Raw genomic sequence first — 141,587 nt, 5'->3', positions numbered from 1 at the left:
ACGTGAATGAAGGTGTGAGCTGTCCGCGAAAAAATAGAAAACATAACAGAGAACATTAGTCGGCTCCCCTTTGATTTCAGCCTCTGATAGGAGGTTATCTGCAGGACCAAACAAACAAAAGGCCCTTCAGGCTGTTACACAACGGCAGCAGCAAGGGAATGACTGGTGGTGATCACACAGGAGTGGAAAACCCCTGATGAGAGGGCGTGTATCTGCTCTCTGAGAGTTTACAACTCATTTTCCCATGCAAATGAAACAAAAACTGTCTTGTATTTCAAAAGAGGTTTAATTATTTTATATTAACATTTTTTAGCCGTTTATTTTTTCGTAGCTTAACATTATAGAGCCCCAGGACACTTAACATGTTTTAATTTCCAATAGCAAAGCTAAAATATTTAGTAAATAAGTTAGTATTTAAAGCACCAATGCAAAGAAATCTCAAATGTGAGGATTGCTGCTTTTCTCAGTTTAAGTTTCCGGACTGTTGCTTCTTGGACTGTTGGTCAAACAAAACATTAGAAGACGTCACTATAGAATGAAAAACTTTTTTTCGACAAACCAATTAATCGAAACAAGTTTGCAAATACTTGTCAGAATGACAGCTGCGAATTGCAGTTCTATTTACGATCTCCCTCTCAAACTTTCTACATTAATATTAAAAAATGTTTTATTTGGTTAACAGGTTTTCTGCTTGTTTTTTTAGCTAAAACGTGAGAAAAGAAGAGATCCAAGTATCCTCCAAGGGTTGGAGGGCCTGGTCACTTTCCATGATGCGTCTGTATCGGGGAGGAAACAGAGCTCAGCCCTGTGTTAACCTATTATTAACATCCACAGAGAAGAGAGCTGTTCCCATAGCAAGGGTCTCTCTTTAGTCTGTGTCTTTGGGCTTGGGCGGTGTGTGTTTGGCACATGAGGAGATGAGAAACAGAGTGTTTTTATTAGGGAGGAGCCCTTTGTGTGTTTGTGTGGGGAGCAGAGCACATTTAGGGGTACTGCGCAGGCTCTCACAGGCACCCCCCCCCCCCTCTTCTTCTTCCACCAAACGCCCTACACTCCACACTCTAAGTACTACCAGCTGCAACACAGAGAGCAGGAAGAGAGAGGAGCCGACTGTGGGGGAAGAGGGTGAGGACGGCATGAGGGTAAAAGAGAAGAAGTGGAGGAGACAGGGAGGGAGCAGGGAAAGTGAGAGACAGGGATTTTGGTGAGTGTGAGCTCAGGAGGGGTCATCCTGGAAACAAATCAATGGCTGATACATTCTTGGGGACTAGTTAGACTGGAGTTCTTCCTCCTTGGTTGCCTATTGGCTGGGAGCTGCCCAGAGGAATGCACCGGACCCTGCCTATGGAAAGCAGAGGCAATGACCTCCAGCTCTCTCACTGCGGCACAAAGTGGCAATTGTTTTGGGTTTGAAGAAAAGGGGGATGGAGCAGGAATTCAGAAAGAAGCCCATAACTCTTTCTTTTCCTCCGTGCTCCCTTGTGCTTCTTTTTTGTCTGTCTCTCGTTATCTGTCTATCGGCCGCTTACCCACTCTCCCGATAGTCAGCTTTCCTCTTTCACTCCCTCTTCTTTGCTCCTCTCACTTTACTTTCATGAAACTTCTGTTTCCTTGTCTACTTCAAGCCTTTGATCAAGGCGAGGTATAGGCAGAGGCAGCGTTTCATGGCAGGATGATTTTCCAAAACCACACGTGTCTCAGCCTATGAGACTTAACAAGATGATAAATAAACAAAAACAAGCTTTGGCATGTCTCTCAAAGTTTGAGTGGTGTAATACAGTCCCAACAACCAATTAGTCATGCAGCCACAGATGAGTTTATTCAAAAACAGAGGGTTTAGATGTGACTTAGTGAAGCTCTAGTGGACTAACAAACATTTAGTGTTGTGTAGTCCGTCTGAGGTCCTTCAGCCACCACTTTGTTGAGTGTGAGCATGGGCACCATCCCATTCAAGGAGCATAAATACATCTATTTGTTTCATCCCAACGTTATTTGGGAAGAAGGATAACTCTCTTTCTGTAGCCAAAATTAAACTACACTCAGGAGAAAGTAAGTTTAGTTTATTGTAGGCTCAAAATAATCATTACCAACTTGTGAAGCTAATAAAATGTGCTCTTTTTACAATCTAGGATTTGTATGGATAAAACATGTTAATAATTAACTATGTGCTTAGTACTACATTTTTATTACCTTCTGATAGAGCAAGTCTAGCCATATCCCTGACATGTCCAGTATTCCGATTGAACCGTTGATTTATTCATTGGCTGTTTTAATCATTCAGCCACTACTCTAGCACACCGCAAACTGTTTTGTTTGTTTACTGTTAGCACATTTTCAACTGTTTATTAGTTATTTTTAGCTAATTGTTTCAATAATTAAGTTTCAAAATCTGTGCTTGCTTGCTGCAGTTACACTTTTTGCATCACGTGGTGTCCATGTGTTATGGCCGACTCAATATGTAGAGAGCTTTTTAATTAGTCTAATATACTACACCAATTTTCCACCAGCCCAGACAAAACTGCTCGACTGAAGTACCACCATTGGGAATCACTGTCCTGCACTTCAATAATGCAAGTCTGAATCTCTATCACAATACTCTCAATTACTCCGCTAATTCAACAACTATGTGTATGCATATGTCCTGTCATTTGTAGTAGTTTGTGTCTCTATGTGACCCACTGCTGTTCCCCTTTTGCCCTCGTGTACTGTAGTTTTGTTCATGCTGCACTAGCTGGCTTTTTGTAATGTAAAATCCTAACTCCAATCAGTGTAAATTGAATTATTCAGCTATTTGTTGTTATTCTGGCAGAGTTTACTAGTAATTTGTTTATCACGGAGAATGGTCTCCCAGCACTGCCCCCACAGAACTCTCCGGCCAAGAAGACTTCATCTTGGCAAAGCCTGGGAGTCGGCTGATAGTTTGCTTCATGGAGCTCCTCCTCTTACTCCCTTCTGCTGCTTCCAGGCAACCACAGAAACAAATGACATAAGATCTGTTTATCATTTCGCTAAGACTCTTCCGATATCTCCTCTTAGCTCCCACCCGGCTGCAAGGTCACATCAATTCAACCCTCAATACCTCTTTTTACTTTAATTGTCACCTCTGCATTCAATAACTCTTTTTAACGCATTTTATGTGTCAGACACAATCCCAACACATGGGATCAGTAGGTTTCAGTGTTTTTGCAATTAGCTTTACAGATGTCTCTTAAACCTGGGCGTACCAGATAAACAACAGTCTCTGTTCTCACTAAGTCACACTGTTGACTGTTAACTTAAGTTCCCAAGCTGTCTGCTCTGAGAGTGATCCTTCCTCAGCTGTAGGGACATCCTGGACAACAGATAGAGGGTCGGAGGGGAAGGAAGAGCTGCAGCAGTGGAACAGGATAGTCTGTTTGCGAGGGCACTCACCTTTCTCGTGACTGCTGGGTCTAGATAACTCCTCAGCTTTTGGAGGTACGTGTGAGGCGGGTTTTTTACTTGGAACCGCTCCTGTCAAAAAAAAAAAAGGTTAACAAAAAGAGTGAGATGAATAATTGAACAGTGTATGAATTTCTCTACAATATCAGGCAGTTCTGTAGATTAAGTTGACAATTTTTTGTTAATTCACCAGTCTGGACATGTTGCTGGTATACTGATCTCAAACCGTCAGATGGAAACTGAAAAGGCTTTGAGTAAACTACAGTAAACATTAGTCATCCTTCAATTGGTTGCAAACCCGGAATTATGTTCCGCTTCATGAGGATAATTCTGTTGCACTTTAACAACAGACCTTCTATGGAAATTTTTGCTGTACTGTAAAAGCACATGTATTGTTTCTTCAAAAAGGACAGGTCTGGCACATGACAATAGAAACTGTTATCAGATTTCCATTCTTTTATCAATAAAATATTCAAGCCTAACAGCGGTTTCTACATTAATTAGGTAGACAAGAGCAGGAATGCGATGAACTCTTCAGATATGACACTTCAGCCTGCAAGAGATTATAAAGGACCTTGCTGTTTATGATCATTATTGGTTTTAATTTGAAAGCATCAACTGCCTGGGGATTCTTCAGCGTCTGTGGCTGTGTGCGTAAATTCACAGCCAGGAACAGGTTTCAGGTCAAATCCCCTCACGATTGTGCTCTAAATATAAATACAGGAGATTAGTGCTGGATTTGGATCAGTGAGTGAGCGGGAAACAGTATTTGGATCAGGCTGAGCTCAACATCACAGCAGCATGCATGGTTCTGTTTAGTGATTTACCACACACTACAGTAAACTGCAACAGAGTGTGAGAATGGGGAGCAACCCGCTTGGGAATAACACTCTTAATATGAGACACTTAAAACATATTCTAAATTAAGCAATAAGTTACAACTATTGACAGTTCTTTAAGGAAATGTCTACCTTAAGACCTACTATCTGTTCCACATCATCCATCTTTGATTTTCAAGGCATACCAGAGTGTGACGCACATCTATAAAACATTTATTTACAGTAGGACGTCACACATTCATTAATCAGCTGAAGGAGAGCTGCATCACGTCATGACTCAATGCATATTTTACATACTCTCTTTTATTGATTAATGACTCCTAAGTTCCCAACAGTGTTTTATAGGAGAGGTGAGCCTGCTGACCTGAAACAAAGACCACTTCTTATTAAAAAAACCTCTGCACTACCATGGCATTTCGGATTTATTGTATTTTTTTTATGATTTGTTTTTTATCCTCTTCTAATCTGGGATGTCCCATTGCTGCTCTGGTTTCTAAGTCTTGTCATTTAAAGACAGTGGCCATGTTCTTGCTGAGAAGGGACAATTGCTGTTCTAGCTAAGACAACAAATGTAAAGGTGTTTCCTCTGTTATAAAGAATGGCCACTGTTGGAGCTATATTTTAGATTTATATTATAGTCAAACATTTATTTTTTGTAGTTTCCAGGATTTTATTTTGAAGGCACATTTGGGTACTGGGTGATTAGGGCACCTGGTGTAATTGTATATATTGGAGACAGGTGGTGGTGGGTATAGGGCACCAGTAGGCACATGTTTTTTTACCAGGGTTATTCGGACAAAAAAGGAGAAAGGGAATCAATAGGGAAGTGTGTTCATTGATCATGGAAATAAATGGACAAAATGGAGATTCTTGTCTGGACTTGCATCCTTCCTCTGCGTACAATTCTCTAACTGGTGCCTCAGCGGCCGCTTTACTTTTAGTTCATTAGCTGTTTATTTTTATATGATTTTAGCCGCTACAGCCACTAACACCACGAACTGTTGAGCTATGGCTACAAAATCAAATATCCTGACAGTCCAACTTCATAACATGTAGCATTAATATCCTAAAAGGCTAGTAAAGGGTTATATTTTATGAATGTGTCATTGTGCCACCTTTACAGATATAGATACTGAGGGATCAGATCGAATCTCTGGGCCACCAGTATTAACGGAGACATCACATCTATCACTGCCAGAGTGCGTCTGTTTCACAAAAACAGGAAAGACAACAGTGGCGTCAGGAAAGAGAGCTGGCAGACAGATGGTTCAACCCTATGTGAGCATTTCTTTGCTGTAGAATTATCTGCTGGTCTGCAAAATCAAACTACTGTACATATCTTGTTGCATGCCAAGAAATGTGAGGAATGTATGGCAGTAAATGCATGAAGCAAGAGATTTGGGAACATAGTCTGTTTTTTAGGAGCAGAAATATTACCAGGTTCTAACATGACATCGCTGTTTAATAGTTTTACTGGGAAAGCTGGTTTGGATTTAATTTGAAGGATTAATACATTACTAATACACCTCCCAACTGCACCTGAGCAGAGACTGAGGAAAGGGGAAATCACCTGGTTTGCCATTTTTCTTTGTAGACATGATGAGGGTGCTTTTAAGTTTAAAGATCTGTATGAACTTCTGTTTTGTTTGGAAAAAGCCACAGGAATACAGATATCTCAGGATTTTTATAACTTTTCTTTTGTAATCTGAATGCTTTAACCTTGTATTCACCTCAACAGCATCCTCCATATTTCATAAACATCCCGTAATTGCCTGAAAAATGTTTAATATTTCAACCACTGGCTGCGTTTGTGGGGCCGGTTTTTCAAAGAGGATGTACCTGTCATCTATGCTTCCCTGCCTTCCTCCTTCAGTGTTGCCATGGTTACATAAAGAGATTCACTGTAGCTATGACACAGAAAGTACTTTAGTCCCAGAGCGGCCTGTGCTGTCATGGGTATTTGTTTGTCAGGAAAACAACAGAGAAAAAGGAAGGACTAGTTAAGCATTTTTCTTGGATGTCTGACTGTGAAAACGATGGGAAAACTAAGAGCATAAACATCCACTTCCTGTCCCTTTATCGAGTAGTGAATGATTTAGAATTTCATGTAGTTAAGTTCAGTAAAACTGGTCACTTTTAAACACGGGTGACACTGATTCATGTGGACACACTTTGAGTATTGGCTTTTAGTGTTTCTTTCTGTAAGTGAAAGTAACCAGAAACCAAGCTGCTTGTCATCACCGGGCAGCGATTTTGGAAACAGCTTCACTGACAATAAAAGGGGAACCAAAATGTTTTATTTCAGGTCTAACAGGGGATGGCACTCCAAACTGAAAGAGGATCTCTGACTGCAGTCGACAGCCTGGTGGGCTTTCTTTGGTACTGTTCCCTTCAGGGTCAGTGGACATCAATACCCTTTGAGTGGGTGATGGTCTTGATCTCGTCTCAGTTGTTCTTCTGTGCTCAGAGAGGCAGAAAAACTCTCTGGCATGGAGGTTGCAGGGTGAGTGGAACACTCAGACTACAGCCCGCTGCACAATGCATGCTCTCTTATTTCCAACATGCGGCGCTGACGCCAAATACTGAGTTCTTTAACTTACTAACTGATGTCTGCGCCCTGCTGCGCCACTTAACCCACTTGACCAGGGAAGCCTGGGCAATGTGTAAAGGATAAAGGCAGGGCAATGGAGCATGTGTGCTGTGGTCACGGCACGCAGTGGGACAGACCTACAGGATTATATATTTAGTAGATGTTTGAATGGTCCCTTACGGGGTTTTTCCATGTGCATTTGCTGTCCTGGCTTGACTTGGTTTTTCTTGGAGTGTTGGTCGAAATAAAGCAGATATTACAAACAGTGGAACATGGGAGAAACCTAACCACAGGGATTCAGTTAGAAGCTACAAGAGTACCGTGCGCAAAACACGCACAGAGACTTTTAAAAACCCCTGTCTGTGTTTGCAACCCAGGCTCATTTGAGTGGGAAAAGAGAGTTTGGTCATAATTGGCCGAGCTCAAAAAAAGTTACTGTTGCTGAGGCAAGCTGGGTGCTCCTTGACCCGACTCCAGAGATGCACGACCATCTCGGTTGCTGCTTGGCAAAAATGATAATGGACACATAAAATAAGCATAGCACGGTTTACACTAGGCACGGCCAAAAGTGCTGGTAGATGAGTGAAATAACTCAAATGTATAAATAATAAGCAATAGCTATAACGCTGTGTACCTAAGCTTAATTCATTCCACTTTTATCCTGAGTTCAGTAATGATGCAGCCAAAAGCCCACCTGATCGCAGATAAGTTCCCACTTCTTCTCGTTGTCGTATTGCCGCAGCAGTCGCGCTTTGTCTGGAGGAAGATTCATCGAACTCTGTAAAAAAGAAAAAGGTCAGAGTTAATTGGATGTGGATAATGAAACGGCATCTTTCGCAGGAGTCTGGGAAAAACTGACATCCCAGATCAACTAAAAACAATTAAGCTCAGAGACAGGAAGAAAAGGAATACAGGATCATTATCTATCATTATTAGTGAGATGCATGTTTCTTCACACTTAGTCTTGGCCATTATATTCACACTCAAGTGGGGTGTGCGGGTGCTACTAGTGAAAAGTCACAAGATCTCTTTAATTAATAGGCTTCTTCCTCTCTGGAGGAAGAATATACGAAGCAAATCTCATGCCAAACTGTATGTTGAATTTAACGTTACAGTATGTCAATAACAAGGTTCTCATATATCTTTATCTCTTTTTATTCTACAGTGTTTATATCCTGACTGTTATTCAAACATACAACCACCCAACTCCTCTTGGTAATACATCTCATCCTAATAATTTGCATTTCCTACCACGCAGTTACTGACAGAAAAGCCCCTAATGAGACAATCCCAAAATATCTGCAGAGGAGTATTCCAACACAGATGGATAAAGAAGGTCTCTGTTTAATGAGAGTGAGGTTGCGACACTGAGGCAGAGAACAAGCCTCTAAGCTCTGTAGTCTGGACTTTAAATTTGACCCCAACATAGTGAAACTGCATCAAATGTATTTTGAAATCACTTAACAGACAGTAGATTGAGACTGAGAGAACGAAAAGGGAAATTGAAAAACAAGTGGTCTTAAATAGAAGGAGGAAGCTCTAAATGTCTGTGCTGTACTTTCAAACGTATCCTTTTATTTCTCATCCTCCTGACTGCATTACATACTAAACGCCTATTTCATGATGTTCAAGAGCGATTTCCTGAGAATTGATTGTTGTTGAGGACAAATCTAATCCAACCCATGTGTCTGAAAATAGGCCCAAATCTTCCAAAAAGGGTTACACAACACTTTCTTTATCCTGTTTCCTTCACCCTCCCACATGCAAATTAGATAAACCTTACCCAACTCTAAAATCGTACCACCTACAGCCTGTAGAGCACAGAAAACGCAGATTTGTTAGCAAAAAATATTTAAATAAAACTTGTTGCCCAGGAGATTTGTTAAAAGAGAACACTTCTTACAGAAACAAAACAGGACACAGAAAGAAATTTATAAAAAAGTAAAGAGAATTGTTTAGGTGTGGGCTCCTTTGAGTCAAGGCTGAAAACAGTTATAGGAACATCACGTGTTTTACTGAGATTCTTTCCACTGCCTGCTTGGGGTAAAATAGGAAAAACTGTGGCCATTGTGCACCACTCCGCTTGTGGTTTCTTTCCTCTGCTTATTCGATGGGATGGATCATCTATCAGTGCGTTTTCAGCCGTCAGCCCCCACTTTTTCCCCCACTGGATTTTCCTTGCAGGGGGGGCGAGAGGAAGATGAATGAGGAATATCCCGGGATCCAGACTATTTCCATGAGCGAGTAACACCGACGCAGAGCCTGAAATGAGTGGTCCAATTCACAACTTGCTTTGAAGTTTAAAAAGATTTTTCTAATACTGTGGATTATTTTATGGCTAGGCTATTTATCTACACAACTATCCTTTTAACTCTTAAAGAGAGTACTGAGTACTGTCCGCCCAGTAGGGGCAAGTAAGCAAAGTTTGTTATCAACGTCTTTAGTTGCATCGAAATCAATTTGAAGCACAACGGTTATGTTTCGTGGTACAGATTGCGTTGTCAGTCCAGTCTACCCTGAGAGCGGGCAGGAAGATATATTAGTATGCAGGAGATGCTGCCAGCCGGCTGATTGCTGCTGTGCTGACTGCAGGGAATTGGGAATCTGAGAGGCTCTATTGACTCAGTCTGGCTGCTAACCAGATGACAAAAGTTAGTACACATTAAAATAATATCAGACACCTGAGTAGACAGTCAGATTAAATGACAGAAAGCCACTAAGAGTCAACTTTTATTCCACTAAAAACAGAATGTTTTATTTTGTGGACGGTAAGTTCAAATTGAAGCTTTATTATTTCTAGACTTGTGTCTTGTTATGTCTGGATATTGGATCACTTTTGGCCTGGAGACAAACGGGTTTGTGGTAATAATGTTGGTGCTAGGTGCTGTGCTCCTGCAGACTGGATGAGTGGTTTGTTTGCTGAGTCGCTGTGGGTGCACTGAGCTGTGGGCTTCCTGCTTGGTGCGGCTCCAACTAAAGCAAAGAGCCAGTTCCACCAGCCTTCATTTCATCCCTTTGCTAATGAGCTGTGACAGGCACTCAGCTCTCTGAGGCTCAGGTTACCCTACGTCTGCAACCGCACCATTTCTGGCTGTGTTTGCGGCATTAATAGGGTTATGTTGAGGAGGGTGTGGCAGATTTTTTACCAACACCTAATACACATGCACCTTAATTTCACTCGTGAAGGACTTGACAAGTTTGACCGATTTGACAGGCACAAACAAATCCACAAATTATCAATGGGACGCTTTGATCTAGTTACTACACGTCAGCTGATACATTACACAACTTGAACAACTATCAAGCCAAAAAAGATAGGGAATGAAACATGGGTAACCAGGCAGCAACAAACATCGTCAGAAACAATGATAAAGCACAAGAAACTCAAAATGATCATGACAGCAGGGGAAAATCATGGAACTGAATCCTGGATGACCATCTCCTTTCTGTGTAATGTGAATCTGCTTCCAATACAACATTTCATCTCCAGAGCAGCTGTCCCACATCTGTACTGCTGGAGAGTGAACTCCTTTAGAAACATTTGGAAAAAGCTGAAGCTGTGACTTTTGGCTCAAACAGAATCCTATGTCAGACTCTAAGCCAATCTAGGCTACATCTGAGGCTCACACATGGGGCCTTCCCTGATGCAAACAAAGAAATCACTACAGTCCATGTCATCTTACAGCACACCCCAAAACTAATATTTATAATAGAAATACTAAGCAAAGTGCATATAAATGACTCACTCTATTAAAAAGTATAATTGAGACTAAGTATTTTCATCTAAATATTGGATTTTTGGCAAATAATGGCTAAGTACTGTATTAGAAATGAAAAAAGTATTGGTTTGAGTGTGCAAACGTGGTTCTTAGGTAAGAAGAGTAACACAAATTCCTTATAAAGAAAATGCTGTATATCTTAAGAAGGCATGGATAATAAACCCAACCCTTTTTACAGGCCATGTAAATTATTCCTGCAGGACGTACATGTCTACACGTATGTGCGCCAGTGTGCGTGCATAAGCCAGGGTTACATAATGCATTTATATCTCGGGGAAAATAATGCACTTTAAATAGACAAAACAAGAATACAGCATGTCATGCACTCTGCACACTGGCAGGTCAGTTACAACCAATTACCCACAAAGCACCACTATGTACAGTATACTGTGTCGGACACAACTAAAAGACAACCACACACAAAGGTTGAACAGCTGACACACATTGTTGTTGTTTTCTGGTTTGTGACCTTAACAACGATTCACTGCCACAGAACATGTGATTCTTGCGGTACTCCTTAAAATAATGTTTTATTGCATCTGGACAACAGGTTTTTCACAGTTGAGGTTTGACAGGCTGAACAGATCCTGGGTCAGAGAAGTCCTCCTCTGCTGTTAGGGGGCCTGGGATCCCCTCTCACCATGGTGATGCTAAAGTATGCCACAGTGGATCCACTCACAACTGTGCTACTATGACAATAAGTAGTTCAACTTTAACAGCTGCTACCGATATCAATGAATGCCAATGTTTATCCTCACATCAGGCTGATGGCTCAGAAATATGTGTACATGTATCCTCTCATTAAGCCGTTTGAGTCATAAAAAGAGTAAAAATAGGCAGCTGGCTGGAAGCCCACCAACCGACCAACCACTACTTTCCAGGAGGTCTGCGGAGGCACGGCCTTCACAGCACAGCTGGCTACAAAAGCAAACACACAGCCACATGAGGGCCTGCCTTAATTGCAACTGCTGTAAAAAGACGTACTATGCTAGAAAAACAAGAAGCTATACAGTTAAAAGTATGTTAGTCTAGAATAGTCTGAACATCTACACCTGCGGAGAAAATTAAGAGACCATTTCAGCATTATCATTTTCTCTTGCTTTATTATTCATAGGTCTGTCTTTGAGTGAAATGTTTTTTTTATTTATTATTATTATTATTATTATTATTGTATTCTATAAACTACTGACAGTTTTTCTCATTTTCACTGCAATGGCTGCCATACATGTAGAGATAAAGATTTAAGAAAAATTTGGAGTGGACTCTTCATTTTTTCCGGAGCTGTATAATCGGAAAAGTTAATACAGTCACACTTTGACAGTAATGTTCCTCCAGTCTGGTCTTTTGTTTATTGAGTACCCTGGACACCTTAATAATCAGCCCACAGGCTTTCAAAATGTAAAACAACTGTTACAAACTGCAAAGAGTTTACCTGGAGGGATTCAAGTCCTGACTCACACTAACGGATGTTCACTCTTACAGTCTGGTGTTGCAGATGTTTCATTTGCCTCTAATGCTGCCAGCATCCAAGGTCAAATGGGTTATCCCTTTCATCATCATCATCATCATCATCATCATCATCATCATCATCATCATCAGAAAACAATACTACAAGGTAGTTCAAAGTATTTTACCAGAATTAAAACTAAAGTACAATAAAGTGGACTAGTTAACTTCCACATGTTGGCTTTTGCATCAGCAGTGTGCACAAAAGAACTCAATACAACACACAAGGTTTCTGGTATGCTTTTTTTCAAGTTGGGGGGAGTAATGAGTTTTTAATGGGCAATTGGCCTCCGTTTCAAGCTCCATTAGAGTCTTCTTGTTCCAATACAGAATGTGAAAACCCATCTACCACAGCATGAAAACTGCTTTAAAGAAAGAGAGTGTCAGTAAAGTGTTGAAAACAAGCTTCCGAGTTAACTTCTACTAATGCACATATAATACACATTAACAAGATACTGAAAGAGACAGAAAGAGACTAAAGAGTGCGGTGCCTCTCAGCCACACTTCGTCCTCTCCCATATTTTTCTGAGCAGGGATTGATTTGTCCTTGGGGACTTGGGCTGCATTGAGTCTGAGACCCGCCCACGCTCCTCTTTCTGCCAGCTCTACCTTTTTTTCCCTGCTAATGCACCAACTCCAGAAACAACTTCAATCTTCAGGACTGAGCATGTAGATCTGGCATCTAAATCATCAAAACTCTTTTCTCCATGAATGTGAAACAACACAAAATCTAAATAATAACAGATCGCATCTTCTAATGGTGTAAACACCCAGTTTGCAACATCCAAAGCAATGTTCCAACCCCCACGTTATTACTGTTCTTTGAAACCTCTTGCTGTGTTTTTAATGAGCATTACAGACACAAGACTACAGGCCACAACAAGAAAAACTTCTGAGTGCATCAGTCATTTAGGATTAGTCATAACAAACATTTTCAAATTGCTCAATACCATGGAAATGGTACAGTTATCTCCCAATGCTCACTTTATCAATTCACAAAGTCCTAACAAAGTTAGCCCTTCGGGCTACTCTAAGTTGAAAAACACCCTCACAAAGTACATTCCAGTTATTTCTCTTCCCGTTAACCCTACACGGATGCAGAGGAGCACTGCAGAACAGACATGAGAATCCAAATCATTTTCCTGTTGGAAGTAGTGAAGGATATGTGCCTTCATAAGGGAGAAAGGAGTAGGAGGGCCCTGAGGCATGTACTATCCAGACCGAGCTGTCCGCCCCTCATTAGCGCAGCGTGGATCTGTAAGCCTTTGTGTTCTTTGAGGGCACAGGTGTCCCCTGTCTGTCCTCAGATTAGTTTTGTAATCCACAGGACCCCCTGCTCCAGCTCAGCAGCCCCCTTCATCTGGACGGTAGTGTTTATGTTTGTGAAGCTGTTCACTGGAATGTCTCTTATCCACTTGGTGAGTTCAAATGTTTGAGCCCGACTTAATACGTACTGCAGTTCTGCAAACCTCACCTCAGCGGGCTCTTATCACCAGCTACTCTCATTGATATAATATAACTCTCCACACCTTTTCTGAAACTGCATTTTGTGAGCCATACCACAGAAATGCAACACCACTGTGTATATGATTGATGACACAGTAAAATCAAGTTATACGCACAGAATACAGCAGCTGCAAGTGGGAGGAATCAAATGTAACTTCCTCTGTGCAAACATCTTAGAACTTGAGGGTAGAGCCAAGCCTTCTGATTCAGATTGTGTTCAATAAACCTTTGAGGTAAGACATTTGAACACTAGATTGGTATTGTTGTATGGAAACAAGCAGAATATTGCAAAAGGGCTGGTGTAATGTTTACATTGTGGGTAAATCCCTCTGGCTCGAAAGGGAATGGCTTTCATGCTGGATGTTATCCAAATACCGGAAACATTATGGAGATGAGTTGAAGCAGCAGGAAGTTGTCCAAACAAAACAAGTGATACATGAACACAGATGAGTTCTAGCCAGGCCAGATGTTTAGGGGTTGCAAAAGTGTCTGGACTGAGGTGGAGTCCATGTTTTTGTCCAAGCAAAAAAAGAATATGAATAAGGAAAGTTGTTTATCTGCAAGCTAAACACTTGCTCACAAGAGGGAGGTACAGTGGGTCATCGAATGAAATCATTGGTTTACTTGAATTTGTTGGGTCAGGTTTGAAGAAAACATCCTCTGATAAAGTTGGGTTGCTTTCAGTAGGTGGCAGCCGGATAAACAGGACATTTATGAGCTCACAAAAAGGAGGCTGACTAATTTAACGATGCTGCTAAGTATAATCCTTTAGAGCTTTTAATCTGTCTTGTATTAACTACAGTATCCCATGACAACCACACACACTCGTCTGTTGTGTTGTAGCACAGTATACCCCAATATTTTAACAAACTATTCACAACCTATTCTCTAATAGATCACCTTAAAGATATCTTATAAATGAATCATTTTGCACTAGTCACTACTGTAGCACACCATTACAAAACAAATGACGAATATTCTTGACTAATCGAACTACAATTCTAATCTGTGGTGAAATACAGTTCTGTTTTAAGGGCACAATTATTCATCTATGCCTTGATGCAACTTAAACCGCCTAAAGAATAGCATAATAAGAAAAGAAAAAATCCTGTTGTGGATTATTTTAGGACTAATATAGAAATATTATCTACAGAAATCCCATTGTAGTGGTTGCAGCACACCCCACCCTTCATTGATGATTGGTAGAATCAACACTGCCAGTAGCAAACACAGCAATATGCTTCTGTGTTATCCAGTAAAGAGATAACACAAATATATGGGAAACATTGAAAAAAATATAGATAGACATTGAAGCAAGCACAAGTCCTTAAGGCCAGGCAGAAGTATGCATAGTAGGATACTACAGAGTTGACAGCTTACCCACTGAGCATTATGGATTATGATCAACATAAATCCTATTGTGTATTTGCAGTCAGATGAGTCAAAGCTAAAACATCTAAACTTCACAGAACATACTCACTCACAAAAATCAGAAACTGAAGCCTCTACTCATTAGTCTACATTGGGACTTATCCTGAGGCAATAACAAGCTTTTCATTGGCTTAGAGGCTGTGATACAGTCGTAGCAACCTCTGTAATGCGTTTTTGGGAGAAATATTTAAAATGTGTTTTAACCAAATGCCAGTTAAATAACACACTGTTGGAAAAAAGTAATAAAGCCTACAAAAACAACAGTGTGCTATCAATCGTCAGACCCACTGAATGAATACTTTTGGTGTGGGGGGTCCAGGGTGAAAGACACATCATATGTCCAATAAAGCCTGAAACAACAGACTTTTGCATTGTCTGGAGCTGTGAAGGGGCCTATATCAAACTCTGGCAAGGTCCCGTTGCCTTTCAATGTACTTCAGTGATCCTACATTCAAATGCAACAGAACCTCCCATTCTGCTCTGCAGATGTTAATTCTGGCAAGTCGTTACCAGACAAAACCTGCCTTTTTGACTCTGGCAGCGGCAAAAGCAGCATATGTCCCAAGAAAGAACATTCAGGAAAAACAGAAACAAGGCGGTTTTAAAGTGAACTACCAAGCCAAACTAAGTACTACAAGTTAGGCCTGGGTTTCAGTCCATATCCAACTTCGGTCTGTACACTTTCCCATATATGGATGGAAGAACCCTGTGTCGTTATTGTACACGGTTGAAAAAAGTAATCGGTAAACAAAATGTTCCAACAACCCAAATGTCAATATCAATGTCACAAGATAATGCTGACCCTGAAGCCACAACACACCACTATTTGTCACAACGACACAGACATTTGAAGGCTTTCCTGGACAGGGTCTCAGATAAAAAGCTCTAAAGTTTTAACATTAACTCATTCTTAACAGTTCATAAACAAAACACCCACTTTTGTGAAGCACTTTGGCCGAGCAATCTTAGTTTATTAGCACAGCTGCCATCTTGGAGCATGGACAGATCCGGACCATAATGCACTTCTCTAAAGAGCAGAGACTCTCCTGCTCTTTTGTGTGGCCCTTGGATTGGTCCTGTTGGACAACACTGGAAACTGGCTGTGACCAACACAAAAGAGGACCAGGCTGGACTGTTCCAGGATGCGTCGTTGTACACCTGCTTCTTACGCAGGAAGGCCTACAGCAAAGATAATCACGGCCAAGTCCAAAACTAAAGCCTTACTCGGGAGTGACGTCAAAAAGCTCCTGGGGAAAGTTTCTGTTTCTTTTCAAACTGTTTGTATTGATAGCTGGCATTCAGTACCACATTTCAGCTGTGTGAAGAAAAAATCTCAATTGCTCTTGCTATTCTGTAGCTGAGACAGAACCAGGTTACTAACCCAGACTCAGCCCAGAGACTTTATACGAGTCCAGCACCAGAACAAGGACCGGGTGCTGTTCCTTGTTTAAAAAATGTTTTTAGGTCAATATCACCTTGGTCAGTACTCACTGCCACACAAGCTGCAGTGCAGAAAATGAAACTACCCCCAAATGTGTGAATGTCAAAACTGAACAGAGAACAACAATAGGGATTGAAGCCCCAGTGGTTTTATCTCAGCAGTGCAAGGCCAAGACAAACCTGTTCCCATATAATCAGCTGACCGTCTGCCAGCCAGGCAAGATGCCTTTCAGGCTTCGTGTCAGGGTTTTGTGCAGAACATTATCCCTCAACACTGCAGCAGCTCACATCCCTTCTGAGAGGCCGCAGAGGTCGGCCTACTGGATGCTGGATCTCATCGCTCCCCGAGCATTTCATGCTCAGCTCTGTTACGGCTAATTGGTGGGCATCATGGGGCTCCAACTAGCACAAACACACATGCTTATACACAAGCATGTACGCACGTACACACACATATGTGGGTATGTGCGGTGGCCTCTCGCAGCCTGCCGGGTCTGGGTCCAGTGCCAGGCTCCGTCTTGGGCCCTCCACAGAATAAAGAGCAGCTCTGTTCCCGGGTCTGCTGCACGGGATTCAGCCAGTGTTCACCCTCTGCTCCTCAGACAATACCCATTGTTCTGCTTTTTAATGAAGAAGAGTCGACATGGAAAAACTAGAAGGGTTAGCTTAGTCACTTCCTGGGTCCCATGTAATAGTGAAGGAGATGGATGGATCCCTGTGTTTGCACAAAGGTTATGGGAGAAACAAACAACATGCTCGAAGACAGCCGAGGCAATATTTGCAATATTTTCTGAACACCTGAAAATTAAAATTCCTGTATACTATAACTATAGCTCTGTCTCTGTATTTATGTTTAAATTGTAGATGTTTACCAGCTAGACGCCAACTTTGTCAGTGTGCCGTCCCGTGCTGAGCAGGCAGCAGACAGTGTCTCAGAACTGTTCTGCCTAATTTAAGCAATGATCATGAGAATTCAAACCAAAGCAGGAAATGTGTGTTGTTAATTTAAAATATCAATAGGACTTGAATTGACAGATCATTTTCTTTGGATTCATCAATAGATTTGTAAAAGACATTGATTATACTAGCCTTAAATACATCTTTCCAAACTTCAGTTTTTAGTTTGTTTAGGCTCAGTTTAAGGGTTTTTTCGTTGAGCTGTTGTGTGGGCAGGTAAAACACAGCTAGCTTGGATCTGTAAATGTGACAAATTACACTACAGTTAAACCGGACGGCCACTCTTGTGATTAAACTAAGGAGTACATTTCAGATGCAAGACAAATAACAGCAACCTATGGTGCTTCAGCAGCCTTTAAACAAAGAAGCTTAGATGTAATCTGGAGGGACTTTTAAGAAGAGCAGCTACAACAACAGCTAAGCCTATTTTCCCCATATGGCATTTAAACAAGTATTGTCTGTAAACGTCTCTGCCCCTCTGACAGCAGACATGATATTCAGCTGTGAGACTGGTGTGGATGTGGGTACAACTTTATTTGATGTGAGCTCTGTGGTTAGCTGAAGCAGAAGAGCAGACATGAGGCCTGAGTTAAATTCCTGCTACACAGAGTCATTTTCCTGTGGTTCAGCATGAAGCATATAGACCGGCTCCTTCTGTACAAATGACTCAGAGATCCACTGCTGTCATTTCATGCTTTCAGCCAGTGGGAAATTATAGACCAAGAGACACATTTGCCCCTTTCACGTGTTGCTTGTACCTTCTAATGGTGGGCTGAATGACAGCTTTGGATTGATTAAGTATAACATCTGGAGTAAATTGATCTACCAAGATGTTGACAATTTGATTCTCTGGGTTATGAGCGTTTTGCTGTGCAAAGTAAACATTTAAAGGGTTCTCCTCACACTAGCAGCTCATCATCATGTGGGACCCATCTTCTTGTAGACTTGTCTCAGCAACACCATGGCAACCACAAGAGAGGTGAAGACTTGCAAACGTGCTCGCTACGCAACTACAGAGCCATTTTTACTAGATGTCAAATGTGAAAAGCTAAGCCCTTTTAAACACTAAACAAGTTACATTTACAAGACACACAAAGCAAAGAGCCCACTTAAACACGTGTGTGTGTGATACATTCCAGCTTTTACTAACATGGAAATCTACCACCTTTGTTCTTTAAACAATGAATATTTGGGTTTACTCTACACCTCACTTCACGGCCATGGTCACATGTGACTTAGCCTTTCTTATCACAGCAGAGGCCTTGCATTACAATTAGCCAGAGTCTGTTTCCAACATCAGCTGTTGGCTCCAGGGATTCATTAGACGGAGTCTTCAATGGGAGCTTTTGATTTAATAGAAAATGCTCGCAGTAAACATTTTTTATGCAAAAAGTGGTACCATATCACACACATCTTACCCTAACCCTAACTTCTAGAAAGGATATTTTCTTGTTGGTAGCTGACAGTAAGCAGGATGTCTAAAAACACCACTAAGCATAGACTAAATGTGATCTAGTTTTTTATCAAACACATTGATGTTTACAATTCATTCGAAAAAAGCAGTTGACAAAACAATCTCCTCTCAAGGTCCACTTTCTCACTGGTTACTGGAGCTTTTGACTTTCAGTGGAAGCTGTTTTACATCTGAGAAGTTTCTGGAAATTACTTTTTTATATTGTAAAATACTTAATGGGATTGAATGGCTAGCTTAATTTGGAAACAGACAGCCTTTTTAACTCCATTTATTACCGTAAGCAAAGCATACACAAAATGAAATAGAGACAGGGTATCGCACATTGATCTTTTGGGGCATTTTTGGTGTCCTAAATGTGCCGGTGACACAAGGTTTAGTACTCAAAATTGTAATTAAATGTGTTGTCAGGTTATAAGCCTTATTATTTGCGCATGTGTTTTTGACAGGGCGACGGGCCATCGGGAAGTTTGGAGAAACTCCCAGGTGTCCTGAATATTGGTGGACTGTAAACATATTGGTTCAGAGGCTGGCAGTGGTTGGCTTTAAACTGAGCCAGTCTCCCAGCTAACCTTGGCCTGCCTAGCTAATCTTGTTTTGATTAAATGTAGAAGTGAAGTGCTTATCCAAACTCAGGAAGCAAGAGTCAACAAGACATCCTAAAGTCTCTTGAAGGGCTTTGGAATAATATATTTTATATATTACAAAAACTATATTGGCAATAAAATCACTGCCAACTAAAATGTCAGGCTTCTTCATCTCAAAGCTCCGGCCTGAATTTAATTCCCAGCAGATCCCTGCTGTAGCAATTATCCATATTCTCTGTGTGGTTATACACATATGTGGTGTGTTCAGATGGTGGAGGTCATGAGTCAATATTTCAAAGGAAGCTTTTCATATCACACAGCATGGACCCGAATTAAAATACTGTATGTCCTTGATGGAAATTCAAGGGTTTAGTTAGGCGAGTGCTTGAATGTACTGGAACACGGCACAAGACTTTAATCCAAAAGGCTCCCTACTGCTACTCAGGGCTTGCCTGTTGATCAAACACATTAGGAGTGGAAGGTAAACAGTCTGACTGCCATTCCCTCCTGCCTAGGTTGCGAATATAATAAGGGAATGAGGGATTTTCTTTGCAGTAATTCACAACTGAAAATGATGTGTTTTCTTTTTGTTGTTTTGAGATTTATAAAGAGGATGAAAGATAAACCATCAATGATTAGGTGAAAGGAATGATGGTCAGCAGCAAAGCACACTTAAATGTTGACTCATCAGCATGGGTTACCGCTGATATGTTAGGGAAGGCTACTGAGAGGGGTGACGAGGTATTATCCTTATCTGCTATTCAAACCAAAGTGAGGTCATCAGAGTCACACAGTGCCACTCACTGGAGCCATCAATGGAGCCCACAGCCATCAGGCACGGCTGAGACACATTAGGGTTTAAATGGTACTAAATAACTCTAAATGATGTGATTATAGCACTAAATTCTTCTAAAGCTGGAAGGCTTCCATCCCACCATGAGCTGAGGCATCATGCTGGCAGCAGGGGTGAGGAAGGGAGTGAGTGGGGGAGTTCCTGACATGCTGTGAGGATCTGCTTTTCTGACAACCAGCCCACAAAATCCTCGAGTTAGACAGGTGGATTTGTTTTCCTTCTTGAAGGCATAATAAGGATTAGTTATGTTACGTCAGTTATTCCTGACGTTCCGTTCCTGACGTTTAGAAACCCATATGTAAGAAGGGAAACCTCAATGCTCAGACATAAGTAAGCAAATTGAAAAGCAGACGTGAATAAGGAGAAGCTCCAAATCCCTCTGTTGTGTTATGTCAGACCTCACTGCCCTAAAGGCTTCTGCGCAAAATAGGATTCATCAGTGTCCGACCAGCAGCAATCACACCCCAACACTACACAGCAGCACACAATGATTTGACTTCCACCTAAACTTGATCCACTTTCTGTAATGGGCTTACAGGCTGAAAGGTCTGTGCAGAACAAGATCATTACATAACATGCTCAACATTAGCCATAGCAAAGCCCTGAACCAGAAAAAAAGCAGCAAAGAAAAGTTGAAAGCAAATAAAACATTTCAATCAAGCTTCTGTAAGAACCAGCTTTCTGAAGTCAAAATCCTTCCGCTGAGAAGCTAATGTTCATGAGAGCAGTGGGCCAGGCAACAATCACGTTTGACCCACATTTTACCAGCTCTCAAATTTCACCATCACTGCACTGTTCTTCTATTTTGGCCTTTATTCACTGGCTGGGGAGCTTTGTGGGGAAAAGTGTCTCCATCAGCAAAAACATATTTGATACCAACAACAATGGCCTCTATTATCATTTTGTAGTGAAAGTGATTATGGTTAATAATGATCTGGTGCTTCTTAAAACTAAATCTGCATTAGTCAGTCAATTAGTTTTAGTCAACAATCAGCACAGACACTTTTCTTTCTCCTCTAACTGACCTTAATGCATTTCAAAGTCTGGAGGATCTTTCAACAACACCAGGAATGTGCAGCATTCCCTCTCAGGTAACATAATTGTTGACAGGCGTTGGTTGACACTTTATGATGTGACAGATGTTTCAAAAGGAGCTGGCATGCTAGGGCACTTAGAGCTTCAGTAGTGAGCTAGCGTCTGGACTCATAAAGTTAGGGAATACTGCCATAAAAATAAATCTTTTAACTGCAGGTGTCTCGGGTGTAATTACAATTGGAAATGTACAGGAGCATTGGAATGGTTTTAGGCTGCTGAATAAGAAGGCTAATGTACAGTAAACATTTAATATGTTGTGTTTGAAGTCAAGGGAGCCCAAATGGTGTGTATTTCAGCATGGTGTAGGGAAAAGTTAAAAGCCTCAGAAACTTCTTGAGTTAAAAAAAAAGATAAAAGATACATTTGAGTGTCAATAAGTTCATTATCCTGCTATAAATCAACTTTGATAAGGGTTGAAAAGTCTTCAAAAAGTGTTACCTTACCCTCAAATCAGTATTCAAGCATTGCAACAGATGCAAATCTCTTGTACCTCTCACACAAGTTTCTTTTTTGTCGGAATACCCCTTGTCTCTGAACAACAAAGGACATGCGTGCTGGACAAACAGCACCCACCAACACACAGCTGTCCCGTCCCAGGAGAGCGAAGCATGGAGGGAACAAAGAGCAGACCAGATGAAAAAGATGTTTTGTCGCTTACCAAAACCGTTGCAAATCTTTCCTCCAGTTCACTGGGCTCGGGCATGGGTAGTTTCAGAGGCATGTTGTGTCCCCTGAAATCAGTGTGCTGGTCCATGCTCCCTGCGTTCCCCATGTTTGACCAACAACTAGCCTACAAGTTTTCACCCTCTTTCTTTCACTTGATAAAATCTCCGCACGGCGAAAAGAAAGAAAAAATATCCTCAGGTGCTTTGGTTTTGTCGACTTCGCAGACTCCTTAGAGGTTTAGATCCTGTTCTTCAACATAAAGCACACGTGAAGGAGGCAGCATAATGCAACGGGTCCGAGGAGCAGCGGCAGCGGCAGAGCCCCTGGTGAGGCATTTTCACGGCGGAATGAGGAGACCTGGAAACTTCCACACGGACCTTTCTTAGCTGTTATCCGTATCTTGCACAATTTCGGCTCCACTCCCAGCCGGTAGTAATGACGACAAGCATGATTCAAGCTTTTTTGCAATCCCCCCCGTCTCCCTGTCTGTTAGTAGTGAGTGGAGCTGCTTCGCTAATCCCTCCGCTGCTGACCAGCTAGTTAATGAGGAGGGGGCTCCACAAACACACACTCACTCACAGCACACACACCGCGGCTGCACACAGACTCATCCCTCCCTACAATGAGTCCTTTGAGGGGGCAAGCCTCCCACTTCTTCTCGGGGCGTAGTTCCCAAAGCCGTCGCTAAGGAGATGATATTTTTTGTGTTGCATTGTGGTACTTCGAGTCCATTGTGAGAGAACTTTGGTCCCCCCAGGATAGTTACAGGGGCTCTTTAGAGGGAATTCATTATTTACTCTTGATGTACTTTATGGGCTTTTAGTCAAGGTATTTTAAATCCTGTTTAAGGGTTACATTTGTTGCAGTTAAGAAAACAACAAGTAGCCCGAACTTACATCAACTTAATTTTAGTAGCTTGTGAAGTGGATACTCTAGCCCTATCCCTAGGGAATATATAACTTACTGGTTATTTTATTACTTTACATTTATTTACCCACTTATTTGTGATGTTCTATTACTACACAAATTCTTTATATCTTGCCTTATACACTGTAACTATTCTTAAACATTGTTTTTTGGGATCCTATGTGTTTTACTGGGGACCAGGGAAACCACATGTATTGCTCCATGTTTTGTACTAAACTGAACTTTATATAGACGGATGACAATAAATATACACTTATATCTTTTCCACAATAAACACTTTGACTTTGCCATGGCAGAACATTACAGATGTGACTCACAACATGAATGTAATGTCCCAGTAAGCTGTGGCATTCAGTTAATGTGCACATTATCAAGACCCTAGAACTAGCACACCTGATTGTAATGAAGCAATTATGATCATTATTGGTTACACATGTGTTCTGATGTGAATTCTCTGACAATTTATTTAGCATTATTTACAATCTATTTTCTAGATTTGTATTCTATAACTGGAGGTATTGAATCTTTGGTCCTTTTCACAAAACACAGTGACGTTTAAAAGTCTACTGTAAAAAAGTATATTAACTATACCATAAAACACCATTAGTCAAAGTTATCAAATTAATATTTATCAAGTGACTCTCTAGGACATCACTCATTTTCCTTGTCGATGTAAAAACTCTCAAATTATAGCATGACAACAATTTTATGATGACAAAACTGACTCCCTTTCACTCCCTTTAAGATCTCAACATGCGCTGGGATGAAATCTGATCTGCTGGCAGGGTGGGGACCACATTACGCACAAAAGGATGACATCAGCATATAGCGCTCTGAAGCCGATCCAGAGGTTCTCCAGATGCACAGTGGTTTTATTCAGGCTGCTGGACTGATTCAACGGGGGAGGGTGTCACATCTGAGCTTGCAGGCTGGACACATGGGGGATGCAAAACACGGTTGACTGACCTCATACAAGAATTACGTGTCCCAAGTTAAACTTGTTTGCTCAGACTCCTCCCCTTGTGTTGTATGATGTATGTGATGTTTCGACATGTGTATGCACTTACTGGGTTATATTTACTCAGAGGATGCTGCTCATTATGGTGTTCGTTCAAACTCAGCATGAAGGAAGAAGCTTAAAGATTAGAACTTATCCCAACAAATGTTTGGATGGGAAGAGTTTGTAAACCAACATCAAGCATTTTAGCTTTAATGAAAACAGATATCATACAATAATAAATGTTAGGTTCAATTGATTAAAACTTTCAACGATTTTTTTCCCATACATGATGTCATCTTAATGTGTAATGTTTATAAATGTGCTAGAATATTACATGGCATATTATAAGTTCTGATGTAGTTATGTGTTTCTTACACAGACGTTTGTGTAAGGTTTTCTTGTCAACACAATCTCATGTAATACACTTGTTTCTCATAATTCCAGTCTGTGTGAATGATGTGTGGTTAAAACACCAATTATCTTGTCACAATTATAACAAATAGACCTCACTGTTCACTGAGAGCAGTGCATGACTTAAGATAGACAATGAATGTGCTTTAAAACAACAATAATAGAGAGCGTCTCCTTATTAACTGCAGTGAAAAAACAATTGAGGGTATGTGCTGCCTTACAAGCCAGCTAACCACAGCTGATTGTGACTCACAGCAACAAAAACGTGTTATTCATTGACATTAAATCTGGCCTGTACAGTTAATATCTGTTTAAATGTATGAAGCATTTACAGACTCATGAGGTTTTTGAATGTATGGACTGAGGGGGCACCTTGCAGCTGCATTTCTAACACGTCTAGGGAAATATGAGACTCCAGATATATCCACAAGGAAATATAAAATGCAAGGAGATGCCAGAAATAAAGACAGCACAATCAGAGCTCTGTGTGAGGAGGCTCACAGGGAGTTCATTTGGCTGCTCAGTTGAGTTAACATCTGTGAAATTAAGTTCTCTTAAGAGAAGACTCATAGAGTTATGACCCTCAAAAGGCTGGAGTGGAGCAACAAATGCGTCTTTGTTTCTTAAATTAAGGTCTGGAGACTTTAGTGATGAAGTAGAGATGCAGATTTAGCAGAGGAAGTAGTGATCCTGTTATTCCTAAGAGCAACAATGCCCTCTAATGTATGTAGAGTGTATTGCATACTCTTGGTAAGACCGCAGTCTTAGAAACAAAACGTTTTCCAAGATAAACAAATCATATAATAATTGGCTTGCTGAAAGAAACTGTTCCAGACTATATCTGGTCTCAGTCAGCCCTTCAAGAGATTGATGTTTATTTACACCCAATATATGGACGCTTCAAAAGATTTGCCCTGCATTGCGTGGTGCAGTATAAATAAACTATTAATATTACAGCAGGTCCACGCAAACACATAATGCAAAAGACTGAGTATCAAACTATATTTATTGTATACAGTATAGGGAAAACAAACAATGTACAAATCAAAAGAAAGAGTGGGGGGGGGTAATATGTCAATGTCACCCTGCAAATCTAAGTGGGAATTTAAAAATCAAAAGTGGACATATTTCTACCAATACACGAGTCCAACCAACTAAGCAACTGTTCAGATAGATTTTTGAAAAACATATTGAAATTGGCAGTAAAGTATTGCCTGCATGAATATACATTAACTGAAATATATATCAGTAGATGAGACATGCAGTTTCTGGACTGACAAAGTTGAATTATTTTTATTTAAAAGTCCTGAATAGGTGATCGAAGAAAGAAATCAATGTACACATCGAAAGAACTGTTCTGTTGCTGTGTGACAACAAAGACCACTGTTAGAGAAAGTAATGCTTTACATGTACACAATTTATATATTAACCAAACCATTTGGTAAAAGAACAATATTCATTTAGCTTTTTGGTCCAGAAAGATTACTGTACTTTATTTACCATTGAGTTGAGTGTGACATTATTGAGGTAAACCATCCATATGGATCTGCAGTTGCATTTGTCTTGGGCATCGATACATCAAATAAAAAAAAGCGGCTAGTTCCTGTTTACACAGAATAACCACAAGCTCCAATCCAGCAGTTTCCCTCCACAGCAATCCTATCAAGTACATGAACTAAAAGACAGTTGAGGCCACCCTGAATTTAAATGCTCACAACAATCAGGAAAACAAAAAGAAGGGTTTTGGCTTGTATTTGAGCTTATGGTTTATAGACATGCGTGAGGTCATTTCAAAATCAAAAGTATGCAGTTGTTTTATTTCAACATTACTAGCCATATCTGATCTGAGCCTGCCCGGACAATTTCAAACCATCCATTAATGTGAATAAAACATGTTACAAATTACCCTGCATCTCAAAGATAGGATTTGGCCCCAAATGAAAAACCTTTTATATTGTGAACAGCCTGACCAAGCACAGTGAAAAAAAGAAAAAGAATACATCAGGAGGGGGGGGGGGAGAAATGGTGTGGATATTCTTTCCAGAGTCCAGGTCCAACTTAAGAAAAGACTCCCCCTGTCTGTTGTTGAAATACATCAATAGTGTCCTCATCCTCCATCTCCAGCTGTAAAAACAAAACATATATATTAGTCTACAGCAAAGGTTTAATATGTCTCCAAGTAGTAGAGCTTGGTATAAACCTCAATACTTTTTGGAAACAAAAGATCAGTGTCTGAAAAGAACATACATTTGTTTCAATGATCTTGTTGTATTAAGTGTTGTTTATTCCTGCTTCACTTACGGTCATTCCCGTTTCAAGTATATTAATGTTATTTTGGGGATGGCTTCTAGTTTTTAATATTTATCTTTTGTTAAATAAAACTGGATTTGTAAAGCAAGAGTTTATCCTAGCAGTAACGTTATTAACTTGTTTTTGAAACTCTTGTATCACACTGGCAACAGAGCTGATAAATATAAAATATTCAATCCTAAATGGAAGAGCGTCTTTGCATAGGCAGGGTTTAGCGTATATCTGTCATGATCAGTGGAAGGTGATACTCTCAAAAAAGGCTTTTGCTACTAGCTACATATTTTTTAACATTGGTTAAATAATTACAAGATACCATTTATTGTTTTTCAAATAGGACTGCCCAGCATATTGATTTACACTGAGATGTGTCGTAAAACTCTAATTTTCTATACTTATCCAGTGTTTTCCAATAATTCCCTACAGTCTAGGTGCCAGTTTCATAATCAAACGGATATATTTTTACATTTCTCAATGGGCGGTCCTGCATCTGACCAGGAGAATCAAGTTGATGTGTCAGAGGCAGCTGCTGGGTGTGTTGGTTTGGAAGGCCTAATGTAAGTGTAACACCCCAGCAGGGAGGGACGCTGCGCCAGACACGTCTGTAGTTTGCAGCACAACTGAATGATTAATCTTACTCATTAATCATGTCCATCTACAAGACCAGCTTTTACTAACCTGTGAGGGTGTGTCCGTTTCATTAATTGGCTGTCCATCAAACCTAAACCTTATCTGACGAATTGACAGTCCCTGTAAGACAAAACAAACAAATGGAATTTTAATGAAATATTGCACCCACCCGCTATAAACAAAATATAATCAACAGTTGGCTCATTCATTAAGTCCATTGTGTTGGTTATTAAGTCATGGTTCAATCCACCCGCAGGGATATACAGGTATACGTTTCAGCCTTTCAAAATAACTGTACCTGTCTGTCGCAGTATGCTTTCATTAGTTTGCTGAGAGGGGTATGCCTTTTGATTTTGAACTGTACAACGGACCCATCCTGACCAGCCACCTTGAGGTTTATGTGTTCATTCTCCGTCTTCACTCCCTCCTGCAACAACAACAACAAAAAAACACTCATTAGCAAAATACCTGAGATATTGGGACATTATCCAATATCCGGCAACCCCCATTAAACTCACATAATAACACGATGACGACATTAAAACCACCATGTGGGAATGCATTGAAGAGTTTGAAAATGTAATTCAGACCCAAATCATTCGGGAAGACAACAATGCTTAATCATTTCGTTTCCAACCTCTGCCGTTACTACCATTGAAGTGTTTGTGGTTACTACAAGCAGCCACCGACCGCCATCATTACACGTTAAACTGCCGGTGTACATTGTAGTTTGCTGTTGTAGATTCTACAGCTTGCTCATTTTAGCTGGGGTTAAAGTTTCAATTGAAAGAGCTTGGTCGTAGCGGCAAGCTTCATCATTTAAACTCAAACCCACACACTCACCTTCTGTTGGATCTCACGAATGTATTTATTTCAACAATAAGCAGTATTTATTCTGCATGATGTTGTTGTTTATATTATTCTATTTACATGTTTATAGACGTTTGCATTTACTTGGTCAGTTGCAACATTTACCTTAGTTTGGTATTTGACATGTTAATAGTTGTATTCTCCTGCATTACTTGCACACTGGTCTTGCAACATAGTATTGCACTATTTAGGTCTTCTCTGTAATATTTTATTTGCTGTATTACTTTGTGTCATATACAGTATGTTGCATTGTTGGAAGAGCCTTGGACTAAGGACTCATTGCGATAACTACACTGTAGGTATATGAAGTGTTGGAACCTTGAATCGTGATTCTTCATGTGGTTAGCATAGCAAGCTAATCATGTTCAAACTGGCGCTGAAAGCCACAATGGCGCAAAAGAAGAACACAAATCATTAATTTCACTTGCATTCTCCGGAGCCAGCGTTAACAAACCGACCTAATTTTAAGACTAAACAACTGAGACGCGTTAGCTAGCAATGGCGGATGTTAATACTGATGGGAGAGCGCAAACGGAGCGGTGTTCGCCAAAAGATCCGCTATTTGGTCAACCTTTGTTTTCACCGTCGACCCGCTCAAATGCGGAGTCTGTAGCCTGAAAGCAGCTAGCATTAGCTTAGCTGAATTAGCTAACGGTAACTTGCAACTGGCACCACAAGCAGCCAACAGCAAACATGAGCAAGACGTTCCTTCGAAGAAACAGAGAAATGTTACTGACCTTTGGTTGCTCTTCAGACATTGTGCTGTTTTAACGGATGTTTATTTTTAACGCAGAAGCAGTCTGTTAATTGCGGGCTATCAGCACCTCCGGCTCTTTCGTTTAGATCAGGTGCGCGCGCGTACTGATTTGAAATGTAATTCGACAAATAGAGGTCACATGTTCGACGTTCATTCGTGAGCGAGTATACGTGAGCGTGCAATCTAATATCCGCGTTCCCGCGAGATAGGGATAACAAAAGCGCCCTTCTGCATTTGACCAAAGATCCTAATAGTTAAAAAAAGAAATAAAATACCCTTTTTTTGCATTGGGATTCAGAAACCAAACACAAAAAACAAATATGAGCAAATTGTTCTCAGGAACTGCAACGTGCATGAAAAGAAAGAGAAAAACTTGCAGATTATTTGTATCCTTGCTGAAGTAAGAGGGTGAGATGAAAGCACGCAGATGAAATTACTTTCCACTGGGTTTAATAGTTCCATTCTTTGTCAGTACTGAACAGTTTCTTTTGAGCCCTAATGTTTCTGTAAAAGTGTTTGTGTAAGGTGTATCAGGGAAATTATGAAATGTTTAAATGATGGAAATTGAAAGTCACAAAAAAATGTATTTATTTTTTAAATTATCACAATTGGTTGAAAACAAATGCTGCACAATAATCAAATCACTCACATGTAGTTCAAGAAAACACATTTCTTTAGTCCATTAAGTCACATGTTATACCATTTTTTATAAAAATAAATGTTGTTCTTTCAGTACTGATCAGTAAAGTAGTGTGTATTATAACAATAGTATGAACATTAAATTGCTATTATTTATGAAGCACCACACTTGCTCTTGAGTTGTAAAAAAACTAATAATATGGCATTTTATGCATTATATGCAAAATAACACAGTGATGTTGTATAGCTTGTTGGACAATAGGTTTTGAACTGAACAGATGCTCATACAATCCTTATGAAAAAAAATAAGACATAAGAAATATTACCCTGGTATAACAGCAGAACACAATGTGCATAGAATATGAAATGTTAGGTGAAGGAAACGGTGAACACTTAGTCAAAATAATTTCAGGACATCTTGGTGACATTTTTTGACAAACACTGAAATGAAATCAGATCATCATAGTTTTGTGTATCTTAATGTTACTGGCATCAATAAGATCAACTTAAGGATTTATGTGGAGGAGTCATCGCTGAGATTCTTCTTAATGATCGTCCATACGGGCGTATGGGTTTTCCTTTGCAATACCTAAAAATAACAACAGAGAACAATTCATATAACTCATTTTATGGCTTCCAGCATAGCACTTTATTGTAAGTGTTTTGAAAGTTGGATGCAATTCAAATTTTGTAAAAGCAAACATATTTCTAAATGTCTTGTTCTCCCCAAAAATAATTTTAATTAAAATGCGGTAAATAAATGTACAGCGTTTATGCAGTATCATTTCTATCCAATAGATGGAGCTACTGAACTACATGTATTGGTTTTTTAAAAAACTTCTTTCTCCTGATTTGTGAGACTTTAATGTTTTCTTGTTTTATCGGCCCACATGTTTATATCTTTAGCTTATTTTGTCTATTTGATTGTATCCCATTATACATTAATTCTGCAACTATTTCATTATTGAGCATGTAAAGAAAGACATATTTTTTTTGATATTCAAAAAGTACATTTATTACCCACTCAAACAAGAAAATAGTCTCACCATATTTTTGCCTGATCTCGTCATGTCTCATCTGCATCTCTGTTGTCCTGTAGGGAAAGAAACAAAGACAAGTTGTTGGACAACAGAGAACAGTGGATGCCCTCACATCTAGACTGTTTGAATTCTCACTGAGGATCAAACAAAGTACTGCTGTAGAGCGCTTAAGTTTATACCAAAAACCCTATTTCACATTGTATACATCTGCCACTTAGAAAAATTATTATTTTCTTTAGATTTCCTAATTAATGTTTATTTATCAACATAATGTTGTGGACAGTCAACAAAATGTAGTGTAGGAGACTCACTGTTATGTTAGTTCTATTGTTATATTTATAATGACAGTACCAGCAATAAGGGCTTCTTTATCTTTTTTAAAATCCCCTCCTCATAGCCATTTACTTTGCTTTTTGACGGTTCTTTCTTGCACGGGTTTGTCGCTCCATCTTTGCGTCTTCTTTCTTGTTCCTACAATAAAAGAATATGTGATTATACATATATATATATGCATTGCGAAATAAATGACAATAGTGAGTCTGATGTGCTTCGCATTCAGCCTAATACAGCACATAATGCAGCATGCAACAGATAGTCTAATATTTCAAATGTATATCCGTCTCCTCATCATCCAAAAGCCATTATTAGATTACCAAGAGGCTAGACCACTTCTAAATAGAAAGATTAATGTTTTTTTCCCCAAAACTAAGCTGCAGCTACAAATTCTGGCAGACTTTTGGAGACGGCGGTATCAGCCTGGCCTCGCAGTAAAACAACCCATTGTGTTCCCCGTCCTCCTCCTGCCATGTTAAACCAGATTTCAGAGCCAGCACATCACATGACTTAATGCTTACCCAATTCTTTCACACTTGCAGCAGCAGAAGCAGCAAACCAGAATGCCGATAATGAAGACGCCTCCCACCACTGACATGGTGATGATCAAAATCTGGAAGTTTACTGTAAAGGCAGATACACAGTGACAAAGGAAGCACTGAATATGACTCAATGCATCATATTACACAATAGACATTACAGCTCAGTTTGGATAAAAGCAGTTGGGCTCTTAGTAGATCAGAACATTGAAGCCATTTAATAGTGGGTGTAGGTTCTTCTGTGGAGGATGAGCACTATAATCCTTCAATCTTTATTATCTAAAAGTACTAAACTAGTCGCATACATTTTATGACTAATAGAAAAAAAGATGTTATTTATCTGACATGTATATGTCATATACTACGTCTGTAATTATTTTCATTATTGATTATCTTGCTGATTATTATGTTTATTGATTGATGAATTGTATGACTTCTAAAAGGTCATAAAATATTCCTAAATGCTCATCACATATTTCTGAAGCATTAATTGAGGTCTTCAAATTGCCTGTTGACCATTGATTTTACTATCATGTAAAAAATAAAACAATGTTTGTAATTTCTATTTTGAAAAAGGACCCAAACAATAAATTGATATTGCGAATTTAAGGACATCGCCAAATCAGGTTGGAATTAATGGTGATTTGAGGCCTTGGGTTTACAGAGTCTTTTTTTACATTTAAATGTGAAATGTAAACGTAGGGAGTCTTACCCCAACACAACCCCCATCGTGCATCATTCAATGGACACACAGTGCTGGGGGGCAAGATGTTCCTCACTGGGTAGTCCAAGCATTGTTTGGTTGGTGTGCACCACAAACACTGTACAAAAACAGCAACAAACACTGTGCTTAGTATCATATTGTTGGTATTCATAGTATTACACCACTAACGACACTGAAGAAAGTTACTATCTGTGTTTGGCTGGAGTTTAACAGACTTACTGTTACATTCTCCAGACATTCTTTACAACTGGTGTTGGATCTCAAGGCACAAGGAACTGAAACAGAGACAGTTACAGATTGTTATGTTGTAAGTTATAGGGCTTATTGACCTTCCTTTTACGGTGTGAGTTCAAGCAGTTGAAGAAATGGCCTCAAGTAATGAAATACAATCTTAAAGATGTTAACATTTCTGGCCACGAGGACAAATCATCAACAGAGTTTACAGTGACACACATTCACAATAAGATATACTTAGTTAAAGTTTGTTTGGAAGGATCACAATGAATTAAGAGGATAATCTTTGCTCATAATCCATTTTTTTTGTTATCATGTGACCACCTCCTGACCTAACTGTTACTGTATTAACAAAGCACAACAGCTCAGTCTAAAATAAAACTAAATACACTTACTGGTGCCTGGAGAAGGAGTCGAAGTCTGCGCCTCCGTGGTTATAAAAACACCGTAGAAAATCAAGGCAAAAACAAAGGCTGATGCAGTGTGAACTCCCGACATTGTGAAGCGAGTGGGAGCTGCAGACTGCAAGGGACAACAGCAACACTAACCTCTCAGTCCGGAGGGTGGGCCAACTCTGACGTCATCAACGCCTGACGCTCGTCTCATGAAACAGCTGCAAACATCTTACCGTAAATAAATATCTTGCCTTGGTTTGAATTGTTTTTCTTTTTTAAAACTAGTGAACAGAAAATCAACTGCAATGTTTTTTTTTGTTTTCCTTGCGATTAACTTACTAAATTAACAAAATATGTTTAAGCGAGAGGGGCAAACCTCTGAGGAGAATTTTCAAAATAAAAGCCCTCGTCTGGTAAAACACACTTGATGATAGACCGAGACACGTTTTGAGATATCAACAAGAGGCCGTTGAGCTTTATAATAGATCATTACATTTATCCCTTGCATATTTATATTAATAATAATACTGCGACTACCACTACCACTATTGCTAATAATAATACTCTTGTAATTGATCACCAGGGGAACATTCACAGAGCTACATAGCAGCATTTGAAGTACAATATAATTATCCTCAAATTCAACAACTAAAACATTAGAGTTACTAACACCGTAAATGCATCAATAGCTATAAAAAAAACAAAAATACATTATTCTGAATTAGTTTTCATTTGAGTATAATAGAGTTCTTCACAGAGTGATTATCCAGTAAAGTCAATAAGATTATTGCTTATTTGCAGAAACCTGTGCTAAAGTTCTATGCTTCATTCAGGTCATATGGTTCAGACCGTCCCCTTGTCAAAGAGAGCAAAACAATTAAAGACTTGGCTGACTGAAACATTTAAATACAATCACATTCAAACACAAATGGAACCATTTCAGTTAATTTGACAACAAGACAATAACAAACAAAAAGCACTTTTTTTCAAATACAATAATTTATTAAAGCATCTTTAAATTCTGATATAAAACATTTTTCTGATTTTTCTTCTTCAAAACAATCAGAAATCGCAGAAAAACAGTCATCGTCAATGGCAAGATCAGTCTCTGGTGTGGCCGCCGGCAGCTGACCAGATCTCCTAAGTGAGTACGATTGGAGAACAACGGAAGACGGTAATGCATTGTGAGGTAAATACTAAGCTTGTAATGTTTGGATCATTCTCTTATCATGAACTATAATGTAAGTTGACTGGCATAGGCATTTCTTTGTGTTCATTTGCTTGGAATAGAGAAAATATCCTATAAGATTAACAGACGGAATTGAGCATGTTTGGTGTCTAGGGCAACACACACAGGTTTTCTTAAGTTGACAAAATATCAGAAACAGGGCACAAAATGAAGGAAATTAATAGTTATGACTAAATAGTTTGAATCTACATTTCTTCATCTCATAATGTACTAGGAAGACTGCCTCAATACATTTCCAGCATGCCAATAACCTTACTCCCAATCCATTGATACTTCCATAAATAAATACACCCACCCACACATGGCCTTTGACATCACTGAAAAAACACAGTTAAACAATAGTTAGACACAGACATACTCAACAAGCAATATCCTACTTGTTTCTAAAAACACATCCTGGAACATCAATTTCAGCAACTTACTCTAAAGTCAGCACACAATATACACAAAGTACTTTTTCTAGGAGAGAAGCGCAAAATAGTTTTACTTATTTTAGTTATTGTGTCCTATGACAAAATACTAGACTGCAGTGGTTATAGATATTGCATCTCCACTGATGCAGTGGTTCATGTAGAACTTCCTTCTTTTTTTGTATTTAATTAGGGATGTGCTTTTGTAGCACATGCAGCGGTGAAAGCCATAACTACAACTGACCAAGATATTCAACAAAATGTATATTCCATTCCTGAAACTCTGAAACTGCACTCAATCCTTCAGTCCAGAATAATAATGAAAACTTAAATAAGGCAAGGGAGATAATCTCCCAACAGTTATACACCACAATAACCTGAGGGACTCTCCATTTAGGAGAACATTCATTACAATTGGGCGCAAAATCTGAGAGGACAACAGTCAGTCTGCCACTGGGACACATTCTTTTATCTAGTCTGGATTTATGTTTAAAGAAAATGTACACGTTTGGAAATAAATAAGTCCTAATTAAGAAGTCGAATAAATATATGTTGGGAAACGTGAGACAAAGGATTAGGGTCTTTTGGATTTTTTTTCTTTTGAATCCATAAAAAGACACAACAAATACATTTCAAGAGGTGAGAAATGACCAGTGTAACGAATGAGAGGGAGTATCATGTTTGCAGACTGCATGATTGTGAGCAACACGAGACGACTGTAAAGCTTAAAATGGTGCTTAGCTTTAATGTTGCCACAAGCACAAGAGCCTTTTTTGAAACTTTGTGGAAATGAATCTCTGTGGATGGAGTTTTGCTGTGTTGCCACGTAGTCAGTCAAAACACAATATGAAAAAACAATCTCTATTGAGGGGATTTTTTCTCATGGTATCATCCCCCTCCTCTTCTCTCTACTTTATCTGAGTACAGTTTGAATCCTGTCAAGTCAATCACCTGATCCAGTTAGTTCCATAACTGGACACAGACTTCACGCTGCAGCGCTTCTTCACAATCATGTTTATGTAGGCTTTCATGATCTTTGTGATCTCTCCCACCTGTACAGACGAAAGACAAAATCGGAGAAAATAAGCAAAGTCTGAAATATTGTTCACTCAAACATACACAATCTATTATCTTTGGGAAATATGACGTACCTGTGGTGTTTCAAACAGCATTTCTCTCTCATCCACGGTGATTTTGTAGGTGCATGGCTGCGGAGCGCCAAAGAAAACAATGTGCTCATATGGGTAGTCTCGAGAGGCTTGGGCTCTCCTCTCTTGAAGACAGACACATTTTCAGCACTCACACTCAACCAGAGGTCATGAGGGAAGCCTCCTTCTTTGCACTAGAAAGACACACACATAGGGAGATATATACTTAAAACACTGTGTGCAGTGGGCTGATAAGTAATTAAACATTGATCTGATCTGCTGGATCAGTATCAAGGCCTGAATGCAATAATGTCCTGAACATTTAATAAATGTGCCCTTATCGTGATCCCAAAAGTGTTTTTATACCAAATAAAGGACTAGTTGGACTTATCTGTCTGTCTTGACTGATATATTTATGAATAATATATTACCTTTCAGATTGGGCGTTTTTTCCCAAAACTACTCTTGTAATAATTGATTTTATGTTCGGCTTTATGTTGAAGTGCAAATAACACTTTTCAGGCACAGTTGCATTTTTGGGTTATTTAAGGCCAAACCTGATCTTGTTTAACACATCTGGTATAAGTCAAAGTTGCGAAAACTTACCTCAACGTCAAACAGAGTGGATCCATATCCAGGCCACTCCTTGATGATGGTCATGTATTTGAGCATGGCCTGATGCTGGTCCAGACCGGTGAGGCGGGACCACTTCTCCACGATGCTCGCCCTGGTGGCAGACGTCTCCTCCTTTATCCACATCTCCAACATCTGCTCCTCCTCCATGCGCTGCTTCTTCATTGAGCCCGTCTTCAGCCCCCGTCGCAGGGTCCCATCCAGGAAGCTGGTCCTCCGACGCTCCAGAGTTTGGCCTGACCCTGAGGCTCCTCCCACCTTGGTGAACTGGACGATGCGGCTACGTAGGCGGCCCACAGGGTAGACATTATCCAGGTTCCAGGTGACCTTTGCTTTGTCTCCGAACAGAAACTGCAGGCGCAGAGCGGCCAGGTGCTGCAGGGTCTCCTCACGGGAGGGGAAGTGGCCGCGGGTTAAACTCTCGTGGGCCTGAAGAGAACAGCATCATCATTAGCACCAACTTGTGAATGAACATGACATAGGTGTATGAAGAAGATTAAAACACACCTGCTCAAACATAAAGGCAAACTCCACTCCCTCTTTAGGCATGCTCTCCACATCCAGGAAGCAATAAAGTTTGAAATAGAGTTTCCAATGGCCTTCATCCTCAGCTTCTTCACTGCCAGCCAGTCTGGTGGGAAATCCACAAACCAGCCATTTACACATCTACATTTGGCTTAGCTTAAGTATCCTATGTAACAGGGGCCTGATTTTGAATAATCATATCAAACATAATATGTAATAAAAAGTAACCAGCAATGTTAAATAGCCATTTTAAAATACCTTTCAAATTTGGCTAAAACATCAGCCACAAGTACTCGGCTTTCCACAGCTCTGTCTATAGTGTTGTTGTGTTCAAAGAGTGCAAACATGTTTCTGCTGTCCTCCATAGCCAGACCTCGGATCAGCTTCTCCACCACCTGGAAAAAGCAACACAAGATATCAATCATAATCCTTTATTTGCCTAAGTAAAGATCCTCCGCTAGCCATGCTTAAAAACAACATGTCTTTATCAGAGTTTGTGTAAGATAATCACAATGATATCTTCCAAAAGGATCATTTAAAATAACGTATGCAGCAATGACTAGAGCTCGATTACCTCTCCAGCAGTGGTGTGTGAGTTAATGGAGATCTTGCAGGAGCCTCCTCCATGGCAGTACACTGTGGTGGTCATTTCCTGTCTGGTAAGCAGTGCCATGATTTCCTCTTGAGAGGGAACAAACTCCCTGTTCTTGGTCTTCTTCAGAGACTCCCCAACAAAATGGGCGAACATTTCGATCTCTGTGTCGGGGAACAGCTCCTTAATCCTTTAAAAAACACAAAGACAGTGAAGTAGAGGTTTCAACCCTTTGTAATTTTGACTATAGGATTGTTATGAATCATGGCATAACCAGACACACACTGTACCTTTTGAGGTGAAACTTGAGGTAGCGAAGAATGCCTCGGCTGGGCAGGAAGGTGCAGCTCATACAGGTGAGGAGATGCCAGTGGGCGCGATTGGACAGGCTGTTTGGGTGCGGGACGTGATTGGTTTGTTTGATCAGCTGACAGTAAACCTCATCCCTTAAAGACCTCAAGTCTTGACAGGTCTGGAGGATTCCTTGGATGATTGGCACAGGGTCTGACACGGCCTCCATCTCTTGCAGTGAGTTGAAAATCTTGACCGCCTCATCCTGCAGGCTGGTATAACCCTTTTCCTTTTGCACTGGGAGAGATAGACAGACAGAGGATTTAAATTCAAGCAAGACCACTACAATTATTTTTGACAGATTTATTTAATCCACACATTTTAGTGTTTAAATGATATTAGATAACTTTCAAATATTATGGTAAATATTTGCTTGAAATGTTTATTTCAGTGCCTTCAAAAATTGATAAAGTTGCCAATGTGTAGGATGCTTTTGAACAGCATAAACAGATACAGTACATGCATCTATTAAGGTATGTGGCATTGCAACAACAATTCAAGATTAAAGTATTTGCCTGTGTATCGTCAAACAACGTAAATAGAGTATTTAATTCTGTCAGGATTAATAGAAGTCCTGAAAAGCTTGCTAACAGTTGCTTTTGAACTCACAGTGAATGCTGACATCTCCATAGGGCAGAGGTAAAAGAGGGGAGTGCAAAGGATGCTGGGTATATCGCAGGATGGGGTTCCTCCAGTATGTCTGCTCCACCGCCTCCACATTCAAACTGCTCTCCTGGAAAAACACAAAATGGGATCTTTAGTCCAGAAGTCATGAATTAACTTCACGACAAAGTAGAGCAATCTTAAATAGGCAGGCGTTAACCACTTAATCAACTTTAGGAAAAATAAGATAATAGAAATATCAGTGATGAGCATTGTTATAAAGTAAACTGTTATGTGACAGAAAAAGAAGTTAACATAAGTGTGTTGGAGCGGCCGAAGCCAAGAAAAATCAAGGCACACACTCAGTGAGTAGAAGTACCTCACTTTACTACAGTGTGTGTCCCTGCCAAAGGTTTGCATGACTGAAAAGAATTGGAGTTAAAATAATATCAATATGTTAAAGAGCATATAAAGCAGGATTACATTTTTGAAACTATTAATCATGGAGACACATTAATCTTGTTGTCAGACAATCAGTTATTAGCATGATATTAGTAACAGAGAGCAGCACACAGGATAATCCTTTAATACCTTGATGTCCCTGATGAGTTGCTGTGTTGGCGTTTCAATGGGAACTTTGCTGTCTATTGCTCCTTGTATGGCATTCGCCCACCGCATGGCTTCATTCAGCATTTTGGTGTAAAGTCGGTAAGAGTGTTTACGTCCATGAATTATTATATTCCAGTAACCTGTGTTAAGAAAACAAAGTCATGAGAACCTTAATTACTCTCTGGTAGATATGACATTATGCCCTACAACATGTTCGCATCTGAAAATGATCAGATACCTTTAGGAGACCAACGCTTAAACTCATAAGTATATTGCTGTCGCTAAAGATGACTGAATTGATTGACTATGAACTGACCGGTGTCCTTGAAGACTTTCTCGTCCGGCTGCACAACAGAGCAGAGACTGTTGAGCACCAGAGTTCCCAGTTTGGAGGCGCTGCGCTCTGACGACTTGTAATAGTCCAGAGAGGTTGTGGTGAGAACAAACCAGCGCTTCTTCAGCTTCAGAGAAGAGCTTTTCGCTCCTGACTTCATCTCTTTATGTAGCCAGCCTGAGGGAAGATAAACCTTGTTGTAAATCTTTTTTTAATGTAAACTTTAACTAATCCATAACATTTTGTTTTTTAAGTGCAGAACTTTATCAGCTAAACAGAAGCACCTACTGCCTGTGTACAAGAATCAACTCTCACATCGTGAAAATCCAGAGTGTGTCTCAACTGACTGACCTCTGACTAAGAACTCCTGTCCATCAACCCTGAGATCTCCCTTTGATTTCTGCAGCAGGCCAATCCAGTGGTGCATCTCCTCAGCGGTGTCTGTGTTGCAGTGGATCACCCGGTTAGCCGTGATAATCACAAACGAGTTTGGTCTGTAAAACAGAACACATGAACACACAAGTGTTGTTATTCCTATATATTATGTACATGCTGCAGTACCACTAAGACTGCAGTATGAATATATATTCTTTAGTTTTATCATCATTCTTTACCTGTCCGGGTTGTCTGATGCACAAACAGAATCAATCAAGCCCACATCTAGTGTGCCCTGGAGAGAAAAAAAGGGGGGGACATTTAAATGAGTTGTTGACAATCTGTAAAAACTGTTCTTTGTAGTTTCTACAACATGTCATGTCACAAAAGCAAATGTCTGACAAACTCTTCGTACAAACTGACCCCTTACTAGAGCAGTTAATAGGAAAGTAAATGGGGGGTTATAACAGTGTGTTAGTCATACTGTGCATATTTCTAATCATATTTCTATGTTATGTGGCTTTAATCTTTCTCTTTCCATTATTTGGTTTTCCTGTTACTGGTCATTTCATTTCTAAATCTGCAAATACTACTGCAATATTTTATTGCATACAAATGGACAATAATAAACCAGTATGTGTGTTTTGCTTCTTCAGTTTAAATAACCGTATGATCCAAATCTGGACCATCATACTTTAGCTGATTCAGTTACACGTCTCTTTATAAAGGCTGAAAACGTTTGACTTGAGGCTGGGGCCCAGGCAGGAGTGAGGTGAAGCAGGACTCACCACTGCATTCTTGGGGTTGGCTTGTTCATGGTGCATATCCAGGAGCTGCTCCGGGCTGGCGCTGTGGACCCGACTCAGCACATTGAACCAACCACTGGATTGGGTCAGAGGGAGTTCAGAAAGTAAAAGTCAGCAAACATATAATTGAAATTTACGTTGTGAACTTCCTCTGGCAACCACAAGGGGGAACTTTATCCCACACATAGGTTTAACAGAGAGATTATGACAAACAAAACCACCACATGCAAAACAGACACAGTGGGTACAGGATATCTTTAGAATTTATGGATATAACATACCTGGCATCTTCTGGAGACTCAGCATAGATGTGGTAGGTCCTCTCGTCAGTCACAATATTCAGTGCATTCTCCTTCACATGATTGTCCACGATATCCCTACAGAAACACCAAAACAAAAACGTATTGTTCTGTTTTCTTCAATACATATAATGAAATCCCCGAAATAAGTAAGAAAAGTTAAAAACCTAAAAGCACAGGGTCTTACTTGGCTGTTCGGATATCGATGGTTCCTTTCAGCTTCTCTTCGCTGTCGCTCTCAAAGTACATGAGCTTCGACTCCCGCAGAACAAACCAGCGCATCTTCCAGTTGCGGCGAGACAGGGTGGACATTCCTCCTCCTTTTTTGTAAAGCCAACCGGATTTGAGGGAGTCCTGCTTGGCCCGATACCACATGAAGGTCTCGTCCTTCAGGACACACCAGCGTCGACGCCAGGGGATCATCAGCCCACCTGAACGGGGAGAGGATGTTTATTTATTCATGTTTTATAGGAAATCTCAGTGTTATGGGAGCTGTTACACATAAAGCAGACAATACAAGTACTAAAACATAAAGACAGAGTTAAGCAGGAAACATTGAAAGCCGGTTAGCCAATTTTTTAATTGACAAAACAACCAGACATGCTGTGCTAAAATTATGTTTGTCTTATGGGTAGTGATTTGGAAAAGGTACTCACTCTTCATGTAGAGGTAGCCGTGGAAGTATGGAGGCCCACTGCCATTCAGCAAATTGACTCTCCCATTGGAAACCTCTTCATCTGTGTCCACATAGCCATCGTTTTCCTCATCGCTGTCAATAAACTGAAAGACAAAAAAGCAGCGTTTATGACAAGGGCTGTGTTTCAGTTATATACCTCCACAAACAATGTGTCCCACACTTGAGTATTAAAACCTGCACAATTTTCAAGAAAAAACAGGTTTTTATTTCAGAGTCTTCATTTTGCAATTTGGGTACTGAGGCCAGTGCCATAAATCTGTCTGATCTTGTTGTCAATCAAACCACTGCCATAAAACTTGCAAATACACACACACACACACACACACACACACACACACACACACACACACACACACACACACACACACACACACACACACACACACACACACACACACACACACACACACACACACACACACACACACACACACACACACACACACACACACACACACACACACACACACACACCTCTCCCTTCGACGTTATGCTGATCTGACAGTTTTATGTCTGCGCTCTCTGCTTGACTTGCAGAATCTGGGAATAGATTCACACGCTCATCAGCAGAGCCAAAACAAATAATTGCAACAGTGTTTCACTGTGATTCTAACATGAGCTGAGCCTTTTGATATGTTAAGGGAGGGTTTAGGCCTGCACACATGCACACTGAATGTTTGATATGCAGGGGTCAATGCATGGGGGGAACATTGTGCCCATTGGGAGTCTAGATGTGTGTATGTGATTAATGGCTTAAGTTAGATTTGGACTATAAAAAGTAATTCCCTGTGTTGGTTAATTTTTTAGGGCAAAATGTAATCAAAACAACTTCATTTTTAGTTCAACTGCAATTCCATTCACTTCTTTAGGTAAACAATGACACTCCAAATGATATTCCATCTGGATTACATCTTTATCATTTGACAGAAATGATTCTCAGCCTGTAATTCCTCACCGAGTCCGAGCTGCCTCTGAAGGAGTCCAGGCTGTTTTGGGTACAGGAGGATTTCCTCAAAACCTCCTCATCTGTTATATGGCCGTCATTGGTGCTAGCACCCGAGCTGCCATGAGCCTCCTCAAACTCTTCCTGGTCGTAGTCCGATTCTGTGTCTGGCAGGTTTTGCTGGGGGCGTTCCTCACTCGCAGGCTCAAAGTCGGAGCCCCTGCTGGCCCTCAGGCTCGACTGCCTTTCTCCATTAGTGACCACAGGAGGAGGAGGAGGCCTGGAGGTGCGGGAGTCGGATAGGGTGGGGGAATGACTCAGTCCGTTCGGGGAAAGAAGTTTTGCTGGTGTAGGAGAGGAGGCAGAGACGGGGCTGGCAACTGGTCCTTCTGCAAAGTCAGGCGGAGGAGGGGGAATACTTTGAAACACTTCCTTGTCTAGAGGAACCACAGCCGGAGGAGGAAAGTCGGGCAAAGGAACACACTCTTCTTCAGCGTGGAAACCCTCGTCTACCTCCTCCTCGGCTAGAGGTGCTGTGGAGTCAGTTGGGTCGTGGAGGTTCTCCTCACTTGAGAGGGATGGCTCCAAACCACCAAAGTCCAGGAGCTCCAGAAACTCAGTCGCCACACGGGAAGCTTCCTTCTCCAGTCTGTAGATCTCTGCGTCTCTAATCTGCCGTAGCTCCTCATGGGAGACGTCTCCGAGGAGGGACACGCCGTCTTCCTGTTGCTTCTGCAGACGCTCAATCTCCCTCTCCAGCCGCTGGATCTCCTCCATTTGACGGCTCTCCTCCTCAGAGGTGTTACTTTGGGACTGAGTCTGGGACAGCTCCTTATGTAGACAGGACAAGAAAGAGCAAGAGACCTAGAGAGTAAATAAAAATACTTTATGATACCACATTCACATCAAATTTTTTTCTGTTATTTGAATATCATTTAAAAAAGAATGAATTACCTTCTGACAGACCCCATTTACCAGTGACTTCCTGCAAATGCAATTCAAAACACTTAGTATGACAAATGTGCACATAAAGGACAAATCCAACTAATCTAATCTGAAATGTTGGCTCTTCAATGTGTGACAAAGAGGAAATTACTCTACCTTTTCTCATCTGCTTTAGCTAGCAATTTTTGCCCTTCCTCCTTTTCCTTCATTAGTCTCAGTTCCTCCTCCCTCCTCTTCATCTCCTCGTCAATCAGCCTTTGCCTCTCCTCCTCCTCCCTTTTCCACTTCTCCTCCTCCTCCTGTTGCCTCCTTTCCTCCATCCTCCTCCTCTCCTCTTCTACACGCCTTCTCTCCTCTTCCTCTTCTCTCCTCTTCCTCTCCTCCTCCTCTTCTCGTTTCTGTTTCTCCTCCATGAGCTGGCGATAGAGGGATCGGGCCCGCTGGCCTCTGTGATATTTCTGCAGGACGATGGTGGCGAAGCGCAGGCGCAGGAAGACGCGTCTCCAAAAGTGAGCGCGGTAGTTCTTCTGGATGGTGACGACGCTGGACTGCACCCTCTTATATTGTTTCCTAATGAGAAGATGAAACACACACCTTTTAATCAAGAATACACATATGTAATCAAATGTTGTGTGTGGTCACAAAATTATTCGGTGATTTCTTTACGATCCCTCTCTCCGTTTAAATATAAACACTGGTGAGAACGCCTGTTTACTGTGACCTATGCAATGTTTGGATCTGATGAGCTAGTGCTGTTCCATTGTGGCTGTGTGGGCAGCTGTGTTCAGACTAAGCCACATCACCCACACACTGCACATGCATTGCATACACACACACACATAAACAGCGTCCACACACGTGACTTGCAAAAAGGACCACACACAGTGCTCTGACTCTCTGACCCGCAGCCTGGCCTAGTAATCACTCCGTGGCCTGTGACTGGCCTCAGAACAGAGGTAATGTTACATGTAATAATACAAAGGCTTTACTTGTGTCTTCAGGGAACTTTCCTAGCCTCCGTCCCTAACATGAGCAGCTCTGAAGGGAAGAAAACTCACAACCTGAACACTGTCATCAGTCCTATTATAATCTCTCAACAGAGCTTTCCGAGTGACATGTTGTAGCTGCAGGTGGAGCACCGTTAGATTTCAACCCTGAGGGTGTCTGCATGCGCAGATTTTTAAAGCAGCACAGTGATGGATGTCGTCCTGTCTGACAGGCAGAGTGGAGAGGTGGAAAAGTTGCTGCTCAGGCTGAAACGCCTGAGATTTATTCAGTGAATAAAAGCAACATTGACTGTACTGCTGATTGTGAAGCGATACATAGAAACCTTGTTGAAGCTCACAGATAACTATGTTTATCCAAGGGTGGTCCCACTAAGCATTATGAACTCGACAATATTCAATCTTTCATGCTCTAGTAGCTGTTTTAAAGTTGTTCAAATCGTCGTATTCCTATCTAACTCAACAATAAGAAACAAGAGAAATACTATATATGTCATGAATCTATGTTGGTTGTGGCTGCAACTTAACATCATATTGAGATGTTCTAGTTTTCTTATCCATCCTTTTATACACATTTCTCCAACTGTGAAAAAACAACTCACTTTTTAAAATACTTTTTTGCCCCCCTTGTTGAGTGTCTCAGGACTTTTTCTTTTGTTCTTTGGCAATCAGACTTTGTTATTTCACATACTGGTCTATAAGACTTTCTGGAGTTCAAGAAATTTGTAGAGATTGTTCTCCAAAATTCTGCATAATATTCAGCAGAAACACTGGAAACTATAGCGAGTCAGCACGTATTATAAATAAATGTCCTTTCCTGTATACCTTAATTGCACTAAAGAATCTGTCAAGCTGTACTGATACTGTATATAAATCCACATAAAACACACGCACGCGCGCGCGCGCGCGCACACACACACACACACACACACACACACACACACACACACACACACACACACACACACACACACAAAGGGAAACATGTGTGCAAAGGCATGCACACACATAACCCCCATCCCCCTCCAAAAACCACACACACAGGCTGCACACCTCGATTACAAAACAAACACTGACAACTGCCACTGCCACTCAGGCCCTCACCCCTCCCTCACACTTCACCACTCACCTTGCCACATAGCTGAGGATGTGGGCGCGGATCACCATGCCAGCCCTGCGCCGCACCTCTTCCCTCTCCTTTTCCAGCCTTTGCTCCAGCGCCTCCTTCAAGAACACCTGCGGGACGAGCAGCGCCACGGCCGACAGGGAGTGACAGAGAGAGAGGTTGGGGAAGGGAAAGACACAGGATGGGTTAGTTCCTCTCCTTGGTAAGGCTGCAAAAGAGGGCCCAAAAGAGATGTGAAGGGCCCCTTGTTGTCTGTTGGCAGCACCCTGTGCCCACTGCAGAGGAGGCTGTGGTGCAGTTGAGGCTAGCAGGCTAGCTGCTCTCCCTGGCTGCAGAGCAGATCAGAGGGGGAGACTGGCACGGGACTGCAGTGTTGCTGCTAAAGCCGATGCTGCAGAGCCTCATTGTGTTCCATCCTGAGAATTTCCCTACTGCTGCTGCTCCTACTGCTGCCTTGGTAGCTCGACTGACGTGCACAGGCAGAAAGTCACAGTAAGGGAGGGGAGGGGAGAGGTAGGCAGAGGAGGGATGGAGGGATGAGGGGGAGGGATAGTGGCTTGTGTCCAGACAGAAAGCCACACCCCCCCGGCTCTTGTGAAGGAAGAGAAAGAGTTTAGTTTAACTCTTTCCTCTCTCCTGGAGACTTTTGAAAAAGTTGGCACAGTCTCTGAGGGATATTTGACAGTTTACAGCTCCTTTTAGACTTAAAAGCTAAGAAGGAATAAAAATAGAGCAGTAACATGACATTTTAAAACATAATCAGATTCTGTTCAACCATGAAAGCAGGCTGGGAAAACCAACCAATTTATATAATAATTCAATATCTGTCACTAGCCTGGAGGATGAACTGCTTCTATAAAGGGTGAGACCTTTCAGTTGGTGTGATTGCGCGCGTGTGTGTGCATGTGTGTGTGTGTGTGTGTGTGTGTGTGTGTGAGTGAGTGTGAGATTGTTTGTGTGTTGTCCCCAGATGTTCCACTAATCAAAGGACCCGCAGCTGCAGCCTTGCCTGCCACTGTAAAGTCTGAGAGAGGTGGAAGCTTCCTCTTCGTCCACATCCTTCCCTCGTCTGTAAAACAAATGTCTCGCATACACATACTCACACACACACCAGACACACATTTCATGCAACATCACCCCGGCCCCTAATTCTGGGCAACACACTTCCTCTGCACACAATCAGCATGTATATAATTACACACAGATTGTTTCTCCAAAGGAAATGTAGCCCCTTCTCTGTCTCCCAGACCCCTTTCCCACAACCCACACTACATTTCCCTCAGCCCAAAAATATGACGCTGCCATCAAAAACACAAGCATGTGGGCAGAATGACACAGACTCGGTCTTAGTCTTGTTCTCCTTGTAAAGTGGAGCAGTCATTAACAGAGGCAGTCTAAGGTCAAAGTGCTGACCCATGAAGTTTTACCCACAGAGGAAAAAAATGGTTCCTCTCTCTGAAGTCAGTAATACATGGTGACTGCAGAGATTTATACTGTGTGCATGTGTGAGAACTTTAATATAGATCGGCATGTGCACATTAGTGGTTATGCACCAGTTCTAAACTTAATAATAAACAACACATCAAACATTTTGGTCTCAACGTATATTCAGCGTGTGTTCAGTTGGCGCTATTCATAGTGTGCCACTCAGATGGTGTATTACAACTAAACTGTCCGACAAATTTGAAATGTCTCCACGATTAACGGCTGCAGAGAAACTACAGCTTAGAGCAGGAAGTAACAAATGTGGATTTAGCTGATTTTAAGAAATCCTATAAACCGTTTTATTTATACCCTTCGCATGCTGTGAAAAAATGTCCATCTTTGCCCAGTTCAAAAAGACGAAAGAGGTTTAACTGTCCTGATTACGCAGGTCATTAAAGGTTAATCATTCATCGGGAGAGAACAAGAAAACGCTTTGCTCTGGGATGTGGATTGTTTCAAATAAAGGGGCAGAAGAAAAAAATAAAAGATAAGCATCACAGAGAGCTTTGTTGAAACAGATGGAGATAGCGCTACGATAACTTTTAGAGATAAATAACCATCACCGCTCCAAGTCACTCGCAGGTCACAACTCAATGAGTGTCATGAAGCCAACTCTTTCTGCTGAAATAAGGCGGGCCTCAGGATTACTGTAAGTACCCGCGTTGGGTTACAGTTACAGTAACAGTTGTTGGTGTCAGGGGTTTTTACAGAGTGGCAGAGTAACTCTGTGGTTGCCAGCAAGAGAGCCGAGGATTGACCACAACCGGCCACAAAAATCTTTGGGACATGAGTCACATCTTGGGCTGTCCAAACTAAACTGTGGTCCCATTTGAAAATGACAGCAGCTTGACTTCTTGAGAAAAGAATATTCCCAGAAAACCCCGCATTTCAAAATATGTAATAGAGCAGGATTTTCTGCTTGATTGTCTGTATGCCATATATTTAAATCTAAGAAAGAAAAAGCTTTAAAACTTAATTTCTGAGAGGTTGAAACATGTTTTTAGAGGATTTTGATAACTGAATGGTGTACTGTATATTCTATCTGTGCGAGTGATTACATTACATGTCACATTTCACATGTTACATGTTGTGAGACCTCTATCCAAAGCGACTTACATACATACCATACTGTGAACAATCCCCACAGGAGCAATTTGGAAAGTGTCTTGCCCAGGGACACAACACCATGCTGACTGTAGTGGGAATCGAACCTACTCTCCCCTGTTCAGAAGATCAGCGCACTATCCCAATGCGCCACAGTCACAGCCTTTCAATTAATAATCCAACTATGGGGACAAATATCTGTTTACACTGTCGCATTATAGGGACCTGCCTCATAATTAGGAGACAGAATGGTGACCCACAAAGTAAATAAAAAAGTTTTGGATATGGTGAAAAGCTAGGTTGGTTCTGGGTTAGGAAAGTTATTACGGTAGTTTTGAGTTTGGTGTGTGTGTGTGTGTGTGTGTGTGTGTGTGTGTGTGTGTGTGTGTGTGTGTGTGTGTGCTTTACCTTTGTCTTCCCCAGTTGCCACGCTGCTTTGGCTTTGTCATAATGGGAGAGAAGCTCTGAGCAGCTCTGCTTCTCATCGTCTGAGGGGATTTTGTTCTTCGGAATCATCTTATACCTGTGGAAACCCACACACTTATACATATGTATAATACACATACATACATTCAGAGTAAGAAGAGCACAAGAAGGATACTGGGATTTTTTGCACTTATTTGACTTTGGTTTGTTATTTCAAGCCGTCCAACATAACTCTTATTAGGTGAGTATTTTTGATATTTTTCTGACCTGCTAAAGAAGTCCTTAAAAGTTCTCCGGACGGGGAATCCAGCCCTGCGGATCTTCACAGTTTCCAGCATCCCAGAATATCTCAGCTGGTTCAGGACCACATCAGGATCAAACCGGTTGGCCTTCTGTAGATGAAAAACAAGAAACAACATGAAAACTTCAAACCCTTAAATGCCTATTAATTCTTCTGAAATGATAGCAACATTAATAGTCTTTTGTTTACTAAGTTAAGCCTTTTTCAGCTTTTCTGTATTGAAGGTCTGCGTGCATACAGGACTGATTCAGCACAATTGATGTTTAGGTGATTATCTGTGAGTGGAAGATATGACACAGCTAAATACTCCAGGCAAATATAATCCTCCAGTGTTGAGCCCATACAGCTATTCAATCTTCTCACTGCTGAGTCACATTAAACTTGAACAAAAAATAAATTACAATGGAGAGTGCTATCATTTTACATTAACAATCAGGTTACTGCAGGGAAAACACATGCCACCAGAGAGAAACCTGAACAGTGTGGAGCATGGGCTTGCCCACTGCGTAGGCCTTTCTTTCTGGAATAATCTGCTGCATTGTTCACAACTCTGTGTTACTAATGATAAAGGATATAGGATGTCTGCCGCCCTACACCTCTATGCAGCCTGCCTGTTTGCTCGCAGTAACAGCACGAAGGCCATTGTCACCCAGAGGGCACACACACACGGAGGATAAGCCTCACACAGGACGACCGCATTCCCCAAATGTGTCAATCTAATTACAGGCTAATGCTCCTATGCATGGAAACAGACACACCGAGTTACAAAGGCATGCTTGCATGTGTTCATAATGAAACACACACACACACACACACACACACCACTCTGAGATCTGAACTCTGCTCTTTAGCAGAGGATTTAGGCAGCTGAAAGGGGTATGGCATGTTGACTTGTTTGAGGGAAAATAAGCTGACCCTTCCCACAGAAACATTTTTTTCCAAGTGGGCCGGGTGCATGTTAATCACACAAACACATTGTATGCATGTGAGAGTTTGCATGCACGCAATCCTGTCATTCTGAAGGATTAACGGAGGCACGGCTTGTTCCAGCTTGAGCGTCCGAGGCCAGGTGAGTGAATGCGAGTCAGTGAGAGCAGGGGATGAGTGAGAGAGGGTGACAGTTTCCATGCTAATAAGTAAGCAAGATGGTATGGAATGACGCACAGGGGGTTGGAGGTAAGGAGAGGACAATCCCTGCTGTGTGTAAATGAATACCGAACAAAAACATGAGATAATGCATCTGGATTACTGAGCACCCAATTCACTTTCATCAAAATACATAAAATAACAAATGCTAACGATCTAATATCAGGCAATCGGATAACAGTGCAGATTGCAAAAGGGTTTGCAGTTATGTGTTAGAGGGTAGAGGAGGGGTAGGGGCCTAGTTAATAAACGTCCCCCTGGCTGCACCACAGCCACAGCACTGTGGTCTTATCTTGGCATTCCTCTGATGCAGCCAGATCAGCAGAGCATCCGCCATGCTGCTGCAGCTGGAGTGGCCAGCAGTGAACTCTGACCTCTAGGCAAAGGGATAAAGTGGTAGGAATGTGCTGGTACACAGCCCTTTTATTTAAATGGGAATATTTGCAACAAGACAGGAGAGAATCTGCAGCCCAAAACTATTTCAGGAGTGAATCAATTATATGACTAACGATTAGCTCTGAGCGATGGGAGCTATAAATAGCACCAAGGAGGTTTCACTTTGCAGACGCTGACCTTGACAAAAACCTGGCAGGGTTTCTGGCTTTTTTTTTTTTGGTGCATTGAAATTTGCATGACCTACCTTGTCCATGTTTGGTTTGATGCAGCGTACAAAAAAGGGGTTGGAAGCACTAAGTGTGGCCATCAGGGAATGCAGAGAGTCCTGAAACACATCAACAACGGGAGGATTACAATCAAAACAGCAGAGATATGTCTGTTAAGTTATCCAAATGTATTCCTTAATGTATATCTATTTAAGCATGAGATTTTCTCTGTGGCAAATAATAAATAATACCAGTCAGGAATATTTCCAATCCAGACAAGCCTCACTTTTTCAGTCTTTATAAAGGGAGAATAAAAAAAAAACTCTGTAGCCCATATTTACTATAACACACACTTGCACCAACACACACTCCAAAGACCCTTGAACCCCTGTCAGCCTCGCTCTCCCCGCTGCCTCAGACAGTCTGTCTCCAGCGGGGCCCTGGCCTGGCAGAGCTGAGCTTGATTGGCCCCTGGTTGGCCCCTCTCTGCCCAGCCATCAACCATAATCCCCTGGCTTTAGAAACTGTAGGCCGGGGCAGCCTGCCAAATCCTCCCCTGCTCCTTCTCTCCACACTGCAGTTAGTACATGCTAAGATAAGCCCTCCGCTGTACCCCCCCACCTACTGCAACAACCACAAATTCATACATCCCATCAGCCATCATTCTCTGCAGACCAAACACACTGGCAGCTTGGTCCCCCCCCCTGTCTCTAAATGATTTCTATCCCTCTTTCTGTCTGTTCCCCCAATCGTTTGCTGGGAGTTAGATCATAGAAGCTTTGGCCTCACCCTGAACTGAGAGCTGACGGTGGGCTTGCGTCGGGCAGTGCCCATCTTCAGGGTCTCATCTCCATTTCTGCTGCCGACACGCTCAAAAAGGTCGTAGATGAAGTCAAGCCTGCAGACACATAATGCAGAACAGGTAACGTGATTGTAGAACCGTGCATTGAAGCTGAATTATACAGGTGTGTGATCAGGATGCAAGAGTGACCAGAGAGCAATATGCTCACCTGCTGTCTTTAAGAATAAACAAGATGTCATCTCTGAAGGTGTCTCTGTTCTTCTCCAGGATCCCACGCACATCATAAAGCACCTAAAACAGAGGACAGAACATAAAAAGGGAGTACTAGAACTGGCTACATCAAGATAAGATTTAAAAAAGCACCTTAAATCAGTGCAAGAAAAAGGGAAAAAACAAAGAAGCAAAGATCTATTTAAAATAATAAGTATAAGAAAATAGTTCCAACTAATATATAATGTTCCAAATACTGACCTATGTTTTGATGGATTTGTACTGCAGCAAAATAAGTGGCAGCGTTTTGCAAATTGCTCTCAGATGTGCAGGTGAGTCGTATTAAGTTGTGTGTTCGCTCATTGGAATTAAAAGAAATGCATGTTCATTTTTAAATACAAAAAAGGTGTAATCTTATCACGCACATATTTGTGTTTCTGTTCATGTGATGTTGTATTGTGAATATACTATAATCTAATGACAAACCCTGAACCCATCCCCAGGCCTTGAGGCTCATTGGGAGCCATGAGATCCAAACTTGACGACACATGTTTTTATAAATCACAGACACACTCATTACACTCCATTCCTCTTATATTGGAATAGACTCGTACAATAGGTGCTCTGTGTCTGTCAGTTTTGGGTTCAGCTAACTGGGATGGGCCCATGATACTACGGAGAAACAATAAAGTACACACAGCTTGAATGCAAAATCTTAAAGGTGCACCAATCATATAAAAACTGAATCTGCAACGCTGTATTCACAAAGTTCCGCCCTCAATACTTTTGTCTTTAAAACACATAAATGCTTATACTCAACCACTGGGTTTTCAAGGTGTGGTGAGGTATTTTTGTTGTTGCTGTTGCTAAAGATCTTGTCCGACAACCAAACTTAATTTAAAAACCGACTGCATTTCCGTGGCACCACATGGATAATCAAATCTAAGGGAGGATGAAGCTATTTCCCGCTGAGTTCACAGCACCGTTTCAGATAACAGAAGGAGCTTTTAGAAAGGCAACTAAAGTCCCTGCAGAGAGAGACAGAGAGAGAGAGAGAGAGAGGGGGGAAACAACTGGTCGGCTGGCCTTTTCTCTCATTACCACAGACATCCATGCCAGGCTTGTGACTGAGCTGCCACCCTAACACTGAGGAGACCTTGTCTGAGGCAGCCTTCATAAGGCCTTTCTTTATCAAGGCACATCTTTCTACTCCCCCCACTCCTGCCCTTTCCAATCTCTCTCTCTTCCCTGATCCCTTTGGCCGTTCACTACACGGCCGTCAGGAGTAATCCCTGCTCATCATGTAAGCAGAGGAATGTGAGGATGACGGAGAGGCAGTTTCTCCTGACTCAGAGAAACAGACAGTGTAGGAGGGGGAACATCAACATCCTGTAGCTGATTTTGGCAAAGACGATACTGCTGTGTGTGTGTGTGTGTGTGTGTGTGTGTGTGTGTGTGTGTGTGTGTGTGTGGTGTGTGTGTGTGTGTGTGTGTGTGTGTGTGTGTGTGTGTGTGTGTGTGTGTGTGTGTGTGTGTGTGGTTAATTACCTCTCCAGCGTAGTGCTTGATGCCAAACTGGTGGTCAGTCACTCTGGGTTTAACATAGTATGGGTTTGTCTGAGGGAAAGCACAAAAAGAGCACTGATTTAGAAATGCTGTTCAAGTGTATCTCATTAGTGATAATCAGTTTTACAATTAATTAGATTAAGCAGATATAGCCAGAGCTCCAAAGGAGAGTTGAGCCGCGGCTGAAAGGTCAGCAACACATTAAAGGACGCAACTGATTAATATTGTCATTATTCAATAACCTGTACGTTATTCTTGTTCCTATAATCTTATAATCTTAGTCTAGACAGCGAGTGAAAACGGTTAGGTTTTCAGAAACCCAGTACATGACTATATTTGTATGACGAAAACTCCCATAAGCAAAAACTAAACAACACAATGACAACTACCTCCTCATGTTTCTGATTTATCTGTCTTATTGCACCTTTACTGATATAATAAATATGAATGGAAGTTTCATTTTAACTTCTGTTTTATTGCATATTACTTCAACTTAATAATATATACATATATACTGTTTATATATACTTAAAGTACACACATTAATCAATTTAAAATGTATACAACACAGTGTTTTTATAATAAATGTTCTTTCAATCAACTAAACAAGCAGTCCACAAATGATGTCGACACTAAACATAACCTCTACATGAAGTTCATTAGCTATTCCTCTTCAACTCCTTCGACTCAGGTCAGCCTGTGTTTGTCTCACTTTGTGGGTCAGCCAAAGAAAACCCTGCTGGGTATTCTGAGGACACTCTTTTCTCCTGAACACAATGCTGATCATTACTGGAGAATGGCTGATCACATTTCAGTGTTGTTGTTTTTGTATGTTAGAGCGCCTGGGGCAGGATCAGACGTTCAATGCAGCAGAGAAGTTTAACTCTTTGGTTGGGGGGGGGCATGTAAGTTTCCATTTGTACGTGAGGACTCACTGCATGTCGGCTGTGCAGTTTCTCCAGGAGGGTGTAGTCCGTGCCTTTTGGGAAGCGACTCTCTTCATTGATAAGAGCCAACATGCCCAGTTTCTAAAGGGGAGACAGACAAGAGAAGGGTGAAATTCAGAACAGTCATGATGGAACTAGTTATAATACCATCGGGACACATCTGGCAGCTTTTGTTGTAACAATGCTTCCAGGAAACACCATAAGAATTCATTCAATTTTCTCTTTAATTTACAAAAGAAGGTTCACTGAGCAGGCATGATGTTCCGCACGTAACACATTTCTACACACAGATGTAATAATACCGCAGAAATCCCCTTATAAAGGCCCATCCAGCCAAAGTGTGAGTTTGAGTAGGGATAATATATTTTAAGTGTAGTCTTTGGCCTCCCCTTAATGTAGGATTTTGACCCGAAATCCTTTCAAACTATGGTGATAAAATGAAACAAATTGTCTTAATGCCTCCCTTTAATGCTACCTCGGGCTGCTGACTGGTGTACATTACTGTGCATGCAACATGCAAAATGAGACTATATAATGATAGAGTAGGAGAGGGAGGGCAGTGTAAGCACAGTGAGGCGTCAGCCCGCTCCGGCTGGTGGTTAGCGGTCGATCACAGTGGTGACTTTGCTGTCTCAGGGATACCTTCTCTATGAGATCCAGACACTCTGCGTTATCCATCCAGTCTATGGCCTCCCACTGGATTCCCTCTCTGCAAAGACACAGACACACAGACACACAGACACACAGACACACAGACACACAGACACACAGACACACAGACACACACACACACACACACACACACACACACACACACACACATAAATATAAACAACTAGGACGACACAATGGCTGTATTGTCCAGCATGAGCATGTGATGAAATGAGCCATGTCCAAGCTGCCGTGCCATTATACAAGAACACAACTGTCTGGGAGAGAAACTGAGCCAATCCCAAACCTCTGGCAGTTTGCCTGTTTCGCCCCAAGGAGGTCCAGCCCCCCCACCATATCCCCGGCTCTATCTGTCTGTGGGACAGACTCCAGCACATGAAAAGTCTTGTTTTGGTTTTGGATTTATCCACTAGCATTCAAGCCTAGTTTGAAGAAGTTTATGACTCTTATTTCTGTAGTTACGATAAAAATCTTTACCTGTTATACTCCAGCTGCTCCAGAGAGAAGATGTGCTTGTTGAAATACTCCTGGAGTTTCTCGTTGGCGTAGTTGATGTTAAACTGTTCGAACCGGTTCACCTAAAGGATAGAGGAGGAGGGTTTAAAATCTGTCAGTTCTGCGGCTTAAACATCACCTTCAGACATGTCAGAGAAGACAAATATAAAACTTGACATGATTGACTGATTTCTTTCGTCTTCCTCCCCTAAAAAATCCGAAATAGAGAACATTCAAATGTTACTTCCCTCCAAACTTTTACATCTAGATAAGACATCTCCTATGTCACTGAAAAGTCTATTGTCACTGTTTGTTCGTATTGGAACCCGACTTGTATTCCTGCTGGCAAACAAGTAAAGCAATATGGCCTTATTAAGATATTTTAAATGATTATCATTTTAACTCTGAAAACTGAGCCATTTATAAATACCAACTAATCACTCCTTATGTATTAGTTATTATTTTTGGGTGTCTGGACTCTACAGTGTGGTTTGATTAAATTTGATTGCTATGGCCCACTGTCAAAGCATTTCATGCCTGTGCAGCTTCAAAAATGATTTAACTGACAGTGAGGTGACAACAGCTTTTCAACTTATGAGCCGGCCACTTTCAAACCAGCCTGAAGAGCAGAAGAGATGTCTCATATTTGTCATATTAAATACTCAGTGAGTTATAACTATAACTGCCATTACTCACTGACAGGACATATTGTGTTAATGGACAACTAAAATACTCAAAGAGTACAGCTTCAATCGACGAGTGAACTTCACCTCAAAGTTCTCAAAGCCGAAGATGTCCAGGATACCGATGGACTTGAAGTTGTCTTTTCCTTTTATCTTCTGGTTGATCCTCATTATGATCCAGGAAAAACACTGAGAATAAAGCGCCATGGCAACCGAGTCCCGCGAGTCCACCGCCTGCAAATCATGACACAAAGAGACAAAGCTTACCATGGATACCAAGGTAGGATCAAATAAAGGACACACAACATACAGAAACCACAATAGATATTCACTCAATTATATCAGATGGTGGTTAAAGCAGTTTGAAACTGTGTGTAATTGTGATGGGCTGTGTGAGGCCTCAGTGTTGTGGCGGTTTGGAGGGGAAAAAAGTGTTATGTCAGCATCTGTCTGCAGGCGGCAGGTAAGACAGAGTCTGTTGTCACAATAGACGGCGCCGTTTATCACCTACATCTCCTGAACGTATTTGTTGTTGCATTTTAAAACTCCAGTGAAAACAAAGACAAATGTATGAATGCGTCTTTGTAAATGACTGCCGTAAATACATTATCTTCTTTATTAAAGCCTTGCACCAGGAGAAGACACCTTCACTGTTTTGCCTTTCTTCTCAAATTCTGAAAAATCCAACACCATGTCCATGTTGGACATGTTCCACTACTTCCTGACATTTTTAAGACCAAACAATGAATTGACAATCAAGGCAAATAATCAGCAGATTAGTCAAAAATTGTGTGCATATTAAGTGCTCCACAAAAGACAAACTCAATGAAAAAATCTATCACTCTGATTTTTTCCTGCTGCCGTGGAGTCGGCCTTACAGCAAGACACCATCCGTGTGCAAATATATAGGGCTTGCGCTTGCCAGCTTCACTTCCTCTGCAGGCATTGTGCTTGAATCGAAAACAAAACAAGAGTGTGGCGGTGTGTACTGTATTTGGGACAACAATACTCTTGGGCTTTTGAGTAATCCATCATATGCCCCGTAACCTCTCACAACTAACGGCTGTGAACAGAATGCTGGAGGCTCCAGGATCTCCGTCACCGGGGTGAGAAGAATGGCTGTTTGTCCAGGATGGGAGGTGAGGGGCTAGTGCAGGCAGTCGTGGGGTGGGTGACCCCTGGCCGCTGTGAGAAGAAACCATTCTTACCGGCTCGAGGACGGGAATAATGAACTCTATTAAGAGACAAGCTGCTTCAAAGGCCGGGCCGAACAAGCAGCAGCAGGGCGAGAGCACAGGGTCTTTGTCTGGCGATGAAAAGCCTTCTTGTGAATTTAGTGGTAATAGTAAAAGGTTCATTCTGCATATTCCCAGATATTTATGCGTATGAGTGGGCCCAAGGCTTAACTCAGCCAAAAAGGATTGTGTCATGCGTCAGAATGTTCTTGTGGCATATGGTGAAAAGGATAACACATGCAGATGCAGCCTCGTAAAATATTCACAGTATTTACAGGCAGCGTGGACATTTGAAGGCGAGAGAGAATTATAACGCCAACGTCTTGGTGCCTGGCTGTGCTGCCTCCAGAGGAGAAGGATCACTTCACCCTCAGTCATTGGCTCTATTGTGCGTTTGACTCAGATCACTATCACGATGGCGTTATTGTGCAAGGAATCTGGCAGACAAAAAGCAGGAAATGGCTGGGAGTCACGCAAGGGATCTGGAGGGGCCTGTGGGGGAGAAGTGTGTGTGTGTGTGTGTGTGTGTGTGTGTGTGTGTGTGTGTGTGTGTGTGTGTGTGTGTGTGTGTGTGTGTGTGTGTGTGTGTGTGTGTCACCAGGACAGGGGAGAGAGAGGGAGAGCGACAGGGAGGGAGGGGAGAGGACAGGGGGGCAACAGACAGGCTTCTACTGTATGTTTCAGTGACTTAAATACAAGAAAAAGTAGACTTCTGAACAATCCCTGGGATATAACGGAGTGTGTTAGCTTTAATGAGAAATTGAGTTGTGTGTATCGTTACCTGCTCCACAGTGAGAGGTGAGCAGATCTCCTCCCCTCTGAGGATCATGGAGCGCTGGGTCAACACCTCGGACAGCTGGAAGCAGTCCAGGCCGAGCAGCTCGCTGACATTACTGACAACTGAAACACACATACAAACAAGTGTATTAGGAGAAGTGTTTGTATAACTAATGCCAGTTCAGGTGTCTCCCATTGATGTCAAACAACAAACGTGACATATGCTGTTATCCTATACAGTCTATAGGAAACTCTACACTGCAGTCACTGTGGTTCTCTGTTTTTTGGGAAAAGAGGTCAGACACAGTGAACAAAGGAGCCTTGAGCTCATGTTACAGCCTGCTCAGAGCTCTGTCTGTGAGTGCAATGTCAATCAAACTCAGGGGCATGAGGAATGCAGCGGAGGGGTACAATCAGCGTGGAGCAATTTATCTGCTTCAGAAAAGATAGTTTTAAAAAAAAGATTTCAGCAGGAAGGATTTGTAATTTTAAATGGACATGATGAAATATGATTCCACTTGTTATTAAACACTGCATACATTTTGAATCCAGCACTTAAAGCAGTTGTTTGGAACATTTTCCTCACATTGATGAGTAGCTCATGAGATCAAGCAAGAACTTGTTTGGTAAGCACAATGAGCCCTTGTGATTAAAATAGATTATGTTTTTCAGGAAATGGCTTAATTTAGAAGACTTTAACTTATGTGTAATTCCTGAATCATTTCCTGAAGATTTCCTTGGAAGTGTCCTATAAATAGCTGCCATTCAGCACACCAGTGAGTACAAACATTAATTTGATAGAAAGAGCTGCTCTAACTGAATCCAATTCATTTACTGCAGGAAACTTCAATTTGTGCTGAATTGAAATATTTCAACTTTGGCATTGTGTGTCTAACCTGCTGTCCACTGACGTAAAAGACAACTTCCAAGGAAAGTATTAAGAAATTACAGCCATAAAGCATTTCCCAGATGTAAATGGAGATTTGTGTCTGGATAAATGTAACACACTGTGTATAGTAGATATGTGGTGTCCTCTTAATTCCTTCTCTTACCCCCTTTGGAAGTGATCTGAGCTCCACCAGCCGTCATGAATTCGATGTTGCCCATCTGGAGGACTGCAGACAGCAACTTAAACACGTCTCTGATCTCCTCCTCTGTGAACTCCATCACTTTCAGGGCTTCCTGCGAAACAACACAGACAAAGTTAGGCAACACTTCCCTAGGAACACACTAGACTCATTAAGAATGTAACAGCTGTTTTTTTTTAATTAACTAGAAAACACATTGCCCATACAGCCAACATGACACAATTAATTAGCACGTTTCCCCCAGGCTCTTATTCTCTTGAGGTCTGTCTGGTTCGGTGGCGTTACACTAAAGATAAAGGTGTATAGCGCCCTCTGGGGGTAAAACAAACCACTTACATGAAAGGCATATGTCCTTCATGTTTTCCTTACCATCACACTGTCAAAGAGCTGCTTGTCATCCAGACTGCTGTCCTTCATGCAGCCTGACTGGGTCAGGTAGTGATACGACTCAGGACCCTCGGACAGGAGGTACATGTCTGCAACACACAGATGAGAGGAAACTCAGTTAAGTTAAATAAAATCTTCCACCTAACGATATAAAAAATACATTTTTGTCATTATTTACTCGAGATAGCTTATAAGGTTAAAGATAATATATTAGAAAATGAACAACAAAACATAAACAGTCAGTGCATAATGATGTTAAGCTGTATTTTGTTGATACACTCAACTCTTTCATGTTAAAACAAACAAAAATAAAATGTTGTTTCGTCATTGGTCCATTTGGTCAAATTGTGAATTTGTTTTTGATTATATTTTCTTTGAATCTGATTAATGTCTGTCTATTCCTAATTCGAAGTTGAGTGTATGTTCACGTGTTAAGGTCCAGGATAACCTTGAATTGTGTCAACTATGTTGGTTAACATCTTGTGTGTATTCTTTAGAACAAACCTCTGTGGTCGGTGTCTGCCCCCGCTAACAGAGCATAAAAGATGTGGTAGTTTCTCTCTCCAGGATTCTGTCGAACCACACGGTTCTTAGAGAGAAAATATTTGAAATATTAAGAAGGAATTTTCAAAAGCATTTCATGAGAGATTTTGCTGATGACTGACTGATTGAGTAAAAAAAAATCCGCTTGCTGATCCCAGTCGCTGCAACAGAATTTTTCAATACAAAATTACCTTTTCCAGCAAATCTGATAATTGAAGGTCAAGGACAACAATAAACATTTACGGTCAATAAATCCTTTGAAACAGACACTATGGACACATGATTTCCCTACAGTACATCTAAGTGAACCGTTAAAGGATACAGTCAATGATGCAGCCTCCCTGAATGTTTCCGTTTTGGGAAAAGTGAAGCTGGATGAACTTCCCGAAGCGACTGGAGTTATTGTTGTACACGGTCTTAGCATTTCCAAAGGCTTCCATGATGGGACTGTGGAGAGGGGAAAACATTCAAACAAATAAAAACAATATAATTTCTAAACATTTTGACATATCCCATTAATGCCCATGGTTTGATAAAGATGTGGAAACATACGCAGGTTTTGTTCACTCTGAGGGAAAGCATGCACTCATTGCCTAGTTTGTCACAAATGTTTACCTATATACTGCTTTAACGACTAAAATGTTTATGATATTTGAATGGAATTTGAAATGTACTTAACTATAATGTATAATCATTTTCAGTAAATACATTTCAGTATGGACAACATGCAAGGGTAGATTGCCTTGAGGTCTTCCTAAAGCAGGAAAGACTTGATGAGATTGTATAAAGCTTACGACTAAAATAATTATATAAACTCAAATGCACACATGTAAACTAGAAGGACACTTGGAGAGTGCAGACCTCCACCAATGGCCCATCTCACAATGTTGAAGAACTTGAAAACAATTAGCAGTTGAAACAGTACCTGCTCTGGACGAGAGCCTGCTCCACCCTGGTGGTCCTCTCGGACAGAGGAGTGCCTGCAGAGTTTTGACTCATCACTGAGAGAAACTTCAGCAGCAGCTTGGTGCTCTCCGTCTTCCCGGCACCACTCTCCCCACTGATGATGCAAAAAGAAAGACAGAAGCAGATACATAAATGGAACGATCAAACCTCTTACACGTATTTCTTATTGTCAACTAGGAGTTTGTAAATACAGAGCTTTGAGAGGCAGAGAGGTATCTTGTTGCTTCCAATCGCTTCCAATCATTCTGTATTGGGAGTCTTTTTTTAATTAAATGTGGATCCTCACCTGATGAGAACACACTGGCTGTCGTGTCTCTTCCACAGGCAGCGGTAACACTCATTGGCCACAGCGAAGATGTGAGGAGGCAGCTCCCCCATCTGGTGTTTGCTGTACTGATCGACTGCAGTGCCGTCATACAGGCCTGCTATCTGCTTATAGGGATTTACTGCTGCCAGGATTGAACCTATGTTGGTCTGAGGGAAACAAAAAGACAGACAGAAGTACAAGGAAAAAATTGGAGATGAGTGAGGAGGAGAAAACAATAATAAGAAAAAGATGATCAGTGAAATAGGACAGAAAACACATGATAGAAATGCGTGGTATTTTTTTTACTAAGTTTGCAACTTTTACAGATTGAACAAATTGTAATTACTGCACTCACTTCATTACATTACAGTTACTTAACACTAACAGTTTAGTAGATTCACCCAGTTTCCTGTGACACAGTAAATGTAGCCAGTAATACTCTTAAACTGCTGCACATGGCCTAGTTTACACTAAAGCTGGTCGTATTTTAAGATCTATTCCTCTCTGGGTATGCGCTTTGGGGAAAGGTGACTCACTAAATTGTATTTGTGGGTCATCTTTCCACAATGACATTGTTCTGTGATCCCAAGCAGACAGATCGCTGCAACCCTCCAAGATCAGATTAAGAGATAGGATTTCGGAAAACATAGTTACAGAGTCTGAGGGCAAAGATTATTTTAATATAGCCTGGGTAGTGTTTCAAGAGGGCAGTGAAAATAATCCTGGGATTGAGACAGGGTCAAAGAAACGCATTCAAAGTCCTGCATTCTTAAATGAAATCCGGCTTTGAAAACTCTTCAGTGCATTACAGTAGATAACTACATTTTGTAGTGTATGTTATATAGCATTTTATTCCTTACTCGGCCTTGCTTGCGTTAGTTGGGTTTAGTGTTTTTCTTCTCAATGTCCTCTGTCATGGCCCAACAACAGTGTTAACTTTATTTAGCTGTGCAGTTTGCACCTGGAATGCCATAGCAAGAATCTGACAGGAAGTGTGTGTCAAGCTCCCAACTTCAAACACAACAAACCCTATTGTTGCCTTGCATTAACAACAACTCCCATTTCCGGTAGATGTTTTTGATGGATTGAGATTTGATGCACTTTGAAATCTCAGTTTAGTTTGTGCTGAACATTCGAGGTGCCAGAAACATTGCAAACCTGACCGAGACAGCGGACCCCTGTAGTGCAGGTACACCGTGGTGGTCAGTGGTAAACGTTCTCACAACGGAGTGGTGCCTTACATAGATGTTGTCTTTCTTGTAGCGCAGTAGGAGGTTGTGCATGATGGCAGCTTCATGCAGCTCTGCCAGTGTGGACATGTCCTCCACTCCATGGATGCTGCTCGGGTGCATTGGGTACACCGTCTCCCTGTTCAGCTCTGCCTTCTGTAGGTAGATCACCTGAAACACACACACCCAAAGAGTTAACTTTCACCATCTGGTATGAACTATAAGTTCTTAAATGATCTAAGCCTGTATAGAAAACACACACATTATTCGTGGGTTATAAACTTTATTTTATGGTGGTTTTCAGTCAAAAGGCGACAGTTTGTCCACTGGTACACTTGTTTCAAGGTTTCAAGGTTTCAAGGTACACTTGTGGATGGACAAATAGTAAATGAATCGCCCAAGTTTTTATTTTTTCAGGAAAAATGTCAGAAATGCAAGTTGATTTCTCACTCTTTTAGGTACAGTATATCTCTTATTAAAATTACTATCTAAGGGTTGTGGACTGCCCAAACAATCACGATGGTCTAAGGAAACTAGGATGGATAATTTTCTAACACATTCGGGCCCAAATTATTAATACAGAAAATAATAATCTATAATGACAATAACTGTAAAATTGCAGCCTGTTTTCAGTATTATGAATGACAAAATACTAATCTTTTTTCAAAGGTTTGTTAAACCTCCCTGAAGGGCAGGTAGGCAAGTTATCACAGATCCTGACTGTTCCACTGCAACCACGGCAAATGCATGCATGAATGACGGGCAGATCCAGGTGATGATAAAGGAATAACTGAAGTCACAATGACAGACTGAGTCCCTGATGGGCCCCTGTCTGTGCCTGTTGCCAGCATACCTGACAGGTAGAGAGCCCCCTGTCTAACGCTTGCCTTGACATGTCTCTTTGATTCACTTTGGATTCACTCGCTGTATGAAAAATCTCTCACAATGTCACATTCCTGCCAAAAGACTTTTAGGATTCAGCCGAAAAGTGAATGTGATGATTGGACATGTCCTTTTCTGGAAGCTAAAGCCCCATTTTTCAAGTTTTTACTTGAAGCACCAGTCTCTACTGTGGCAGTAAAACAGGAAAACAGTCTCTCATAAACCAACATGGATCCACAGAGAGTCTTGTAGACTTCATGGCTATCATAATGCTAATGGAAGAGACAGGAGATGAGAAATCTTCAACGGTGATGGTCACTTGATGGGAAGCAACGTTTGGATCGATACTGATGGGCAAGGAGCTGTGGCTTGTGGTGTCCCAGTGCATTACGCTCTTTTGGCATATTCAAGTGTGTCCCAGGTGGGAGCATACACTGGTTTCCCAGAACTGCTGAAACAGCACAGAGAGGCTGCAGGGAGAAGATAATGATTGTGTGTTGATGAAGGTTTAAAAGAGTTATGGATATTCTAATTAGATCCAACTACTGAATGTGAAACTCCAAAAATCTGATGAATGAAATAGCTTTTTCTTTATTTTTTTACTATTTAGCTTTGAGGCTTTGAACACATTACTGCCTTATTTTTGCCTGTAGTACATAGTAATATTGATTAGTGCATTGTTTATAAAAGTGCCATAAGAAGAAAGTCTCAAAACCTTCAATTTCTTTCTTTTTAACACTTCTTGTCATGCAGTGGTCCGAAATATGTCCAGAGTAAGCATATATTATATATTTATAAATAATATATGACTAATACGATATATTACCTTAGACACAGTATTTATCATTTCTTTCTTCTCAGTATGTGGAATAATAAACTGACTCTGGTCTGACAGCCACGTTAATATCAGCTCTAGATGGCCATTAGAGAATGGGTGTATGCTGAGACAAAAGCACAATAACAATGCGGTCATCAGTGGGTTGTTACATGTTTTTGTGGTATTAAGGTTTGTGAAAGGGTGAAGAAGACCTCGGGGAGAAAAGAAACACGTGCAGTGATGTCATCCATAGAGCAGAAGCTTGCAGATTTACAGCCAGATGTCCCTAAACATTCGGCCTGAACCCCACCCTCTCCTCTCTGATAAATTGGCCCTGATTCACCAGGCAATGCCTAACTGACTAATAAATCAAACAGGCATTTCACTCGTTTTACATCCTTAACCTGTGTTTTAATTTTACACTCAATTACATCACCCACATATTGTGATTCATGTCACTATCAACACCTGGGCTCTTCAAGCATCAAGTGATATCATACAAAACCATAAATTAGTGACAGTGAATAAAATAAGAGAGTGAAACAGCAAAGAAAACACATTTTATCATAAGAAACAACATTATTTGAGGCAGATAGAATATCAATTAGGTAATAATAGGTAGGTAAGATCTTTGAAGAGATGTTCATGAATCATTTTGTCATTTTACATGTTGCACTTATTTTAGAATGGTACAAAGTAGGCATAGCAAAGCAATATTTAGTTTGCAGTATAGCTATGATACAGACTGAGAGAGACTGTAGCAGCAAAACTACTAAAAGTCCTGAACAGAGCGATAACGTAAATTACATTGCTTATGAATTCAGCTTTTTGAAATGTATAAAGAGAGGCTTTAAGGATAGAGGGTACATGTTGTTGCATTGCATTTGATAAAACACTGCATATAATATGTTCCTTCATATGTATAGAGAGAACTTACTAACAACACTTTATTAATATATTTTATTGACACACATAAGCAGCCTCTAATCAATCAGCTCTAATTCACTTTCTATTGAAAATGATGAAGAGATAATTGTGTCTGAAGGTGAAACACACTAAAGATATCTTAGACACTTCTGTTAGCATTCTCTACATTCCTAAAGAGCACAGGTACAAAGATTCATTGAGGTGGCCTGGAGCAAAGATAATATATATAACACATAGCTAGGAGAGTCTACAGATTGATGTTACACTCTCGATTTCCATGAAGACCTCAAGTTTCACAGGATGAAAACAAATACTGCTGCTTTAGCATAACACACAATGAGCTGCATGCTCGGAAAGCCACCGTAATTCTCCTACAGAAAAACATATAACACAAGAGAAAGGAACTGCCTCCCCATAACGTTATCTGCGTGTGCAGATACTCTCCAGTATTTGTTTTTAGTCAGAGTCTAAATCATATGATGTGGCCTTTGTTTTTGATCTTTGGATAATTCACCGTTCAGATTTCACAGAAAAAGCCTCGGGGGACTTTTTAGGCCCGAAACATCAGAGAAAACTGAGCAGGAGTTTATAAATCAAAGAAGGTTTCACATTCCTCTGTTTTAGACCCACTGTTATTATCTATCCCGCTGCCTGTCTCAGCAATATTCATTTATATGAATAACAATTTGATTCCAGATGATTTACAACATTGATAACAACATCAATAGATGCAGCTAAAAGGAAACTAAAATGGATTATAAGAGTAGATATGGTCTAGACACCGACTGATCATCTTTAATATTTCCATTTATAACCTAAGGTGCAATAATGTTATGCTAGAGTCTATTATAAATATTACACATCCTGGTATCTTGCAGGATCTAGAGAGCAGTGAAGGTCCATGTGACGCTGCTTATAAAAGCCTGACTTACCCAACAGTGATGTAACACAGTGTATCGTCTGTTATTGGTTTTCCACTTCCAAAAACAAAGTTTGGATCCATGGATTTGCTCTGAATTAATTATGAAAAACACATGAAGTATAACGTTTATTTAGAGCACAACTTGCCTCTTATAAAAGGGGATTTTGTTTCAGACAATTATCAAAGTGTTTCACATGTGGATGCAGGCCTCATCAATGTTAATGATTTGAGCGATGTCATGAGAGATATTCAAATGCCCCTTATAACACAATGTGACTTGTCATTGATTAGTCCAAATGTCCAATTTACAGATCAATTCTGTCCAAATGAAGCCTGGTGTTGACACACAGACCGGACAAATAAACAACACATCTGAAACTTTAGCTGTTTTGCTTTGAGTCATTTTGTGACAAATCTTTTTGATCAACTGAGGCTGACGAGACAGACAGATGTTACTCATGCATTTCCTTTTCCTTTTGCTTCTTCATTTAGTTCTTACTTCCTTCCTTCTCTAATAAAACAGACTAAAAAAGAAGCCCACCACATCTAGCTCTGGCGTCCGGTCCGCTCAACAAAAAAAAAGTATGCTCAAAAACACGTGGTGGATAAGTTAATATACTTAACCTAAATGTTGTCATTTTGATCATCATAATACAAACCAAGAGCTGGTTTATTATGATATTATTAAGACATACAGCATATATGTTGCATAGAAATTTCAAGATTAAATTGAAAATTAAATATACTGACATTTAAATATAGCAAGCTGTTTGAACAAAAAAAATCTAAGCAATAAATAGAAAATCAGCAACTATTTTAGTATTCATTTTTAAGTTATATTTTATGCAAACATGAAAACTGTTTCTGTAGTCCTGGGTTTTTTGTCTTAGGCGGTAGTAAAATGGACTGTTTATCAATTTAAACAAGCAACTTATTGATTGTGAAGGGCATTGAATAATAACCATAATAATAATAATAGTTGCAGCACTACTGAGCAGCGAAAAAATATTGAAATGTTGACTTTTTTATCTATAGTTCATTTCTTTAGACAGAAAATTTGCCTTTTTGAAAAACAAAAATTGCAGTGTAAAGGTTCAACACAATGGTACAGACTAAATCACATGACAGAAAAGCAACAATCTGAATGTGAAACTTTGTTACAGCTGTAAGGCTGTTCCCTTTTGTTTCCTCCCAGCTGAAACCACACCCTGCTGCTGCTTTGTTCGGTCAGCTCTGCTGAATATTCACATGTAGGCGGCGTCAGCGTCTGTGGCTCTGAGGCCTTTTAGTGGCAGATATATTCAAGCCTTTAGAAATGACACATGGGCAGATTCAAAATCACAGGCTTGTGAACACAGACACTGTCTTGTTTACCACTGCCTGTTTCTGCCTCCTTTCTGTTACTCTCTGTCTTACAGTGAATCCATCTGCTGAAGGGGGGTCCCTCCCAGACCCCTGAGACATGGGGGGAGGATGGATTCAGGAATATTAAAGGGAAAAATTGTGGAAACAAGTAACACAGAGAGAGTTTTTCATTACATCCTGTTCCAAAATCCGACAATGGAAAACAGCAAATGTAAATCTTAAAAACATTTGTTCAGCATATTCAGAGATACTCACAATAATGTTTGTGTGAGTATGTTATTTCTGTAGCCGCACTCGTGAACACACATGACACTCATATAATGGCTCCTTTGACCAATAATCCAGAAAAAACTGAGGGGCCATCAATGAGCCATTTCAAACCTCAGACACTGTTTGGCTACAGGCCGTAGACAACTTCAGACCAAATGTTGAAAGCAAAGCATCTCCCCAAAGAGTAAACCAATGACTTTGTTCGTTGTGTTTTATTATTTTGAGCACAAGATGAATAGAACATCTCATCCAAAACCAATTCAGCAGAGGGGATCTTTTATCTTCAGCAATAAAACTAATGTGGTATACTTAAACAAACTGACAAAATAACGATTTAGGACCTTCAACCAACATGGGTATCCAGAAGTGTTTGATTTATGACTGGTTTAAAATATCAGCTATAGCAATATTATGTAATGTATGTGTGAGGTAATTGATGCATAAAGATGTCATTTAGGCCTCTTAGACTGATGCTAGGCCTAAACCCCAATTTATGACACATTTCAATCTCCTTTTATTGTTCAGTGAGGCACAGATGATATCACCAGCAGGAGCTACTTAGTTCAGGTGACAAAGCCTCTTCATGCTTTTCTTTACATGTGCGTCCCCTCTGGCGATAGCTCACACACTGTTAATCCAGCTGGTGCCATCTGGCAACAAAACACACACTCTCAGACACTGATTGATGCAAATACACACAAAACCACAAGACAGTTATCTCATCTTCAGGGTGTCTGCCGTATCTTACTGGTCCACTCGGGACACTGCACACCGGAGAGGAGACAGTGATGAATGCTGATATGACGCCTAATGTGACAGCAGCCAGGTCAGCCTGTTAGGGTTGAGGCACTGTGGGTTAATACACACTCTTGAGTCTGCAAGATGAGCACTCAGGCAGGGAGCTGCACCTTAGTCTGAGCACCGGAGCAATGGACAATGGTAAATCCCAACCTCCCCCAAGGGGAAAATTCTGCTGGGGTGAATTTACATTACAACCTTTGATACTGCACACGGGTGCAGACACACAAGAACACAGACAAGGACCGACAACAAACACACATACATAATACCCTTTAGAGGAGCTGGGTCAAATAAACACTACCACTGAAATAAGGAAATGCAAACAACCCTCAGAAGATTTGTCAACCGGGAACATGGGATGACATAAGGTCAACCAGCAATCCTGAAGTCAGAGACAGTCTTTTTCAGTCTCACATTCCTCTCATTCTTGCGGCAGAGCCTTAGACCATATGTCTGGCTTGATGACCAACAAAACTGGAGATCACATGTGAGGATCATATGATACAGTCCAGCTTCCGCTCAGCTGTAGCGCCACGATCCTACACCCAGTGATGTCATGTTAACCAAATGTTATTTCTTTAAATCCTACTCAGGGTGGTGAGAGCAACACCCAATGGTAAAAAAAGTAAAGTATGATTTTTCTCCCCTGTGAATCATCTAGCTGTGATAGATGGTGTTCCATCGGTCAGAGTCATCCCTGCCCCTTTGACTGCCCATAGCCGACCTCTCAGACTGAAAGAATGCCCACCACATAGACATCAAACACATACGCTCAGGATGAGTTCATATGTTTCCTCTCACACATCGTATATAACTCTGTACCTTCAGCGCACCACCCCCAGCCAAGGCTCAGCTGGAACAACACATCATCACATATACCAAAAAGGGGTGCAACTAATATTTGCTTTCACAATCGTAATATTCTCATTATTTTCTAGAATGATTAATTGTTTGGGGAATAAAATGTCAGCAAATAATCAGGCATTTCTATGCAGTTTTTCAAAGCCCCAGGTGATGTCTTTAAATGTCTAAATCTCTTGTTTTGACGATTTTTTAATTAAAATTACTTAGAAAATCAAACAATTATAAAAACTGTTGGGAATAATCTGTCAATAAACTATTTAGCGCACATGCAATCCATTTCCACAAAGAAAACAAATTCAACAGCTTTACATACTCTCATTCATCTGACAGCCTTCTGAATGTGAACAGGCATGGACACCATTGAAGAATTATTTCGGGGGGATGACTTGTAGTTGGAAGGATGGCCGTGTGACAGAGTCTGGGTGCGGAAATGATGTTATATGAAGAAATCTTGAAGACCAAGTCAGTCCTTGGGCCCTACCCTGTTCCTTCCCGAAGCCCTGACCTGAACAAAGACCTGCGGCTGGGAATGGACAGTTGGTCAGTCAGGTGCTAAAAGACGATCAAGGACGCTGCTTATAAGGGTGGATCAGTACAAAGGCTAGATAAGAATGGTACCGGATACTCATTTTTGACCTATGCTCCACATTTGACTGGGAATTTTTTTTTTAACTGTCCATTGCCGCCTCTGCCTCTCCCTCCCCCTTTTTCTATGCTTCTCTCTCACTCCGTGTCTCTCTTTCTCTCTGACAGGATTTCCTCCAGACACAAAGACCACCATGCACTGCCAAACAGATACGCTCGGGCCAATGACTTGGACAAGGAGCCCATTCCTGTCATTCTTACTTTATTACAAAAGGTGTTGATCCGACTGCTGATCCGTGGGATGAAACATGTGTGCAAACAATTAACCTTCTCACGTCCCCCTTCCAAGTTACTGTACAACCCTGTAAATTATAAATGAAAGACGATTGCATCTACACTACATCCACTAAAGCCTGTAAATGCATTGATGTGTCCTTAATGTGTAAGTGTTGCCTTTTATTTTGGCTTTGAGAGGTTTATAAAATCATGTGGTAACAGTCCTATATAATTAAAATAGCTTTACAATTCAGGCACACTGGGTCGATGCGAGTGGGATGTTTTAAAGTGCCTCTTTAGCAGCCCTAACACTTCAGCAGCAAAAATAAGTCATCTTACCTTCCCATAGTCGGTGTTGAGGACCAAAGATGAATCATCACAAGAGCTGATGGTGGAGGGGAGGAGCTGCTCTTTGTGCCTCAGCCAGACACGGGCCCCCTGCAACACAATAGCCAGAAAACATCATTAGCATCTGGATACAGGGCTCATATTTATTGGTGCAGTTAACATTTTGTGTAAGATGGTCTCCTGCATAATAATTCTTAGCTGGAAGTGTTGAAAATCAAGCTTTTCAGTGTCATTATAATATTATTCAGGGCATGGAGTAAACACTAAATACTGATCAAAGGGTGTCAGTGATGCTTGAGATATATTATATAGACTTTCAAAACATCTTCTTGTTGTTCTACTGTCAACACATTTCAAAACCATACCAATAACAGTCCATCTGTCCTTACTTAAAAACCTTACCCTGTCTTTGGTTTATTTTTCTCATTCATTAATAAAAAACAATGGCTCATCTGATGTGTCGAAATGGTAAATTAATATGTTCTTTATATTTGTAAGTCATAAACATTTTTGAATTATAATCAAACAGGTTAAAATAATAAATTTGCCTTGGATTATTTCAGCCACGGATGAATTCTTATTTGGTGCTGTAGTGAGCATTTACATCTGCAGGAGAGTATACGTGGGAATAAACCAAAAATACAGTCAAACTGAACTACAGCGTCTGCAGTCATAGAAACTAAATGCAGTGATGTGGCTCACTGCAAAAACTGGAGGTCAACGCCACAGAGAAATGAGCTTCGCCAGGCTGAACTGTCTACTTTTATACTGTATTTGTTTAACTCGACTTTTGCATTACAATCACATTTCAGGGACTAGGAAAGGCAATGTTCAAACCAAAGAAACATTTCTAGGTGTAATATAAACATACCAGGGAGGTAATAGCTGCTCAGTTAGAAGAGACAAGAGATATTTTAGAAAAGCAGGGATTACTCTTCTTCTCTTTTTTCACATTTTTCTCAACATTGCACATCACTCTCTGCCACATGCTGCCTCACCACACTAAACTGGCACAGCTATCCTCTTATTTAACTGTCATTGCCTTTTAGTCGAGAAAAGCAGTTTGTCAGGCCTGCATGCAGATGGTGTTTCCGAGACTAAAACTACAACTCAGTCAAACACACTCACTAAAACTGTCAAAGAGGCTAAAAAGACTGATGTTTCATCTCGTAAAATAAATAATGGACCCAAGTTAGCTCGTGGCACTTTAGCAAAACAATCATGACAAATGTTTCTGTCTACCATCCTTCCTTTTTTTCTATATTTAATTCATGGAAACCGCAGCACACTTCTTGCCAGTTGTCCCAGCTCAGATCCTGGGTACAGACAGCGATTATCGGCAGCAGTACAGCTGATCTGGACGGCCTGGTGTCCTCTGTTTGTGTAGCCATGTGTAGTCACTGACCTTCCCAGACATGTTTGTTAGCAGCTCAGTGACCAGGAGCAATAACAGGAATCTGAGGCTGATTGCTCAGACTGGCTGTCATTTCCTTACAGTGGTGCGAGATACATTAATAGAACCGACTGGGTTTCGAAAAGTAAACATTGTAAATCTTAAACGATGACTAAGTCAAGTTTTAAACAATGAAATGTAAAATTAAACTTTTACATTTTAGGAAAGAGATGATTGATACCACTCATATCTGTCTGTTGAATGTAAAGTCGAAACCAGCAGATTGATAGCATAGCTTAGCATGAAACTAACCTAGCTGTTCTATTTTTGTTTGTTTTAACTGTAAAAAATAAATAAAAATAAAAGTGCTAAAAATAAATTTTGTGATTGTATCCTAGGTTACAAGAGCGATCCTATCACTTAACTGTAGGCTCTCAAGAAAGCCAGAAAGTGTATTTCTTAAAATCTCAAGCTTTTCCTTAAAGAAGCCTGGGTTCTAATCAACCCACAATCCTTTGCAACATGTTCAGTCTCACAATTTGAATCTCCAGCAGCACTAACACAAAAAAATAAAAAACAGAAATAGGACGAGCACTTTGAAGGAATGTGCCCTGTAAGTTACCCTCGCTTGTAAAAAGCCTGTCTTTGACAAAGTAAACACCATTAATCATCACCACCATTGAAGTGGCCAGAGGAAACACGCAGCAAAGAGAGTTGTGTGTCCAACAGAGCATAAAACTGAACAGATCAATATGCATGGATTCCAGTAGGAAACCTTATACAAGGTCACCACTTTCAGACATCAATCCTCATTAACAATTTACAACAGGCAGCCACATGTGCGTACACACTCTCATCCATGGGGCACAAACGTGTTGCCACCAGGGTCAGAACAAAGATCAAGATGCTTTTGTTTAATAGCCTGTATATTTATGTGAAACATAATCTGCTTTAATGGCAATGAATCACAGAAACAAAAAGGAAGTTGATTCAATAAAGAATTACCAGTCAATAAATTCACTTGCTCAGTGATGATTGGTCTCTATTCTTTTCTGACTTTGTGATTCAGGCTTCCTTTTTGAACAAAGGGTCACTCAGTCCGACCAGCCAGTCTGTAAACCTACTTCCATCATCAAGGACTTCTTTTTTTCTTCCAGTAGGCTAATGGAGCACAGCTAAATGTAGCTCTCTCAAACCACGGGGGAGAGCGGTGAGTGGGATGAAGGGGGTCGTGTAAATTAGGATGAGGCTGAGGGGAGGGGGGAGGCAGGAGGGGAAAGAGGAAGGGTGCAGGCACCTGATAATGTCCCGCCTCCCATTGTCTGAAAAAAGACGCAGGCAGACAAACAGAAACATCAGGATGAAAATATAACAGAGGCATTCTCCAACACGTGCCTGCACATTATATCAGTTTTAATATGAGGTGATTGGTGATTTCCACACCAGTGTCTGCCTGGTACAAGCCTGGCATTCATGGCCTATTCAGGGAAAAGCCGCTTCACGTGAATTGCAGAGGTCTAGTGAGGAGATTAATAGTGTTTACTCTATAGATTTAAGAAGATCAGTTGCTGTTATGTAACTGCAAATCACAAGGACTTGAAATCAGCAGTGTTGCCGGTACTCTTCGTTGTTCTAGAAGCTCTGTGTGCCGCAGCAGTGGGGCTGACAATATAAAGAAACATGCAGGGAGTAGGTTGTAACAAAAGAAAGATTATAAGAGATGTTACACGGTGGTAAAACAGCGGGCAAGCCATGGCATGAATGGCTCATGATGCTGTGTGTGTCTACACCACATCGCGGTATTGCTTCATCTTCTGTGACGCAAATATTAAAGCACAATTTTCCAGGACTTGAAAGGTTCAGTGCTGAGTCAGAGTCTCAGAGGTTTTCCTTTCCCATAAACAAACACAAGCTCTGTAACAATTTAATGGAAACGGACAGATAAAACTCACCACACAGCACGCTCATTGCAAATGGTGCAAGAATTCAGAGACCCAAAAGTTCCCATAATTTCTGTTTAATTAAATGAGTCAACACTATATGGTTAAACCAAAAGGCAGCCAGCTGGGTAATAAAGATGCCAATTCTGGCTTGGCTTTCTCCATCAGTGCCTGTGCACTGTGTGTAGTGACCTGGTCTCTGGAGAACTGCCCACCAGCTACTATTATCTTAATTGTGCAGAAACAGCCACATCATCATCCTCTCCTCTAAAAGCTGTACTACCTTCTTTTCTAAAAACATTTATTAGATACAAAATACTCTAATCAACTTAAAAGGCAGTAAATTATGAACAAGTCTGGCAGCCCAATGTTCTCTGAATCCATTACCCTCTCTAAGATGTTGCCCACTGATTGTAAGCAAAACAATGATCCCAAATTTGACTTGCTTTACCAATTTACCTTTTTATATTTAAAGGTTTTAAATGTCTAATCTTACCACAAGCAGAAAAAGGAGGCATTTATGGCTTTTTCTTAGTAAACGTCTCCAGATTTTCATGCCCTCAGCAATAAAGACTATTGGCTGTGGGCAATGAACACATTATAAAACAACATCCTGAAAACATTTGGATATTTACATCTGTCTTAAATCAACATAGGGATTTATGTTGGTAACCATCAGCTAGTAACATTTAAGTTGATGACGACGATTGGTGTTTTTCTCCAGTGGCTCCAGGACAGCCAACAGTGTTTGTCCACTTGTTTGTGTCTTTGTAAGCGAGCGTGTTTGCGTGAAGGGTATAAAAGTAGAGATGAATTGTCTCAGCAACAGATGGTCTCACCAAAGCTCCTCCCCCTTAACCCCTCCATCCTCACGAGCTCTGTCACTAAGTCAGGAAAAAGGCAACCACCTCTGACTGAGAGCTCAGAAGTTAACCAGGCGGAAATATCCCAAACAAAGGCCAGCTGGGACGCAAAATGGGACACGCGTATCAGCTCAAGCTAAGTTCCCTTAACTTGGATCACCTGCTGCCGCAACACCAACCATTCTGACTTAATCAGTGAAATTGTGTTTACTGCTCGCCTTGAAATAATTGCAAAGTACTGTCATTTTATAATGAAAAACAGCCTTCACCAGTTTTAATTATAAAGGTTAACCCCCACCCCACGCCTCCGGTAACCAATTGTTACACCAGCTCCATTAAAAAGCAAAGCAGTACTGCTGCTGTGACATTTCCAGCTCCAGCTCATTTCAAATTCTTATTGCTGCATCTCACTGAGCATGTGTAGAACTGCTGAGGCAGAACCCGGCTGACAAAAAGTAACCCGACCCACCTAGACCAGCCACACGTCCATGTCCCATCATGATCTCTGACACAGAACCCACCAGGGCCGAATGATCCCAGAGTTTGAGGCTTGAGTTTCCGTACATTATACAATGACATCCAGCTCAGAGATTTGCTAATGAATGGGCCTAAAATATTTAAGCGCATACACAGTACAAGGTTCAACGGCTCTCTCTCTGCTGTCTGACGGGGCTAGAGTCAGTATCAGATGATCGGACCAGACAGAACAAAAGAAAGCTAATTAACTCATCCTGACTTGGACACGGATGAACCGTTAGTTATGATAAGCCAATTTCTTGGATCATAGAATGGTTTTAAGGGGCGGTGAGTAAACCATTGCCCAGCGGACAGCAGTGCTGCGGTGTGGGCTGACTGCCTGCCAGGACTGAAGCCTGGCTGAGAGACAAGTTGATTCAGCTTGATTCCTGAAAAGCATCTCATGTGTTGTGCTAAGTTAAACGTAACACCAGAATGTATTAGCCTAAAAGAAACTCTAGCTGTTGCTGCTTTCACTTGTCATTCTCATGTGTGCTTGCTTTTGTGAGTTCATTCTTTATGTTTTTGTTCTGTGCTTGTGTAAGATCAAAATAAAGTACATTTCTGAGTGACGTCCACAACTTCATTGCAGATGTTCAAAAATAAATAAAAATATGTGTAGGAAAAAGGTCTATCGCTTCATTTCCACCTCAAACAACAGGACGGTGCAAGCATTACCATAACAAAAGGAGAGCCATAATGCCGAGTCAATAAACCTTTGTGACCTCACTTGGACAGATGTGCAGTCCAGAATACTAGCAGGATGGTTGCTCTGCTTTTAGGGCTGCACAAAATGAACCAATCGTTTGGTATATAAAATGAAAGCATATCCATCCTAGTTTCTCAAATTCTTGGGAGAAGTCTTTTTTAGACTAAAACCTACAGATATTCAGTGTTATGTGATACAATAGAGACAGCATATTTTTGGTTGGATTGGAAATATTTGAGCAATAATAAAAGTCCCAGGAATGAATTTAGACCGAAAATAAACAGGAAACAATGCAGGAGGAGTTTACTGTGTTTGTCCATCAAAAGGGAGAAAAGCCAAATTTAGGGATTGAATGAAATCCCCTGCATGCTGATTGCGTGGAACGAGGACAAATAGTAGCTAGTGAGATTAAAAAAATGGGCCGACTGCAGTTGGGAGGGGAATGAGGGAAAAGGTCCGTCTGGTAATTTGGCCACACGCTTTCAAAAAAAGCTGCACGTCCACATCATGTGCATATTTAATATCTGTCACTTTTTCCTACTCTTTTGAGCAGCTCCTTTGAGCCAATAATGGGTTAAGCACTGTTCTCAAGAACTCTTCAGTAGCGGTTATTGAGAAATATTCCTCGCACCAATTTTCCGGGCATTCAGTCATGCACCCGTCTGGCAGCATGTTGTATATAATCACTAACCAGTATAAAGGATAAATTAAGAATACAGTGATTACATTCAAGAGGGCTTCTGAGTGCCCCTGTTAAATTATCTTGTTTCTTTGTGTCCTCGCTGCCACTGTAACGTCTGCCTGCTGGTGCCCACAGCCAGCATGGGGTGAGGGCGGGGCAGGTTGTGTGACTGAGGGGAGAAATCAGATGATTAAAGGCAACCTTCAACATCTGTGCTGCAAGACGTATGAATTAATGATGGAGGGAGCAGCTGATCAGAAATTAGCTAATGGAGGAGGAGGGGTGCCTTAGGGAGCCGGGCTTCCCCCAGTCTGTGGTGGTGGGGGGGTGGGGGTGCTCAGAGGAAAAAAAGGGTGTAGTTCATCAATTGTTCTTGACTCTGAGGAGCTGCCTGAACCCCTGCTGAGGAAGATATAAACAGACTTAAAGAAAGATGGCCCGGAGGCAGCAGCCTCACCAGTTAACCCAGCCTTCATTTGCATATTCATAGACTGTTTTTGTTAAAGCAAAACCTCTGAGCATGATGAAGTTATGAATGCAACTGTGTCATTAAGTTAATGGGAATCAAACACATGCAACACAGACACAATTTTAAGCATACTAAATGGAGTGTCAACCATTATCTAACAAGTTAAGCAAATATGTTTATTGAAGATATTCAGATGAGATATTCAGTGTATTATGATATTAAACAGTTTAAGATTGACATCTTCGTATTTTAGAGGAAATGTGAAGAAAACAGCATTTCAACTATTCTTCAAAGAAAAAATACACATTTATTACTTAAACAAATAATTGATTATATAAAATATATAAAACTTTTCTATTGACTTACAGATTTGTCGACAAATAGTGTTAAGAACAGTGTGATTGCATGCGTTTGGAAAGGTGTGTGTTTGTACGTTGTCTTGCTGGTGGTTAAAAAGCCCCTCCCTCTTTCATCATCTGATGTAGCTAATCTGCAATGTTGCTAATGAGTATATTGTTAAGAATTAGCATAACCAATGATGTCTTCAGGAGCAGAGAAGGAAGAAGAAGAGGAGCACTTGACACTCTGCCACAGACTCCTGCTTTACATCCTTATCAGGAGAGGACAGGATTTTTCTTCCATTACTATTCTAGAGTGATCAAAGTATTAGCATGATCCTGCGCTCAGAGTGCTGATACTTTTTTTTTACCACAGAATAGGTTCCAGGATGGGACGCAGAGGCAAGAATAATTTGATTACAGGCTGTTTGATTGGATTGTGAGCAAGGCTACATGACTGTATAACTACACAACCACCTGGCATTCCTCCTCCTGTCTGACATCTCACCTCTCTCTGAGCTCATGTGAGGACTGTTTTGAAGTCACACAGCAGGAGTCCCAGAGATATTTGAGGAATGCTGCTCAGTGAGGATGGTCAGAGGCTGAGCATGTTTGTGTTTGACTCAGTCAGCTGGGCCCGGGTCAGTGGGGAAGTGGTTGTTAAGGTTGAGTGCAGGCGTCATGGCTCCGGTTACATTGCCTTTGACCTTCGCTCGTACCTCACACTGTGCCAGATTGATTATTAGGGCTCTCTGGGACATTCCTGTCTCCCACATATTGTATCTTTCTAGAGATGTGTTTATTGTGGATGAAAATGATTGATTGAACCAATGGCAGAAGCCCCTTTTTCTCAGATCTGAGATACCGGGTGTGCTTGCTTTTGTTGGTTGTATATTATTTTAAATTGAACAACTGGATGTATTCTGGGCTTTTTTTTTTACCATGTTGTGTTTGTGTAGACTACTAAGTAAGTAAGTCAATTGTAATTAATTAACTTCAGGAAATAAAAGGCCAAACATACACAGATTGGTAAGAATAAACTCGTTGCTTTGAGTAATTGATTCAAAATTTGTTTTCATATTTTTCTGCATTTTAAACCAAATGATTAATCCAATCCCTGCATAATTCCCTGCAGAAGGCAGAGTAGGCAGATTATTCGATAATGATGATTATGCAACTATTTTCAATACTCCATAGATTTGCTGCACAAGCACATACAGGACATTTAAAGCTCTCAAATTATTATACTGGGGAGGAGGGAGGGAGCATTGGTGGTCAGCATGACGTAGCTGTCCAAATCGATAGGACACATTGGAGATATGCATGAGGTTGTGCAGCATTTCATTGTTCAAGTGCTTCAGTCCAGGAGTGGATAAACAAAGATTAACTTCCACCTCCTCTGCCATGCTGGGAAATCTGGAAGTAATTTTATACTGGGCCAGAGAATGAAGGTCGGGTTCAAGTGTGAGAAATAATCATACGTAACGTCTTGAAAAACACAGAACATTTCACCACATGCGACTGTCAGTGTCTCAGTATACGATCCTGCAAACAACCTCGGGCCAAACCACAAACTTATGTCATATTAAACAGACTGGGATTGGATGGGAAAGCTAACAGGTCATGACTGTGGATTGTGCCATGCTGTGTTGTTTGCGTCTTTTCAGCACCAAGGTGCCAGTTAGACTCCCCAGGCCATGGCTAGGCTCATGAACTGTGGGATGTGTGTTTAGGCCCGGCGGGGTGTTCCTCCTTCAATTAGTCCTGAAATTACACCCGTAGCAACACTCTCATTACGAGGTAGTCAACAATTTTACAGTTTGTAAAATATTTTTCACCTTAGGCCATGTTCTCCTGTGGCTCTGCAATGTGTTTTACTTACACACATAGGAAAATGTAATACGGAGGCAAGTGTATGGAGACATACTCCATCCTGTAATAGGCTGCCTCTGTGTGCAGTAATCATAGGGGGCTAAAAAGGGAAAGTCAACATCTGGCCTGGGAGCAGTAATCACAGGTTGGCTGTTATTAAGCTGCCCGACAACCTCTGAACTGAGAGGATTTAAGCGGCACTCATTACCAGTTCACTGTGTCTGTCAGGTAGGGCAGCCAAGGTCAAGGCCAACGGACGTCTATTTATTAATACCGTGTGAGGGATGGGTGAGCAGTGATGAAGACTAACTTTGATTTTCTTTACGTAACAATATTGCCAGCACAAATAGACTGCACGGTAATCTGGTATGAAAAGTAATTGATGTTTGTGCAGTTTAGAATCCAGATTCATCTGCTGGAGATGTAGAGGAGCATTATAAATATTAAATCTTAAAGAGACATGAGGAACAGATAGGATTCACAGACATTGGCCACACACTTAATATGACAGCTAAATCATTCAGAGATCTTTGAGATGACACAGAAATCAGTGACAGTATCGTCTGAAAAGTACTATTTCAATAGAAAGTTGACTTGTGAAAAGAATCTTTTTTTTTAAATGGGCTTGTTTGCTTTTTTGCCAAAAGAGAAATGAAAATACAGACAACTCTTTGTATGCACTGTGTGCTATATTTAAGGCAATCATCAGCAGCCTAAGAGGATGAACAGAAAATAAATGCTTTATTTACTGCGCTTTGAAGCTGTTTGTAGGTTGATTATGTACCGACACAGCCATGCTAGCTGTTTCCTCTTTTTTCTAGTTTTCGTCTTAAGATAAGCTACACATTTACCAGACATGGAAATAGTATTGGACTACTATTTTCAGAAAAGAAGGCCAATATGCATGCTTCCCCAAATGTAAAGAATAAATAGCACTGTCCTCGAAGAAATATGCCACTTGTACTCTTACATCTACCTCTTGTTCTTATACTGAACAAGGCAAATTTGTGAAACCATCAAGTCCAGGGTGACCTTACTCTGTATGCCTCTACAAAATGTGCCTTATCTTTTGCTTAAATTTACAGATAAAGCAGACAATGGTTGAGGATGTTCTCTTTCATCATAGCCTTGTTGCAATGACAAAAGATGTGTGATTTACCAAGTGTCCAGAGGTGATTTATATTTCAGAAAATGACACACCCAGGACAGCCCTGACACACACACACACACACACACACACACACACACACACACACACACACACACACACACACACACACACACACACACACACACACACACACACACACACACACAGAGGGGGGGCAGGAAGGATGGGTGTTGGAGAGTAGATTGATCGTTGAGTATGTTTTATGAGCAGAATCTTGTTAACATAACGTTGACTTTTTTTCTTTAAGAGACTGGAGGAGAGAAACTAATGGGGTATGCAAACCAGGATCACGCTGGATGTCAGAGAAGGACAGCTATGAAAGGAATAGGAATTAAAGGGCTTGTTTCTCATTTTCACAAGCACATTATTTGTGAACAAACTGTGGAAAGATGAGGATGTTCTTTTTCCTCTTATCAACACAAATACCCCACGCGGCTTTGTCTGAAAAGCTTGGTGATGTAGCAGGTTTAAGCTAAAATCAACAGCATGGTGTCAGCGGGAGGTTATCACAGCACTGAGCTCCCCATAGACCGAGGTCAGGTTACTGATACAGACACAAGAAATGCAAACACAAGCAAGGGAGGAGACAAGGCAGGAATCAGACTTTGAGCAAACAGTTGATTCTAGTTTAAATCCGACCTAAATACAAATAATAAAAGTTTTGACATGTTCATCTTGAAAATCCAAATTCAACCAATTCTAATTTTTGATTTTAAGCGGTTGTTCCCCAACCCTAACTGCCTCCCCTGACATCAGGCATCTATGTCATTATCAGCAAGGATTATTTATGTAATTTTGTGTGTGGTTAGACAATGCCTGTTGGTAATTAGTCGCAGCGTTCTTGTGACGGATTAAACCACCTCCAGACTGTACCAAAGCTACAGGAGTTCTGCTGACGCACACATAAACCACTGCCTTAATAATACCTACCTCTGTTTGTTCGCAAACAGCCACCGCTGCTAATTCACCACAACTTCAACACTGTCTACAGCATTGTTTGAAAGTCCCCTCATTTAATTAGTTTAATTATAGGTTAAGACAGGGGAAATTTAAAGGAATGCAGGATCATTAGCCATTTTTGAGCTTACACCTTCTATCCTTCCTTAACTCCTTCTTTAACTCAACTTCCTTCCTTTCTCCATCAGCTGGAAGTTAAGAGCGATGATTCTCAGCTCTCTAAAGTGGCAGCTGGAGGAAGTGACAACTGGGCAGAAAAGACCCTTGGTAGAAAAATAGTCCACCCTCCAAAGCCGGTTGGCCTTTCTCACATTACCCATTTCAACACAGAATGCTTACCGAGCACGCGGACCCACGGCTCCGGCTTCAAAAGGACCAGACATAAACAGCACAGGGCTGCGAGGGATGTTTCAGGATGGGGAAAATGTGTTTGTGTGTGTGTGTGTGTGTGTGTGTGTGTGTGTGTGTGTGTGTGTGTGTGTGTGTGTGTGTGTGTGTGTGTGTGTGTGTGTGTGTGTGTGTGTGTGTGTGTGTGTGTGTGTGTGTGTTGGGCGGTGGTGTAGGTGTTGGTGTGAAACCTAAAGCCTTGTCACTACACCTCTACAATGCATGGATGACAGGCTGCCCATGACCGGGAATGTCAGGGGTCAAGGCTGAGAATCTGGGATCCCCTGTGTCAGAGTATCTTTAAGAGGAGGAATTTAGGGTGTTATGTAGAGAAGGAGTTAACGGGCGTGGAAAGGTCCTCATGTGGCTTTACAGTGTCTGGCAGCTGCTGCTATAAAGGAACTGATTACCAAATATAGAAATGCACATAGCTGGGATTCAACTTTCTCAACAGGATGCTCCACGAAGACATAACATATTTAAGGGGTTCTATGTTTAAACACACATATACAAAGCCACAAGTGTGGGAATATAAAAAGGGAACCCCTGAAATTTAAAAAAGTATCTGATGACCAAGCCCAGCAGCATGGCAGAAGTCAGAGGGCACAAAAACGATCTCCAACACACTCCGGGTATTATGTGTGTTTAGTGGGCCATGTCCATGAAGAGGACGGGTTGGGCGTCGGGTGGAGGCAGTGTCGCTGAGGGTTTTATGGTGTTGGGTCAAATCCTGAGAGGAAAAGACCATGCTGATGGACAGGATGAGCTTTTACGGTGACCCTGAGCCACTCCTTACTTTCTAACCCCGTCATCATCTTCACTAACAGTGATGTGCAGGGCATTGACTCTAGACACTAGATAAGATCAGAACAACACAAACTGATAGCGTTCATTTGAATTAATCTACAAAAAAAACTCTGTAATTTCTCAGATCAAGTGGCAGAGTATATAGTATATACAAAGGTCTTAAAAGACATCTTTGCGTGTTGACATCTACATCATGTTAGCTCTCAAACTGATTGATTCGTTCGATGCACAGAAACAAATCGCGTCTAAGATTTATCCTGAGTTGAGTTTAATCCTCGTCTTATTTCACTTTCCAAATTCCTGCTTAATTAAATCCACACTGGTCTCACTGATACATTCAGGAATCTGGTTCCTTAGCCCTTAAGTCTTTTAGAAAACCAGGACAGTTCATTTACTTTATTGCCGTTTTCCAACAAAATGTGAAACAACCACCACATATACTCCTATTTCACTGCTGACATAAGTCAGACGATCCTATTTTGTAAAGAAAGTTTGAATGAAACCTGAATAACTCAAACCACAAAAGGACATGGAATCAGGAATTTCTCCATCTATTTTTTAAGGATTAGTTATTCTCTGGGATTAATCAATTCTTGTTTAAATAGTATCAGATTGGTAACATCAATTTTTCATTTAAAAAAGTGAAATTATTCAAGTTTTAATGTAGCTTTTTGTCAAACAGATATCAATGGTGTGTCAAAGGATGAATGACATCCTCTATCAGCCTGATATTATCCATTTAAGGCAAGATAGTATCCGGTGGAAAAAGCATAATCAAGGAGTCACCTCTGAGACACACCACACCACACCTACACCGAGTCACAGATCATCTCACCATCTGAGGCTAAATACTGCTGTTGTAGAGATACAGGAGGTGAGTGGAGGGACTAGCATCACCAACACACACTGTATCTTTTTTCTGTGAGTGTGTGTGCCCTCCTCTTAGTCAGATGAGTATGACAAAGCAGACCTATAGCCAGTCTCTGTATAGCCTCTACGTCTGTCTGTGTGTGTGTGGGTGAGAGAGAGTGTGTGTGTGTGTCTGGGCTGAATAGCAGATGACACATCCACAGGGCAAACACTCTTTTTTTTTTACTGGCACTGGTTTCTCTATTAAAACATAAAGCTACAAAAGAGGGAAGAAAGAATGACAAAGAGGCTGTCACATGAGTCCGGGTTGTCTTTGTATTTCCATAATTAGATTATCTGAGCAGAATTAAAGAAGAGATTACAAAGTCATGCAGAGAAATACTGTAACAGGCGTGTTGGGAAGTTACAGTTCCCATTACAGCTGCATCCTGTACACCAGCCCAGCGCTAAAGTCTGGTATATAAATGTAGATGAAAGCATTACAAAGACAAGAAACCCAGCAGAATAAATGCTATACAAAGGGTGCTTTATAGTGATGATGACTAAACCAACAGTTTACGGACGCGTAAACTCAATCGAGTCTCATAGCAAGCCATGGGCAGTCGCTCGCACAACACAAAAACAAAACAAAGACCTTCGAGTGCTCAAAATAATCACAAAAGTCACGTTAAAAGTAGAGAGCAAACACAAAAACAATGTTTCTGTAAGGAGGAAGCCGTTTCTCACCTCTATAAAGAATGTATCCATTATTACTCAGTGCCCAAAGCTCACGTCCCTTTGTAGTCTGAGTTCAGGGTACCACGGTAGAGGAGGAGAGGAAGCTGTATTCCCAAATGATTTCCATCCGCGTCGCTAGGATAAAGAAAAGTTCTTCCCTCCGTCCCCCTGCTCAAAACTCTCTAGTCATCTTGATGTCCTGTGTTGCTACACTTCGGAGTTTTCTTCACCGTCTGTTGGGTGTCCCACAAAGCCTGTGCGGTGCTGTGTTTCTGCGGTCTGCTTGTTTCAATGAACCCGGCACATTATGCACAGAGGCGGAGCCTGCAGGGTCACAGCCCTCCCCTCAGCATACGCCCTCTTTGTGTCCATCCCTACAAAGGGCCTGATGGTTTTAAAGGATGTGCACATTTCCCCTGTTCGATTCAACACACACACACACACACACACACACACACACACACACACACACACACACACACACACACACACACACACACACACACACACACACACACACACACACACACACGCACACACGTTTACTGCTTAAGCAATACAGGATAATGTAAACAAATGGGGGAATTGTTTCAATATAGCAGGTCATTGTATGCAACATAGTGAATTTAATCCCAGTTATCCATGAAGGTTGTGTCTGTAGTGGATTGCGCACTAGAATGATCATTATTTAGACTTCCTCCTTTGGGAAAAATAAAATGAGAAGGAAGAGGAAGGGGCAGACCAGAGGGAGCAAGTCTGCTTTGTTTAAGTCAATGGTTGTTTACAAAGTGAGGTGGGTTTCAGGTCTTGTGCAGTCGGATTTTAGTGTAGGCCATTAGTCAATACTGCACAATTCAGGCATGTTCAGAAACTGACTGGGCCATTGTGGACTAGGCGATTTAAATGCAGTGTATAGTAGAAGTTATAGTAGTAGTGTCAAGTACTGAAAAGTGTTAAATCTTAGCAACACATTTGAACTTTTTCTTGGATCCAAAATCCAGATTTTGAAGCTTATTTCAGACTCACTACTTTGAATTGTAGGTATGCTATTAATCATTGATTAGGTATAGGTAGGCTTATGAAAGACATGTGCAACTGGCACCAATTTTCAAGATATGTCAAACTACCGGGCTGTAGTCATTGCAAGTAGTTAGTTATAGCCTGCTCAGTATGCCCAGCTATGTGGTGGATTGTGGCAATTATGTAACAGTAATAGGGAACATTTTCCACTATAATTGCTGACATTTTCTGTGGAGGGGGCTACCTCTGGCTACTTTTGCGATAATAATTACCTTGTGAGAGTAAACAATCACCTTCATGTCATGATTCTGTTCAAGCTGGTAAATTTAAAAGACATTTTGCATTATCAAAATGTTTCTCCCCAGTCAACAGATGGAATCTTACTGGTCGTCAATTAATTCAGAGGGGAAACGCACAAGCTCTTTAATCTGTGACCTTATGCCAGTAAGATCAGCCACCCTCTCATGACCTGCGGATAGACAATCTAGATAATCTATAGTCATGCAAGAGATCCAGACTGGCAGTGTGGTGCGATTGTTATGTAACAGTGTTGACTGTGTGGCACGACATGGCAGAACCATACAGTCTGTAGGCAGAACTCATTCTCTGAAATGTATTTAATAATGATTATTCCTAAGAAACTGGCTTTATTTTACTTTGTAAACACTGTTGTTATTCTCCAATGTGTTGATGGAGTTTTGTTGATGTATCTACAATAGTATGTAGTTTAACCCTACAGTACAGTGTAAAACAGCATGCAAAGTCTAAAAGCTAATACTCTTTGATTTATCCTGAAATGAATGATGAGATCTCTTTGCGCATTTCTAAATGTTAAGATTTTAGGTCCTGTGAAAGATAGTGTATTAACAGTGTGCTTGTTGGAGGTTTTGGGATTGCTGAGAGTTACACCTTAATATGCAGCAGTATTAGGGATTTATTTTACTGGAATGAATCCCAGCTCTGAGAGTAGCCAAGGCAGCATTTTGTGGATTCAGCATTGCAATGACTATGCATTGCCCTTAACACATTGGCCAAAACCAAGTGAAAGAACTGCTCTTTGTGTCAGTCACTAATTTGACCCCTAAATGCAAAACAGTGGCAAGTTGTCAGGCAGAGCGGAGATTTAAAGCAATGCTTTATTTCACCCTACCTGTGAGGACAAAGAGAACAAGAACAAAACATCCATTTGGTCATCAAGAGCCCCAGAGGGACCGGGGGAAGGGACGGGGATCATAGTACCTGCTGTTGACTCCTGCTCAACAAGCCTACATGTGCTGGTTTGAGCCTTAAAAGTGGGAGAAAATATGCAGGTGAAGTGTGACCATTGCTTTTGAGGTTGTGTAAGGAACTGGATATTCACAACTGGACAATGGCTCCCAATTGAAAAGAGAAAAACAAACTCATTTTGACTCAAGACCAAGCAGAAAGACATTTGATTGATTGCAAACAATAAAAATCACCTTCCATCACAGTCTTATATAAAAGTCTTTTTAATTAAAGTAAAATTATGGTTGAAAAATCATCCATGACCCGACATACCTGAGACACATGCTGAAGCAAAGACCAGGCATACCACAGACTGATGATCAGCTGAGAGTCAGGTATGCAGGGCTTATACTGAAAATGATAACCAAGAAGAGATGTGCTTCCATAATGTTGTACAGTTGTAACAGTCCTTTACTCTACAAAAGAGACAAATACAACTAGGAGCTCTTAGTTTTTTCATTACTAAAAAAAACAGAGACAGGAAGATAGAATTGTAAGGTATCTGTTGTAAAATACTTTGTTAAAGCTCACCAGTTAATTTACAAGCTGTAGAATGAAGAGCCCTGAGGCAGCACTAATACAAACCTACTGTACAACCAGTCAAACTTCCTGCTATCACAGCATGCAGTACATTTGTGAAAATAAAAGTACTGCAGAAAGGGTCTCTGGCCAAATGAAATGGCACCAACAAACAGTGCCAGGTTTTTTATTGTCACATTAAAATGATTGTACACAAGCTACCTCAGATAGAAAAAAGCAAACATATTTTTAATATAGAAAATATGCATATGTCATCATTGCCTGGCAAAAATATATATAAACACAAAATCCCTGACCCTAGATAATGTGTGTAACTTTTCTTACATTTTTTTCAAGTGACATCCTTAATCTGTCCAAGAAAAATGTGGATTTAAACAGAGAAAAAGATGAAGATACCAAGCGAGGGTAATGTGACCAAATCAGATCAATGACTCCGTTATATAAACGTCTGATTAGGCATAAAAAAGAAGCATGACATGTGAAGAGTTGTGTATTTGAAGGGCTAATGGAGACAAAGAGTCTGTGATGACCCTCCCATTAGCAGACAAGACCTCAGGCAAAGTCATTCTGGTCGGTTGAAGGACCCTTTTGCAGCTTCACATCAAATAATGGGAAAGACTGGCTTGAGCACATGTGATGGTGGTCCTGCTGACTGAGTGTGAGCGTTTTCTTAAGTCTCGACCCAGCCATGCACTGTTAGTCACAACCAGACCATGATAATCACTTAACTGTAGGTTTGATAATGTAAAAAAAGCACTTACCCATGAATTATTCCCTGAAACCCAAGTGCCAGCAGAACAAGCATTGATCTTGGTTCGGTTATATCATTATGGAACCATCTGCTTTTTATAGTTTATGCTTACAGTCAGTGGCAGCAATGTCAGATTCAATAAAGTCCAAGTACCCAGAAATCCAGACAGTCCTTTTTTTTATTTTGCTCAAAATATTACTACGAATACTGATGTGGTGCTAACATTGAGACAGTTAATCTAAAAAAACAAACAGTGATTTTATGTAATATTGGGACTTTGCTTTTACAGAAAACATTCGAAAAAAGATTCCCTGGTCCCCGTGCATTATAGTCAAGTGTCGAAAATTGTGTTTATAGAGTAAAGACCAAAATCGCCGATTTTACATTGGGATTTACTAACTATGCTACACGTAACATTTCCTAAACTTTACAGAAAAAAACTAAATTAGTAAAAAAAAAAGTGAGAAACCGCAAGAGAAAGATGACGTCAATGTTATGTATATTAAGCATAGATCTAAAATAATAAGCAAACATGAGGTTAAACAAGTTGAAGAGCTTCATTGTGCCATTTTGAAGCTATACATTAGAAGATTAGTCAAGCCATTCATTGGACTAATGATGTCATGATTCTCATTGTTGAAATACACTAATGAAATTGAAGTGGTCATTGCTTATTCGTCTTTCAGGATGGGGGCCGCTGTGTCAGAGGAGCAGTGGATTATTGGACACACTCGGGGAACAAAGCAAACAAAGAGAGAGGGAGGAAGAGGTTATACAATTGATTGAAACAAATGAAGTTTTGGTAAGATGGATGGCAAGAGGTGAGAGGAGAACATGGACATTTAGATAAAAAATAGGAACGTCTGACAATATCATAAACAAAGGCGATTCAATCTTTATCGGATCACTCTTGCATTAATGTGTAAATATGGTCGATGACAAACACTGGTGCCATATTTATTAAATTATGTGGCGGATCCTGGGAAAGCACAGAGCCAACAGGTCTCCAATTGAAAGCATTACTCACACCTATGTCAACAATGTCTCCTGTTTTTATGATAGAGGGCACAATATGATAGGACAAAAATAAAAGTAATGCAGTAATGATTTTATAGATTCAATTACCACATTTATTTTCAATGAAAATGTGTTTACTTTTCTGTTGGATGAATATAAAGGAAATGTGTTAAGGTCTTAAAGGTAAAGACATCACAACAGAATACTGAGGGTCTTCTATGGTCTATGAATGTCTGTTCAATGTCTGTGTTTCACAGCAATCCCTTTGATAAATGTGTAAGTTGTAACCAAAGTGGTTGCTGCTTCTGCGGCTAAAATAAAGCTACAACAAAGATGAGAAAGCTTATGGATTGACAGTCAACATATAACTAGAAAAGGAGGTGGGAAGAGCGGAAGAAAGATTCTCATCATTGTGATTAATTTGCCTAATGAGCCTCTCCAAATGGTCATCTGGGTTCAAGCAGATGGATTTCAACATTTCTGACCACAAAAATTCCTCCCTCAGAGATGCCTGCACCCCAAACACATACCATACCTTCCTGGAGGCTGAGGAATGAGACCCAGCTCACACACTTCCCATGCTCCCCCGCACAGTCAACTTCCTGTTTGTTTATAGAGCTTCATATTACAATGCTCCCACAGTAAGATTGTATTTTATTTCCTATATCTGTACCTATCTGTGGATTTTTACTTTAAGAGAACTGGAAACACATGCCAAGGATGCAAACCACTGCTGAGTGAACTCAGTTATAACATGCCACTGAACCTTTGTCATATAACTGGGATGTTATTGTTTATTGTTTAGTTTCTTCGCACAGTTTTCTCTCAGAGTCCAGAGTGTCAGCATCAGTGAGCCCAGCACTGGCTCACTGGTCATTCAGAGCCTGAGAAAAAAAGAGAGGGTACATTCCTCATTGTATCCTGAGCTCTGGACTGATATGGAGTCCTGCGGGGAATTCTGCAGCACCGCCTCATATCATATGATTCAACAGTGTGAATCACAGACAGCTCAGCATTTAGATTTCCCCTGAATCACTAATCAATGAGCTTTACCGTATATGTTCAGAATTTGCAAAGACAGACGGTGGTGGTGGTCCTTATTATGGGAAGAGAGTTTATTACAAAACATACATCAGGACAAGAGCAGTTTTATTTTCTCCTTGGGAGAGGTAATAGTGGAACACAAGAAAAATGTGTAAGGGGGAGACTAGATTGAAAATACTGCATTAATAAAATCAATGCAATAAGGAAGGAACCGGCTTCTGGTGTACGCATTTTGGAAGCAAATATGAAAAAAACAAACATTAATTTATCAGGATGCCTATCTCTACAGGCTAAGTGACGAAGTATTGCTCTTTCACTACAAAGTACTGATACTACTTCCCAAGTAAAAGTGCAAATTCATAATTTCAAGTGGAAAAGTTGCAAAATAGCTCCTGGTATTAAAGGATTTCATTATTATTGTGTAAGCAGTATTCTAATTTAGTCAACCTTGAGCTTAAAACACGCTTTTGGGGCAAATACATCTAATCTTGAATGCTGACAAAACCGCGACTTATTCTCATAATGCTACTTTGAGGAGTCTTTCATTTCTCACTCCCTGAAAAACGTCACAGTTAAAAACACACAAATTTTTTTTCACATTCTTATTATCTGATAAAAAGGTGGTATGTTTTTTTTTGTTAGGTCTAAAATTTCAGAATTGACAGAGCTACACTCAGGATGTAGAGCAGGTTGTCCATTAACCAGCATGTTGAACGTTGGATTTACACCGCTTGTCCGATGTCAAAGTGTTGAGGAAGACAACTGTAGCTTAATATTCCATATAAAGTGTAAATAGATTTGTCCCTTTAACATCAGCTGTTCTAAATGAACTGAACTGTATTTCCGGGAGGTGGAAAGTATGTAGAGGTGGGGGTGGGTGTATACACCTGCCACCACCAGAAACAACAAAGAGGGCTTATTTAGGGGGCTGGTGGGGCAGAGGGGATGCTTCAATCTAATTACAGACTCAAGGGAGATGACTTCATTGAGGTGACGCCCGACCCTTGGGTGAGTGTTTCTCTGTGTCTCCATCACATTAGGGACAGCCCTCTCCAATTACTGTAGGCAGGTCTGGTCTGTACCTTTATGCAGTAATTAAACAGCTGACAACTGTGTTTTGCAAGTCAAATAAGGGGTATAAAGAAGAACATACAATGTAGTGAATGCAACCTGATCTCCTTTGCTAATGTCTGCAACTGCAGTAATGAGAGTCTCCTTGGGGTTTATATTAGTCTCAGTCACTTCCTTTAGACTTCCACTATTGCTAAAGTATCAAAGTAAGTGGTTTTCTTCTCAGTGCATTAGTCACTCGAATTTTTTTGCAGTTTAAACATCCATTTTCGACAAGCTCAGGGCCTTCAAAGATGGGATACTCACAAGCTCTCCTCAGGCACTATCGCACTCATAACTAAATTACAGGCCCATGTATGTCGTTCCTCCTCTCATTCCCAGGACAATTAACTGTGTCTGACAGTGGGCTAATGAGCCACAGAGCCATAGTATTTCTCCTATCTGCAGTTTAGATCTGTTGCCATTAGCAGTTGTGCGCATCCACCCTTTCAATCTTCTTAAAATGCAGACTGATGGATAAAGAGGCAGTGCAGGAAATGAGATTATTGTATGGACACTCATCACTGTTGAGGGGGTGGGACTGGAAAAAGGGGAGAAACATCTGGAAAAGCGTGTGTGTGTTTAGATATGATCACAATGACAGGCAAGCAAGCAAGCAGATGAAGGCCTTGTTATCCAAAATAAGTAAGGTTTACTGCTTTGTGTTTACAACATAGAGATACATGGTGTTCCTGTTACACACAACAGCTACTCCAATACAATTTAACTAAACCCCGCCTTTATTGACCCATAATGATGTGCACGCCAGCATTACTGTCTACTGGAAATAACTTAATGAATCTTAGTAGGCCAATAAAGCTATGTTTATCTACTCTAAAACTATGAAATGGTCTCATCTCTGGCAGGATCACAGCTTACTTTGGTCCTCATTAAGGCATTGAAGCGCCATCTAGTGCTCTTCAATGAAATGAGACATTAGCACACATTCATTTGGTCGGAAGATTAACTGCAAATGTACTTGATGTTATCCTTTTTAAATATACTTTTGCATCACAAAATGAAAGTGTCCGTCTGTGATGATATGTTTATATTTAACCATCATTCAAACAATATATAACATGTACAGAGGAAGGGCACTGTCCTGTTGCTATAATAAAGCAAATCTTTCCTGAACTGGCTGCTTTGTTACCTTGCCATGACAAACACAATGGAATGTTCTCTACCTACATAATGCATAGTATGACAGCACATAGTGACAGCAGTATATATCACATGGTGGCTGTCAGTGTTTTTCTTAGCCTGCACAGTTATGTAGGACATTTTTCATTACACTTGATTACATTGTATCATGATTTATTTACGACTGTTGACATGTATGACACTCTAGCCTCAAGTAGTATTATAACTTGATGAACATATACATATGCATTTCAATCTAATTTTCTCTCAAACAGCTGAACAATTTCTGCGTAAACAATGACATCTGGTGCTCAAAGTGTAAAATCGTTATTTAAGTTTGGATATAATTATTTTCACTTTTACTATAAATTAGACAAAACACGATCCATTATTTATTTCTACAATTTGGTATCCACAGAAGAACAAATACATGTCTGTTAATGAAGTGTGTTTTTCCGGGTAACCCATACAGCCGGGACGAGACTGAGGGTAACGGGGCGGACTTTAGGACCCTGGAGATACCCAACGAGAATCACGTGATAGTGCTTTAGCGGGCAGTACCCTGTTGCTTCCCCCCGTTAACGCGTTGTATGCAGCATACCTGTAGGCCTAATAACAAACAAGAAGTAGAAGTAATACTTTCTATTAGTGATGACTTAGATTCAGCCTCATTTTCGCAGGAAGGCAGCGGACATGGCCGCTGGTGTGCTACTCTTCGTTGCAGTAAACCTGGCCTGTTTATCTGTCAATGGAAACTTGGTAAGAAATAAACTGGAAGTTGACTTCTTGAATTAATAATAGAACATGTCACCTGATAACTCACATGTCTGTAGTTCCTGCAATGTTTTAATTTAACCACTTAAAGTAGAAAAAGTTCTCCGTTTTGTCTTGGTTTAATAATTGGAAAACTCTTTCAATACAAAGATGATAATTCAGACAACAGATTTTTCTTACATCTTAACTTAAGGGAAATTATCGATACAAAAGTGCAACTTAAAGTCCTGAATTCACCATTTTTTACACAAGGTTAAGTACACAGGTATTATCAATGAAATATAAATATATTTAAATATACAATTACTTATTTCAGAATACTATAGTATATTACTGGATTACACATGTACATGCAGTATAAGGGGTGGTAAATGTAAGGAGTTACTTTGTATTACTTTATAAACTGCTGGGTAGCTTGACCTTTAACAATGTTATTGCGATGGATCAATTGTTTTTATATTCTATAATAATAATAATTTAATTTAAGAGGGACCAAGGGATGAAAGCCTTAAAAATAAATAAAAAGTTTTAAAAAATAAGAATATATATTTATGACTTCAAAATGTTTTCTAGTGAAAGGACAACAGTAAATAAAAGTACAAGTAGGTCTTCCTACACATTTTACTTAAGAAGGCTACAGTACTTGAGAAAATTCTAGTTTCTTCCACCACTGATTGTATGTGATGGAGATGAAAGAGTGAATGCAGACTTCCACCCGTTTTAATATACACCTTAAAATAAACCATACCACCTCTTTCAGGTGTCTGGAGACAACTCATTCTCCATAGACTACAAGAACAACTGTTTCCTGAAAGATGGAAAGCCTTTTCAGTACATCTCAGGCAGTATTCACTACTCCAGGATCCCAAGGTACTACTGGAAGGACCGACTCCTAAAGATGTACATGACTGGACTCAATGCTATCCAAGTGTAAGTTCAACACATCATATTTGTAATTAAATACTGTATTATTTGGTATGCCCCTTCTATTCTGTAAAGTTACTCTGCCTCCACACAGATACGTACCCTGGAACTTCCATGAAGTGGTGCAGGGGGCCCAGAACTTCACAGGGGACCGAGATCTGGAGCATTTTTTGGATCTGGCTAATCAGACAGGTCTTTTGGTCATCCTGCGTCCAGGACCGTACATCTGTGCAGAGTGGGAAATGGTGAGAAATCGAACTTTTGAACAGATGTAGAAACAAAGGTAGTTCACAAAATTAGCCTAAAGAAAGAAAAGTAATGTTATTATGCTCTAAACATTGTATTACCCAAACATTCATGGTAACAGTTATAGTCTTTATTTAAATAGTCTACGCTTCGCTTATATCTTATGATGGCTGAATTTGTATTCAACATGTTCCAGCTTATCATGAAAGCATCCCGGACACCTGGATAGGTTGTTATGCGAAACTAGAAACATGATCTCTAACTGCTTCCTCTTCCTCCTGCCTATTGTCAGTAATGGTGCGCATTTGTGTGCCACTTCCAATGTATCTTTTTCTTGTTGATTTTTAAAGAATAAATGAAAACAAAAATGTTGTCTTATTATTATTAGGGTGGATTGCCAGCGTGGTTACTTCAGAAACCCAACATCATGCTCCGCACAGCTGACGCAGGTATAACATGCACCTACTGTTTGTTTCCTTTTGTCTTTATAAAAGCAATAGAAAGTAATATTCCATTCATTTGCTTTTTCTTGTAATACAGATTATGTCCAGGCAGTCAGCAACTGGCTTTCTGTTCTTCTGCCCAAAATGAGGCCTTGGCTGTATATCAATGGGGGAAACATCATCACTGTCCAGGTACAGCATTAAATTCCAAAATTTGTAATTTAGTATTTGGATATTGATCAAATTTTTTGACTTCAGGTGGAGAATGAATACGGGAGTTACTTTGCTTGTGACTACAACTACATGCGCCACCTGCGGGCTCTGTTTCGCTTCTTCCTGGGTGAAGACACAGTCTTGTTCACCACTGATGGAAACACGGATAAGGAAATGCAATGCGGGACTCTGGAGGGATTATATGCCACAGTGGACTTTGGAACAGGTCGGTACTGTGTAAAAATCATCAACCATAGTAACATTTTCTACTTTCGAAAGTGATACACAAAGATGTTATTTGTACAATTCTCCCCCTCATACAGACACCGACATAACCAAAGCCTTTAACAGGCAAAGGAGGTTTGAACCTCAAGGACCCCTGGTTAGTTACATGTTGATTCACGAATCCTATCATGCAGCAACAACTCATCAATCTGAGCATATGATGTACAAATATTTCTATTTATGCTACAGGTGAACTCAGAGTTCTACACTGGCTGGTTGGACCACTGGGGAGATAAGCATGTTGTGGTTGATGCTCAGAAGGTCAGCAGAATGCTAGCAGAAATGCTAACCATAGGGGCCAACGTCAACATGTATGTGTCCTCTTCTCTGCACATATTTTCCTGACATTGTTCTGTATTTTGTTATTGTCATCATATGAAGATATCATATTTTCCCTAGATTTAATCCATCACACGATAAAAATAGAACTGCTCACATTAGGTCAAAAGTTCCTGTCTATGTAATGAGCTCAGGTTTCCCCTTGCTACGTAACTCAGTCTACCTCTTTCTCCTCTCAGGTACATGTTTGAAGGAGGCAGTAACTTTGGCTACTGGAATGGTACATATTTTGGTTTTTCACAATAAATATCCCAGCATTGGATAATCTCAGTTTTACACATGCCTTTGATGGAGATAAAAGCTCAGCTTGAGGTGCATTCTTCTTTTTTAACTCCCTGAAGGTGCCGATCATGACACGAGGTTCCGCTCAGTAGTGACTAGTTATGATTACGACGCCCCACTGTCGGAGGCAGGAGACCCCACAGAGAAGCTGTTGGCCATCCGAGACGTCATTAAACAGGTACCACTGATTAAACCGCCAACCACTGATGTTGATAACATTGGTTCATATGTCTAGCATATGACGAATGCATCACTGTTTCTTCACAGTTTCGAGATATCCCCTCTGGCCCCATGCCACCAGCAACTCCCAAGTTTGCCTATGGCTTTGTGACCCTGAAAAAGGTAAGATAATTTCAGCTCTTAAAGTGTAATAAGCGTGTAAAGTCACACGGGTTGTGACTGTAAAGATTATCTAGCTCTATCAGATGTTTTGTGGCAGGTGATAATGCCATATTGCTTCCCAGGAAGAAACATGGCATATTTAACTATATCTTTAAAACTTTTATAATGTTGTGAGCATGAAGGCTACATCTCATAAACTGTAAAAACCTCCCATTACAAGAGATGTGATACAGCCCTTAAAACTTAATTAACTCTGGTTTATAATTGGATATGGTGAATTTCTGGACTAAGCTGAATGTGAGCTTTCATACTCCGCAAATTGTATTACCTGCCGTCCTAAAGATCAACAACTTGAACCACTCCCCTTTTATGTGTTTCGTTAGTTTTTTTTAATACTGTCAGTTATTTACTTCTTTTTTTTACCAATACCCACACTTAAAGAAAAGGAAAAGGTTGCCTTAATTAATCTCAATAATTGACTCTTTTCCAGGTTAGCAACATTAGCGATCTGTTGAACACCCTCTCACCTCCCGGACCGGTGAAATCGCAGCATCCTCTGACGTTTGAAGAGATGAAGCAGGTACGTTGTCAGTCTGAAGGCCACATAGAGGAGGGGGGACTAATGCAGTAAACCTCTTGAAACATGGAGAACTTCTGGACTGTTTGTGTCTGTAACCTGGCATGTCTATTGTGTGCAGTACTATGGATATATGCTCTATCGGACCACGCTCCCCCGGGACCTCTCCGAGCCCACGCCACTTATCTCTCCACTGAATGGGGTTCATGACCGTGCATATGTGTCTGTCAATGGGGTAAGCCTTTACAATGATCTTTTGTTGGTTGGGCAAACAGGTTTTTCTGTTCAGGTATAGGGAAAACACAAGTGATTGTTTAAAAATCTTGTGGAAATTCTGATTCTTACTCATGATCCTGTGTGTATGTACATGTTTCTTTGAAAAGGTTTTCCAGGGTCTGTTGGAAAGAGACACTGTGTTGGTGATGAACATCACCGGACAGCAGGGGGACACTTTGGACATCCTCATAGAGAACATGGGAAGGGTGAACTTTGGTAGCAAGATCAATGACTACAAGGCAAGAAAACATTGTCTAATCCCATATATGTGTTCTGCTTCCCACAATTACTTCATGTTCTCAATACTGTATGGGTAAATCTCATAATAACTACGAAATCAATATTTTGGATATTGTTGTTTTGACCTCAATAAAGGCCAGGAAATAGAAAAATAATTACTGTAAATAATCACCTCTTAGCCTCAAACTAAGCCTGCATACTTGAAAAAAGTCACAAAATATATAAATGTACCTTAACATCGTTGTTAAATTAAAAAATAACATTATAAAGTTGTATGTTTTCCCTGAGAGGGATCAAACTCTCAGGGAAAACATGAATAAAGTGTCCTCAAGTGCAGTGAAAGGAATTCAAACAATTCTCTGTACAAGTATTTCTCCAATTAAAAGAAGAAAATGTAATCTCTTGCTATTTACATAAACGAAATATGAACATAAGGATAGTAATAGCCATAAAACCAGGGACAGTCCCTATTAGAGTTGGTCACCAACCACAATACTTTATGAAAACATACCTGTAGTTAGTCATCAAAATGTACTTACACAAAGTACAAGTGTTGGATGGTAAACATTGTGTGTATTGCAGGGCCTAGTGAGCAACCTGTTCCTGGGGAAAGATATGCTGACTGACTGGCAGATCTACCCTTTGGACATTGATGGAGCCATTGCGGGTGGATGGCCTCATTCAGACAGTGAAAAGTCCCTCCCTGCCCCTCAGAAAGACCCTTCAGTTGGACCAGTTATCTACATGGGGACTCTGCAGCCCAACGGCCTTTCCTGGGACACCTTTCTCAAGCTCAATGAATGGACAAAGGTAACAGTGATTTTTCTATAGGGCGGGTTTTACTTCCTATGTTGGTTTACGTAATGATTCCAGTGATAAAATCATTATATTCCTCTCATTTTATCTTTTTATAAAATCAGGGTCAGGTTTGGATTAATGGTATGAATCTGGGACGATACTGGCCAGCAAGGGGCCCCCAACAGACTCTTTATGTGCCTGGACCCCTGCTCAGCACCACCCAGCCCAACAACATCACAGTGCTGGAACTGGAGCGGGCCCCAGCACACTTACGGGTTCTCTTCATGGACCGGCCTCAGCTCAATGTCATTGCTGAAAAGCCTTAACAGTGAGGGGGAAATTCACAAACAATTCCTTTGTGAATGCCGCTGAAGGCTCATGAATTGCTCATCTTTTAGACCCGCCATCTGTCCTGTTTCAAGGTTCACAAAAGATATTGCGTTAACGAAGGATCTTACTGCGCAAATACAGCCATGCATATTTGCGGCCGAGTGCCTTTAGCTGCAGAGGGAGATGGAAATAATAATCTGTTTGTATGAGAGACCTTATATTCTTTTATTACCCTTTGAGGGTGCTTAGAGAATTATGCCGTTTATTTTTGTCTTATTTGCACATGTTTAGTTGCTGCAAAAACATTGCAACCCGCTCCGTGTTTTGTATAACAACATTTTGCTGTAGGAACACAACATTCAAATATCTGTATAAAGCAAATGTGACAAAGGTCTCTGAACAGTTCATCTGATGAGAAATTTACTGACTGCTGTTTTACGCAATATTTCTCAGGAATCATTATTCCCAATCACTTCAGATAACAGTATGTCATTTGTAGATAATATGATTTCATCTCAATCCAATGCCCACTGCTTCAAGACAGCAAGGATGTTTGCCACTATTGCCTTTGGAAGAATGACTGTGATATACAATCAGTATTCTATATTTTTTTATTGTATTTGCTTTTAAACCTTCTCCATAGGTGCAGATACTGTGAACAAAGTGCATTGATTACATGTTTTAATACAGTATCCAGTTGTCTGAGATCATTGCCAAAAAAAAGGAAAGTATTTCAAATGTATGATTGGTTGTTGAAAATAAAACAAGCATCATCGATTCTGCACAAATCCAAGTCTGGTCTTGATGAGGTAGCTTTCTAACATTTAAGATTTTCCGTGGTGTCCTTTGGTGTTATTATTTAGAGTCGTTAGGTCTTGCCTTGAACTGTGTTGGCTTTTCGATGTTCCTGGACACAGCGAGGGGTGCAGAATGAGTACTCCAGGTACTGAAACGGGACCTTCCCAAGCAGCGACTCTCCACAGGACCAGCACCTCCTGGGTACAAAGACAAACAAAAAAGCACATTAAATTTAGGGGACATTTTAGAGAGCTCACACGCATTCTAGGTTTTCATCAGGGTCTGATATGCCAGCCTTAACCCAATGAGGACGCTCTACAATAGCATGGGAACCATACATATAGTAAAGAAATGTGAAATAACAATAAGGTATAATAACAAACCAAACAGGACCACTTCGATCAGCCATGAGAGCCATGCAGCGCTCTGTTATTTACAGTATTGTTGGTAATGTACAGTGGGGCAAAAAAGTATTTAGTCAGCCACCAATTGTGCAAGTTCTCCCATTTACAAAGATGAGAGAGGCCTGTAATTTTTATCATAGGTATACCTCAACTATGAGAGACAAAATGAGAAAAAAAAATCCAGGAAATCACATTGTCTGATTTTTAAAGAATTTATTTTCAAATGATTGTGGAAAATAAGTATTTGGTCAATAACAAAAGTTCATCTCAATACTTTGTTATATACCCTTTGTTGGCAATGACAGAGGTCAAACGTTTTCTGTAAGTCTTCACAAGGTTTTCACACACTGTTGCTGGTATTTTGGCCCATTCCTCCATGCAGATCTCCTCTAAAGCAGTGATGTTTTGGGGCTGTCGCTGGGCAACACGGACTTTCAACTCCCTCCAAAGATTTTCTATGGGGTTGAGATCTGGAGACTGGCTAGGCCACTCCAGGACCTTGAAATGCTTCTTACGAAGCCACTCCTTCGTTGCCCTGGCGGTGTGTTTGGGATCATTGTCATGCTGAAAGACCCAGCCACGCTTCATCTTCAGTGCCCTTGCTGATGGAAGGAGGTTTTCACTCAAAATCTCACGATACATGGCCCCATTCATTCTTTCCTTTACACGGATCAGTCGTCCTGGTCCCTTTGCAGAAAAACAGCCCCAAAGCATGATGTTTCCACCCCCATGCTTCACAGTAGGTATGGTGTTCTTTGGATGCAACTCTGCATTCTTTCTCCTCCAAACACGACGAGTTGAGTTTTTACCAAAAAGTTCTATTTTGGTTTCATCTGACCATATGACATTCTCCCAATCCTCTTCTGGATCATCCAAATGCCCTCTAGCAAACTTCAGACGGGCCTGGACATGTACTGGCTTAAGCAGGGGGACACGTCTGGAACTGCAGGATTTAAGTCCCTGGCGGCGTAGTGTGTTACTGATGGTAGCCTCTGTTACTTTGGTCCCAGCTCTCTGCAGGTCATTCACTAGGTCCCCCCATGTGGTTCTGGGATTTTTGCTCACCGTTCTTGTGATCATTTTGACCCCACGGGGTGAGATCTTGCGTGGAGCCCCAGATCGAGGGAGATTAGCAGTGGTCTTGTATGTCTTCCATTTTCTAATAATTGCTCCCACAGTTGATTTCTTCACACCAAGCTGCTTACCTATTGCAGATTCAGTTTTCCCAGCCTGGTGCAGGTCTACAATTTTGTCTCTGGTCTCCTTTGACAGCTCTTTGGTCTTGGCCATAGTGGAGTTTGGAGTATGACTGTTTGAGGTTGTGGACAGGTGTCTTTTATACTGATAACGAGTTCAAAAAGGTGCCATTAATACAGGTAACGAGTGGAGGACAGAGGAGCCTCTTAAAGAAGAAGTTACAGGTCTGTGAGAGCCAGAAATCTTGCTTGTTTGTAGGTGACCAAATACTTATTTTACCGAGGAGTTTACCAATTAATTCATTAAAAATCCTACAATGTGATTTCCTGGATTTTTTTTCTCATTTCGTCTCTCATTGTTGAGGTATACCTATGATAAAAATTACAGGCCTCTCTCATCTTTTTAAATGGGAGAATTTGCACAATTGGTGGCTGACTAAATACTTTTTTGCCCCACTGTAAATGTACAAGCCCCTCATAACTCAATTAGAGGATGGCTCTGGCGGACTTACTTGACATTGGAGAGGCTGACTCCTGTTGCTGCTACTTGCTCTGCTAACCTCTTCTCAGCTGCCAGAGCCCTCTATAACCAAGAAGAACAGTTAACAAAAACATTATAATACCATGAACATCAGGTGCTAAATAAGACAATAACTCACCTTTTCTCGATCAGTCAAAGAGGCAAACCTCTTTTTTTCCTCCGCCTCCAACTCCTGTTTCCTCTTCTCTTCCTTCTGCCCTTTCTCTCGCTGTTTTTTCATCGCCTTTTGTGCCTTTTTCTTTTCTACCTTTTTGGATTCAATCTCTGCCGTTAGTGGCCCAGGGACCTTGAGGTGTGGAAATGGAAAAAATAAGTGCTCTTTTGTTTTAAATGACATACATGTATAAAGGTTAGTGGTACTTTCTTACCTGTGCCTTGCTGTAGTCATATTTGTCAGGATTCTCACCCATGTATTTCCGAAAGACATTCCTTGTGTCTTTGTCAGGAGCGACAATATAAGGGGGCTGCCCTTTGTTGTCTCTGTAAAGGAATATTGCAGAAATTATGTTTTAGTCTGAGAATAAGTTCACAACATTCACTTTTGCAAATGATAACACTTTATTATACCTGCATGCTGGGTCTGCTCCTGCATCCAGAAGCAGCCTGACCACGGCCTTCTGTGCAGCTGCTGAGGCAACATGCAGCAAAGTGAAACCAGAGGAGTCAATGGGCTTATTAAGGAGCATTAGAGGACTTGGTACATCAGAAGGGTTGTTCTCCTGCGGACTCTCCAACGTTTCTCCAGGGAGCTGAAGAAGTCTACATAGAGCGTCTACATCCCCAACCTTACAGGCTGTAAACACTTCATCCCTCAGGCCATACTCCAAAGAATCATCAGCCGTTTCTACAGAAAAAGAGAGTTAGATAATGAGTTTCAGGGCAGGCAGGTTGTAAGACGAAGATGCAACATGATAAATAAAAGTAACAAAGAAGAACATATTTACCTTTAAGTGGTTTTTTACTCTTCGCTTTCCTCTTCCTCTTTGATTGCGTTTCTTGAGGGGTGTCTTCGGCTGGTGTAGCCTCTGGATCTTCCTCGTCTGGATTGTCTGCCTCTATGTTACTTAATTCTGTCAAACATGGAGTTTAAATTTCATAAACCTTGCAGAACGTGAATGTGATGGGAAGTATTCCTCAGGTTTCTAAAGGAGCTACATCCATCTATGTGACATTACACTGGAGCAGACCTACCCTCCATTTGCTGTTCGGGTTCCTCCTCCTTCTTTCTCCTCCTCCTCCTCCTGTGCCTGGAGGGATAGATTTCATACTCTCTAAGCTCCAGAGTTCCTATTGTCTGCTCCACCATCTCCAGCTGGATCTCTCCACTTTCTTCTTCAGAGCTATCATGTTTTTCTTCTGCTAATGCCAAGAATAAAATTCAATTGAAATTAATTCTCAAATAATTCTTGCAGGGTTAATTGTGCCATGGTATTTTTTAAATAGTCAAACAAAGTGCAAGCACACATTGAACATTCTTACCTTTCTCTGGATCTTTATCTATTTGTGCTGTTGCTTTGATGGATTTCTTCCAGGCCTTCTTAGATGGACTGAAGACTGCAGTCATGTCTGTGTCTTTTGCTGCAACAAGATATTTTGCACAAAGTATTGATTATACCCTGGCTGTGTGAGAATAAGCAGATAACATGTCATTATTCCAGAGATATAATTCAGCCTACCATAAACATGGACGGTAGAAAGCACATCATGTACCCTTTGTGCCTCTCGAAAGGTTGACCTGCGTGTGGGAAAGGGAAGTGTGTGGATCCTGGGATCTTTTTTGTCCAGTGGAGCAGCACGACCTCCAAAAAATATGCTTTTATTGTAGCTGGGTGCTCGTACAAAAATGGCAGAAGCTTCCTTTAGGTGTTCAGTCCAACTGACCAGAAGATCCTGGATCTCCTGCGAAAGGTTATATAAAATGTTAGCATGTGCACATAAAACCCTTGATCCCTCACATTTTAATTGTGTGTGCAGAGAAAAACTCTCAAGAATGGACTAAGCCAACATCTTTTACCTTCTAACTTTAGAATTTTAATAAGTTATAATACACTTGAATTGAACCATTGACCAATAATAAATGGAACAGATCATGTAACAGCAGAATTGTTGTAGTCCATTTTTTGGATTTGTCCTACAGTAAGCATTTGATCACTTTAAACTTACATTTTGGAATAAGCAAACTTCGTACAAAGAGTAAACCTTTTTTCAGGGATAAGCAGTGCCAAGGCTCTATAAATGTGGCTCACAAAGTTAAGCACAATTGTCACTCTAAGAGGAGAATGGCCACCCTCAACAAAAGTATATTAGTTCTTTATTAAAATTGACATACATGGATGATCACTATAAGCCATGTGACACAGTAACATCAGCCTTTAGGAGTAGCCTTAATTTGTTTGTAGGATTGCAAAATAGATAATGATCATTGTGATGAACTATAAATATAACCTTGCCTTGACCAGCGCCGCCTCATTGTGTCGCCTTAGAGCAGCTCCTGCAGACTTGGGCGCGTGACTGCGGTTCTGAGAGTCTCTGAGTCCTTGAGCAGTGCCTCGCTTCGCTCTCACCGTGTATCGGTGGAAAGTCTTGTGCTGAAGGACTTCTTTTCTGTGAAATAAAATCATAACGTTTGGCTAATGCATTTAGATTTCTGAGCTGGATCTCCTTTTAATTCCAACCCTAGTGTGTAATCTCAGATGCTGAAAGCAAACAATAAAACAAAAACATCCACTCACCCTTGGAACACTGCACCAGCAAAGTGACCCCCCCCTGTCATGAGAATTACCCATACAGTCTCCTTACTTATGGCCTTCAGGAAGATCCCTGCATCTAGCTCATCATTTGACTGAAATATTATGACAGAACAAGAATTCACATAAAAAAGAAAGTCTCTTAATACACATCACACACCACACTGTACTAACTGCACCTGCTGCTCACCTTTCCCTGTAGAATGCAGCGGTACACTGATAGATATTGTCCGGCTGAATTCTGGAAAAACACCTTGCTGTAGAGCCGGCCATTAAATAAACTAGTTTCAACTGAGCTCTCATTATCAGTGCCAGTGACGTTGCTGCTCGTTCCCCCACTCTCACTATCTGAGTCGTCGTCATCTGAATCGGACTCTGAGCCTGAGATACTTGACATGTCTCCTGTGAAGCCAAAACAGAAAATCAAACAATTGTAACAAACAATACAAGAGATGATTGCAATTAGGTGTCGGACTTTGGCTTCTTTACCAGCTCCGGTCTTCCTCTCAAACTCCTCAGCTGTTACAGGCGGCATTCCTGAAATCTTTAGTCTCAAGTTGAAGCGATGCCAGTCAAGCTTGTAGTGCTCGGTCTGTTTAAAAAAAAAAACATGTTTTACTCAAGTGACAACCCATGCTCAAGTACAGTCTTTAGTACATTAACAGATCATTTTTTAAGTAATAGACAAGAGTTTGAAGTTGTCTGGTCACCTGTTCCTCACGGCTGATAAAAAGGCATTTGCATGCTGAGCAGACCATCTTGTCTGACACTTCTCTAACCAGACTGGACTCCCGCTGTCTGTCATCCTCTGGCGATCTGTCTTCCAACTCTATGAGGGAAAGCAATATCAGGTTAGGGTTCAAACACCCAGAAAACTAACTTATTTGACTTGTCTTTACAACAGAAACCACAGCTACAGTTCCTACATACTGTCTGGGGCAGGATCAGTGTTGACAGCCTGTTTCAGGATGGGGTTCACTTCTCTGAGCCCAATGAAAGCCTCATCATCTGGGCTCAGGTGAAAGATTGAGTGGTGCTCGGCACTCGTTGTCATTGTTGTTTTTAAAAATCACATCACCTGCAAAGTTACAACAATAAAAATAGATTAACATTGTACATTTGTTTGGATTTATCCTCAATAATTAACTTCATTAACCTGTTGTTGAGAGCTAAGCTCTGAGAACATTACAGTAATAATCTGGCGTACTAACAGTTTGTTTATATTCTGAAAGCTAACGTTATTTTAGCTGATGTAACTGTGACCATCTGCTCTTTGAACCACACGTGTAGTGACTAATAGTAGCCATTATCTTCATTTAACCGATGTCTACCTTCTTCTACTAGGTATTTTAGTATGTTATAACTAGTGGAAGTAACAATTAACTCACTTAAAAATAGCAAACACCTTACCATAAAAGGGTGTCACGAAAAGCAGCGCTAACGATGTGTTGCCTTGCATTTCCTCATGACATATCTACGGAAGCCCGAGAGCGTCAACAGCGCGAATGAGAAGGCGTCCACGAGGCAAAGGTTGAAAACTCACTTATTTTCCCAACAGTCTGTGGCGAAATAAAATTCATTCCATTTAATGAGTACATTTTTACTCCACTAAATGTTGTATTGCAGATTTATTTATACAAAATATGAAACTATAAATACGAAGACTAAGAAGACTTCATTTGGTCTTATAAGTTGACAAAAGTGGTGTATTGTATTGCATATTTGTGTCTGAATTTATTGGGAGTTTTCTGATACACCAGCCACCACTTGCTTTTTGTTTTAAACTAATGTAATATAGATCTTCTTTATTTATGACTACTGCTGAACTATATGTATTTCCAGGGTAGAATGCAAAAGTACATCTATGTTAAATAGGAGTGTTTATGAGACAAGTTTAGAACAAAGACTTTATTAGGTGCAACAACAAATATATACAACAATTATAAATATCAAATGCAATTTAAAATAAAATAACACATGGGCATGTAATCTACAATCATTATCATTTTTATTCACTTGGTTTTACTTTGGTTTCTCTTTGATCTGTTGTTTTGTGTTTGAATCAAAGCTTGTGCTGTGGGAAAGGAAAGGTTAAACATTATAAACTACTCTTTATCAAATACAAGTAAACCAGACAGTACCCTTCATGCTCTCCTTACCAGCCGTGTTACGAGCTTTTGCCTCTGCCAGACGTTCTTTCACCTTCAGAATTTCAGCAGTGAGGCTTTTTGCCTTGTTTGTGATGCGCTCGCTCCTTTCCTGCAAATCATTCCTTTGATTTTGGAAAGATAGTAAATATGGAGTAAAATCATTCTGTTACGAGTAAATAAGTTAGGTTTATTGTAGAACAACACATTACCTGTCTGCAGAGGCCTGACCATTCAGTTGTTCAGAAAGGTGCTTTTCTTCTTGCAGTAGAGGACCAAATGTCCCCAATGCATCAACAACTTCATGTTTTTCAACCATCAAAACCACTCTCTTCTTAATTTCTCTGTGACTGCAAATAAGAAATATTACCAAAGCACTATCAATCATGTATGGTAGCATGTAAGGCAGTGTTTGGCCATCCTTTAGTAAAAATAAAAACGGTTGTGTAACAGGTATGGACATTTAAGAGCAATTAGGGTTGATCATGTAAAAACAGTTTTAAAAAACATCCAATAAACCGTGTTCGACATTATGACACTGTCAAAGCAGTAATAGCTATGATAAAAATTATACTTTTTGGACACTTTGTCGAACAAAGTAGTTAGTTTGTTTCCCTTCTGCCTTTTCTGCGATGAAGACTGTGAAGAAGTTGCTAACCTGGTAGAGACTAATGGGCATGTAAAAATAATGAAAATGAAAAGAAAAAAAAAACTTAGTGACGTATGCTATAACGTCACAGGGAGGCCACAGGTGGGGACCAAAGTTTTATTCATGGGAGACCAATTTAAACTTCACCAAACTAACGAAAAAATACTGAGTCTGGATCAAAAGTAATGTAAGGCCTACCACTGAATTAGGTCTTCATCGGCACGCAGTCTTTTCTGCTTGACATCAACCAGTTTGCGATTGTTTTCCTGGATGGCATGCTGCAGCTCTCGGATCTGCCGCTCCTGCAATTAAACGAGAAGTCACTTACAACGGTAACATACTACTTATCCAACGTCAAGACTCACTATAATGTAGACAAGTTGTCATAGCAGTGACTTTATATTAATACTATTATGCTGTGAGATGTGTGACTTTAGTATAACGTATTTCGCTTTAGCCTAAAATCAAAACTTTCAAATGAAGCTAACGTTAAGCTAGCTAGCTAAACGTTAGCTAAAATTAGTTTCAATTTACCGTTGAATTTCCACTTTGCGACATAGGGGAAGGTTTAGAAAAAGCGCGCATGTTATGTTTAAAAGCAGGATTAAACGTTTTATAGGCCCAATTCCAGACCACTCCCACTCTCTCACAGAGTCACAGATAATTTCAGGTGGAGGGTGTCTCTCCAACAGAAACAGGAAATGCCCTAACAACGGTTTGAATTCATCCCTTCAATCCCTTGGACAAAAATGAACAAATAATAACTCAAATAAAAAAAATATTTAATGGCTTTTAGCTTTTAGGTTTTTTTGTCGTTTTTAAATTGATGTTTATTAAGCTGCTCGGTTTACAGTCCGTGTAAATATACACAACTCTATAATCAAATTAAACTTTTTATAAACAGCGTGTTTCATGATGAACACATATTATTGAGTCCGGTCAGGTAGTACAGCAGTGAGGGGAAGTCAGGAGCGATGCATACGCTGATCCACACTTGTTGGATTGGAACAGCACGTAATGTGACGGACCCTAAACAGCGTGTTTCATGATGAACACATATTATTGAGTCCGGTCAGGTAGTACAGCAGTGAGGGGAAGTCAGGAGCGATGCATACGCTGATCCACACTTGTTGGATTGGAACAGCACGTAATGTGACGGACCCTCCGCGCAAAGGGAGTTGCACTGTGTAGGGGTCGGTTTGGAATTGGGCCCGTGTGTATTGATGTGCAGGATCTAGGGTGATAGCGCAATTAGGATCTCTTTCCGCCGCATTAAGTAGAGGACCTCCGGCATTGGTGTCAGAGCCCGGATGGCGCCACCTGGGAAGGGTTAGTCTGTTCTCAGTCCAATGTCAACAGCGAATCGCGTTCGTTCATTTCCAATGTGAGATACAGCCTGTCCCAATCACGTAGCGAGATGACAATGGACCTGGCCAATCACATCGCTACTATCCAATGTGGAGATTGGACCTGGCCAATCACATCGCTACTTTCCAATGTGGAATGGATGACGTACGTTACGCGCCAAAGCAAGCTCAAGCACAGCAAGCACAGCAACGCTCTGCAACAAACGGAAGCCATTGTTTTTTCCGCTTATTCTACTTAGAATCTAGCAGTACGATTCAATGGTAAGTAACTATTCAAATATGTGTCTCCTGCTGAAAAATGCATGTGGGGTTTATTTTAATCAATCACACGAAAGTATCCGATTGTTTTGCTACCTGTGTTACGTTACGTTAAGGCCAGTTTATCCACCATAGCTAACAATCGCTATTGCTAACTTGCTGGTCCATTTCGATTTCGCAGAGGAGATGTTGTACAAGATGCCTGCCAGGGGAATTATCATGCTAAATAGTGTGATTTATAAATAGGATAACGTCATTGTTCTAGCTTGCGTGAACTGGGCATGTGAGCTTTATTTTAATCCATCACACGAAAGTATCCGCGATTGTTTTGCTACCTGTGTTACGTTACGTTTGGCCAGTTTAGCCACCACAGCTTACAATCGCGATTGCTAACTTGCCGGTCAATTTCGTTTTGCAGAGGAGATGTTTGTGAGATTATCATGCCAAATGTGTGATTTATAAATAGGATAACGCCATTGTTCTAGCTAGCGTGAACTGGCATCATATAAGGCGGTATGCCAAGCTTTAGGCTAGCTAATATGTGTCGTTCGTGGTGGTACTTGGAATGTAAACAAACTGACGTTTACGTTACGATCAATAAATGTAATGTTTATAGGCTCAATATTAATATGAATAGAAAAAGCCATGTAAATGTAAACAAACTAACGTTACGAATACGATCTACATAATACCCTCATTATCACTATGACTAGCAAATCATATCAACTACTTCACCTTATCAGAGGTGATCAGACACCCAACATTATTGTAACTTGATTGATTTGATAATGCAGCTGTCTGTCATGCTGTGTGTGCGCGTTTGTGCTGTAGTGTCACAGTGTATTGTCCAAAGGATGCTCATTGTTTATTGTTGTCCATTTTCATATTCATATTCCCTTTAGATGAGCAACAAGCCTAAAAGCCTCAAGGGCCTGGGGGAAGGACAGTGGATGGCAAGGCTGAGGGCATTTGCCAGCTCAGGGGTTTGGCCTTCTGGAGGCAACAGACCAGCCCCTAGGCAGCGGAAGTGGTATGCCCTCTATCAGAAGGTAAAATATGGCAATACATAATGATGACTTGAAAAATATACCCTACAATAGTGCAGATACTATGAATAAAGCAAATGACTGTACTACCTACCCCAGACTAAACACAGTACTGATTGTTTCAGATTGAGAATTGCCCCATGCAGGTCCGTGGACAGTCCACTCTGTTTGGAGGGTCAGTGGCCTGTAACTGTGGCTTTCACGGTGCTAAGGTAAGGTGATCTATGTTTAAATGATGTATCGTTATGATTAATCTGGCATCTCATGTCTGCTGCAATGCTGTAGCTGTTATCTCATAACACAATGCTGTTGCTTTAGCAGCCCACCACTCAGCCTCCTGCCGCTGCCTCACAGTCTGCTGCTGTGGCCCCTGGTGCAACGGCTGCTGTGCCACCGTCACAGTCTGCTGCTGTGGTCTCGGACCCTGGTGCAACGGCTGGTGCAACGGCTGGGAGCTACAGCTATTAGACAAGATGGTTGAAGCCAACCTAATTAACATCTATATAGTCATACCTGGCCATCTCCCTTTGGTCAAGCGCACTCCTTACACTGACCTCCAGACATACCTTTATTTATTGTTGTGTAGGTTATGCTTAGTGTAGCCTTTATTTATGCCATACATTAATAATGTGTTGTGTAGGTTATGCTTAGTGTAGCCTTTATGTATGCCATACATTACTACATTATTGTTGTCTTCTAAACAGGATGCACCTGGAGGAGTTCAGCTGGCCACTGCGGGGGCTGCAGCTTCGGTGTGGTTGCCAGCAGAGATGTATAAAAACATCCCTGTCCAAGACCAGAGGTGGATTTCAAACGCCATCTTCCACTCTGGCAAACTGCGGCAAGACCTGAAGCTGTGGTACGAGCCCCCTGCCCCAGCCCTCATCTACCACCAGACACCGACACCAGACCGCTTCTTAAACCACAGGCTGATGGTGTGGATGCCCTACCACCTGTGGAAGGTGAGGGTAACCTGCCCTGAGTGTGGGAAGCAGCTGACGGGGTACGGTGTCCACAAGAGGGCTCGGAAGGTCCTGGACATCGACAGGTATTACCTGATGGTGACAGAGACACTCGGGTGCACTGTGTGTTCTGTGAACTACCTGTCCACCTCCGAGACTGTCCGGAATCAGCTGGACCTGCCGCACCAGAAAATGTTCCGGATGATCCTGACCCGCCAGTGAGTAAATGGAACTCTGCTGTCACATTCAACTGTTGTTTCGCCGGCTGCGTATGATAGCCTTTACATGACTGTAATGACCCTCCCTTTAATGCGTAACTAATTGGAGCTACATGTTCATTTCAGGTACGCCTGTGACATCCGTGTCATTCGCCTGCTGCGTGACCGGACTCTCGGGAACAGTCCAGCACGTCTGGTGAAGCAGCTGAAGGAGAACCATGGGGAGGAATGGCTGAACAGGTTGGCACACTATCTTGGGGAGTGTGCTGAGTTTGTTGGCCGGCCAAGCCTCTTCCCAGTGGTGTGCCAGGATCCCCCAGAGCCCATTGATGTGCCCACCAGTCGCTGGCTGCTGACGGTCTATGGCAGGGACATCCTCTCTCGCCTGGACCATATTAAAGCCAGCATCACATCAACGTTTGGCTCCATCTTAAAGATGGACTCAACCAAACAGGTAATAATAATACATGTGTACAGTGTAGTTAATCTATATACTCTTGCTCCTGTAGATTTCCTCAAATTTTACAGATTTTTTTAACATCGCTATTGTGAAATTCCAGATCACAAAGAAGCTGGCTGGCCATGCCAAGGGGACTGGTCTCTGGGTCACCTCCATTGGGAACGAGGTTGGCCAGATCGTGACCAGTGTGGTGACAGTGCAGGAGGGGCCAGGACTGGACAGGATGGTGGCAGGAGTGATGGAGCGGTACCGCCTTGCAGCTGTCGCACCCCCACTGCTGCTGTATGTGGACTGTAACTGCTGCATCAGTGAGGGGTCCACCACGCTGCAGAACAGGTTTGGGGAGTGGCCAGACCTCCAAATACGGCTGGACATCTGGCACTTCATGCGGAGGCTGGCTGTGTACCACCGACGCCCATCCCCTCTACCCCACCTTCATGAGCTACCTCTCTGCCTGCATTTTTGAGTGGGATGCAGGGGACCTCTCTCTGTTGCATCAGGCAAAGAGAGAGCAGCTCAGGCAGGAAGGTGTGCCAGCCATTGATCAGTAAGAGGGAGCTGAGCCAGTACTGCCGCAGGAGGACGCGCGGCGTGGAGGCCACCATCAGCCTCATTGGGCGGCTGCTGCAGCAACTGGGCGGGACCAATGGGAATGACCTGATGGGGGTGCCACTGCTGGACCAGGTGCGCATGGAGCACATCTGGCGTGTGCAGCAACGCCACGTCAGCTGCATCCAGGACCTGCCTGGTGTGCAGCTCTACACCGAGACCGGCACCATCAGGAAGGGAGGTGTGGTCCTCACCAGCTACCGCTGTGCCAGGGGGTCCACATCCCTGGAGTCCTTCCACTGCCACCTGAACAGGTTCATTCCAGGTTGGTGTCTCCCTTATGTATATAAGCAGTCACTATGCTCTTTTATGAAAGCACTCATTAGATTGGAAAGCTAGACCTTTTTAATTGACTATTAATATTTCATTGTTTTCACAGGAACCAGTGCAAATGCGCTGAATTTTCAGCTCTACCTCCTGGAAGGCCTGAACAGGTGGAACCAGGACCGGGGGGCGGCGGCGGTGACCAGCAGGCCATCGTCTCTGCTCACCTACTCCGGGGATGTGACCCAGAGCGTCAACACCAACAACATAAAGGTGTTTGGCCGGGCATATGTGCCAAACTTCAGGCCACCCTCCAAATACACCGGTATGCTAATGTAATGATATCTGTCTACCTAGTGTATATGCTTGACATCATACATGACATTAATGTTTATTAATTATGTGTGCATGCTTGTTTATCTGTTCTTTTTCATAGGAGAGCTGCTTGGTGTTGACTACCTCCTAAGTCAGACTGGGCAGCCCCTGAAGGTCAACCCTGACGCAGAGGAGACGGAGGACATGCTGGAGGATGTGGAGGGGGGTGAGGAAGTGGACGAGGGCATTGAGGAAGACCATATACCTGACCTCATGGTGCCAGGTCTCCTTGATAACCCAACACAGCCTATCTTCTCTCTGGCTGCTCCCTCCTCCGTGGCTGCTGCCTCCTCCCAGCCTGCTGCCTCCTCCCAGCCTGCTCCCTCCTCCCTGGCTGCTGTCTCCTCCCTGGCTGCTCCCTCCTCCCTGGCTGCTGCCTCCTCCATGGCTGCTGCTGCCTCCTGCATGGCCGCTCCCATCCAGCCTGCTGCCTCCTCCCTGGCTGCAGATGTGTCTGGGGTATGTTAAAGCATATTTATTTGATAATAAATAACATCACGTGTCTTTGTTTTGTCCACACTTCACTGATCTCATATTTCTGATCCCTGTTTTTTACCAGGCCGTGGATGAGTCCGGCATGCCAGGCATGGACAGGGTGGACAGGCTGGCAAAATGCCTCGTGGAGCTGCGCAACCAGCCACTACTAACACTCAGCAACCAGCAGGTTAGGAACTCTTATTGTTTTGTTTTTCTCCTCTGTTCCCTGACACATGTCCGCACTTCAATGTTTTTGTTTTCTCATGTGCTGTTCTCTCTATGTTGTCTTTCTCAGGTGGACAATATTGTCGGCCTCTGGCAGGAACTGCTTCCCTACGACCAGCAGCGGGTGGTCTTTGCCGCAAGACACCAGACCAAGCTGGCCACGGGGAGGTTCAGGAGTCCTAAGAAGAGGCAGGAGTTCACGCCGGGGGTGGAGAGCGTAAAGAGGCATGCCCTCACCACCTCTGCCCCAATTGCCCAGTGGCCAGACTGTTGCCGGCTCGTGGAGAGCATCTTCGTTAGGCTCTGTGCCATCCACCGCGGTCCCAAGAAGAAGGGGACTGGCACAGTGTCTAGGTTTGACCTCGTCCTGGAGGACTACCGCCAGATCAGGCGGCGTATTCTGGGTCCGAGGTCATGCCGAAGACCTCCATGCAGCTGGTGGACGTGAGCCACACCACCCTGGTCCAGTGGAACAGCAAGAGGGTGCAGAGGCAGGAGACTGCGGTGGTCATGCAGGGGCTGGACCTGCCCAGTCGACTGTCTGTGGCGGCTGACCCTCTCCCCACAGCCAAAACGCGGGCCGTGTCTGCACCCCCCCAATCTGGCCCGGCTCACCAGTACCACCTGCCCAGCAGCACCGTGGGCCAAGCGAGGAGAAAGACCACACACACACACACACCCGCAGTCGCCACACACACACACACCCGCAGTCGCCACACACACACCCGCAGTCGCCACACACACACCCGCAGTCGCCACACACACACACACACCCGCCACACCTGTGGCTGTGAGGCCACGTACTCCTCGGCAGCTCTTCCCTGCTCCAGCTCCAGCTCCAAGTTCATCTCCGAAGCTGATGCTGCTGGGACCAGTAGGTGCTCAGGTGCCTGTCCTGATGGCTGCCCCACAGGCCCTGAGCTACAGCCTCATGCCTCCTCCTCCTCCTCCTCCTCCTCCTGCTCCTCCAGTCCGCAAACTGACCCGCAGGGTACTACACAACACCTGTAAGCAGTGTAAGGAGTTTAGGATGGCAGAGACTGGACACAGCCAGTATAAAGGAAAGGTGTACTGCCCAAACATTGAAACTGTCCCAAAAGAACAGTGGCTGGAGGACATGAAGAAAAAAAAAAAAGTTTGATTCATATATTGTTCATATATGATATTGTAATAAAAGTTTGCTTGATAAAAAAATATATGCTTCACTGTCTCCTTTTCTCTCCTTTCCTCCTCTTTTTCTCCTTTTTTCTTCTTTTTTCTCCTTTTTCTCCCTTTTTTTTTCTTCCCCCTCCTCTTCCTTTTTTCCCCCCCCTTAACAGACTATTGTTCCCCAGCTTTGGCGCAGTCGGTAGAGCATCAGACTTTTAATCTGAGGGTCCAGGGTTCAAGTCCCTGTTCGGGCGATAACTTTTTCTTTCTTCACCGCTATTTTGGGATGGGAACATCTGTATTTATTACAATTTGGAATTTGTGAGAGTAAATCATGTGATATTAGCAGCGTAGCATAGCATAACAACTGGTGCTAAGCATAGCTTTTAGTAGATAGAAGATCAGCACTCCTGGTATGTTTTTAAGACAACTTAAGCCAAAAATTGCACAAAATCCTTTGCCAAACATTTAACCATTTCATTTAAAGCTAGTCATTGAACCGAAGCTGTTATTACCCACAGAGAGACCTTACATTATCCCACTGTTGGAGTTGTTGTTTTTGAAAGAATCAAACTAATTTTGGGATTAAACTAGCTCACAAACAAATAACAGTAACCTGGTAATTTACCTGAGATAATCATGGGTATTATCTGTGGACAGTGATTGGGAACACCTATAAAGCTAGGAGTTTGTGCAGGTAAAATTGCAACAGTGAAGACATATCAGCCTTGTAAAGATGGAGCAGATTATCCTCTTGTGCCTGATTTCTACCTGTCTTTCGACTGTACATGCTCAGGTAAGTAAAGAGGGGATTGGTGTGGGACTGTATTTTAACACATTTAACAGACTGTAAAGAAATTGCAAAAAACATTTTTGTTCTGTTTGCAGAAATTTTTTTACAGTCCAAAATCGAGCCCCATTGGCTATAAAGGTAAGTACAAATTGGATTTGATCAAATATTAATATGTTATAGCAGTAAAGGGGCGCCAGCTGACGGAAAATTATTTTTCAGAACTTGAAGAGAATGATGGGACAGCAATGGATGAAATCATAAAAGCTAATGAATTTCAAGGTAAGTTGCACACACTTTACCTGAATTGTTTTGTAGTTAACACAACAAAAAACCTCATCTTGCCATGTGTAAAATTATATACTTTTCAATGATTTCTGTCTCAGCTTCCCGTATCATAGATGGCACTACTACTCTCAGAGAGGGAGACATTGCTGTTTCTTCTGGAAGGCGCTCTAAAGTTTGCTTTGCCCGTAGCTGCCTCTGGTCTAAGTCAGTGGATGGACATGTCTATGTTGCATATTCGCTTTCACCTAAATACTGTATGTTATTTTTGTTTTCTAAGTCTAAACAATTACCACACACTACAGTCATTTTCATTTGGGTTTGTGATAATTGAGTAATTGTATGTTCCTTCTGTTTAAACAAATGCAAAGCTGAAATGGAGACAAAGATGATAAAAAAAGGAATGGAAAGCGTAGAGAAAGGAACCTGTGTGAGGTTTGTTCCTCGAACTCACCAGCGAGACTACGTTGAAATCCAGCCAAAGACTGGGTGAGAACATTTGCTTGGAAACTATTAAACCTGCAATCTTTGTTTGAATACATTTGGCAGATAAAGAAGAGTACAATTGAAATAGATTTTGTTTTTAAATCAGATTTAATAATATTGTCCTCTATGTTAGAACACTCAACTCACTTCTTTAAGTTGTTTAATGATATTTGCTGTGGCTTGGGTATGTGCGTGTAAATCTAGGTGTTGGTCCTACCTCGGTGCGCGTGGTGGAAGACAGACTGTGTCTCTTCAGAGCCCTGACTGCCTCCGGGTTGGAGTGATCTCCCATGAATTCATGCATGCCCTGGGCTTTGTGCACGAGCAGTCCCGCCTTGACCGGGACAACTATGTCACCATCATGTGGCCAAACATTTGGAGGGGTAATCTCAAAGGGGTGGGAAGGGTGGTGGCATTGGGTAATGAAATCTCCACGAACGGTTTATCAAAGCATATATTGTATGAACTGCATTTTTATAAACATAGATACTACACTTATTACAAACAACAACAAAATCAAAATGATGATAAAATATTTGTTAAATTTCCAACAGATCGTTTGAGGAACTTTGAGAAATTCAAGACTGACAGTCTGGGCCTACCATATGACTATGGCTCAATCATGCACTTTGGAATGTAAGTAATAATTAAATGTTGATTTAATATATTTATATAATAATTTTGTTTCTGCATTATGATGTTATACATGTATGTCTATGTTTAGGTTTGCATACTCTCAGGATGGCTCTCCAACCATCATTCCTAAAAACAACCAAAACAGCAAGGACATAAAGCTGGGCCAGGCATCGTCTCTCAGCCACATTGACAAGATGAAAATCAACAAGCTTTATCAGTGTGGTAAGTACCAAACATCCTTACCCAACCTAGTAATTAAACCTATTGCAAAATGGGCTGATATTTCCATACTCTTTTTTTTCTGTCTCTTGGCAGGTAACACGGATGAATAGGACCAAACAGATTTGAGGTGATACAGGAATGTGCTGAAAGTTTATATACAAATCTAATGTTAAATCATGGAGATACATTTCAATAAAGATTGATTAAAGCTTTCTATCTGCATTTCCTCTGTATGCATGCAGTCAAGTGTGTTTAAAGAAGACATGTTGCTTATGTTTAAAAGGGTTACAAAAGAGAGTAGTAGTCGTATAAATGCCCTTAAAACCAAATGTATACACTATATGTAATTTCATGAATCAATAATAGATGACTTAAATGTCAAGAAAATTAAATGTCATCCAACTTGCGTTGGACATGCTTGCATACATAAAACTGCCATAAAATAAAGTTTTTTACCAACCAAAGCATGGGTCATGTGATCACATTACACAAGAAATAAAATACAATGTATTGTAATCAACACACAAGCAATACACACAATAATACTTAATGTTATTCATCTGACCAACAGAATTCTTAAATCTATTGAGCCTGGATTTTAGTAGATTATATCTGCAACAAGATAACAGCAATCAAAACTCTCTGAGCAAAGAGTAACTAGGGTCTGTAAGGAACTAATCTGTGGTATGAGACGACATGAATGTATTCTTGAAACAATGCACCCTTAACCCGTGCAAAGAAATATTATAAAACCAATATTCATGCAGCGCCATAGGCAAATTTCATAAACTTTCCTCAAATTGGCTCCTTGATATAAATATAAATAATATTTGGAGAAGGATAAGGTTTGCTTTTATATATTTGCCTTCATGACAAAATGATTGTTGTCAAGACAGTTATCAACGGATGGTTTATCGCAAAATCACTGGTTGCCAGTACAGTCAGACACAAATTGCTGGTATTTTGGACTTGGTGGACAGTTATTCTCCTCCTGAGTTGTAGCACCTTTAAAGAGTCGTATTTTCTAAAAGTGCTGAATCTTACACGCACTAAGTACGGGGGACAAGTGAAGGTCAGCATCAAGACCACCTGTTAAGGATCAGCAGTGGACTTGAGTTAATTGCACACGCTGGATGATGAGAGGTCTTAATCATGCTTCATCATGGCACAACTGCCCAATCAGTGCAGAGCTCTAGAGGAGAAGTGGGTATATAGATTCAGTGGAGAGGACTTCATTTAGCTCTGGCATCAGAAGACTGCAGACTGAACCTGGTACACAGTCTGAAACAATGCATTCTATCATGATCCTTCTGGGTGTCTTGTTCGGCCTGCTGAGCCAGGTGTACACGCTACCTGTTAAGGTTAGTACCAAGAGAAAAATATTTAATGGCTGTATGTCCTTAAAGACTAAATCGATCTGTAAAAAAAATAATGCAACTTTTCAATGCAGAATTCTACTGGACTACATGAGGGAAAAGTGAGGTTGAGACGGAAATACTCAGGTGGGTTTTAAAAAAAATTACTTTGGCAATCCATATAAATGTAAAATTCTGAAGATGTAAAATACAGGAATACATCTCCCTGTTATTATTCAGACGAATTTACAGACCGTGATGACATGAATGCAATGGATCAAATCCTGGAAGTCAACAGAAGTAAGGCGTAATTGAATTAAAAAATTGTACCAAACTGTTTTTGTAATACTAAAAAAAAGCACTAATTCCTTTTTTTTTTTAAATATATAACTAGGGTTGCGATTTCCCCGAGGAATGTCCTTCAGAGACGGAGATATTGCCAGCTCGTATTTTCGGAGTGCCATAACCTGCCCTGGCAATGCTTGTCTGTGGCCTAAAGCAGTTGATGGATTTGTTTATGTTCCCTTCATGCTCTCTCCAATATATGGTATGAATCCCCAGATGTAAAAACACATTTTAAAGGTATTGAAAATGTAAATCCTTGTCAAATCTTTGCTTCGTTTTTTTTTCTGGTAGAGGACATGGACAGAATCACCATAGAAACTGGGATGCAAGACATTTCTGCTGGAACGTGTATTAAATTTGTTCCGCGCACTCATGAGGCCAGCTTTCTTGATATTCAGCCTAGATATGGGTGAGCATGATTGCTACATGTGGTGTGAAATGTGCTGTGTATTTAATTATTATGTGGTGATTTGGCATTTTGATGGTGACACATTTCATTTCCCGTTTTGTACCCAAAGCTGCTGGTCGTTCCTTGGGCAGACTGGAGGAAGCCAGACCCTGTCACTGCAGACTCCTGGATGCATGTGGTCAGGAGTCGCTGCCCACGAGTTCATGCATGCTCTTGGTTTTGTACACGAGCAGTCTCGCTCAGATAGGGACCACTATGTCTCAATTGTATGGAAAAACATCATGCAAGGTTGGCAAATTATGTCTTTACATCCATAGAGCACATTTTTAACTTTTTGAGTCCTTTTTTCTTATGAGTTTTGTGTCTTTGTATCTTTTGTGTTTTGACAGACCAAGCTCATAACTTCAGGAAGCAAGCAACAAACAATCTCAATAGTCCATATGACTACAACTCTGTCATGCATTATGGAAGGTGAGATACTCTTTCTTAATTATTGGTTTTGCCTGTTTTGCTGAGGCGTCACCTTACCATATGCTTCATGCGTCTTTGTCCAGATATGCCTTCTCTGAAGATGGTGGACCAACAATCATCCCCAGACCAGATCCTTATGTTCCCATTGGCCAGCGAGATGGACCCAGTAATCTAGATCTTCATAAAATAAATGTCCTATACAACTGTGGTAGGTTGATTTAAACATTTGCTGACTGAAAAAAAATACCTTTCTTTCATTTAAAGATGTTGAATTATCTTCAATTGATCGCATTTTCTCTCTACTCCCCACTACAGGAGTCAACCAGTAACTGGATCCAGAGTGTGTCAAGTTCTGTGGAAAATGGTTAACTGTATCTGCCGGTCATAAGTACATGTTATGGGCTAATGTATTTACAATATTATGCTAATTTAGTAGGCTTTAAGTTAAGATTCCTACTTGTAGATTGTGTCGAGTCAGTTCTGAGTACAATCTACAAGTTTGAGATAAAAGTAAAGTGAAATAAAGCTGCTTTTCACTAATACATCTGTAATCTGCACTGTAGTAAATTTGACATACCTACTGCTGCCAAGTAGATCCCTGCATCACATCTCCAAACCAATAGTTGAATTTCTGCTTCATTCACAGCTCCTGCTCAATTAAAATAAAGAACATGTAAACGTTTGCCACATCTCTGTTTTGGAGAAGTCTTTTTCTTTCATGAACATGGCTGATCCTTTTATGCACACAATAACAATAATTTAACTTTCTTTATATGAAAGCCTAATACACTTAATTTGTTCATTTAGTCACCATTTAATTTGCAGTCGTTTGATTGTAAATCCCTCAAGGTTAATCATTTTATTTAACTTTTATCTAGTACATTTTAATCTCAAAACCTCCACCTAGACATTGTTCAGTAGCCTAGTTTTTCTACAGTCTTGATTGAATATCTATAACTTACTCTTAATATGTTACATTATTAACAATTAATGAATATAATATAATATGTAAGAATGTAGTTGCTTATTGATGTGGTCATGTGCCCAACGCATGGATTAATGCCACGCAGGGGGAGGGGCCTTTTGTCTCCTGCAACTGCACACAAACACGCGTACCGTGGTTTGTAGCTAGCTGGTTAGCACATCAGCATAAACATCTGTCATATTGTGGCACTAAAATGAGCGATTGTGGCAAAGGTTACAGCCATCGGGTACGTATGAGCTTTGTAACGTTTGAAGAAGGCTAGCGTTAATATATAAAGTAATAGGTTGTAAGAAGGGAACGTTGACTGTTGGCAAACGTTAGCTAAGAAGCTCAAAATGTAATGCTGGATTATCAATTATTTTATCAGACATGGACTCGTTAATTTACATTCTTATTCCCTCAAATAAATTATTTACATTAAAAAAAAATAAGCCAGGTCCAATGTAAAGTTGCGGTAAATAATAGTCTGCTAATATCTATGTATTAGCTGAGATAGCTAGCTGGCTACCGTTGGCGTTAGCTGTTCATGCTAACTTTAGCCAACTGTGATTTATAAACACAAAGACGCAGAGGATGAAATTAAGGCATCTATGTTTAAAAGTAGTGAGAATGTTTATCTTCAAACTTTAGTTTTTATTATCATACATTAAGTTAAGTTGGCTAAAGCGCACAGACGAGTTGAACGATTAAGCCTTAACGTTAATCTAACAGTCTTCCTGTGTGCATATAAGTATTGCTATTATATTATGAAATAAGCTGTATTCTCCATAAGAATATCGTTTTTTTTAAACAATTTATTTGTAATATAACTGATAGCTGCATTTGGAGAAGGAAAATTGGATCTCTTATTGAGTAGCGTTAATTTACGTCAATCTGGAATGGAAACTGTCTTTGTGGTTTCCCCATCTCATTTAAATTGAAAACGATCCGCCTCAAGATGTCTTCTTATTCATGAGCATCTACTCACATTCACACATAGTTGTCCTGTTTTAGTTGCACGTTCTCCTGATATTTTTAATTTAGGTTGAACTAAAAAGACAATACAAGGTTAAAACAAGTTAAGTGTGCCACTGTTTTTGAGTAGTTGGTCTTTTAACACAATCTCTTTAACAATAATATATCTACAGTTTAAGTTGCTGAATGTGGCACCTATGATTTCATGTATGTGTCATCAGTGCTAGTGATGTTAAACAATTGGCACAAGCTTCTTGAGATTGTGTGGTTGACCTTAAACCGATAAAAAAAAGTTAATAAATGCACATAAACTTTATTAGGTAGGTTTCACATTCAGTGGTTTGATAAACATGATGATGCTATAGAGGCCTCTTTTGAAAATGATGTCAATAGGTTTCATTCAAGATGAAACATGTATGTTGTTGCAAAATAAGTAATTACAGTTAACTAATTCTATTTTTACTTTTTTTCTTTTGCTATTGTACACATTTATAGGACAGTGCTGTTTGACCTGATTTTGTTTCTAACATCCAACAAAAAACAATATAGATTCTTTGTATATTTCTAACTACAAGTTGCCAATATGAATGGAGAAGCACTGAATGTGAAATATTTATAGGAAGTATTTGTATTGTGTGGTCTAAACTTGTGATGAGATTTTAATGACGGTTCAAAGTTTAACACGTTTTGATTGTAGTTATATATTCTTCATCCCTTTCTTTTTCACTAAGGTTAAGATTGGACGAAGAAAATGCGGAAGATGGGCACTTTATTTTCAATAATTTGCAGCTCAGATGTGTGAAGCTGAATTGTTCAATGCATGCTTAACATGTGAAGGGGAAGAAGTTTGGGCAGTGTGTGAGATGGGGGAAGTAAGAAGAAGTATAACAATCGAAGAAAGAAGAATTATGTGAAGTAATGAAGTTACAGAAATGAAGTTAAGGAAGTAATCTGGATAAGGCCACAGTGCTAAGTAATTTTTTGGTCTGTTTGTCAAATGCGTGCATGTTGTTGTTTTTGAAAAGTTAAAATAACTACAATTTTTACACAGGTGAAACATTTGTTTCTCCATTATATTGTCAATTTAACTGTTTTTATAAATGTAATCCTAATGATATCACATTATTCATGGCTACAAAATACCTGCATTCCTAATCAACAACCTTAAATACTGTTTTTTTTGTAATTTTTACATTAAACTATTTAGGTGAAACTTCTTAGTTTGTCATCTCATTCATGCTGGTAAACGTATTCTGTCTGGTTCGTTCAGGATTCTCGCTCTGCATCTCGGAGTGTGAGTCCAGGGGGCTCTAGGAAATCAGCAAGCCGTTCCCCAGCTCAGTCGCCTGCCAACTCAAAAGATGGTTCACGCCACTTCCGCTCTAAATCTCTCTCTCGGTCCAGGTCGAAATCTGGGTGAGTGTTTGTGTTATTATTATTTATTTATTTATTGTTTTACAAAACTCACATGATTGTCTTTTGGAGATGCTTTAGACAAGTTGGTTGTAAATAAATATTCAACCATTAAAATGTTTTTTCTGTCTACAGGTCCCACTCCCAAAGCGGCTCACAGAGACACTATAGCCGCTCTCGCTCCCGCTCAAGGTCCTACCGTCGCCGGTCTCACAGCCGGTCATACAGCGGAGAGCGCCGACGCAGGAGCCACAGCCGCTCCCCAATGTCGAACCGACGTCGGCACATCGGCAACCGCGTAAGTACTCTATTAATCCCCTACTTTTTTGATATCTTAATTAGTTTGTGTAAATTTGTAAGAAAAAAAAAACGCTGTCACATCTGATTCCAGCTCCTCCAATATAAATGCTGTCTGTTTACCTAACTCTTTATGGACGTAATTGAATTTCCTTGAGTTGTTGACAAAACGAGACAATTCAAAACGTCGTCTTGGGCTTTGGGAAACACTATCGCATTTTGGTTAATATTTCATTTACCAAACAATTAATCAATAAACTGACAAAGATAATGAAAATGATTGTGAGTTGCAGCCCTATTTGGACGTCAATCAGTTTTGCTTGTGTTCTTTCTGCATACTTTCTGGAAATATTCAGAATAAAGAAATTCAATTGTGAAAAATAACAAACAGAAAACCTTTTTGTTTTCTGTATGAAAGACTCTTCACAACTGTAATATCCCTGAAATTGCAGGCTAATCCAGATCCAAACGGTTGTGTGGGAGTGTTTGGCCTGAGTTTGTACACCTCAGAGAGGGATCTGAGGGAAGTCTTCTCTAAATACGGCCCCCTGGCGGATGTCTCTATTGTGTATGACCAGCAGTCGAGGCGCTCCAGGGGCTTTGCTTTCGTCTACTTTGAGAACGCTGGTGACGCGAAAGAGGTAAAAGAACTGGAGTTTGAAAAGGCCCCTGGAACTCCTAAAACTTGAAATGCTTTCTGGGTCTTAAACAGCAATGCAATGTTTGTTCGCTTTCAGGCAAAGGAACGAGCCAATGGCATGGAGCTGGATGGTCGTAGGATCAGGGTGGACTTCTCCATCACAAAGAGACCGCACACCCCCACCCCTGGAATCTACATGGGCCGGCCCACATAGTAAGGAATCTGAAACATACGAAGTTTGTCTCAATTCTTCGATTTGTATGTATTCTATTAAAGTTATATTTATATATATCAAATCATTTCTTAAATAAAACATAGAGGGGCTGTTTTTTTTCATTAGGAACTTATTTTTATTATTTTATTTTAGTGTCATATCTTAATTTATTTTGGACCCTTAGTGTCTGTATAACTTAAAAAATGTTTTTTCAGTTTACTGAGAACATGGGCATCAGTCTTCTGGTGTTTCTAAGTATTAGGCTCTCTGCATTGGCTTTCTAAACAACCTTCTTTAAGTCTCTAGCATTATCATTACAAAGTGAAAAAAGGTGGATTTTATAAATAAACCTAAATCACAGTAAAACAAGGAATGCAGAGCAATAAGTAACCTCATGACCTCAGTAACGTTACATTTTGTTTCCATAAAAAGGGCTGTATAGTTCTGCTGAGAAAATCACAGACATGACATGACACATTTCAACTAAGGTCTCATTGCTTTATCATAAGGAACATCTTTTAAATTGAAATTGAATCAAATAGCAGAAATTGTAATTGTGAAAGCAACAAATACAATCTCATCTTTGAATTGTGTCGTCTGCAGCGGAGGAGGTGGAAGTAGCAGCAGTGGGAGTGGTCAAAGTGGTCCTCGACGCAACTCACGTGACTATGATCGTGGACATGACCGCGGACACGACCGCGGACACGACCGCGGACACGACCGCGGATACGACCGCGGATGCGACCGAGGCGGCTATGATCGCTATGACGACAGGGACCACTACCGCTCATACAGGTGACTGCTAATCCTTTAGCATTAGCCCTTCAGATTATTAATGTAAGAGAAATGTTTAGGTATAGGGAAATACCAAAGTTTTTATTTTGTCTCGTTTCAGAAGGCGATCTCCATCCCCGTACTACAGAGGGGCTTACAGGTCTCGGTCCAGATCGCGCTCTTATTCTCCCCGTGAGTCTTTTTCACAATAATCCACTCTTTCATTGGGTAATTTATGGGTTGCATTTTGTCTAAAGACTCTGTTTTACTTCACAGGACGCTACTAAATGTTGCTGTCAAGCCCTTGCCCCTCCCACACACAGACATGAAATATTGGATGATTGATTTCAGAATAGATGTTCTTTCTTAAGGTGATAATCACACTTCTGTTTCTCATACACGACCAGTAAATGTATTTTAGTTGTCATCTGATGACATGAATCGAGCTGTACCATCGTGTTCTTTATTTTATTGAAATGTATAGCCAACTTCTGCCATGAAAAATATACAAATACTGCGTTTTCATTAATGTATTTTTTTTGTACAACAATTGAGTGAACGCTCATCTCTAAACAGATTAAAAGTAGGAGGCTTTCTTTTCCAATTTGACTCGTGTCCTTTTTTACAGCACCTATACATACTCTAACCTATTGCTGCTGCAAGGATGTTATAAATGTATCCTAGCCTTCATTTTATCGCATTACTATGGGATTATTTTGAAAATTTCTGTTAATGAAACAGAAGTGCATGTCTTCTACATTTCTTTCTGGAGAACCATCATTAAACTGCCATTTTTGTTTTAAAACCTTGAAACTTATCAAAATGTATACAAACTACGTGCTTCATACTTAAGAAATGACACCGAAACAGATAAATCCAGTCAAAATAAAACAATAATTGAACAGATATCGCTAAATGTATTAGTAAAGATCCATCTTAACTAATAACTCCTGTGGCAAATTTAAAAGATGACTACAAATATCTGTAGCTCGCAATTTCAGACCTTTTAGTAATTTAAGTAATGATGTGAAACTAAATGGCAATTCAGTCTGATTTATCAAGCTAATATTCCCTGACCAGTAAATCTGTCTTCGAAATGCCACTGAGTAACAAGTTGTGGTGTGTGTGTGTGTGTGTGAAATGGTTATTTGTTGGCACCCTTTATCGTCCTTTAACAAACTGATGAGGAAGACTGAACCCTTATTAATTGAAGCTAAACAAGTTAATTAATTTAGTTTAAACTAATACTCAACATGACAGTCCAACATTGACCCCTACTGGTACACTACACTACTACTCATAATAAACTTGAGTGACTTGTTAGAGCTTCAGTTGATTGTAGTCTTTAGGTGTAATTTCAAAGGGTCTGTTTTAACCAAATTATATTTAAATACAACTCTATTTTGACTTAGCAATGCTGATCATTATGGTTTAATTTATCCACATTTTTAAATCTCCACCAAATATTCCTATCTTCATTAATGGATTTTACTTCTGGCGCTTACAGCAACTGCCTTATTAAAGACATGTAAAAGCTTCAAACACAAAATGTATGTGTTGAGAATAAATATATATAGTTTAAGCTTGTGTTAACCTCAGAGCTTATTTCAAACATTTTAACAAAAGCACACTTCAAAAACACTGCCTTTGAAATAAGGGAACAGGAAGGGCACAATGTTAATTGGTCTATTGTGTATCCATAAGCACTTATTTAAAAAGCAGTTGAGCAAAATTGTATTTTCTATTTAAGCATTTGCTAGTCTATTGTATTCAATACATCTTATTAGCAAGGTTTACACAAGAGCAATCTAACAAAAAAGGAAACATCATTAAACTGCCAGTTCCTTTAAACTGTGCTGAAACTGTAATGTGTGAAATACTTGTCAATAGTGTTTATTTACTGAAAATGTGTTTCTGTTTTAACCCTGTTTTTCTTTGAATGCTGTTGGCTTCCTGTATACAACCTGTAACGTTTTTTTTAAATGTTATATATTTTTCTGCAGTTTAATTCCTTGGTAAATTGTTCCCATTATGCCTTCAGCATTGGTTGATCAGGATGGTAGTTTAGAAAGTAAAGGGTAGTTCAAATTAAAAACACAGGAAATGTGATATGAGAAAATAGAGAGGAAAGCAAAAATACAAAAGTCACAGAGTCGACCACACCTTGGAAACGACATCTGCCCTTTTCTTCCCCTCCAGTACCACAAATCCACGTGCGTGTGTTGTTTGTTTTGGTCTGCCGGTCACTCTGTGTTCCCTCACTATTTGTCAGCACACTGATCTAGAAGGGCAAAACATGTTAATAAGAAAGGATGCAAACATATCCTCAGTGTGTGATCGATTTAAACTGCTTTGTGTTTATCCTATTACAAAATAAATGTCAAATGGAGCTGCTGTTAAAACTACTTATGCTATATGAACTCAGAAGGATTCTGCTGGCATCAGAGAGGCCTGCAACAACTCGTGTTAGCATGTCATCAGGAAGGTAACTGAAGAACTGTTTTGTAAATAGGCCACAGCTTGGACATTCCTCTGTTCACACACTGACGTAAACAGACAGAAGAACGGTCACTCCTGCTGCTGGCACTCTCTCCACTACAGTAGGGTGGCAGTAATGTTCCAAGGCAGAGGCCAGTCACATGTAGAAACACTCAAGTGCTGTAGGCAAAGGCTCCTCCTCTTAATAGCTACTGTAGGTACACATCCATGCACGAGCACTGCAGCCTGTCACCATACAGCTCCACAGCCCTTCCCTTTGCCTTTCAGCTTTTGTTTTCAGATCGTCTACTAAAACACACCCACAAACTAACAACTTCAAAACACACCTACAAACACACACCTACATCACAATAAAATATGCTATAACATATGAGCTCAGGATGGTTGAGTGACACTGAGGGGACCTCTGTGCACAGCTAAAAATGAGGGCCAGGAATCCCTTCACAGTACTTGTCAGAAACTGAAAAATATAGATGTGCTTTGATTTACACTTTGCCATCAACAAGCACTATCCACCACTGGAAATGCAAAGCAAAAGTGCCATCACCTTTTGTAACATGTAAAGCTGCAGGTTTGAGGACGTTTAATCAGTCATACCTGATAAGAATGCTCAACAATAATTTCTATTTCACTGTTATTTCAGCACAAGGTCAGTGTACAAGAACGGCTGTGTTAAGGTTTCACTTTCTGTATTGTATTTTAAAAAGCCGGTTTTCCTATTCATTTGCAGTTTTATTATCGAAACTAAATCTTGCAAATTCAAAAATGTTCAGATCTTTTTATTTTATATTGTATTTTAGAATCTGAAACAGGCATCCATGGTGAGATTTGGACCCCCTACGTCCACAGCTCCCTAAAATCCATATTTCTGTGTCTCATAAATAAATAAGAGGCAAACTGTGGGGATCAGTGACACTGTTTGGGCCGACAAGTACAGTGACAAGGACTTGATTTTCCGCACAGTGGCCCTTTTTTTTTTACTCTTCTAGCCTGGAGGGACCCAAGGCACAGCCCTTATTATGATTTGATGAAATAACCGCTCTGCTTCCTTAAAGCCCATCCCTTTGCTGAATATACCGAGTGATCATCATGACACTTTCATTCCCCAATGTACTTTCCACGCCGGAGAACCAGGAGTGATCGCACATGCACCTCCAAACATTTTTTCTTGTGATTTTTAAGGGAGATTTTATTTAGAGGCGGTGCTTGTTGGCTCCAGAGAAGCGTCGTAACGACACTTTTTTCCCCCGGTCCCTGTTAAAAGAGTTAGACCGGGGCCAGAGTTGGTGCTGGGGGGTCGCCTATAGTTTAGTAATTTCCTGGGGGGTAATTGCTAGTTTTTTTTTAATCCCGTCAGATTTTCTATTTTATTTTATTTTTTATTTTTCTACTTCTCTGAATTATCGCCACTCTCACTGTTAAGATCTGGTACCCCTTCGAGTTTTTTCCTTCCAGATCATGAACAAACTATATGTTGGGAATTTAAGTCCTTCGGTCACAGTCGAGGACTTGAAGGAGCTCTTTGGGGAGAGGAAGCTGCCAGTGGCCGATCAGGTCCTGCTGAAATCCGGCTATGCTTTTGTGGACTTCCCCGACCAGAACTCGGCCATAAAGGCTATAGAGACTCTTTCTGGTAAGTGTGTATTTGATAAGTGATGCTGCTGGTGACAGGAAAAATTCACAGCGAGTCAAACTGCAAGATCAGGTTAAAACATAAGAGCTCGGGGTGTCCGAAATATTAATCATTGATTGTGTTATTATTATTTTGTGTTGTTGCTCGGGACAGTGTTTGCGATCACATCCGTGTATCATCAGAGTTTAGATGAACGCTCAGCCATGCACGCTCCAACAAAATTCGGATAATTTATCGATCACAGGACACACTGAGGGCTTTACTGCCAGATAGCCTAAAGAAAACACCAGCCGTCCTTTCGGCAATACCGTGCACAATAACCTATATTTTGGAGATTCCGATAGTGTGGGGCGCTACTTTGCAATCACCCGCTGGAATGTATGGGATGGTCTGATGGTTCGGGTAGGCATAATTATTTTTCACTTATTTTTTATCTTGATTTTATTGAAGAGAGCCCAGCAAAGCCAGCGCGGAAAACTTGTCAGATCCATGTTCCTCTGATGTCTGGGTATGTTTTTACGAGGTGTCTTGGAGGTGGGTCATGGGGGTCCGGAGGAAAGAGCTAATAAACAGGTAGCTGAGGGGGGACGAGGTGAGACGCTAATTCCGTGCTGCGCCAGGCCACTCATAATAACGAAAACCCGTGTACAAGCCTCGCCGAGGAGCGCTTCAAATACACCCCCGGCTGAGTCACGGAGAATTAAAGAAACCTACCTAGAATAGAGGTACAAGTCATTCTCCTTTACCATCTCTTCTTTGATGTTGCATTCTTAACTGAGAGCAGAAAAATACCCCTCATTGCACTGTGCGTGTTGTGGGAGTGGAAAGCATGGCTGCCCATTTCCCCCCCTATAAAGCTTATCATTCTTCATGTTGGTGCCGATTTCTCCTAATTTTGACAAACAAAATGTCACGGTGAGTTTGTTTTAAACCAAACATACCCAGTAGTTTATCCACCGCCTTGCGCACAACGCGCCCGGGTACTGTACTTTTTCTAGGGGTTGGCTGTTTGAATGGGGACGCACCTACTTAGTGAAGTGATTCAAAGTGTTGCTGTGTAGGCCTACCAGCTTGCATTGTTGCTTTCATGACATACAGATAATGTTACACTATCAATTTTCGTCCCTACAGGTAAAGTTGAATTACACGGAAAGGTGATAGAGGTAGACTACTCTGTTCCAAAAAAACTAAGGTAGGCCTACAATCTGACTCACACACGCACACACACACACACACACACACACACACACACACACACACACACACACACACACACACACACACACACACACACACACACACACACACACACACACACACACACACACGTTTGTGTCATACGCCGTATACTGACTGTGCCCCATGGCATAGTGTGACCTGTAGGCTTCCGCTTTGAAATATAGCTCGACCATTTCCCTCTTCTCTCGGCTTCTGTGTGTGATATTTCACGTTCCTAGTCATGTGTTATTTACTGACGATGGACATGTAATTGCATTGTGGTTAAAGAAAAGAAAGAAATCGACAAAGAATCAATTTAATCCCAACATCCGCAGAACACACGGTGGCTGCTGCCCTATCGCGTGATCTACAACAAGGTCTTTGCTATTGTAAAACATGGACACACACAAACACAACCAACGCATACATGCAATAATTGCATCTTAATTGGATCTTGTATTAGCTGTAATCACACTTTCGTATGCTGCTTAACATACATCATTTGTGTCCCTGCAAGGCTGTTTTGCCTGCATGTAAGCGATAAAGTTAGGTTGTAACATTGACTGTAACACTGCATTGCACGATGAGTTGCATACCAATCAGCTATGCCTCTCCTACATGTGTGAGTTTGTGTGTGTGCGCGTGTGTGTGCGCGTGTATGTATGTATGTGTGTGAGTGAGAAACACGGTTTGTTTGTGTGCCAAGGAAAGCTCGAGTTGAGTGTTTGTGAGCAAATCTGTATATTAACTCTTAAACTGAAATCCACAACACAGCAGTTGTTAGTCATAATGTGTCAATTTCTACGCAGTGTAAAAATATAAAAGCTTTTAATTGCATGGAAATAGTCATTCATATTTCCACCCTTTACGTAATGCGTAATACACTCTTTAGTATGTGGCAGATTGTGCAGCCTATACACTCTCAAGACGTATAGCTCCACCTTTTTTCGCTACAATGACTTTGGCTTTAGGGAAAGACTACATTGCGTGACAAAAAGGTAAATATTCAAGCCCCTTGTGGAGAAACACGTGACCCATACTTTATGCGCTTCCAGCACAGTCCTCCCCCTTCAGTGCAGGCTATACTTTCCTGCATTACAGCCCTCGCTTTTTTTCTCTCTTGTGGCACACCGTAAAGTAAAACACTGTAGGTTTTAAAGTATCCAAATACTCGAGCTGCTGTGTTGTTTTCTCGCTTTATGGCTCGATTGAAATGCGTTTTGTAAGCTGCAAGGCGCAACATAGTGTAAAATGCTGCGCCACTCCCCACCGTTAGTGTGCACGTAGGCCATGGCAATGTTGGGAGAGCCTCATAATGGCTGCCATGATGGCCCTGCAAACTGCACGGCTATAGGCGGATTCAGATGGAGCAAATGTCCATACATGTGCCTGCATTTGTCCAATAGGCAGTGTGGAGCTGCTGGACTTGTGCGCATGTTCTGAACAGGCCTGTTGAGTGAAAGCTTCGCCATATCTATGGGGTCGACATGAGAGCAGCGTATGACAGTACAGGTGTTCATTTTGAATCGGTGTAAACCGGGCGAAATCTCACGTGGAGTTGTAACTCCGTAATGCTTTCCCCCGGTGATAATTTAAATTGGTGTTAAGACTTTTCTCCCGTTGTTTATTCAATAAGTAGGGATTTTGTTTATTAATACAGAAATATTTACATTAATTAAAAATGTAGAGTTTAAAATGCGTTTTTTCGCCCTGCAGTGGGTATTGCTCTTGTTTGTGTAGTTTTACCTGATGCACATTTTCATATAATTTGTATGTAAATTTATTCCATTTTTTGAGGGGAAAACGTTTATATTTAATAGTAAACGTTTAGAATGCTAAAACTATTTCCTATGTGTTATATATAAATCCTGTATTTTGATCATAATATAATAATGTACACATTTTGATATGAATTACATTTTTAATGTATGTATGGTTTCTATAGCGACAGGGCTTGAGGATGAACCATTTGACAGTTTTTGTTTTTGCCATATTAATGTGTGAGCTCATCTTTAGGCCTGCTGGCAGTTTGGGGTTTAGTGAGGCTGTTGTAGTTTCAGATGCTATTTGCTGTGTTGGCTAATTGTGTTTTAATGGAGTTTTTTGTTGGTTAATGTCTTTAGAGTGTTAATAAGCATAGTGGGATTTAACATTAAATTGTGTCAATTTTGAAGGGTTAAGCGTTATTATATTATCTCTGTTACGTTTGTTAGTAGGTTTAGTCTGAAAAGATTTGGGCCTTTATCAATGCAACTTAAAATCAACATATAAAAGATGCATTTTTGCAGTTTTGATGGCCTATTTATTTGTTAAATATTATTTCACTTTTGATTTAGATATTTAAAAGTAGTCCAAAGTGGTCAGGTTTCATATATTTTGATATAAGTAATTTTAGCAGAAGTAAACTATCTTTTTGATTTTATTTATAAAACCATTTCAAGGTTCTTGTTTTGGAAAATAAAGAATCATAAGTTGCACCTTAATTGAGATTAAGAAATGATTTTATCAAAATGAATCATGAAACCAGTGTAATAATAAAGAAGGTTATTTAATATAAATTCAACTTGTATTTCGATGCTGAGAAAACCGCTTTTCAAAAGAAAATGTTCTCTATTAATTGTTATTGTAAATTTGAAATATGAACCGTTAAATAATTTGGTTTTGAAATAATAACTACAATAACATTCTCAAAACATCAGAGAAAATAAGTAGATTTATGTAGAATGATTATTTATAATTCTTTAATTAAAATTGTCTTTATTTGATTACAAGAATACATTTTAGTTTGAAGAAAGATTAACGTTTGTTTACTCAAACCTGAACATCTTCTAGCATTTGCTTTTGTAGTTTTTTTGTAGTAGTTTCTTATTTTAATACCACGAATGAGAAAATCATATTTCCTTTCACCTTTGCAAACTTTCTTGTTAAGCAAAGCAGGTGGCTGTGTCTCTGTAACACCAGGAAACAGAGAGTGATTTGGTGTTAATTGATATTGGGCCTATATAAACAGTATGCAGTGTTGTTTGACTATCAAAAAAAGGCAAGGCTGTGAAGGTGTGGACAAAGGCACTATCGTTACACCTCTGTGTGAGTCATATCAAGCTTGTGAAGACATCCTTGTTGTTATGCGGTAAACACATTTTTCATTGAAAAAATACATGTTTTCTTATTTGCTATGGTTAAGCTATTGATAACACTCCCAGGCTTTTCTTGTTTTTACCTCTTTTCACCTTTGACTTAACCTGGAGGGAAAATGTGCTAAGAGAACATGATGGTGATGAATTTTCGATTGAGTCCTTACTCATGTGGTCCACATCATTAGCACTGTATCACAACAAACACAGGTTGAACTGTTGGAGCATTTCATAGAAATCTGTTTTCATGTTAGTGTTGTTCAATAAAGTTAAATTGATTGCAATACCTTTTTTTTCACACCAAAGGATACAGACCAAAAGTGGGTGTAAACATCTGCATTGCACCACAGTGGTGCACATGCACATGTGTGTGTTGGGTCGTCAGTGCACACTGAGTCAAAACAGCGTAATACGATAGCCATCAGTTGATCCACTCCGAATCCATTAATACTCCCCAGTTGATCCTGGGTGTAGGGGAAGCTCTCCAATTCAGACACCGGTTTTGTCCGGAGTGATAGCAGGAGGCAGTGCACTGCTCCCCTCTAAACCCACATCCGCTGCCCCTTCCTCCTGACTCCTCATGTCCCCCCTCACCTGTCTGTGAGGAGCGATGGCTCAAAGTGATCCGTTTAGTGCAGCGAGGGAAGCAGATGCCAGAGGTGTCTCTCAACTATGTTCATTTTCTTCCTTAAAGAGCCAGTCGGTGCCTTTAACATACGTTTGTTCCGTCTGAGGTTTTTCAATCTTCATTAAGCGTGACTCCATGTTATGGAATCATTTATCTTTGACTAAGCTTCTATGGTGTGAAAAATGATTCCAAACGAGAAGGTTCCTCATTTTCACTTCAAGAATTAATGACAACTTTTCAGGTATAGGCTGAAGCCTTTTATTTCAGTGTGTTCAAGGCACTGCATTTGTATTTCAGCTGTTCCCTTAGCACTACTATATTGTAAAGCAATTATTAACTTTTGATTGAATGTGGACTAGGGTGTAATTTTTACTCCTGAAGTGATAACAGACTTGCTAGTGCAACTGAGTATACAGTATAGCTTAAGGGAGCCACAAGATAAGATGTGAGAGCATTGTAAATGTGTTGTGTGTCATCAGAGTGGTGGGATCGCTGTTTAATCTCCCCCATAGTTGGAATCCTTTTTTTCCCCGACACTTGCATGTGCATCGCAGCAGCAACTGTAGAGATTGATTTCTCAGTAAGCTGCCATTCACATTCCGCTCCGACCTGTTGCATGAGTAAACGTATTACTGCAGAATGACTCATTATTTTGTTTGCGTTTTTATTTGTAGCCTGTCTGTTACACATTTCCTCTCACTATTTCTTAGTATATAATGATGAGAGTTATTGATGAAGTCTCCATTTTAGAAGAATAACAAACCCTTATTGCTCAGAGATCAGCAGCATGTGAGCCACTTCAGCGATTCTTGTCCTTGGTGCAAGATGATGTGTAACTGATGAAAAAATCATTTACTAGAAAATAAAATACAATTACATTTCTGCATACTTTTAGCAACAGAAGGATCTGAAAAAGAAAATATGGAGCAGCTGTTCATCTCAAAATTACTTCTATCCTAAAAACAACCTGGTAACAAACCGCACTACTCATAATTATAATTATAATTCATTAAATATTCACATTAAGCACATTGAAGACATAAGCAATTAATCAAACTCTGCCTAGCTAAACAGCATCCTAAAGCATCTGCTCAAACTAATGTTGGTGTTTCATATCAAGTATTTTACAGGTAGGTAAGAAGCACTATTAGCAGTTAAATTACATGTATTAGAAAACATTTCAGTCATCCAAAACATTGTATTTCTAATCAATTACGTTCAATATCTGACAGTGCTACCTTCTTATAGTCTCCCTTTTACAAAATCAAAGTATGACAGCCTTCCCAATACTTCACATAGTTGACCGACATGAGTTTGAGCAGATGTTTTAGGATGCTGTTCGGCAAAGCAGGTTTTGATGAATTGCTCGAATCTTAAATGTGCTGCATGTAAATATTTAATGAATAATAAATAATGATTATGAGTAATGCAATTAGTACCCATGTTCTTTGTTTGGGGGAAGTATGTTGAGGATGTAACAGCTGCTCTTTCTCTCCTTCCTTTTTTCTATATCCCTCTGTTGCAGTATGTCTGTATGTGTGCAGCATGTGGATATGAGTGTTTGGCGCTGGGGGGTTATGTGTAGATATGTTCACACGAAGCTTGACTACAAGACTGGAGAAACACAAAAGCTGTAAAATCCCAGCTAAAAGCTACATGCTGGAGGAACACTTTAGCACTTCGGACCCCTTCGTGTGCCAGTTCCTCGCACTGTGCCCGGTAGGGTGTGGTTGCTGTAGAAGGATGGGCAGCTGAGGCGCACAGCAGGTGGCATTTCTCACACGGCCAGACCCCGTCCTTGTCCCATATCAACACCATATAACCCTGCTGGAACTTTATAGCCCTGATGGGTCTTGGACAGGTGAAATGAATATGGCAAAAACTCTTAAAAGCCAATCAGGGTGAGCCACGGGGCCGTAATGCTTACATTCAGCCAATCCTATGCAAGCAGGTTGAGTGGTAGGGATCAAGACTCATGAAGAGGCTCCGTTACGCTGGCTCAGATCCTCACGTTGGGAATGCTGTTGGCCTGAAGCTTCACCCAGGTCAAATGTTTTTATTAATCGCTTCTACTGGACTTAGGAAATAATATGCATATATTGTTTTGCATATACATTTTTCCCAATTTGTATGTACATATCAAGGAATTAATGTCATCTTGCCCTCACTTTCAATGAGGTTGAGAGTCCAATCAAACTAATAAATAAATAAACAATATGTTAACAAGAAAACCAAAAAACAACAGAGATACAATTTATTACATTGAGGAGACGGGTTGTAATCATCTTTTTGAATGTTCCTATGTGTCTATTCATGTCAGGTTTTAGGATTTAATTAAAGTGTGTTGCAAAGTAAGTGGTATATGATGGCAAGTTGCCATTATGGGTTTTATAAATACATAGAGAATCCAATGCCTGTCGTGTCTTAAAGTTATAGACTGCCACCCGAAGATGCAATGATGAGTTGAATAAATGGTAATAAATCCAAGGATGGAGTGATAATATGGAACTAGGGGTTTAAGAGAGCAGGCAGAGGCAGTCTATAGATAACATCACCATAATGCAACACAGACAAGAACTCAGCCTCAATTATTCGCTTGGTACTGAGCAAAATGAAAATTAGCTCTGTGAAAATCAAGCGTAACTTTTTGCTCCAGCCAGAAGATATTTAAACTCTGAGGATCTCAATACTATGTCCATTCAGAGTAGTAAAATGCATCCTACTGTGCACAATATCCCTGGATCTAGAGAAAAGCATATATTTAGTCCCGTTTGCATTCAGCTTTAATTCCAAATAAGTGAGCTTCCTGTGAAGCAGCAGATGTGGATAGGTAGTCTTTTCACATTAGCAGCACTTTGGTGTGGGAGCAAAACTGTGCCATTGTTCGACTAAATATGTGTGTCTTCGTGTGTGTTTTCAGGTAGCGCTGTATTCATTTCCAACTGTTTCAGGTTAGGTTCTCCACGTTGCCATAGGAACCAGTTTTGAGTGTTTTCTTCGTTATAGGAGCTTGAGCGATAAAGGCTTTCAGAAAATGCACCCAAAGTCCTCCAGTGCACAGAGCACCACACCGCATAATCTGCAGAAAACAAAAAGTTTAGTTTACTGCAGCGACACCCTGATATTCACTCTACAAGTGATCATTAAAATATCTTTTGATATCAGACAGAATCCCATGATTACAGCTTAAATTTGTTAGGAACTGCTGTCAGTTTGGGGACCCTGTAATTTCCACCCATTTCCCAGGAGAGACTGCACTTATAGCTGCAAGCCCCGGCCTGCAGTCCAAGCTACGAGCGGTGCAGTGGTCAGAGTGCTGATTTTATATGACGGTGAATACATGGCATGGTGAGGGGCCTCAATAAAAGCGGCTGTGTAAAGCTATCGCTTCATTGAAACCTTCAAGTGCTCATTTTTCTTCCCACAAGTGCGGCAGGGAGAACTGCTGAGTGGGCTTTCCATCTATGTCACAGCGGCAGCCCTTTTGTGACCTTTCTTATTCATAAACCCACTCGGAGCCACCATTTCCATCCTTTTCCATATGTATGCAGCGGAAGCTGGGAAACTCCCCCCTCCCAACAGAACAAGTCATCCACAGTAAGGCCTGCAAACAGCTGAGCCTCTGACACAACCTGGAGCACAGTCTGACCATTGTGTTTCCTCTGTCTCTGACTGAAGAGGAAGACTTCCGAGTCAAGGACGAGTTTATGACCCACACGCATGCTTATGCTTTCCTCTCAGTGTGTGTGGGCGCTCCTGAGTGGGGGAGAAATGAGCACTGCTGATAGAGGGCAGCATTTCTTCCCCCCTGTCAGAAAGACTGGCTTGTTGTGTGAGGCTGCTGTGCTTGGAGAGGGTTTACCCCTCACGCAGCAGACTGTGATGGGTCTGCTCACAAACAGGAGGGTTTATGGCTGTGCATTTAACTGAAATTGTCTTTATCAGCTCTTAATCTTGCCCTTTCTTGACCTATAAACTAATCGTAGCTGGCTGTGAGGCAAAAATAAAATGTATTTATTAACTGATATCCCAGCACTAAGCAGTTACATTTAACTCCACTCTGTCTTACTGTCCGCCCACTCAATTTGTTTTTGAGTTTAAGAGGGAGACATTTTAAATGTAGATATTACGTGCAGAGCACGAAATAAGAGGCCTGAAGAAAATAGAAGACTGGGGGAAATTTCTAATATTTTTAGAAGGCTGGTTGAAATATAAATCATTAAAAATGTGGGGGGGTCTTGTAGAACCCTCATGGTATGAACTGACCCCTGGGCTGGTTGCGTGTCTATTAAATATGAAGCTACAACCTGCAGAGTTTGGCTTAGCTCCTTTTAGCATAGCATACTGACTGCTTCTGGTCTTTATGCTAAGGTGGGCTAACCGGCTGCAGGCTGTAGCACTAAGGGGTATTGATTTTACCATGTAACTCTTAAAAAGAAGGGGAAAAAGTGAACAACAACTATTGAACTGTTGATTCTTTTAATTGTAATTTTTTATATTATTTGTCAACATTTCTTACTTTTGGTTCACTGATTGTTATTATTTTGTATTTCTTTATTTGCACCATATCTACATGATATAACATTCACTGTGTGCAACCCTACCACAGAACTCAGCTGTGGCAGCGATTTTAGCCTGTCCTTTAGTTTCGGCATAATTTGTGTTTATTATTATAATATGTCATAAAGCCTGTTGTTTTACACAGCTGTGCTTGATCCTGACTATGATTTGCCGAGACCCGGCAGGTGCTGGAGTGTAGGACAGCTCCATCTGCTCCCCTGCCAAATGACCGAGCACATGCCAAAACCCAGTCAGTCACACTGTGAGACAGAGACAGAGCATGCATGTGAGAGAGTGTTAGTGAGAAACCAATGGAAGGACAGAAAGAGACAAATAGAGTTCAGGGGAACGGGAGGACCCTATGGGAGTCCTTCTGATTGTACCACACCACATAGCATTTCAGTGGAGTATTTTCTTGCAGCTGCACACACAGGGCAAGTGAAGAGAATGTGAAAAAAATGTTTGTAGTTAGTTGTTTTCTCGCTGACCCTCGGTTAATGTTTCCCTGGAGGCCCAGAATGTTTTGTCATGAAGAGGTCAATCTGTGTGTGTGTCACTAAACAGTCCATACTCAGGGTTTCCCAGTGGCTGCTGCGGTAGCTCTCCTGTACACGATGAGTGCTATCTTAGTCCTGAGGTTTATAAGCGTTTATGTTCCCATTTTAAATGAGCTGTTTTTACGAGTTAAACATCACGAATCAAACCAAAAAAATGTACCTGCAAGTTTATGGGATTCCAGCCGATTGATTGATTGGGCGTATGTGTTTAGCATAGAGTTCTTCAGCAGCATCTCTGTCACGCATGCAAACAACGAAATGACACTGATTGATGAATTGTCCGTCCCTGTCAGGTTAAATGAAGCACACACTGACACAAATCCAATTAAAATTGAAGAGTGTGCCTATAGCATAGCACGATCTTGTTGAAAAAACCCAAAGGCAAAAGCACGGACATCTTCAGCTTGGCAGGATAGTAAATATTTGATGCCTAAGCAGCCATGCATGAGCTCACGTTGGAGGGTTGCAAAAGTTAATGGGGTCTTGAAAGATTGCATTTTTTCCAACAAAATAATTTACTGAACATCCACACGCTTATTCTGTACATGTTAAGGTGATTTTTAGTTGGCGGATTTCTCAAGTTGCAGATCACTCGAGGTAGCCACACTCTGTTTCCACTGCAGCATTCGGTGCTTGTCTTCCCTCCATCATCCTCCCTGCATGTGAATGTCTTGTGTCAGTGTAACATGTCATGCATACCACCTAGATTGCATGCGTTGTATCTCACCACTTCCCTCCAGCTCACAATGTCACTGCTGCATAGAATGAAGCCGGCTGTGTGTAAGCATGACCGGGTGTAAATAACATACAACTCCATGTTATGTACTGTAAGCTGAATTTGAGCCGCCCTATCAGATAGTGTAACAGAGACAGGCAGTTTATTCTTAGTAGAGTTGTGGTTACCGCTAGTGAAATTCTTCAACAACAGTAGACGTTTGTGTGTGTGTGTCCCTGTCATTGCACACGTGTTTAGTGCCATTCCCCAAAGCGGGAGGCAACAGTTAATTTCAGAGATTGTTGCTTGCTTGATGGTATTGTTTTAAGTGGTGTGAGGAGTGACTCCAGGCAGGCCGTTTTCTGGTCGCTCAACATTGCGTGAGAATAAATTACAGAGATATAGAATGACAAGCTTCAAAGGAGGGTTTGATGTCAGCAGCGTGGATGCAGAGCCGCTGAAGATGGTACATCAAATGTGCTGCACTTTATGAAAAAAATCTGATTTAAAAGGACTTGTTTCTTCTTCCTGTTGACAAGTGTAGCTGTTGCATCCTTTGATGGATGAGCGGTCACCTCAGACATTTACAGTATTGCTGCTTCCTCCCATCACCACAAATCATCAAAGCTGGCGTATCCCTATGCTCAAGGCACATTATTCACACACACACACACACACACACACACACACACACACACACACACACACACACACACACACACACACACACACACACACACACACACACACACACACAGATTTGATCAAATGACCTAAATGCCAGCAGACAAAAAGCAGCTCTGATTTGCATTTCATATCACCGGTCATTTTTTGCAGGCTCCTATTTTCCTTGTAAAAAGCAGTCCCCCACTGCAGATGTTTCTACAGAAAACGAACAATCTTATAATCTGTGTTATTATTATGATTGTACTCTATTCTACCCGGCTTTCACACTAACTCAGCGCTTTCAGAGCATTTGTGTTATGGCTGTCTTGAAGAATGAGCACCCAGGTTTTGAGGTCAGCCCTCACTCCTAATAGCTCCTTCAACTTAGACAGGGTGTTTGTTAAAGAGGGGAACCAGCCTTGTATGTTTTCTGCCAGGAATGATAAAAGCTGCCGGCCTGTAAACGCTTGCAGATTTGTTTTGGTGTTTCTATGTGGAGGAGAGTCGTAAGCTTGAGTAGGGCTGGAAATAGTTGTTAAATTAGTAGACTGCAACCTTGAATATCCTGTCTAGAAAAAGAGACCGTCTCTAATTGTTAATATAGAGCCTCAGGTGGTACCCCAACATTTGTTTTGTTTGGTTTTAAAGTTTGTGTTGTTCTTGTGTATTTGTGTATTTAGATACTATAGGGTTTTGCCAGAAAATCCAACCTTGAATACAAAATATTACCAAACATAAATTGTTGCGCAGTTTGTGGAGGATGAAGAGGTTTCAGCTTTTGCGAGTTTAAGACTTGCTCAAGCTCAGCAGTCGTTTAGCCTCTACTTCCTTATAGTCACATACATAAGAAGTACCAACAACAAACCTTTGCCTTAGGCTTTCTTGCAATCACCAGTAATTATTCTTTGCCTTCTCTGTTTAAAAAAAAAAAATGCTGCCCACACAAAACAGGCATTTCCACCCTCTCTCTTCTGCAGTTTAGCTCAGGCTTCTCTACTCGAGATATCGATGTCAACTTACTCAAGTATTTTATCGCATATTGATCAGTGCCGACAACCCTCTGAGCTTCTCCGATAATGGAATTAGTCTATATATTACATTCCCACACAGCATACAGGCCTCCACCTAACAAATACACACAAACAGAGCCTTAAATCAGCCTCAAGTCCTCCTCATGCCCCCTGCCTCATGTCAGAGAGTAGGTCAGGATTTGGAGCCATTTTAGCTGCAGGATTACAGTCTGACAGGGATAATGCCACTTCAGCCACGTGTTAGTCACGTGACACAAGATGATTCAAGGTTTTGAGAGGAGCACTTTGTGTGCAATAAATGTATTGGAAGCCCTTATCCATTTAACTTCACCCATTTTTTTTAATAGCTGGTTGCCCATAACAGTAAGGAAAACGTGTTGTTTTTCCATACACACTTTTGCAGCCCCTTTCTTTAACACCCTCCTGTCAGTAAATATAATCCAGTCATTATAATGCTCTAACTGTAGATGTCATTTTAACCTTAAACCTGTTAGTTATGTCCCCCCC

The 141,587-nt window shown here is 40.8% G+C and overlaps 12 protein-coding genes and 1 long non-coding RNA gene across 29 annotated transcripts in view; 7 read left to right on the top strand and 6 right to left on the bottom strand.

Annotated features, from left to right (window-relative positions):
* fmnl2a (formin-like 2a) overlaps positions 1-22,776 on the bottom strand; it is a 45,621-nt gene extending 22,845 nt beyond the window's left edge. For 6 of the 9 annotated variants that reach the window (XR_010166135.1, XM_063887842.1, XM_063887838.1 and 3 more), the window contains exons 1-3: positions 22,133-22,776; positions 7,544-7,627; positions 3,412-3,492 (exon numbers count right to left, since the gene is read on the bottom strand). Coding sequence is in view for 8 of the 9 variants with exons in the window: in XM_063887842.1 (XP_063743912.1) it covers positions 3,412-3,492; positions 7,544-7,627; positions 22,133-22,246 (279 nt within the window). In the remaining variant the exon portion in view is untranslated. The remainder of the gene's footprint in view (positions 1-3,411; positions 3,493-7,543; positions 7,628-22,132) is intronic. The other 3 variants (XM_063887846.1, XM_063887839.1, XM_063887845.1) reach the window with 2 other exon arrangements.
* A 2,690-nt stretch (positions 22,777-25,466) lies between these two features.
* Positions 25,467-29,181, bottom strand: sumo3b (small ubiquitin like modifier 3b). Its single transcript, XM_063887848.1, has 4 exons — positions 29,023-29,181; positions 27,714-27,842; positions 27,464-27,535; positions 25,467-26,602 (listed from the first exon to the last, which is right to left on the bottom strand). The coding sequence occupies exons 1-4, from the start codon at positions 29,041-29,043 to the stop codon at positions 26,537-26,539; spliced, it is 288 nt and encodes a 95-aa protein (XP_063743918.1). The 5' UTR covers positions 29,044-29,181; the 3' UTR covers positions 25,467-26,536.
* Positions 29,182-29,606: 425 nt separating this feature from the next.
* Positions 29,607-33,146, bottom strand: pttg1ipb (PTTG1 interacting protein b). 2 transcript variants are annotated; one of them, XR_010166072.1, is made up of 7 exons: positions 32,947-33,146; positions 32,537-32,592; positions 32,306-32,414; positions 31,576-31,678; positions 31,073-31,192; positions 30,728-30,774; positions 29,607-30,270 (listed from the first exon to the last, which is right to left on the bottom strand). XR_010166072.1 is itself a non-coding variant. In XM_063886946.1 (7 exons), the coding sequence occupies exons 1-7, from the start codon at positions 33,047-33,049 to the stop codon at positions 30,227-30,229; spliced, it is 528 nt and encodes a 175-aa protein (XP_063743016.1). In that variant the 5' UTR covers positions 33,050-33,146; the 3' UTR covers positions 29,607-30,226. The 2 variants fall into 2 exon arrangements, 1 of the variants encoding a protein (XP_063743016.1); XM_063886946.1 differs by having other exon boundaries at positions 31,127-31,192.
* Positions 33,147-33,932: 786 nt separating this feature from the next.
* myo10l3 (myosin X, like 3) lies at positions 33,933-84,549 on the bottom strand. The gene is given in 42 exon segments (XM_063888279.1): positions 33,933-35,657; positions 35,757-35,851; positions 35,854-35,947; positions 36,360-36,815; positions 36,894-37,017; positions 37,170-37,306; positions 37,486-37,693; positions 37,794-38,091; positions 38,464-38,587; positions 39,049-39,206; positions 39,383-39,577; positions 39,752-39,894; positions 40,015-40,070; positions 40,564-40,657; positions 40,863-40,958; positions 41,068-41,311; positions 41,537-41,660; positions 42,533-43,351; positions 43,475-43,505; positions 43,622-44,035; positions 45,599-45,705; positions 48,593-48,707; positions 48,878-49,002; positions 50,698-50,778; positions 51,449-51,557; positions 51,670-51,752; positions 53,220-53,288; positions 54,173-54,265; positions 54,827-54,893; positions 55,334-55,434; positions 56,122-56,268; positions 58,051-58,169; positions 59,099-59,228; positions 59,504-59,610; positions 60,026-60,110; positions 60,256-60,269; positions 60,387-60,511; positions 60,990-61,124; positions 61,317-61,504; positions 62,579-62,737; positions 70,615-70,713; positions 84,324-84,549. Coding segments are annotated over 42 exon segments (6,294 nt in total). The 5' UTR covers positions 84,345-84,549; the 3' UTR covers positions 33,933-35,552.
* Positions 84,550-92,732: 8,183 nt separating this feature from the next.
* On the top strand, positions 92,733-99,064 carry glb1l (galactosidase, beta 1-like). The gene is made up of 16 exons (XM_063887295.1): positions 92,733-92,961; positions 93,737-93,906; positions 93,995-94,145; positions 94,535-94,595; positions 94,687-94,781; positions 94,848-95,028; positions 95,126-95,184; positions 95,277-95,398; positions 95,606-95,646; positions 95,768-95,886; positions 95,976-96,050; positions 96,541-96,630; positions 96,749-96,862; positions 97,011-97,142; positions 97,726-97,953; positions 98,064-99,064. Exons 1-16 carry the CDS (start codon positions 92,896-92,898, stop codon positions 98,265-98,267), a joined length of 1,908 nt encoding a protein of 635 aa, XP_063743365.1. The 5' UTR covers positions 92,733-92,895; the 3' UTR covers positions 98,268-99,064.
* On the bottom strand, positions 98,865-105,479 carry ankzf1 (ankyrin repeat and zinc finger peptidyl tRNA hydrolase 1). Of its 2 annotated transcripts, none has more exons than XM_063887293.1 (16): positions 105,368-105,479; positions 104,888-105,035; positions 104,668-104,786; positions 104,447-104,549; positions 104,148-104,359; positions 103,943-104,052; positions 103,661-103,814; positions 102,887-103,109; positions 102,690-102,788; positions 102,402-102,569; positions 102,155-102,280; positions 101,778-102,054; positions 101,579-101,690; positions 101,329-101,496; positions 101,182-101,252; positions 98,865-99,266 (listed from the first exon to the last, which is right to left on the bottom strand). In XM_063887293.1, the coding sequence occupies exons 2-16, from the start codon at positions 105,009-105,011 to the stop codon at positions 99,140-99,142; spliced, it is 2,193 nt and encodes a 730-aa protein (XP_063743363.1). In that variant the 5' UTR covers positions 105,012-105,035; positions 105,368-105,479; the 3' UTR covers positions 98,865-99,139. The 2 variants fall into 2 exon arrangements, with proteins under 2 accessions (XP_063743363.1, XP_063743364.1); XM_063887294.1 differs by having other exon boundaries at positions 102,402-102,566.
* A 371-nt stretch (positions 105,480-105,850) lies between these two features.
* On the bottom strand, positions 105,851-107,485 carry LOC134867032 (uncharacterized). The gene is made up of 5 exons (XR_010166107.1): positions 107,288-107,485; positions 106,952-107,055; positions 106,317-106,454; positions 106,117-106,229; positions 105,851-106,031 (listed from the first exon to the last, which is right to left on the bottom strand). It is a non-coding gene; the product is annotated as an uncharacterized LOC134867032 (long non-coding RNA).
* A 591-nt stretch (positions 107,486-108,076) lies between these two features.
* On the top strand, positions 108,077-111,530 carry LOC134867029 (uncharacterized). Of its 3 annotated transcripts, XM_063887297.1 has the most exons (6): positions 108,077-108,381; positions 109,281-109,427; positions 109,550-109,636; positions 110,129-110,604; positions 110,731-111,058; positions 111,165-111,530. In XM_063887297.1, exons 1-6 carry the CDS (start codon positions 108,379-108,381, stop codon positions 111,528-111,530), a joined length of 1,407 nt encoding a protein of 468 aa, XP_063743367.1. In that variant the 5' UTR covers positions 108,077-108,378. The 3 variants fall into 3 exon arrangements, with proteins under 3 accessions (XP_063743367.1, XP_063743368.1, XP_063743369.1); XM_063887298.1 differs by lacking the exon at positions 108,077-108,381 and having other exon boundaries at positions 109,366-109,427; positions 109,743-110,604; XM_063887299.1 differs by lacking the exon at positions 108,077-108,381 and having other exon boundaries at positions 109,387-109,427; positions 109,746-110,604.
* Positions 111,531-111,535: 5 nt separating this feature from the next.
* Positions 111,536-114,178, top strand: LOC134867028 (uncharacterized). The gene is made up of 5 exons (XM_063887296.1): positions 111,536-111,938; positions 112,053-112,262; positions 112,374-112,771; positions 112,872-112,976; positions 113,085-114,178. Exons 1-5 carry the CDS (start codon positions 111,536-111,538, stop codon positions 113,460-113,462), a joined length of 1,494 nt encoding a protein of 497 aa, XP_063743366.1. The 3' UTR covers positions 113,463-114,178.
* A 371-nt stretch (positions 114,179-114,549) lies between these two features.
* Positions 114,550-117,036, top strand: hce2l2 (high choriolytic enzyme 2-like 2). Its single transcript, XM_063887302.1, has 9 exons — positions 114,550-114,959; positions 115,052-115,094; positions 115,176-115,235; positions 115,340-115,495; positions 115,610-115,727; positions 115,929-116,107; positions 116,279-116,360; positions 116,449-116,582; positions 116,676-117,036. The coding sequence occupies exons 1-9, from the start codon at positions 114,900-114,902 to the stop codon at positions 116,690-116,692; spliced, it is 849 nt and encodes a 282-aa protein (XP_063743372.1). The 5' UTR covers positions 114,550-114,899; the 3' UTR covers positions 116,693-117,036.
* Positions 117,037-117,815: 779 nt separating this feature from the next.
* hce2l1 (high choriolytic enzyme 2-like 1) lies at positions 117,816-119,844 on the top strand. Its single transcript, XM_063887301.1, has 9 exons — positions 117,816-117,943; positions 118,033-118,084; positions 118,178-118,237; positions 118,332-118,484; positions 118,574-118,691; positions 118,801-118,979; positions 119,081-119,162; positions 119,246-119,370; positions 119,478-119,844. The coding sequence occupies exons 1-9, from the start codon at positions 117,872-117,874 to the stop codon at positions 119,489-119,491; spliced, it is 855 nt and encodes a 284-aa protein (XP_063743371.1). The 5' UTR covers positions 117,816-117,871; the 3' UTR covers positions 119,492-119,844.
* A 376-nt stretch (positions 119,845-120,220) lies between these two features.
* On the top strand, positions 120,221-125,043 carry tra2b (transformer 2 beta homolog). Of its 2 annotated transcripts, none has more exons than XM_063888509.1 (8): positions 120,221-120,373; positions 122,372-122,517; positions 122,650-122,812; positions 123,264-123,452; positions 123,549-123,664; positions 124,269-124,460; positions 124,564-124,631; positions 124,716-125,043. In XM_063888509.1, the coding sequence occupies exons 1-8, from the start codon at positions 120,341-120,343 to the stop codon at positions 124,724-124,726; spliced, it is 918 nt and encodes a 305-aa protein (XP_063744579.1). In that variant the 5' UTR covers positions 120,221-120,340; the 3' UTR covers positions 124,727-125,043. The 2 variants fall into 2 exon arrangements, with proteins under 2 accessions (XP_063744579.1, XP_063744578.1); XM_063888508.1 differs by having other exon boundaries at positions 124,561-124,631.
* A 2,991-nt stretch (positions 125,044-128,034) lies between these two features.
* Positions 128,035-141,587, top strand: part of igf2bp2a (insulin-like growth factor 2 mRNA binding protein 2a) — a 41,573-nt gene continuing 28,020 nt past the window's right edge. Inside the window, exons 1-2 of one of the 4 annotated variants that reach the window (XM_063887114.1) lie at positions 128,035-128,571; positions 129,703-129,763. In XM_063887114.1, the coding sequence (XP_063743184.1) occupies positions 128,397-128,571; positions 129,703-129,763 (236 nt within the window). In that variant the 5' untranslated portion in view covers positions 128,035-128,396. Of the gene's footprint in view, positions 128,572-128,612; positions 128,974-129,702; positions 129,764-141,587 lie in introns of those variants that run through there. The other 3 variants (XM_063887113.1, XM_063887115.1, XM_063887116.1) reach the window with 3 other exon arrangements.

This window comes from Eleginops maclovinus, chromosome 7 (assembly GCF_036324505.1).
Source record: "Eleginops maclovinus isolate JMC-PN-2008 ecotype Puerto Natales chromosome 7, JC_Emac_rtc_rv5, whole genome shotgun sequence".
In the NCBI taxonomy this organism is placed as follows: domain Eukaryota; kingdom Metazoa; phylum Chordata; class Actinopteri; order Perciformes; family Eleginopidae; genus Eleginops; species Eleginops maclovinus.
Note: the sequence above shows the minus strand (reverse complement) of the source record. Positions and strands in the feature narration are given on the sequence as shown.

Coding starts and splice junctions, on each gene's coding strand:
- sumo3b (XM_063887848.1), bottom strand. CDS start 29,043: ATGTCTGAAGAGCAACCAAAG. Junction 27,843..29,022: donor TGTCTGAAGAGCAACCAAAG/GTCAGTAACATT, acceptor TTGTTGTTGCAG/GAGGGAGTGAAGACGGAGAA. Junction 26,603..27,463: donor AAACGGACACACCCTCACAG/GTTAGTAAAAGC, acceptor TTGTTTTTACAG/CTGGAGATGGAGGATGAGGA.
- pttg1ipb (XM_063886946.1), bottom strand. CDS start 33,049: ATGTCGGGAGTTCACACTGCATCAGCCTTTGTTTTTGCCTTGATTTTC. Junction 32,415..32,536: donor AATGTCTGGAGAATGTAACA/GTAAGTCTGTTA, acceptor GTTTTTGTACAG/TGTTTGTGGTGCACACCAAC. Junction 31,679..32,305: donor ACGATGGGGGTTGTGTTGGG/GTAAGACTCCCT, acceptor CTGCCTTTACAG/TAAACTTCCAGATTTTGATC.
- glb1l (XM_063887295.1), top strand. CDS start 92,896: ATGGCCGCTGGTGTGCTACTCTTCGTTGCAGTAAACCTGGCCTGTTTA. Junction 95,647..95,767: donor TAACTTTGGCTACTGGAATG/GTACATATTTTG, acceptor AACTCCCTGAAG/GTGCCGATCATGACACGAGG. Junction 97,143..97,725: donor GCAAGATCAATGACTACAAG/GCAAGAAAACAT, acceptor TGTGTATTGCAG/GGCCTAGTGAGCAACCTGTT.
- ankzf1 (XM_063887293.1), bottom strand. CDS start 105,011: ATGACAACGAGTGCCGAGCACCACTCAATCTTTCACCTGAGCCCAGAT. Junction 104,053..104,147: donor GCTGCATTCTACAGGGAAAG/GTGAGCAGCAGG, acceptor ATAATATTTCAG/TCAAATGATGAGCTAGATGC. Junction 102,055..102,154: donor GAGTAAAAAACCACTTAAAG/GTAAATATGTTC, acceptor CTTTTTCTGTAG/AAACGGCTGATGATTCTTTG.
- LOC134867029 (XM_063887297.1), top strand. Junction 109,428..109,549: donor GGTATGCCCTCTATCAGAAG/GTAAAATATGGC, acceptor TGATTGTTTCAG/ATTGAGAATTGCCCCATGCA. Junction 110,605..110,730: donor CGGATGATCCTGACCCGCCA/GTGAGTAAATGG, acceptor TGTTCATTTCAG/GTACGCCTGTGACATCCGTG.
- LOC134867028 (XM_063887296.1), top strand. CDS start 111,536: ATGCAGGGGACCTCTCTCTGTTGCATCAGGCAAAGAGAGAGCAGCTCA. Junction 111,939..112,052: donor CCTGAACAGGTTCATTCCAG/GTTGGTGTCTCC, acceptor TTGTTTTCACAG/GAACCAGTGCAAATGCGCTG. Junction 112,263..112,373: donor GCCACCCTCCAAATACACCG/GTATGCTAATGT, acceptor TCTTTTTCATAG/GAGAGCTGCTTGGTGTTGAC.
- hce2l2 (XM_063887302.1), top strand. CDS start 114,900: ATGGAGCAGATTATCCTCTTGTGCCTGATTTCTACCTGTCTTTCGACT. Junction 115,095..115,175: donor GAGCCCCATTGGCTATAAAG/GTAAGTACAAAT, acceptor ATTATTTTTCAG/AACTTGAAGAGAATGATGGG. Junction 115,728..115,928: donor GAAATCCAGCCAAAGACTGG/GTGAGAACATTT, acceptor GTGTAAATCTAG/GTGTTGGTCCTACCTCGGTG.
- hce2l1 (XM_063887301.1), top strand. CDS start 117,872: ATGCATTCTATCATGATCCTTCTGGGTGTCTTGTTCGGCCTGCTGAGC. Junction 118,238..118,331: donor AATCCTGGAAGTCAACAGAA/GTAAGGCGTAAT, acceptor ATATATAACTAG/GGTTGCGATTTCCCCGAGGA. Junction 118,692..118,800: donor GATATTCAGCCTAGATATGG/GTGAGCATGATT, acceptor TTGTACCCAAAG/CTGCTGGTCGTTCCTTGGGC.
- tra2b (XM_063888508.1), top strand. CDS start 120,341: ATGAGCGATTGTGGCAAAGGTTACAGCCATCGG. Junction 122,518..122,649: donor CGGTCCAGGTCGAAATCTGG/GTGAGTGTTTGT, acceptor TTCTGTCTACAG/GTCCCACTCCCAAAGCGGCT. Junction 123,665..124,268: donor TACATGGGCCGGCCCACATA/GTAAGGAATCTG, acceptor TGTCGTCTGCAG/CGGAGGAGGTGGAAGTAGCA.